Source organism: Haliotis cracherodii, unplaced genomic scaffold (genome assembly GCF_022045235.1).
Source record: "Haliotis cracherodii isolate W230 unplaced genomic scaffold, xgHalCrac1.p SCAF_14, whole genome shotgun sequence".
Lineage (NCBI taxonomy): Eukaryota > Metazoa > Mollusca > Gastropoda > Lepetellida > Haliotidae > Haliotis > Haliotis cracherodii.
This window is the reverse complement of record NW_027266269.1, coordinates 33090702-33234880: the sequence shown is the minus strand read 5'-3', so window position 1 is coordinate 33234880 and position 144179 is coordinate 33090702. Positions and strand designations below refer to the sequence as shown.

General features: G+C 41.3%; 2 protein-coding genes across 2 annotated transcripts; both read right to left on the bottom strand.

The window, feature by feature from the left end:
* Window positions 1-39330: 39330 nt before the first annotated feature.
* On the bottom strand, window positions 39331-104501 carry LOC139461200 (calexcitin-2-like). Its single transcript, XM_071242794.1, has 6 exons — window positions 104169-104501; window positions 57858-57910; window positions 54010-54120; window positions 50489-50621; window positions 43099-43196; window positions 39331-42345 (listed from the first exon to the last, which is right to left on the bottom strand). The coding sequence occupies exons 1-6, from the start codon at window positions 104233-104235 to the stop codon at window positions 42232-42234; spliced, it is 576 nt and encodes a 191-aa protein (XP_071098895.1). The 5' UTR covers window positions 104236-104501; the 3' UTR covers window positions 39331-42231.
* Window positions 104502-119539: 15038 nt separating this feature from the next.
* LOC139460382 (histone-lysine N-methyltransferase SETMAR-like) lies at window positions 119540-120499 on the bottom strand. The gene has a single exon (XM_071241875.1). It carries the CDS (start codon window positions 120497-120499, stop codon window positions 119540-119542), a length of 960 nt encoding a protein of 319 aa, XP_071097976.1.
* Window positions 120500-144179: the final 23680 nt, after the last annotated feature.

Below are 144179 nucleotides of genomic sequence, written 5' to 3'. Positions count from 1 at the left end.
GTGGTTGTGTTTCATTACTTTCAGATGATGTTACAAAACTGCAGCCAGTTACATCAATAGGCTTTCTCAGCTTTCGCTTGAATCCTGTTCCCAACAGCCCTACCATGGTCTTCCTCCTTAACAGCATTTGCGATGAACTCCTCAAGTATGTTAAACAGGTCAGGTGAGGTCAGTTTCTCAGGTTCGCTGATTTGTAGTTGTAGTGTCAGCGCAAGATGACAAAGTTGTTCCTTTGATAGTCCATACAGCAGTCCCTTGGCTCTGTCTATGGCCTCATCTGCCATGGTTACCAATTATTTCATCCTGCATACAAGACTCAGGAGCTCCAGACATGGACAACGTCAAAAATGGCTTCCACCCCCTTCTCCAAAGTTGATGGATCTCTTGCAGTCCCGTTTCACCATCAGCGGCCTCGGTAACGTTTTACCCCTTGAGTGTAGGACATAGTCATCTCGCAACCCGGTCGAGCCCCCAAAATTGTTACACTTGCCGGGAAGCAAGATGAGATGCAGCCCAATACACCTGTGGGGAAGAATAACACAAAGATTATAGTTGACGTTCACTCAGTGCTATTACTGTCAAAATGGCGACCTCATGAAGACAAAGATCATTCAACATATGTATCACCCAACGGTTACACAAATAATTGGTTACATGTTGATAACATTGTGCAGTGTGTACTACAATCTATATACTTTCATTGCTTGTTGTCTAGGGGTATATCTACTTAATGAAAGTACAAACAACTCTGCACCAAGAGCACATGGCAATAACTACAAAGTAACTACAATTCAATTGGAACAACCACTGTGTATTACAGAACATGATAATCCAGAAATGACTGACATATTAATGATAATCAAAACACTGAATATGCATCTTTGTAATGCTTAACTGCTGTTGTTACATACAAGGTAACAATACTGATTCAGTCTTATGCAGTTACTTTAATATTCCAATGTCAACTTGATTATTAATTATCTTGTTTGTATAAAAAGTAATATTTAAACAACACTTTCGTGCTTAACAATAAATTTCAAAACTAAAACAATTAACAGATTCTGACAGGAGATGACCCATTTCACACAGGCTGTTATTGTTTATCATGACAATGAGATACTATTTCCAGAAATTCCTTGCAATTATCGCTAGATGCATGAATATTTAAGCTTATTCCTTGGTATACTACTGTCAATTAAATATAAATCCAAATACAGAACAACTTCCTTCCTACACATGCCAAAAACAGTTAAAAGAGATGAAAACACTCGGAGCAATTGTTTACATATGGGCGCAGCCATCTTGAAACTCTCAGCGCCCCTAGCGGAAGGAAGATAACTCATCCTGGCTTAACATGCCGACTAATATAAACCATTAAACGTGGAACTTAGATGAATTCATTGACTAATTAACTACTAATCATACTCCTGGCAAACATAAAAAATATCTAACATTCATATATAATAATAGTATTTGATGGCTTAAAGAATATACACAATTTACATCAACTTGACCGGTCACGTTACCCGTGAGGCCGGTGCAGTCTGACCTTGAACTTGCCTAGCTAATTCTAGCGCTTTCACAATTTGTACAAACCTATCACCTACATATATAGAACCTTGGACTTCTAATAAATGTTTATGTATGTATATTGATGTGGTAATTACCTGTGGGGAAGGATAACACAAAGATTATAGTTAACGTTCACTCAGTGCTTTTACTGTCAAAATGGCGAGGCTCACGAAGACAAAGAAGAGAACCCGTTAGCTGAAATACCATATAAGGACGTGCTTACATAGAGTTGCTTCCCCTTTGACCTAGGTTGACACGATAAAGAATGCCAAAGCTACAGTAACTGAGTGACGAACTATTAGATTTCATGGGCCCCCCTTTTTAAATCATTAATTTGAAGCAATTTACCACATGTTACATATGTACTGAGGTCGAGTAGCAAGAGGGTGGTTGTCAAATGAGGAACGACGACTGGCCTCAAAACGTCCCGGATGTCCCGTCCCAGCTAAGTTGCCCCTTATGGTGACCAAATCCAACCTGCAATCATGAGAGATACACCCCCAAAGCATTACCGAGTCCCCGCCGTATGCAACAGTCGGTTTAATGTTCTTGGGAGTGTAGGCCGTGTTCCTGTACCTCCAAACTCTCGTTCTTCCATCAGTGACGTGGAGCAGAAAGCGACTTTCGTCTGACCAATGGATCCGTCTCCCAAGATTCCAGTTCTGTCGCGCAATACACCATGCTAAACGAGAAGCTTTGTGGTGATCTCTCAACAAGGTAGGCTTTATGACTCGTCCTGCTGCTTTCAGCCGGACTGACGGTTCTGGTGCTGAAACGACGATTGGGCAACCACAGCTGTTTCAGACGAGTACTTGTTATAAAGGGATCTCGGCTTATGGATGAAGAAGGCCCCTGTCTTCGCGATGTGTCGTCACAGGAGATATGGGATGGTCCTGTACGTCACCGTTCTGAGCATGGTTCTCGACTAAACGGCTTACGACAGTTAGTCCATGAGCCAGACCAGATATTGGTACCACCTGGAATGACAAAATCTCAGTATGATTTTTTGATATCTATCCATAGATGGAACAAAAACTCTGAAAGCAATCCGGGACGCACAGCTTAATGGTAGTAATCACTACATAAAGGGTGACCCCAGAGTCAAATCCACTGGACTAGATTTCAGGGTAGGGAAAACCAGAAAGTGGAATAACTTTACAATAATTGAGTCATATGGTGAAGTATGACAACTCACAATGTTGGTAACCTGATGCTCTACATGTTGGTATGTAATATATGACTAATAAAGTAAAAATGTAGGTCACCAGAGGTCAAAAGGTCACAACATTTGACCTCTGCTTAAAATACTATCACCTACCAGAATATATATTGCAGATGCCACACCAATGGGACTTTCTTAACCCAAATGGACAATCTCATTAAGCATAGTCTCAAATTTATGGAACACTTTCTACACTCATAGGAAAGTTGCAATGCAAAGTTTGATATGATACATGACGTGTATGAATTTTTCTCACATTATGAACTAGAAGTATTTTGTACTTCAACATTTGTGCGACCTATACCTTTAAACCTACTTCATGCATTTTTTCCAATTGGAGATACAGTTCAGGAGAGGTGCAGTCGGGGGCCATGCTCACGTTTTGCCTTGTTACAAATAGTTTTAAATTCCAAGTGGGGAGGGGGTCAGAAAACCCTCCTCCAACTGCGCCCATCCGTCCTTAACTCTATTATGGCTTCATAATATGCCACCACCTCCATGGTGGGACCTGTAAGAGTAATCATCAAAACAACAACTCAATTCTACTCATCAAGAAGAATAGAATCAGTTAAGAAACACGTATGACACATCTATATTTAAAGACGGATCCAATAATTGCGATGCGCCACTGTTATTGGATCCAGAACTATATTACTAAGACTACCAGACAGTTTTAACTGCAGAATCAAATGCCATTGTAACAGCTCTCAAATGTATCGGTAAACGATCCAAGCATAAGAAGTTTAAATGTTTTTAGACTGTATCGTGCCTTAAGGAAATAAATAATGTGTCATGTTCACCTAAATGTTTACTTGAAATTGTTGAATTACATCACAATTTTGCTGCTGGATAATACGACATCGTTTTTAATAAAGTTGGCGGGGGATATAGAAACAGGCTCCGCCCGGATCCGTCCGTCCGTACGTCACGTTTCGTTTCCGGAGCATAACTCATAAACCGTTCAATATTTTTTCATTAAACTTTGCAGGTCTGTCAGGTACATGCTGATCTGGTGCCTTTTGCTATTAAGAGAAATTTTAGAAATTTATATTTTTTACGTTTCCATGGCAACAAGATGGACTTAGGTTCTGCGAGGGTAGGGTTTGTTTCCGGAGCATAACTCATTAACCGTTCAATATTTTTTCATCAAACTTTGCCGGTTTGTCAGGTACATGCTGAACTGGTATTATTGATAATACAATGGCTGGTGCTACAGGAAAAGCATTACTCAACAAATCTGTGACACTTCTAAAATCCTATATTCTAGGTCTGACACAAGGGAATCCAAGAAGGTATGATTACATTACAACTAAACCAGCTATCGGTTACACATATTTGGATTGTCAGTCTAGATTTGAAGAGACGATTTCCTATTGTACATTCTTGTTATTTATATGTTATTTTTTTTAACAGTGAGTTTGTTTGTTTGTTATTTAACGCCACACTCAGCAATATTCCAGCTGTATGACGGCGGTCGGTAAATAATCGAGCGTGGACCAGACAATCCAGTGATTTGCATCATGAGCATTGATCCACGCATTTGGGACCGATGACATGCATCAACTAAGTCAGCGAGCCTGACCACGCGATCCCGTAAGTCGCCTTTTACGACAAGCATAGTCCCCTTATACGGCAAGCATGGGTTGCTGGAGACCTTTTCTACCCCGGATCTTGGTTGACTTTGTTGATGCATGTCATTGATCCCAATTGCGCGGATCGATGCTCATGATATAAATCACTGGATTGTTTGGTACAGACTCGATTATTTACAGGCCGCCACCATATAGCTGGAATATTGCTGAGTGCGGCGTTAAACAACAAACCAAACCAAAAATCGTACCCCGAAATCTTCACCGGTCGGCCTTAATTCGGTTGCTAGTGTCATAAAGTATTATAATTTTTTAATTTGAAGTTTACACGATATACGGCTTTTTCCATTGGACAAGAGGTCGGTCACATGACCGCGAAATTGACGTTCATAAGTGTATGAACGACACAATTTGACGTTCATACGTTTTTCACGAGACCGTGTTCTTTAAATGACGTAAACACTGACGGACTACTTCCACATTTCTGGGGAAACCCCTGGGAATTCCCTTGCACGAAAACATGCATAAGCGTTCTTTCTGATCATTTAGAACCTTTATTCTTGGTCTCAGTATACATTGAGAAATGTCAGAGAGCGTGACTGCATGATTGTTCACGAATATCATCGCTACGACCCATCCTAATGAACAAACGAAGAAATGCACATCTAAACTATCGTAGTATCGACTCGATCCGTGCTTAGGCTGACGTTGACCGTCTCCAGCAATCTATGAATTTACCTTTGTGTCTGTTTGACGCATCTATATTCACCTTTCAATGATCGGCCAGTTGACCAATGATGACTAACACATGTAACCGCCACAGGTTCATTAACAACTTCGGAAATCTCTCCCGTCACGTTTATCGTGTCGGCCATTTGGACGTATTGTACTTGATGTAAATGTAATACGACGCGCTGTCATTGTGACTGACTTACTGAGGTAGTTCTTTACAGAGCTTTCCCATCTAATAAGGATATGATTTGAACACATATGCCGCACGTTGTGCTGAAGAGCACGTTGTGCATCCATACCCCCATGTCACCTCTCTTTTCGAGGAATTATTTTACTCTGCGACATAGCTGGTTGTTGTATGACTGTCAGTGTAAACATGAAGTCACACGTACTGAATAAAATTGTGTTTAGATCTTGGCCTACATCCTTTGAGGTAAGAAATTGTGATAAAAAATTATAGGAATTGTCTTTCACTTTGTGTGAGTTCATTGGAGTATGAACCTTCATAGAGTGAGGGCCAAACATTGTATGAACGTCGTCGCCAGCTCCGACGTTCATACAGTTTGGCCCTCACTCTATGAAGGTTCATACTCCAATGAACTCACACAAAGTAAAGGTCAATTCTTAAGTGTATGTAATGTATATAATGACTGTACACATGTGATAGTATAGTTATTTTACTGTCCTCTGTGAGGCTGACGAAGTTGATGTGGCCTTCAATTCTGTTTAATAGTGAGTGAGTGAGTATGGTTTTACGCCGCTTTTAGCAATATTCCAGCATATTATCACGGCGGGGGACACCAGAAATGGGCTTCACACATTGTACCCATGTCGGGAATCGAACCCTGGTCTTCGGCGTGACGAGCCAACGCTTTAACCACTAGGCTACCCGACCGCCCCTCTGTTTAATAAGGAATGGAGAAAAAGATATTCATTGAAGAATAAAATTTATTTCCAGAACGCTGAAACCAAATATTTTAGTAAAAACAGTCCTGATGTGAGTGAGTGAGTTTATGCTGTACGTCACATCGGTAATATTTCAGCCATATCGTGACTTCCCACTTCTGCATCAGATCTCGGATGTATTATCCAATCACTGGCTTATAATCAGTGTATGGAATAAGAAGTGGTGTCACAGATTTGTTGAGTGCTGCTTTAGCAGCAGCAGCAGCCATTGTATTGCCAACAATTCCAACATGGCTGGATAACCAACAAACGACGATGCCATATTGGCCAGTAGCAAGGTTGTGATGTAGTTCTATGATGTCGAGTAAAATTGGATGCTGATACGAAGTATATTTAATAGCCTGTAGACAGGAGAGAGAGTCTGAAATAAATATGAATTCCTCATGTGTAATCTGTTCATTAATATATTCCAAAGCAGTTAAAATGGCATTTGATACAGCTGTGAAAATGGATGAGTCATCAGGTAATCGAGTTGATAAAGTTCTGGATCCAATGTCACTTGAAACAGCATCACCATCCTTGGATCCATCAGTAAAAATAGATTTTCATATTCATTACTTAACTGATTATATTCTTGTTGATGTTGTAGTTGATTAGTGTCAGATTTCGTTTGTTTGGATAAGGTAAGATCCACCTGTGGCTTCACCATTTGCTAAGGAGGAGAAGAAAGCAGGCGGAAAGGAGATATATTTTCAAGTTTTAATATCGGCAGCGGAAATTAAAGGTTTTATTCTTATTCCGAGAGGGGGAATAAGAGAGGACATCTTACTATACAGATCCTCATAAAGAGGATTAAATACACAGTTGTATGCAGGGTTAGACTGATTAGAATAGAACTTTGTGATGTACTGTAAAGATAGTTTAATGCGGCGTTGTTTAAGTGATGGTTCATCTGCCTCAACGTACAGACTGTCAATGGGAGATGTTCTGAAAGATCCAAGACAAAGTCTTAGACCCTGGTGATGTATGGGATCGAGTAATGTAAGGTTACTTTTACAAGCTCCGCCATAATCGAGTTTAGAACGGACAAGTGGTCTTAAAAGTGAAGGAGGGTCGTTTGACCTCTTCCCCATCTGGAATTAGAAATAACCTTTAATAAATCAAGTGCTTTCAGACATTTAGCTGTCATATATTTAATATGTGATAAGAAAGTAAGGTGATAAAAAAAATTATTCGTAACAAATTTTCTTCATTTACAACTTTAATTTGAGTTCCAGCTAGGTGTAAATCTGGGTCCCTGTGTGGTTTATATTTTCGACAGAAATTGATAAATTTAGTTTTAGATTTAGAAAACTTAAAACCGTTCTGTTCTGCCCAAACATTGATTTTATTAAGACAAAGTTGCAACTGTCTCCCAGTCGTGTCTCATACCTCGTCATGATACATTAAAATCATCAACAAACAAAGACCCGTCACAAGAGTCATTTAAAACCTTAGATGAACAATTAATTTTTATGCGAAAGGTTTATACAACATACAGTCTACGAGGTTCAGCCCTGTGGGGACCTGGTTACTGTTGTACAAAACAACCTTAGCGCTACGACTGTCGCAAGTCTATGTTAAGGTATGGGGGTTACGATCACCTGAGCGGTAAGGTCGCTTTGTACAATGGCACCCTGGGCTTGAATGAGACCCTCGCATCCCATTGTTGGAAGTAAGAGGAGACTAAATTGGGTAACCTTTTTGCCGTGGGTTGCGCCCCAGTGTCCCTATAGGATGGGATTCTGGTGATAGCAGATGTTCCTTTTGCCCAACCCAACACTTTGATCCTCGATCCAATGATACACGTTTCGTTCTAGTTCCATCCTTGTGGAATGTGCACGGAGACAACAATCTGTCAATCTGCTGGGCCAACAGCAGTTTGTTAACTCCCAGGTTGTTGATTGGTATCGTTTTCTGTGGAATTCCTGGGAACACAATGGCTGATGCTGCAGCAGTCAATAAATCTGTACCACCACTTCTTATTCCATACACTGATTATAAGCCAGTGATTGGATCATACATCCGAGATCTGATGCTGAAGAAGTGGGGCACCGAAGTAGGTGTTAATTAATTACATGAAATTAAACCAAATATTAGTTACACCTACTTGGGTTGTCCAGATTTGAAGATGTCATTATTCGACGATGTCGTATTGGCCATTCGAGATACACACATAGGTATCTATTAAAAGGTGAGATCATATATCTTCATCATAGTCCTGTCCAAGCTGGAAGCATGAAAATGAGATTGTCAAAATCAAAATTCAGAACAATATTCCATACCATGCTGCAAAACCTTTACTAAATGCAACCTCCCCTCGAACAGCAGGTATCTCCTATTCTGCAGTTGTTTCTCTTACTAAATCTGGAAATGCAAATCAGATCAGTTGCATGTCAAACTGATATCACCTGGACAAAAGTGGACACATATAGAATCATTACACCATCTTCAACTGTTGACCAGAACCTTGCCTCATCAGGATCGCAGACTGATTCACCAAGAACCCAACTCCTATTGTGAAAAATCCGTGTCAGAAAATATATTACTCCAAAGAAACTGATTGATTACCTAAGCGTTTCCGTGATCCTGTGAAACTTTTCAATAAATACCAGATACTTGAAGACATGGATGTCTCCCCATTTCCCCGTACGTGCAAAAGAAGCCACTCACCCCGGGCTGGACAAAGTAGATCCCCAGTACTTCAGCCTCCTATAACATGAATCAAAATAACTACCTCATTCAGTGGAATTGCAGAGGATTAAGGACGAATTTTAATGAAATTCAATTATTGGTACAGGATTTTAAGCCATCAGCAATTTGTCTACAAGAGACATATCTCAAGTAAACACAAACATTTGACTTCAGTCAGTACAGTTCATATCATTCATTTTCTCCACCGGGTGATAAAGCCACTTGAGGATCTTCCATCCTGGTGCGCGAGATGTGATTCACAGTCCTGTGTCCCTTGATACAAATCTCCAAGCTACTGCAATACGAATTACTTTGCACATTGCATTTACTCTGTGCTCTCTATATATTCCTCCCTCCTCTATTCTTAATTGTTCTGAACTACAATCTCTTTTGATCACCTTCCTAAACCTTGTATCATAATGGGTGATGTGAATGGTCAAAATCCCTTATGGGGAAGCATCAATCTAAATTCTGAAGGGAAACTCCTTGAGGATTTTATCTCTGATAATAAGATATGTATTTTAATGATGGTTCGAATACATATATTTACATCCTGCTACTGGGACGTACTCTGCGTTAAGACGTGTCGCTATCAGATTCTAACTTGTTAAATGAAATTACATGGTCAGTCCATGATGATCTGTGTGGAAGCGACCATTTCCCTACAATTTTAAAAACTAATAACCCATCTGACATTCCGCCCTCATCACAGTGGAATTTTAGTAAGGCCAACTGTTCTTTGTTTTAAATCCTCTGTACTGACAAGTTGACACGTGACATTTTTGAGAATGCTCCTGACTCTATTAAGTTGTTCTCGGAACAACTGAATAAAATTGCTGATGAAACGATACCTAAATCATCTGCAAACCCACACATACGAAAACCATGTTTTGATAATACATGCAAACAAGCTAGAAAGATTAGGAAAAAGGGACTATTTTCGCCGAAACCCTCCATTTCATAATTTGAATCATGTTAAAATCACAAATGCTAAAGCACGACGTACTTTTAAACAGAATGAACGTGTGTCATGGTGAAAGTTTGTCTCAAGGATCAATTCCCGAACACCTATGTCAAAGGTGTGGAATACGATTCAAACAATTAAAGGAAAAGGTTCCAAATCTAGCGTTCAACACCTCAAAGATAGTGATCATATACTAACAAATAAAAACGATATCGCGAATAAGAAGGGCGAAACACATACAAAAGTTATGTTCCAAAATTTCAGAAATATCCGAAACAAGAGGAAAAGAAAAATATTAATTTTACCTCCGATAATGGTGAAGATTATAATGAAGTGTTTTCACTCGATGAGCTACATACTGCTTTTCGCCAAGATCATGATACTGCGACAGGAGATGATAATGTACATTATCAGCTCCTGAAGCATTTTAGATCATTTTATCAGATTTGGTCTTCGGGGAATTTTCCTCCATCATGGCAAAATGCCATTGTAATCCACATACCTAAACCTGGACGGGATCAATCTGATCCATCAAATTGTAGACCAATATAATTAACTAGCTATGTTTGTAAAATCATGGAACGGATTGCAAAGAATCATTTAATATTGTACCTGGTAACAAACAACCTCATTTCAAATATTCAATGTGGTTTCCGTAAAAACAGACGTACCATTGATCATTTGGTACGTTTCGAATCGTACGTCAAAAATGCCATTGTCAATAAACAACATGGTGTATCAATCTTTTTTTATCTTGACAAAGCATACTATACGTCGTGGCAGCATGGTATTCTTAAGGATTTACACGATTTTGGATTGAGAGGTCGTTTGCCTCAGTTTGTATCCAAGTTTTTAACTGGCAGACAGTTTCAAGTTCGTGTTGGTCATACCCTGTCTGATCATTATAATCAGTAACATGGTGTCCCACTTGGCAGTATTCTATCTGTTACTTTATTTAGCATAAAGATTAAATGCATTTCCAAAGTTTTGACTTCAATATTTCATGTCGTGGCAATAATATGTCTACTATAGAAAGACAACTACAGATATATCCTTATAAAATTCAGAAATGGTCACTTGAAAATGGCTTTTAATTTTCAAAAGCCAAGACCAACTGTATTCATTTTTGCAGGAAGTACAAGTATAAACAAGATCCCGAACTATTTTAGATAGCAATCCTATCAAAGTTGCAGAGGAGGCCAAGCTTCTTGGACTCATTTTTTATCGGCATTAGACCTTTCAGCCACACATCAAATATCTTAAGACGAAATGCCTGAAGGCTCTAGACTAGCTAAAAGTCGTTGCAAATTCAAAGTGGGGTGGAGATAAGAAAACCCTCCTTCACTTATGTTGGATTATGGTTCCATTGTTTATGGTGGAGCCTGCAGAAGTAAGTTAGAGAAATTAGATTACTTACACCATCAGAGACTAAGGCTATGTCTTGGTGCATTGAGAACATCTCCAATTGATACCCTATATGTAGAAGCTGATGAACCTTCTATGCAGCACGTCGTATCAAGGTATCCCTTCAGTAGGTTACTAAATTACACTCAAACCCATTAAACTCTGCCTACACCTATGTTTTCAAACCTCCTTATTGAAGAGTTGTTTCGAAGAAAATCTGAGCTGGTTCCACCACTGGGAATTCGGATTAAGCCTCACATTGAAGCTGCTAATATTAATTTAGACCTTATTTCTCCTTATTGGCTTTTGTCTTTTCCTCCTTGGCAAATAGTCCGGCCGGAAGTAGATCTTACTCTTACTAAACAAATCTGACACAAATCGATTGGTTTTTCAACAGGAATATCTACAAATGAGAGCAAAATATGAATCACATCGCTCAATATTTACAGATGGATCCAAGGACGGTCAAGTGCCACTGTCGTTGGATCAAGAAGTATATCTTTCCGAATATCAGACTGTAGCTCAATTTTCACTGCTGAAGCAAAGGCTATTCTGACTGCATTGGAAAATGTTCAACATCCATTAAAATTGTCATCTTTTCAGATTCCCTGTCATGCCTTCAAGCACTAAAAAATGTCTCTTCCACCCATCTGCATATTCTTGACATTTAAGAGTTTTTAGTGATCTTTCTACTCGCCAGTACGACATCGTTTTTTTGTTGGTTACCGAGTCATGTCGGCATAACCGGAAACACAAAAGCTGATGCTGATGCAAAAGCAGCTCTGGATAAATCTGTCACCCACCTTCTGATCCCGTAATCTGATTATAAACGTTATATCAGACATTATATCAGGGAGATAATGCAGACAAGGTGGAATACCCAGTTAGGTACAAACAAACTTCACCAGATAAAACCAAAAATAGGTTATACTTACTTGGGTTGCCAGTCAAGGCATGATGAAGTTATTCTGCAACGATGTCGCAGTGGCCACAGTCGTTAAACTCAAGAGTATTTATTGAATGCGAAGATCCTCCATTTTGCATCCCTTGTGATGAGAGAATCACTGTCAAGCACGTCTTACTTGACGGTGTAAGAGTTTTCTCTTACAAGAGATACCTTTAATCAAGTTTCGAATTTAAGGGATCTTTTTATTAAAGTCAATTCTCATTTAATTGTAGACTTTTTAAAAGAAACAGGACTGATCAATAGCTTTTGAATATATGTGTTTTAACTTAGATGTAATAATAATAATAATATAATAATAATAATAATAATAATAATAATAATAATAGTGCATATATAATGCGCCAGATTCCATTCACCAATTGGATGCTCATAGCGCTACACTATTATTACCCTGGTCAATGGATCAGTGAGCACTCGATTTTCATTCTCATCTCCCTGGGGAGTATACAACCCAAGCTGCCTGTGAGGCGCTAGAAGGTTAACAGCAACATCTCATCCTACCGGGTACCCATTCACTGCTGGGTGAACAGAGGCACATTTCGAACAAAGTCACTTGCCTAAGGAGACACCACATGTGGTACAGGTGCTTCAGTGTTGGGTATGACTTATATTATTCTGGTTGTGGCATTTAATGAGGGTGAAGTACAGTAAAATCATTGTCCCCTGATTGTGACACATAAATCCTCATAATATCTAAGTATATTGCATAGAACTAGAATTTTAATACATTTCATAATTGGATTGTTTCTTCATGTATGGCTAGTATTGTCTGCATTTACCAGTGACTAGAGTCATGTTAGGGATTCATGCAGGTAGCTAAAGTACTGTAAGTCCCCATGATCCCCAATAAGGTGGTCTGGCGTTAGTCACTGGTGGTTTATATCTCGTATTTTAATCATATGAAATGTAACGTTCATGTATATATTTTGAATTAGAAGTTTTAGTGTTTGAATAAATTATTTTTAGATTTCAATCTGTGATATCATGCTATTTTTTCTGTCCTTTGTGACAGGTATTTCAATTTGTTATCGTCACTATATGGCTGAGATACTGCCTATGTGACGTAAAACTTTAACTCACTCACTCACTCAGCAAGTAGTAACTCCATCCTCAGAGACAGAGAGTGTACAAAAGACACCAAAACATTCAGAGCGAAGTCCATCTGACTGAAAAAGAAAAAAGGACAAGGGCCCTCTAGCACTTGAGTTGCCAAGCTTCTCTTGTTGCCACCACAGTAGAGGTTGAAAATATATTGAGCCTCTAGCGATGGAGGTAAGTCCTTTGCTTCCCGGTTCGTAGGAGTGGACATCCCTTACGCTCAAGATCTCCAGTTGAGCCTCCATGGATGGTTCTAAGGACATTGTTCAGTGAAATTGCAGAGGACTTCAGAATATTTTTTAATGATTTACAGTTTCTGATTTAACAACTTATTTAAAAGATAATGATACAAACAGTAAAAGGAAGATATTTGAAGATATCATTCCTAAGATCGATTTATGCATTTTTAATGATAACTGTAAAACATATTTTCATCCTGGTACAGGTACATATTCTTCTCTTGATTTATCACTTACAAACTCTGATCTGCCAAAGGCCATTGGCCCTTGTTCGTATTTCTCGACCAGTGAAGATCCGGGATAGAATAGGTCTTCAGTAACTATGCTTGGTGTAAAAGGCGACTAACAGGATCGGGTGGTCAGACTCGCTGACTTGGTTGATACATGTCATTGTATCCCAGTTGCGTCAAAAGCCGATGCTGCAGCTAAAGGAGCTCTTGACAAACCGTTATCTCCACTACTTATCCCGTATAGTGATTTCAAACCAACTATTAAAAGCTAGACTCGGGATCTCATGCAAAAGAGGTGGGACACCCAGGTAGGAAGCAATAAACTTCACGAATTGAAACCAACAATTGGTCATAACAACTTGAGTTGTCAGTCCAGACATGACGAGGTCGTTTTACGACATTGTCGTATTGGCCACAGTCGGTTTACCCACGAATATCTACTTAAGACAGATGAGGACGAACCCCCTAAGTGTATCGCTTGTGATGAAGGTTCACCGTCAAGCATATATTTCTTTACTGTGTGGACTTTGCAATCGGACGGGATTCACATTATCAAGGCGAAAATCGGAAAGATCTCTTTTCTACGGAAGCGTAGTAGGGCCACGGTGAATTTTGTTGTTGTCTAAGTATATCCTACGTAGGATTTATTATCTCCTACGTAGGACTTAGTATCTTCTAAGTAGGACTAACTATCTCCTACGTAGGACTTAGTATCTCCTATATAGGACGTATTATCTCCTATGTAGGACTTGTGTCTCCTACGGAGGAGATAGTGATTCTAGGCCATACTAAGTCCTACGTAAGAGATAGTAAGTCCTACGTAGCAGATAGTAAGTCCTACGAAGGAGATAGTAAGTCCTACGTAGGTGATAGTAAGTCCTACGTAGGAGATAGGAAGTCCTACGTAGGAGATAGTAAGTCCTACGTAGGAGATAGTGATTCTAGGCCATACTAAGTCCTATGTAAGAGATAGTTTGTCCTACGTAGCAGATAGTAAGTCCTACGTAGGAAATAGTAAGTCCTACGTAGGAGATAGTAAGTCCTACGTAAGAGATAGTAAGTCCTACGTAAGAGATAGTAAGTCCTACGTAGGAGATAGTAAGTCCTACGTAGGAGATAGTAAGTCCTACGTAGGAGATAGTAAGTCCTACGTAGGAGATACTAAGTCCTACGTAGGAGATAGTGATTCTAGGCCATACTAAGTCCTACGTAAGAGATAGTAAGTCCTACGTAGGAGATAGTAAGGAGGTTGACGTAGCGTAAAAAATATTGTTCCCCTGTGTGACACGTAATCCTATTATCATCGATGTAACTATCATCAACCACTGTTTTTAAGCCAACTTATTGCTAAGTATTTTTTAATATTGGCTAGTATTATGCACAACCACCAGTAGCTAAAGTGATGATGTAAATCCTGCTGGGGTATCATGCAGGTACTGTAAGTCCCCGTGATGCCGAACCTGGTGGCCTATTGCCCGTGTTTTAAAACTGTATACACGATATTGTTATGCTCAAATATGTTTCAGAAATTGTTTTTGAATATAGTATGCTCAAATATGGTTCATGAATTGTTTTTAATATATAACTTTTGCTTAAATGAATCAATTGTGAATAAATTAACTTGGTATCGTCGCACTATGGCTGCAATAATGCCGATGCGACGTTACATTTAAACTCACTCACCAATTGCGTGGGTCGAGGCTCATGATGTCAGTCACTGGATTGTCTGGTCCAGACTCGATTGTTTCGGACCGCCGTCACATAGCTTGAATATTGCTGAGTGCTGCGTTAAAAAAAGCAAAAAAAACCCAGATGATCGTGATGTCAGTCACTGAATTGTCTGATCCAGACTCGATTTATTTACGCCGTCGTATTGCTAGATTAATGCAGAGTGCGGCGTTTAACAACATTCAACATGACGATGAATCAACCAGGAACACATACACAATTTCTTGTAGCTTCGACCAAGCTGTCCAGCTTTCCATCAGTTCGAGGGGCACGGGTGGCCCAGTCCTCTGAGGCGCCGCGAATCGCTGTGCAGCGTTGCGTCCCTTGGGCTTGCCAGAAACACATGATTGTGGGTTGAATCCCGGTTCGCCCCGATTATGTTTCTAAGTTTGTCAGGACCATACCCGTGCTCGTGGATATCACCGAAGTGGTAAACGTCTGAGACCTGCATCACTTCGGGCTTTCCTCCCACATTAAGCTAACACGCCCGATTTAACTCGAATACTGTTAAAAGCGGCGTTAAACCCAACTCACTCACTCACTCACTTACCCACTCACTCCATCAGTTCGATCTTTGTACTGGTACTAGTGTACTGGAGAACATTTCTTCTTTGAGGTGAGGTGAAATTGGGTTAAACGTCGCGTCAAAGATTATTATGCACTTACATAGCGACTCTTCTTTGAGACCGCCTCCGTGGTCTAGTAGTAGATCGTCCGCCCGGAGAGCGGGAGGTCCGGGGTTCGATCCCCGACTGCGTCATACCAAAAGACGTTAAAAGATGGTACTTGTTGTTACCCTGTCTGGCGCTCGACATTAAGGTGTTAAAACAAGGACTGGTCGGCTCGGAGTCAGTATACTGTGTCTGAGTGGGGTATTCATGTTAAACTGCGGCATGGTATCTCAGTGAGCTAGGACTATAAATCGGCATCAGTCCGGACTAGTACAAGCAGCCACACAAACACACACACGTACATACATGTCGCTATATAAGTGCAATAATCTTGGACGCGACGTTAAACCCTATTTCACCTGACCTCACCTCTTCTTTGAAATGCAGCACTTAGCTTGAGGATATGTCACAACGATTTATGTTTTATATCATATACCTTGTAATTGTAACCTGATTACGGGAAAAGCATTAATCTACAATCATCAAGTTCAAATTTCAGAGTCGCTTTATGGCTGAAATAATGCCGATGTGGCGTTAAATTTCAAAACGATTTCGCAATATGCGTTTTTACAATAAAACATAAATTTATACAGTTGACCTTTTTTTGAAGAACGCGTATCATGTTACAATCATTTATTGTTTATTCAGCAATATTCCAGCTACATGACGGCGGACCGGTCAATCCAGTGGTCGCCATCATGAGCATCGATCTACGTTTGATTGTTTGTTGTCTAACACAGCACACAGCAGTATTCCAGCTCAGTGACGGCGGAACCCGTGAAGATTCCGGGGTAGAATAGGTCTTCAGCAACCCATACTTGCCGTAAAAGACGACTATGCTTGTCGTAAAAGGCGACTAACGGGATCGGGTGGTCAGGCTTGCTGACTTGGTTGATACATGTCATCGATCTCAATTGCGTGGATCGATTGCGTGGATCGATGATAAGATGACATGCATCAACCAAGTTATCGAGCCTGACCACCCGATCCCGTCAGTCGCCTCTTACGGCAAGAATGGGTTGCTAAAGAAGACCTATTCTTACCCGGATGTTCACGGGTTGTATTCCTTCAGAAAACAACGTGTCCGACATCACTCTATCAACTCTAAATTGAAATGACGTTTAAATCTCACCAACTAAATGGGTAGACGAGAGACTAAAGCGACAGAGATATTGACACTGTCGTCTGGAGTGGGACATCCTTATCTGTTTGGCCAGGCTGACGAATCAATGTCGGAGGAGAAAGGAATGGATTATCTCCCATCAGTGACAACCCAAATATTGACCGATTTATTGTCATGCTAAAACCGTGCGACTGGTCAATAACATGACGGATACAGTCGGTGATGGTCTGAATTTATAACGATTTATTTAAACAAATCTTCGGCAGACGGTATACAACATTACCCCAAATTACAGTGGTAACATATATATAATATAATTTTGCATAATGTTGTTAACTCCTGGATTCCGGGGGCGATCGGGGAGTCTAATGGTTAAAGCGTTCGCTCGTTCGCTCCGACATGGGTACAATGTGTGAAGCCCATTTCTGGTGTCCCCCGCAGCGATATTGCTGGAATATTGTTAAAAGCGGCGTAAAATCTTACTCACTCACTCCTGGATTCCGGTTGGTTGGTTGGTTGGTTTGTTGTTTAACGCCGCTCTCAGCAATATTCCAGCTATATGACGGCGGTATGTATAAATAATCGAGTCTGTACCACACAATACAGTAATTACTATCATGAGCAACGATCCATGCAATTGGGATCGATGACATGCATCAACCAAGTCAGTGAGCCTGCCCACCCGATCCCGTTAGTCGCCTCTTACGACAAGCATACTCGCCTTTTACGGCAAGCATGCATGGGTTGCTGAAGACCTATTCTACCCCGGATCTTCAGGCCTATTTTGGAAGCTTGACCACAGTTGCTGCCCGATGCTTTTATATTTTATACTGTACTTGACTGCCATTGAACTTTGTACTACCACTCTATTGTGTCCAGCAACTGAAATTGATCTGCAGTATATTTGTATTGATTTGTAAACCTTGTTCCCTTTTTAATACAATTATTCATTGTTTAACATTTGTTGGATAAGTGTTGGTTTCGCGCTGAATCCTTTGCACCCTTGTTATCCCCCGCCCCAACGAAGTGTGTGTGTGTGTGTGTGTGTGTGTGGGGGGGGGATATTGAAATGCGTTCCGTCCGTTCGTCCGTCCGTCCGTCCGTGTGTGCGTGTGTCGCCAAATCGTTTTCGGAGCATGACTCAGAATCCGTTGAATATTTCTCTGCGAAACTTTGCATGTCTATCCGACTCATGCTGAACTGGCGTCTTTTTTTAATTAGGTTCTGCATGGGTGGTGTTCATTTCCGAAGCTTTACTCAAAAACTGTTAAAAACTACCAGGCACTTACTGAAATGGTGCCTTTTGCTATTCAGGAATTTTATTATTTTTTTATGCTTTACGTTTCCATGGCAACAGGTTGGAGTTTGGTTTTACAACGGTGGTAGTCGTTTCATCTGCGCAACTCAAAAACCGTCAAATACTTTCGAACAAAACTTTGCATATCTACCAGGCACATACTGAACTGGTGCCTTTTGATATTTAGCACATTTAGAATTTTGTATTGTTTATGTTTCCATGACAACAAGTTGGATTTAAGTTTTAATATATGGTGGGTTCACTTATCGAGTATAACAAATAAACTGTTAAATATTTCCCTGCCAAACATTGCATGTTTATATATAAAGCACATACTGAACTGGTGTCATTTGATATTCCATTGAATTTTGAATTTCCATTGCAACTGTTTTCACATAGGCTAAGAGAAATGTTGGGTCAGTTACCTGGTTTGGGACCATAAGGTGTTAAAATAGGCGGGGTATATATAGATGAGTTCGTCGACTATACGCTTGTTTCAATTTGGATTGATTGTCGATTGTTTGTTGTTTAACGCCGCACTCAGCAATATTACAGCTATATGACGGCGGTCTGTAAATAATCGAGTCTGGACCAGACAATCCAGTGATTGATATCATGAGCATCGATCCACGCAATTGGGATCGATGACATGCTTCAACCAAGTCAGCGAGCCTGACCACCCGATCCCGTTAATTGCCTTTTACAACAAGCATAATCGCCTTTTAGACAAGCATGGGCTGCTGAATATCTATTACACCCCGGATCTTCACGGGTCTTCAATTTGGAAATGGACACCTTACAGTAAATATAATGTGTCAGTAGCGATTGTTTATTTGTTGTGAATGACGACTGAAGGAAACACTCGTAAAATATTGAGTGTTATTGTGACCAGCTTGTATCTGGAATGAGTTTGGATGCCAGTGGGACATATATGTCCCTCCTCTTCAACCCTCACTTTGGCTGAAGGGGTCGTTGTCGGCATAGGTACTACAGAAATATACCCCAGGTAATCTTCCAGCCTCACGCTGAAATAGAATAAAATTCAGCATACATCACGCATACACATATACTTCACAATTTCGAATTCTGTGATATCATCCACTGCCATTTTAGGCAAAGAAACATTACTCAAAATAACCTCTGAAAATTAGGTACATCGCTTTCCTCCCACACTAAGCTGACACGCCACGATATAACTGGAATACTGTTAAAAGCGGCGTTAAACCCAACTCACTCACTCGTTCACTCTCATACATTTTAGAATCAAATGACAAATGGTCTTTGTCACTAATACAAAGTGTCCAGATTAAATTAAGCAACATTAATTAGGTGTGAAAATGAACGCTGTGCTCGAAACACTGCACTTATTTGAAATGTAAACAAAACAAAATTCTGATTTTACAAAGTGTAGAATTTTCTCCTATTCTTAGCTATCCGTTCGTCTATTCGCTGAATACATTGGCTCAACATTTCCAGAATATGCATGGGAAGAGAATCGTGGTTTCCGTCCTGTGTGACGCCATGACACAACAATCACGCACAACGTTTCCTAATAATTCAATACCAAAGTAGCTTTCTTTGCATTTGTTATTGTATAATTTTAATTCTGAGACGAGACAAAGAGAAATAACCGCAAGATAATACCAAAGACATGTCCAACATTGAATATAATTTTCTTTGTTTTGAAATATTCTTTTGGGCATTTCATTCGGTAAAACTGATGCCAAACAGGAGCGTGTTAAGACAATTAAGACACACGGTCAACTATCAAATTGTTTATCAATTCAAATCATTATTTACATGCTAAAAGCAGTCATTTTATGTTGTGTCGAAAAAGCGTCAAATTCCGTTATACACATCGAGATTTGCCACACCATGAACGAAAATTAGGAGAGGTACATTAATCAACATACCAATGTCGTCTTTCTCCGACGTTGTCAAAGACACAAAACCAGCCATGACGTCAAATACAATTGTGTTATTTTTAGTAATTCATTACTTTTGATAATTAAAAGGCTTGTGCTCCATTGATAATGCTGCAATATTAGTCAAATTACAATTACACAATCAAGAGAATGTTGGCCTCTGAGGCCTTATTCATAGGTTAGATTTCCATTTCTCAATTACTTCCTCTGATATGAAGTACGATTTTATCATTTCTTATCTTTTTATACCTTAACGTATACAGTTTCAATATTTATACTTGTGTTGAATAGTTTGTTTCCTCGTGAACAAAACACCACGAAAATATATTGTCCTTATCCACTGCTAATTATCAACGAGTGACCCGAGTTACAATAAACTAGTGCTAAGCATAGCGGAGTTATGCCCCCTTTTCTTTGTGCGTGTGTAACCTCTGTGTCGTCATTTACGCCAGGTTATTTTATGTATTGAATGTATAACGTTATACATAAGCATATAAATCTATTTTATATATATTTATGTCCTTCAGAAATTAAGCAGAACAGTTTCCGTAAAGCTGCTAAATAAAAAAATCGTCGCACAGTACCTTTATCGGTGTACGACATAAAGCGGCGACATTTGCTGTTTTTCAACTCAGAATAAATCATTTGACGACTCTGTGTGTCTTTTTTTTTCTATACCGGTTTAATATTTGCAGTTAAATTAACACCATCAGATAGAAAATTTAATATTCTACATATCTGCAGAATTTTATAGCCAGAGGTAGATCCAGTGCCGCGTGAGCGCAATTCTCGCACAACCTTCACTTTTAAGATCTTAGGGAAATGTGGGAGTTAAGGCCGCTTTGTACTGGATTCTAGTTATATCCCGGCCTTTCAGCTTAATAATAATGTGGGAAACTATTATTCAGACGGCCACAGACGTTTTACCACTTTGGTGAAACCCACGAGCATGATTATGGTGCTGACAAACTTGGTAACATAATTGGTTGGTTTGTTTGTTGTTTTACGCCGCACTCAGCAATAGTCCAGCTATATGACGGCGGTCTGTAAATAATCGAGTCTGGACCAGACATTCCAGTGATTGATATCATGAGCGTCGATCCACGCAATTTGGATCGATGACATGCTTCAACCAAGTCAGCGAGCCTGACCACCCGATCCCGTAAATCGCCTTTTACGACAAGCATAGTCGCCTTTTAGACAGGCATGGGTTGCTGAATATCTATTTCACCCCAGATCTTCACTGGTCGGAAACATAATTGGGGCGAGCCGGAATAAAATTTCACAATCATAAGTTTCTGGCGTGCCAAATTAACGCAACTATGGGCCTCCAATTGTGGCGCCTTAGACGACTGGGCCACACGTTCCCCTAGAGATTGTAACCGGAAGTGTGATTTGACCCTTGAATGCTTTTTTCTAATTGTGTGGTTCTGTATGGTTTGTTTATTACTCATTTATCTTGTGTGGTCATTGACTGATTTCACAATCTAGTTCTTGGTTAACCTCTGCATTTCAAGTTGAAAATGACCTCATGACTATACTACCCGTGTCAGCGGGCATCTCATCTGAAATTACTTGAAAGAAATTGGTCTCTATTATATATCTTAAATATGTTCGTGAATAATTAAATGCTTGTTTTTAAATTTGAACGCTCTGTCCAGGGGGTTAAAGCATCGTAAAATTATTGTCCCCCTGTGTGACACGTAATCCTATAATAATCGATGTAACTATCATCAATCAGTGTTTTTAAGCCATCTCAGTTCCGAGTATTGTTTAATATTGGCTAGCATTGTGCACAACAACCGGTGGCTAAAGTGATGACTGTAAGTCCCCATGATCCCCAGCGAGGTGGACTAGCTTTGGTTTGGTTTTAAAACTGTATACATCATATTGTTATGCTCAAATATGTTTTATCAATTGTTTTTAAATATAATATGATCAAATATGTTTCATGACTTATTTTTAAATATAACTTTGCATAAATGACTGAATTGTTATTATATTAACTTGGTCTCGTCGCTATATGGCTGGAATAATGCCGATGCGACGTTAAGTTTTAACTCACTCACTCACTCATGCAAGTCCTATTTTTTGAATGACGTTTCCCATGTGCGGAATATGTCACCTACACGCAGAAGGCCCAAACACCCTCCATCGACTGGTCAGGGGCGTTCCCTATTCTTGGAAGCGGATGTAAAATATACTTCAATCGATTGAAAACAACAGTCGGGCGAACAGAGGCGTGAAGATTGTTCGTGTCATCTAAAATAATACACGAGTTATTGGTGGAGGATTGAACGAGATGAATAGAATGGTCACATCGACTTTGGTGTGTATGAGACGCGTGCAGATCCGGGGTGGAATAGGTCTTCAGCAACCCATGCTTGCCGTAAAAGGCGACTACGGGATCGGGTGGTAAGGCTTGCTGGCTTGGTTGATGCATGTCATCGTATCCCAATTGCCCGGATCGATGTACATGATGTCAATCACTGGATTGTCTGGTCCGTACTCGATTATATACAGACCGCCGTCATATAGCGGGAATATTGGTGAGTGCGGCGTTTAACAACAAACAAACTTACAAACATTAAGACTCCTTTTAATATGGTCCCGTGAAGGTTCATGTTAGAATTGGTCTTCAGCAACCCATGCTTACCGTAAGAGGCGAATAACGGGATCGGGTGGTCTCAGGCTTGCTTGATGCATGTCATCTTATCCCAATTTCGGAGATTGATGGGGAGGTCGGGTAGCCTTGTGGTTAAAGCGTTCGCTGGTCACGTTGAAGACCCGGGTTCGATTCCCGACATGGGTACAATTTGTGAAACCCATTTCTGGTGTCCCCCGCCGTGATATTACTGTAATATTGCCAAAAGCGGGGTAGAACTCACTGACTCATTCAGAGATCGATGCGCATGATGTATAAGATTTTACGACGCTTCCGAACATCAAACTGTTGCTTACCTGTCATCTTACCCTGAACGGCGTGGAATCTTTGTTCATGATATCGATCTCTGGTTTGTAGGGTCCAGACATGATAAGTACAGGCCGCCGTCAAAGCGTCAGAGCGTGTAGGCCACGGCAGCACGTTGACGTTGTTGGCTGCAAGTAAGTTCTGTACGATTCGGGCTGTATGGTGGTGTTCTCTCCTCCCAACAAATTCTTGCCCACCATACGCCACGACCCCCTGAAGGCAACATGGCAGCATGTCGCCGTTCGTTTGTGGAATTAAAATATGTCCATTTAAATATATAATGAAATTCGAAGAGTGTATATATTTCTACATTCGATGGGTAATTAATCACAAGATGTTCTAAACAGTTAAAAATATATGTACAATTTTGGGTAAGTTAACTTAATATGTTTTCAAATGAAATATTACCATTAAAACCTTATAGAATCTCGCTTTGCTTGAATTTCAATTCAGAGTTCATATTTTGAAAAATATGGCCAAGACGTGTACTGATCAAGGCCAAAGAAACAATCTCTATACTGAGGATGAAGTCAAAACTAATGAACACTAATAAAAAAATCGAAAACGGGGCTTAATATAACACGAAATCCGAATGGGAAGGTTAAGGTACGAACTTACTTTCATAACGATACGTCTACAGATGAAATATACCACTTTTTTATTATCTAAAAAGTTTTTTTTTGGCACCACTTCAAAATTTATAGGGTCACTTAAGTGAGAGTACAATGTTTTGATTACGTCTTCTGATAGTGGAAGATATCATAATTGCGATCAGCTTGTAGTGTCAAATCCTTTCTCCTTATGCTTAAAAGGTTTGAGATTAGCTTTGAGATAGTTTTTTCTTCAAGTTCTCAAATTTCCATCTAACGATGCCTGAGATAGGTTGCTTCACACGTACGTTGATGTTCAGATGGTGACGTCTAGAGACATCACAGTAAGACCGTTTTTTGGTTCAAAAAGGTAGGTTTATGTTGCAAAATTACCACAGATTGAATGTATTTGTATGAGTGGCTTTAATGTATAACGCCGTTTTGAACAGTATGCCAGTTATATCACGCGGTTCCAGCTTAATGTGGGAGGAGTTCAGTAAAGATTCCGGGTTAGAGAATTGGTCTTCAACAACCTATGCGTGTCGTAAGTGGCGACAAACGGGATCGGGTGGACAGGTTCCCTTTCGTGGTTGATGTATGTTATCGTATCCGAAATGCGTTGATCGATGCTTATGATGTCAATCACTGAATTGTCTGGTCAAGACACGATTATTTACAGACCGACGTGCGGCGTTAAGCAGCAAACAAACAAATAATGTTGGAGGAAAGTCCTTAGTGAGGCAGATCCTAGACGTTCACCGACGAGCACGGGTATGGTGCTGGCAAACCTCGAAAGAAACTCGGGATATGAACCCACGATAATAAGATTTTGGCGTGCCCGTGTGACTATATCAGCACAGCGAAATGCTGCAGCTAAGAATACTAGGCCACCCGTATCCCACTGTATGTTTGTGGTTTCTATGTGTTTGTTTGCTTGATTCTTAACACCGAACTCATCAATATCCCAGCTATATGACGGCTGTCTGTAACTAATCGAGTCTATACCAGACAAACCATCGATCAACGCGATTGGGATACTGAGCCTGACCACCCGATCCCGTTAGTCGCCTTTTACGATACACATGGGCTGCTGAAGACCTATTCTAACCCGGATCGTCACTGGATTCCTGGTTTCCGGACATATCTTGTCATCAAATGGTCACCCAACGTGTTTGTTGAGTTTGCACACAGGCTTGAATATTGCTGAATGCAGCGTTAAACAAACACATCCTTACCAGTCTGACGGCTTTATAGTTGTGCATATCTTCTGAAGCAAAACAGAGGATTTGATAGTTCAACTTTACTCAAGTTCTGGTACGAAGTCTAATTTATGTCTCAGAAAAGCAAAATCTTAAATTGTAAAATCTCTGAAATCGCACAAATCATTTGTCTGATTTTTATGCAAACTTACTTAATAACATACAGCAGAACAGTAAAGTTCTTTATATTAATCCTACTCTTATCTAAACATTTTCCCGTAACCTTGGAAACACACAATAAAATAACGGTACAGCAAAGGCAGCAAGTTCAGCCTATTCCTTGAAGAAAACATGAGAAAACTTGATGTAAATGGTAGCTTATTGGCTATCCAGGAAGCATACAGCTCTACACGAGGATTCCGAAACCGGTTTAACTTTCGTCAATGAATAAGGGAGTGACTATTTCATTATACTCCGGCATATAATGCTGGAGGATATAGCGAACGCCTCGTCTGTCCGTGATTATTTCGTTTCCGGAGCGTAGCGCGAAAACAAAAAATTGCAAAGATATTAAACAGGCCCTTCCGGAGCTCAACACAAAAACCGTTCAATATTTTCAACAAAACTTGGCAGATATAACAGACAGATCTTGATGTGGTGCCTTTTGCTATTTGCGGATTTTTGGCATTTTTTATTTTTTTTCGAATTCCATGGAACCAAACAATTTCGACTTAGTCTCTAAAGAATGAGGATAGGTGTCGTTTACGAAACTCAACTTGAAAACTATGAAAGACTTTTCATCCAAACCTGGTACATGTATTAGCCAAGGGCTGAAGTGGTGGCTTTTGCTATTATGAAATTTGCAAAATTCGATTTTTCCCGGTTTCCATGGGAAAAAGTTAGACTTTGCTGAAACGGAGATATGTCGCGTTTCCGGAGCAGAACTAAAAAACTATTCAAAGTTTGGTACATGTACACCCAGGGCTGAAGTGGTGCCTTTTGCTATTTAGTAATAAACAAATGATATTATTCCCTGTTTCCATGGCAACAAGTTTGACTTTGACTCATAGTGGTGTGTTTGTCATAACACCAGCAACAAATAGGTATTCTTTCTTCAAACTGTGCACACACGAATACCAGATTGCCAAGTGGTGCCGTTTGCTAATTTGGGGTGTTTAGAATTGATATTCTTTCCGTTTCCATGGCAACACGTTTGACTTTGACCCATAGTGGTGTGTACATAGAAAATACAACGTTACGACGTCAGTTGCAGCAATGAAGATTGGAGCTTGGTTGTACATGGGACTTTGCGTGCCCTTGCTGTACATTGCCACTGATGTACCTGCCGTCCGAGCACCATTCGGTATTCACATGTGTGATCATCTCTGTCACCACACCGTGGGGTGTTGGAAGTATGTTTACTCCATATCTCGTCTTGACTGTCGTATACCGACATCCAGCGATGGAAGGTTCCCCAATGATGTGGTCGTGATCAACATCAACCCTATGCAGGTGAGAACGCCATGTTTGTGTTTGTTTTTTTAACGTCTGAAAATAATCGAGTCTTGACCAGGCAATCGAATTTGGATACAATTACGTGCATCAACCAAGTCAGCGAGCCTGACCTCCCGATCCTGTTAGTCGCCTCTCACGGCAAGCATTGTTAGACCAATAAATTATTCTAACACGGATTTTCATGGGTATGATTGTAATTTGATACTGAATACCACCTTTTGTTTTGGAAGTTGTTTTGTTTTAGATTAATTACGATGAAGACCAAGAGCCTAAGTAGTGTAAGTGCCAAAGATTTTGTCCTATCGGAAGGTAGACACATTCAGATCATTTCTGTATTTCCTTAGTCACCTCGCAACGTACCTCACTTAGCAATATTTCAACTGTATAACCTCTCTTCTCCACACGCACACACACACACACACACACACACGGGGTAGAATAGGTTTCAGCAACCCATGCTTGCCGTCTGTATGTTTGCCCTGCGACTATGCTTGTCGTAAGAGGCGAAACACGGGATTGGCAGGTCAGACTCGCTGACTTGGTTGATGCATGTCATCGTATCCCCACTGAGTGTATAGATGTTATGAGATCAATCACTGGATTGTGTGGTCCAGACTCGATTATTTACAGACCGCCGTCATATAGCTGGAATATTGCTGACTAAAAACTACAAACCAACCAACCATCCTCCGAGTCAGAATAGGTCTTCAGCAATCCATGATTGTGAAAGGCGACTAACGGGATGGGGTAGTCAGGCTCGCTCATGTGATGTGATGCATGTCATCGTGTTGTCGATGCTGATGATGTTAATCCCTGGATTGTTTGGACTGGACAAAAATCTTGTTTATTGTGTATTACAACAGCTATAGTGAGCTAAACCGTGACTGATGTTCATTGTTATTAACATAACGATATATAAAATATGGAATTCGTTACATTGTTACTTCTAGATGAACAAACTTCTCCATTTACCCGTGAAGATTACCCGTTAATCTGTAATGGCTGGTGTAACTGCACCACATAACCTTCTATAGTGATCAAGGGTAGAATAGGTCCTCAGCAACACATGCTTGCCGTAAAAGGCGACTATGCTTGTCGTAAAAGGCGACTAACGCGATCGGGTGGTCAGGCTCGATGACTTGGTTGATGCATGTCATCGATCCCAATTACGTGGAGATTCCGGGATAGAATAGGTCTTCAGCAACCTATACTTGCCGTAGAAGGCGACTGTGCTTGTCGTAAAAGGCGACTAACGGGATCGGGTGGTCAGGCTCGCTGACTTTGTTGATTCATGTCATCGATCCCAATTGCGTGGATCGATGCTCATGCTGTCAATCACTGGATTGTCTGGTCAAGACTCGATTATTGACAGACCGCCGTCATATAGCTGGAATATTGGTGAGTGCGGCGTTAAACAACAAACCAACCAACCAACAAGCATGGGTGGCTGAATAAACTAGATCTTCACGGGTCTAATTTCTTTTGAATAAAGTTGGCTTCTGCTTTTAAAAAATATGTTATTAAGATCATGTTAAATGATGTTCCCGCATTGATGGTTTGCGTTATGATGATGTTAGGTGTTAATGATACGTGGTCAAAATGCATGGTTTACAATAAACTATTTTATAGACAGCGGAAACACTGAGCAAGGCGTCGGGGAGAACCTGTCGACAAGATGAAAGGGTAATTTACAGTCGAACATGGCAACGTCGTTGTGTGCCATGGAGACAAAAAGGTGAGTTGTGGCAAATGTTGACTTTCCCAAATATAAGACCGAGTAAAATATGAACAAAATGAATAACCAGTCGTGCATTTATAGGGAGTTGATTTTGTTTATCGATCAGACCGTCTTGACTAGGAGCCGCCATTTTGTTTGAAGCAAATGCAGGAGATATGAGAGGTGGAGTCTGATTGGTCAATAGAAGGGACATAGAAGGGACAAGACTCGTAATAGCCATTGGTGGCGCTACGATCGAGCCCAGAAATCCCAACCTACTTCGGCAAGGTTGGAAACTGGATCTTTCAGTCAGTTATGTCCCTTGCTTCGCGACTTTTGAAAGATGCTGAACCGAACAACGAAGGATGTATATTATCAGAGACACGTAGACACACTTATAGTATATAGTACACCTCTAACAGTTTGCATATATTAAGTACAATGCGTACAGCCTGCATTTGATTAATATAAACAACTTGGGAGCATATTTATGTAGGCATCAAAGTGGTTAGGTATTGTTGGTGCAAATTGGCAACTACGCTGTCATCAATAATAACTGAAAGGGTTTATTCCAACATGTTTTAGAAACTTCTTTGACAGGCATTTAAAAGTTGGAGTACTAAGTAAGGATAAGAATTTATGGATGAACAACTTCTTTATTACAATTAAGAGCGACGTTTCGGTGTAGGTTCTAACACCGTTATCAAGCAAGTGATTTACAGAGTGCAGTAAGCAAGTATATATACACGTAGGAGGCAATGTTTATACAGTAGGGTAGATATTGTATACTGGAGTAGAGAAGCCTGCTGTATACACACAAGGGCAGTGATGATAACCATGGGTGAAGTCAGTGCCAGTATACAATATCTATGATATGACATGAGTCATTTAGTATTTGCGGCATGTACATACAATGGTGATACTTGTTAGAATAATTTATTAGTCTAACTATGCTTGTCGTAAGAGGCGACTAACGTGATCGGGAGGTCAGGCTCGCTGACTTGGTTGATGCATGTCATCGAATCCCAATTGCCCGGATCGATGCGCATGATGTCAATCACTGGATTGTCTGGTCCAGATCTTTTTTTAGACCGACTCATACAGCTGGAAAACTGAGAGCGGCGTTAAACAACAAAGAACAACACAAAAATTGGGCTTCCCTATACCTTCAAAATGTTCTTATTACAGCCTTCACTCGGGCATTAACAGAGGTGGTGGTTCGAGCAGAGATTCCAAAGCATCGACTGCTGGTGGTACCAAAATACACCCGCTTGAAGAAACATATGCGACAGTTGTTGTTGACAAGCCAACGAGAAAGGGAGTATCCATTTATCATGGCAAGTGGCATTCAGTCCCTGGCTTACATACCTAAACTGAGGCGAGTCCTGATTGGTGAAGGCAAGACCAAAATGCTGAAGTCGTGTTCTCTAGATCATTGGCACAACGACGTCCTCAAGATGAATATTAGTACAAGAGCTATAGTTGTCGATGATCAGAAGGAGCTTGTGTTTTTTGCCTCCAATGATGGTCTGTGGAGGATGAGAACGGATGGAGCATCACAGACAATGTTGGGATTCAAACGACAAAAAATTAGAAGTCTTTCCCTAGATTGTCGTCATCTCCGAGTATATGTTGTGAGCACCTTGTCGATAACATCCGCTGCATACCATGGTAACTCTAAGCATGTATTACCCATGAACGGCCCTTTCTTCGCGTCTGTATTCGACCATGAAAAACAGATGCTGTATTACACTTCCAAACAAAAACTATTCAAAGTCTCTGTGTCAAATAAAAGAGTTTTTAGCGTGACCTCATTTCGAGGAAAACCGAGAAGTCTCACTCTGCATGGTAATGTGGTTTATGTTACTTTTGCCAACAGTGAAGAAATTGGAGAGATGAATTTGGAAAACCTTGATTATAGAACCTTAATCATGATGCGTTTCGGCCATGGCTATTCCCTTGGCCTACTTATATGCCTGGTTCCATAAACGTTTAGTGTTATTTGCATGTTGCATTGTGTACAGGAAACTTAAGTAAGTTGGTTGCGGAGGGTAGCGGGATGGGTGATTCTTTTTTGCAAAGTTGACAAACTGATAATTTCCAGGGCTTCGGGTTGCCCGATGTTGAAACACGTACGTTATTTGTGGTGTCTCCTTAGGCAACGCAAAGGGTACCCGGTAGGTTGAAATGATAACATGAATACAAAACCTTTGCTTAATGCTTCTGCTGTATAACAGGCTAAACATAATTGTGTACAGCCCAAATCATGGATACTTCGCAATAATAATATTCATGAAGTTATCATAAAATAATTGAGTTAGTGAGTGAGTGAGTTGGGTTTAACGCCGCTTTTAACAGTATTCCAGTTATATCACGGCGTGTCAGCCTAATGTGGGAGGAAAGCCCGAAGTGATGCAGGTCTCAGACGTTTACCACTTCTTTGAAACCCACGAGCACGGGTATGGTGCTGACAAACCTAGAAACATAATCGGGGCGAATCGGGATTCGAACCCACAATCATAGGTTTCTGGCTTGTCCAAGGGACGCAACTCTGCACAGCGAATCGCGGCGCCTTAGACGACTGGGCCACCCGTGCCCCCAAAGAAATAATTGTGTATTTGTTATCTTGTTATTGTGTGCTTATGCATGGTATGTGTTCCATTCTGTATCAATGTGAATAAAAAATCATCTGTTTAATGAATTTTCTTTTTTTCACAAATGACAAGACCCTTGAGTTTATAATGTCAACTATAAAACGACAAAACAATGTCCATTAATCATAAGACGTATTTGTTAAAACCAGAGTCAGACTACATCACAAACAGGTGTTTATGAATCACTGTCCAATAGTAATGATACAAGGTGACAAGGTGAGCGTATCCTGCCCCACGGGTGGCACCCGTCACAAACACGTGCAAGGGCAAGTCAAGTGTATACATGAACAAATATGGGAACATTGTAGTCAAAAGTAATTGCGTCAGGCATACGTTTGGTCACCCATGAGTGAAATTTGGACATATCTGCCATATGTCGACCACAAAACGTTTTTAAAGTTTTAATACGGCATTGAATGCTCTAATCCTGATCATAAGTTGTGAAATGTACTATTTCTGGTGTCCCCGCCGTGATGTTGCAGGGATATTGCTAAAAGCGGCGTAAAACCCAATTCACTCACTCACTCTGAACCTTTATGCACTGATCTAGATATGAAACAGATGAGGCGGTGCCACTGGCCTTCAGCAACCCATGCTTGCCGTAAAAGGCGACTATGCTTGTCGTAAAAGGCGACTAACGGGATCGGGTGGTTTAGGCTCGCTAACTTGGTTGATACATGTCATCGGTCCCAATTGCGCTGATCAATGCTCATGATATTAATCACTGGATTGTCTGGTCCAGACTCGATTATTTACAGACCGCCGTGCGGCGTTAAACAACAAACCAACCAACCAACCAACCAATATTTCTGGTTCAGATGGGTAAACCTGTTGAAGGGATATGGCTATATAACTATTTTTAAACTCTTATCAGATCACCAATATATCTAAGCAAAAGTTAAACTTCATGGTCAAAATCTCGTGCAGAAATTCTGAAGTATATTCCTAAACAAACAGATCAGAAACACTCTTCAAAACAAAGAAACGCAAGGTAGTCTGTAGTTCATTGAACTTGACTACACAAACAATCAGGTACATAAATTGGATATATGTTATTGGAAAATGTTGGTGGCCTGATATTCGACAAACGGTGCGTCAAAACGCAACCATTGTCGATTTGCAATGTGTTAAACTGCATGTTTTCACACTTGTTCAAAAATGTTATGGAGAAAAACAGTAAAGCAAAATGCACGTGGCAGTTATTGCATTCGTAACTCGTGGTAGTGGCTATAAAAAGGCAAGCATATGCCAATAATTTGGCATTCAATTGTCAACATTTTTCAAATTCGAAAATGCCGCTGTCGATAGGAACATCGCCATAGGACGTATCCAAAGAGGGGAATCGCAGTCTTCTGTTGCACGCCACTTCAACGTCCACCACAGCACCATTTGCCGCCTTTGGGACCGAAACACTCAGTTCAATTCCACTGCAGACCGTCCGAGAACCGACCCCTGCACAGGTTCGCTACATTCGACTGTTCCACCTCCGTCATCGCAATGCCACAGCTACGGAGACTGCATGACGCATCCCTGGTTTGAGGAGGATATCGGACCAGACTGTCAGGAACCATCTTCGCGAGGCTGGAGTCCGACCCTTTATCGTCCCTGTTTTGCAACAGATCCATCGACAGCGACGCTTCCGTTGGTGCCATACCTTACAGCCTTGGAATTTGAGAAACTGGAGACGAGTGTGGTTGAACGATCAATCACAATTTCTTCTTCACCGGCGAGATGGAAGACAATGTGTTTATCGTCGTCGAAATGAGCGTTTTTCCCCACATTGTGTACGTTAACTGGACAAATTCGGTGTCGGTAGTGTCATGGTGGAGGGGGCCATGGCCTACACCACGAGATCTGACTTGGTTGTGGTTCAGGGAAATTTGACAGCAAATGGCTACATGAATCAAATTCTTCAACCTCACCTTTTTCCAATCATTGACCGTCAGAGGGAGCTGTTTGAACAGGACAACGCTCCACCGCACACAGCTTGTGCCACGATAGACTACCTTCATAATGATCTCAAGGTCTCAACAAAATCGACCCCCTCTGGGATGAACTCGATCGACGTGCACGTCAACATCAGAACACGCCGCAGACACTACCACAACTGTCCAACGCGTTACAAGCAGCAGGATGGAGCAGAATTCCACAGGACAGAATTCGTACACTTATCGAGTCACACGAGATACTGAGTTCAGCGCAACCTTGTGGCCTTATGTGACATGACAATGAACTGTCTTCAACGCCTTTGTACAACGACAACATGTGACTGTCGAGCCCCAAAATTTCATATTTGTATCTGTGATATTAAATTGAATATATCGACTTTATTAGGTACCATAAATTTACTAAAAATCTACCTGTGCGTTTCATTTTTTGAAGGGTGTAAGGTTATGTCACAAAGCAATAGTTTTTGTTTGTTTGTTTGTTGTTAACGTAGAAATATTCAAGCTATATGACGGCCGGTTGTAAATAATTCCGTCTGGACCAGACCATCCAGTGGCTGACATCATGAGCATTGATCCGCGCAATTGTGATACGATGACATGCATCAACCAATAGAGCGAGCCTGACCACCCGAAAACGTCTCTATAGCCATGACTAGGACCATGAAATTTGAATTAGTTTGGTTTGGTTTGTTTGTTGTTTAACGACGCACTCAGCAATATTCCAGCTGTGTGACGGTGGTCTGTAAATAATAAAGCCTGGACCAGACAATACAGCGATTGACATCATGAGCATCGATCCCCCTAATTGGGATCGATGACATGCATCAACCTGGCCACCCGATCCCGTTAGTCGCCCCTAACGACAAGCATAGTCGCCTTTTAAGGCAAGCATAGGTTGCTTGAAGACCTATTCTACCCCGGATCTCCAGCAACCCATGCTTGCCATAAAAGGCGACTAACGGGATCGGGTGGTCAGGCTCCCTGACTTGGTTGATGCATACCATCGTATCCCAATTGCGTGGATCGATGCTCATAATGTCAACCACTGGATTGTTTCTTGTCTGAACGGTTCCAGACAAACTCAAAAGGCCTTTTAATCCCCCAGCCTGCAATAAACCAAGTCAGCGAGCCTGACCACCCGATCTCGTTAGGTGCCTCTTACGACAAGCATGGGTTCATGAAGACCAATTTTAACATATTTTATGACTGCTTCATAGATGTGATTCTGTCACCAATGTTTCAGCTGATAGACGTCAGCCTGTTAATAATCGAGCCAGGGTAAGACAGTTGTTTATATCATGAGCAATGTCCCATGCACTCGGCGTAAGATGAAACCCAGTCAACTTGTGTAGCCGAGCCTGATCACCCGATCTCTTTCAGTGGCTTATTTGCTTTATTAAGTTGCAGACCGCCTCCGTGGTCTAGCGGTAGGGCGTCCGCCCGAAAAGGAGAAGGTTGGAATTTCGATGCCCGGCCGCGTCATACCAAAAGACGTTAAAAGATGGTACTTGTTGATACCCTGTCTGGCGCTCGACATTAAGGGGCTAAACTAAGGGCTGGTCGGCATCCCTTGTCGTGTCTGAGTTGGGTATTCATGAATACCCCACTCAGACAGTTTACAGACTCCGAGCCGACCAGTCCTTGTTTTCGCAACAAGTATAATCTTTTAACGTTTTATGGTTTGACGCGGCCGGGGATCGAACCCCCGACATTCTTCTCTCCGGGCGGACCCTCTGCCGCTAGACCACGGAGGCGGTCTGCAACTCCATTAAGCAAAGACAAACACTAATTGTGATCAGGTGATCAGGTTCTGCGACGTAAATCTGTTTGTGTCCCAGCGTACACCACTAGCTGGCCCTCCGTATCATCTATATACAGTAAACTACGTTTATAACGAACACGCTTATAACGAACTGACGGATATCACGAACTTAATTTTTGGTCCCGGGCAATTGCTGTATAAACGTTGTATATATGCATATAACGAACTACGGTTATAACGAACTGAAGCTAGTGGTCCATTTGAGTTCGTTATAACCGTAGTCTACTGTACACCTATTGCAAGTGTAGTTGTTTTTCACTTTGTCCCTCTTTTTTAAAAAAAATACAAAAAACAAACAAGCAAAACCGCGCCGTGAACTTCTGTAACTTTAATTGTTTTGTCTGGACGATGTGTTTTGGATTAATTTAGTTTGAACTTGTGTGTTAAATATTTTGCAATTTCATTTGGAAATGATATATCATCATGTCTGCTTTGGAGTAGGCGATCTGATCTAATGGGTTATGAGACCCGTGAAGATCCGGGGTAGAATAGGTCTTCAGCACCTCATACTTGCCTTAAAAGGCGACTATGCTTGTCGTAAGAGGCGACTAACGGGATCGGGTGGTCAGGCTCGCTGACTTGGTTGATGCCTGTCATCGATCCCAATTGCGTGGATCGATGCTCATGAAGTCAAAACCGGATTGTGTGGTCCACGCTCGTTTCTTTACAGACCTCGGCCATACAGCTGGAATATTGCGGCGTTAAACAACAGTCAAACAAAATATGGGTTATAGTGGTTGGTGTGATGAGATGATGGCGCACTAGGCCGGTAAAGATGTCGGGGGTCCAATTCGAAATGGCCAGACATGCACGTATTCTTCGATGCATGCTTCTGATAAGTCGTTAAACTGTATAAATGATATTGTTATGCCAAAATTTGTTTACAAAAATGTCTTGTTAAACATTACTTATATTCATGACTCAAATGCGAATATATCAACTTGATCTCGTCGCCTTTATGGCTTAAATGAAGCCGATGCGAGGTTAAATTAAATTTTAACTCATTCACTTCTGATGAGTCGACCAATGTCAGCTTTACTGAGTGTTGGTCCACTCATCACTGAGAGCTCGAGTGAGTGAGTGAGTTGGGTTTAACGCCGCTTTTGATATTATTCCAGTTATATCACGGCGTGTCAGCTTAATGTGGGAGGAAAGCCCGAAGTGATGCAGGTCTTAGACGTTTACCACTTCGGTGAAACCTACGAGCACGGGTATGTATGGTGCTGACAAACCTAGAAACATAATTGGGGCGAACTGGGATTGGAACCCACAATCATAGGTTTCTGGCGTGAACAAGGGACGCAACTCTGCACAGCGAATCGTGGCGCCTTAGACGACTGGGCCACCCATGCCCCCTCATCAGTGAGAGCAGCACCGAGTTCATCGATAGTGGTGGGTGGATTTTGACGTTGACGTACATGTCTGCCAATGACGTCCCGGACGTGCTCAATGAAGGAAAGGTCAGGATTGAGTGTTGCCCACGGCGTGTCATGGATACATCATTTGCTTTTGGGGAAATGGATCACAACAGTGGCACCACGAGCACGTGAACCATCTTGAAAGATGAAACGTTGCCCAATACGTTGTGCAAATGGCACCACGAGTGGTACAATAACGTTGGCCCGATAATATTGACCTGTGAATCTGCCATAGACAATACTTAGCGCATTTAGATCAGTTTTTGTGAAACCACCCCAGACCAAAATGAGGATGTTGTACAACGTTAACGTTCAAAAACCGCTTATTAGGACGCATCCAAACTTTGATTCTCGAGTGAAGCTCGATTCGTCAGAATTTTATATCTGAGATTGGTTATTGGCTGTATCCTCGACGGGGGTTAAAGTAGTGTAAAATTATAGTCCCCCTGAGAGGATATTGTTAGTCCCTTTTCATTCGGTCTTTTAATCGTAGTATATCTGTCTTTTAATTTCGGCTAAATATTCTCACAATCGCCAGCAACTGAGGATATGGTATAAATCCTGCTGGGGTCCATGCAGGTAGCAAAGGTACTGTAAGTCCCCATGGTCCCCAGTATAGTGATCTATCTTCAGTGGTTGGCGATCAATAGCCCATTTTTATCATATCATGTGTATTGTTACATCTTTTTATAGTTCCATGCTAGTTTTATGTTCATATCTGTGATAGTCTAGTTTGTTTTACTGTCCTTTGTCGACTGTTTTTTATATAGTCAAAATGTAATTATTATTGATGTATAAATTGATCTCAATCAATTGGCTGAAATAATGCCGATGTGACGTTACATTTTAACTCACTCACTCACCCCAGAATTCAACATCAGCCCTACATCGATTATCCCGTTTCCTAAACCACCACTGACGCCTCTTGTTGAAATGACACGCAGTAGTGAGTGAGTGAGTTGGGTTTAACGCCGCTTTTATATCGCGGTTATATCGCGGCGTGTCAGCTTAATGTGGGAGGAAAGCCCGAAGTGATGCAGGTCTCAGGCGTTTATCACTTCGGTGAAACCCACGAGCACGGGTATTGTGCTGACAAATATAGAAACATAATCTGGGCGAACCGGGATTCGAGCCCACAATCATAGGTTTCTGGCGTGCCCAAGGGACGCAACTCTGCACAGCGAATCGCAGCGCCTTAGACGACTGGGCCACCCGTGCCCCCGACACGCAGTAAGCTGTGGGATGACACGTGTACGTCGTGCACGCAAATGCCATCTGTGGTGACGATGTCGCACCGTCTGGGCATGTACGCTTGCATCCGTTGTCTGTTGCAACCGGGGCGGTCGGAGAGCCTAGTGGTGAAAGCGTTCGCTCGTCACGCCGAAGACCCGGGTTCGATTCCCGACATGGGTACAATGTGTGAAGCCCATTTCTGGTGTCCCCCGCCGTGATATTGCTGGAATATTTCTAAAAGCGCCGTAAAAACATACTCACTCACTCACTCACTGTTGCAACCGGTGCCTTACCTGAGAGGCAATTTCTAATTGCCATCGTTCATCTGTCCTGGGCTGGAGTTGTTGCCCTTGGGCGTCCAGAGTGGTGTCGGTCATAATGTGTTTGTTGGTATCGGGCCAACAAACTGCTGATAACAGATTGAGAATCATGTAGCATTTGGGCAACAGTATTCTGACGGGTACCCACCTGCAACATGCCAATGTCACGTACACGTTCAGGACGTTGCAACGTCGCCTGATCGCCTGTTTCTTCCTAAATGGTTACGTGTGTTTAATATAGTGTCTTTGAGCATTTGGTTCCAAGGAAGCTATATGCGATGGCTCACAACCGCGTCTAAGCGACAGTGGTAAAGCTGGCATACCACTCCTTGCACGTGCTGTCCGTTGCCGTAAAAGGTGACTATGCTTGTCGTAAAAGGCGACTAACGGGATCGGGTGGTCAGGCTCGCTGACTTGGTTGATGTATGTCATCGTGTCCATATTGCGTGGATCGATGCTCATGATGTAAACTACTGGATTGTCTGGTTCAAACTCGATTATTTACAGATCGCAGTCATATAGCTGGAATATTTTTGTGTGCGGCATTAAGCAACAAACAAACAAACAAACATGCTGTCCGGTCACGTGTTTTCTGACTGTCACGATGTTGTTTTGGGGAGCTTGATTTTTTCGGAAATGTTATTGCCACACATGTAAGTCACCTATTTTCGCTGCCAGACATCCGGTAGATTTACCTCAAAACAAAATATCCTCTACTTTTTCTGCATACTTTAGTTTATGTATATTATACCTGTGAATATTGTATAATGCGATAAGCGATTGTTGAACCAGGATAAGCTCACAATAAAATAAAATCAAACCTGTGTTGTAATCCCATTTTCGCCCTGATGTTTCTAAGTTTAAGATTTCATTAATGCTGTAAGGGTTCTAAGACTTAACTTAATGTCTTTGAACTGAATGATGCTTCTTCTTACCCTGTCTGGCGTTCGTCATCAAGGGGGTCAGCTCGGAGTCAGTATATACTGTGTCTGAGTTTGGTATTCATATTGAACTGCAGCATGGTAGTGAACTAGCACTGCAAAATCGCCATTAGTCCAGACCAGTACAAGCAGCAACACTGACACGCATGCACACACACGTCAATGCACGTCGCTATATAAGTGCAACCATCTTGAATGCAACGTTGAAGCTCATTTTATCTCATCCTCTCTCTCTTTAAGCGTTCGCTCGTCATGCCGAATTCCCGGTTTGATTCCCGACATGGGTACAATGTGTGAAGCCCATTTCTGTTGTCCCCCGTCGTGATATTGCAGGAATATTGCTAAAAGCGGCGTAAAACCATACTCACTCACTCAATAACTCTCCCCCTCTCCCACTCACTCTCTCTCTCATTCTCTCTCTCTCCCTCTCTCTCTCTTTCTCTCCCCCTCTCTCTCACTCACTGTATTTTTCTCTTTCTGTCTCTCTTTCTCTCTCTCCATCTCTCTCTCTCTCTCTTTCTCTCTTACTCTCTCTCTCTCTCTATGCTGTCAATATAAAAACAATACACATCGGGTTGAAAAACAATTTATTAGAGTAAACAATAACCAGATAACAACTTGACCGACAAACAACAATAATTAGGTGCAAACTACAAACAAGCAGCAAGCGTCAATATCAAAACACTTCTCCGACTTTCCAAATCTTCCCGTAGCATCTCTATCTTCGATAGCAATGTACTGCAACAATCATGTATTATAATATTTTTCATTGTGTTGAAAACATTATTTCTTTCTTCTCCCCATGACAAAACCCAATGAATGTTGGTTTTTTTCGATCATCTGTTCACTGTTACCATTGGTCGTCTTCCATACTGTCATCTGCACAGTGAATGAGCACAACAACAAGTTCCTTCTGTAATGGTTATAAAAGGGTAAAACTATTTTCAGGGCGTTATCATTTGCCGAAGACCTAGGACTTGATAATGCCCTGGAAAATAGCGTTACCGTTACTGTAGCTAAAAGGGATAGAATCGGTTTTGAAACATTTACTGCAATTAACACACAACGAATGTCACTGACCCACTTTTACAGATATGGAAACGTCATAGAACAAACCAAATGACGTCACTATTGAACGTCATATGACGTCACGTAACAACGGGCGTGATAATGGCCTGTCGTCAAGCAATATGAGGGCAATGTCAATTTATCAGTGACCCGCTCATTTCTAATAACATGCGGCGGTTTAATAATAATTCTTTCCATTTTAGCTACAACGAACCTTCATTTGTGTTTTTGCTGCGACATATGACACAACGAATAACAGCATTCACCGTGTTTAGCATTGTCCCTATGAAACAATACATTGTCATCGATGTTTAACAGTGACCCAGTCATATGATGTCCTTCACTATTTAGCCTTTTACGCCCGACGAGGGTCTGTTTCGACAGAGACAAAATATTCCCTGGCGTTCACGTTTAATATTATCTTTGAATTTATGTTGGTATTCTAGTTTAATCCTAATATTTTAATACTATTCGATTTCTAATCTTGTCTGTTACCCATGTCCCCAATTGGTCTAGACATTGTAATTAGCGCCTTTTGTGAATGTGAGCCAGTGGATGTATGTAATCAATAACTATTCAGATTCATCAACGTCAAATACGGGTAACCGACACACAATGATTACAAGACTTGAAGTAAACTAGTCTGGGCTCCTGTTCCCGGAGTCCCCCTAGCGCTACAACTAAAGTAAGTCAATGTTAAAGTACCCTGCGATAGGGCCCAGGACTGCTATCCAAAATGAGCGAAGCCTCCTTTAACACTAATCGGTATCGATGTTAAACTTCCCGGTCCTGACGAAGCAAAACAACATTTTAACAACATGGGTGTATAACTTGTTATAAAGGCAAGGTTTGTAGAATTGATTATATCCAGCTGTGATCACATATCCATGGGTAAAATGGCACACAGTGAGTTTCCAGGTCGGGGACAAAGGGCTAACGTAGAGGGAAGAGCCTCCATGTCAACCTTCCACCATAATTTATTTTCACTTTTTCAAAAGTGAACTCAAAAAAGATATTTTTACCCGAGACAGAAAGAAAAGACGAGGAGAATTAACAAAACAGATTACATATGGGATTGACATTGTTCAAAGGCACAAGAATACACAGATTCGCCTCCAGCTGATTTGACGATTTGTGTAACGCTGATGCATTGGAAACAAAAATTATAAGAGGCAAAGATTATCACCTCCGAGTATTTGTTTAAATGATTTGTAAAGAAAAAGCAATAATATAATGCAATAAGCAAGCCTTCATGCTTGTATGAGAAAGAAAGCAACGCAATGCAAGCTATCAATAACATGGAAATACAATGTGAAACCCTGAGAATCCGGATTCCGTTTAATCCGGATACTCCTACCGGACGTCAGTTTAAATAGACAAACACCGTTGTGTCGAAGTTGAAAATACTTCGAGTTACCTGAGGTTCGACACAATCGTAAATGGTGAGTAAAGAATGAATACGCAGGGACCAAGCTTTTACTTCGAGACAACCATAAGTTCGACACATCAAAGTTCGACACAACGGTGTGTGACTGTTAAAATTTACTCATGATGATTTCTCATGGACATGATTCAACGTAAAACAGTACCGTCCGAATTATAAGGGTTTCTATGTTACGGATATCCAATATACATAGAATTTAATGTTTCTTTAAGTATATAGCTTTGCAAAAAAATATAACATAACAAACAAATCATTAAAATCAGTTTCCATAAACTTAAGCTTTTATATTCAAACTCGACAAGATATTTTGAATCACACTCATTACTTATTTAACAATGGATTCCATCACCTAGATGTGCGTATATTTCAAACCGTTGATTAATGTATAATTTTATGTCCTTACCAAAATTAAGGTAATTTGGTTATTTAATCTATATTCTATTATCCTACTTTTAAGGTGTATTAAACCGATTTCAATTTTCAATTTTAGGGGCGCAGTTAAGGGGTCATCGATAAAGTCTCTTATGTTATTCATAAAAAATATCCATGCAATATAATGTAAATAAACATCATTCTTTACCGTTCTTTTCTGGCAGTTTTACTCCTTCCTAATACCAAACCATCTAATGTGCGTTACTATTGGCACTACCTTCTATTTTTATTTATGCTAGCAAAGTATTACAACGAGAAGTAACAAAAGGATTGTATAAAACAGGTGCTACACGATATAATCATAAGAATATTACATATAAAAGTTACAAAGTGGGACTTTGAGCCAGACCAATAGCATACGCTTGACTTTCGTGCAATTATGCGGGATTTGTCCCTTTTCAATCGACCTTATATGATCTGGAATGATTCCAGCTGTGCTCCGCCGTCGAACTCCATGTAAACCAAACAGGGCCAAACTGAATCCGCCGTTACCGAATGTATCCGTCTTCCTGCTCATGCGCATGCACGAAAACATAACATCCGCTTCCGGGACTACATTCAAAATGGTGGACGACCGAACAAGTAGTTTCCTCTGGCACTCTTGTCGTCAGAAACGAAATACTCTCGCCATAAGTTCTCGAAATCCTCCTTGGAAATTCTTCCGTCGGTTCCCTACAACAGGTGAAAAAAATTGTTATCTGTTTTGTTAAAATATTACATATACGGTAAACTACGGTTATAACGAACACGCTTATAACGAACTGACGGATATAACGAACTTACTTTTTTGGTCACGACTTTTTGCTGTTGTTATACTGTATATATGCTTATAACGAACTACGGTAATAACGAACTAAAATTAGTAGTCCCTTCGAGTTCGTTATAACCGTACTTTACTGTATACATACACTCCGGCATAGATATTTCCAAGTGACTGTTTCGCAAGTGTTCCCTTATACTACTACTACTACTACTACTACTACTACTACTACTACTACTACTACTATTCGAATCCGGGATGTCGGCGTGGCGAGCGAACGCTTTAGCCATTTACTGCCCGTCGACCCCTTAACTATGACGTTGAAACAGTCACAGCTCAAAGTACTACTCACTGTATTCACAAAGCCGTACTTAAGTGTTCTGGAACAATATTTGTTTCCCCACTTACCAAAAGATAATCCTCATTCCTATCCAAAAATAACCATAAAAGAACAATGCTACAGCTGTAATTCAACAAATTGGATTAATTTTTCGGAAACAAAGCATAAACACTTTTTCATGTTGTTCAAGTCTTTGATATCAAACAACATGATTACGAAATAAAGAGTTACGTTCAAACATTCCATAATCCTTTAAAGTCCTTTAATCACCCTCCTGACAAGTTGGGAGACTAAGTGATGTTATCGTAACAGGAATTCATCTCACGTCAGCTAGATGATCAAACGCAGATTCGCATTCATCTCTGCCGATACCGAAGGACATGTATATCGTCGTGTACTCCGTCTTGTCGATGTAGTTGTCGCCTGTGGAGAGGAAAGCGCCAATGAACAAGTATCATAAGTTCAAGGAAAGCCCGAAGTGATGCAGGTCTCAGACGTTTACCACTTCGGTGAAACCCACGAGCACGGGTATGGTGCTGACAAACCTAGAAACATAATCGGGGCAAACCGGGATTCGAACCCACAATCATAGATTTCTGGCGTGCCCAAGGGACACAACTCTGATCCCACAATGATAATGCAATTTAACCTGAAAAAAAGCTAAGGTTTTTTTTTTCTAAATAATTGCCTCATGGAATTGGATTGGAAATGCGTCGGTGAATGCTGCATATGGACATATGGAATATTAATCGTCATCCTTGACAAATAATTGAAAACACCAGCGTTGCAAAATATATAAGGTTGTAAATTAAGGGATAAATTAAATTTAAATATATGTGAATTATAAATAAATGTACGTAAATGTAACTATGTAATGTAAATGTTGGTTAGGCTGCAAATAGTCATATTTAAAGCAAATACAATTTGTAATTTTTGTAAATGTCATATTTACAATTGTTTCGCCATATAAAACCTGATTTACAAGCAGTAAAAAGTTAAAGTTTAATACCGCTTTGAACAGTATGTCAGCTTAATGTGGGACACCCCACACAGACACAATAGTGAGTGAGTTGGTTTTAACGCCGCTTTTAACATTATTCCAGTTATATCGCGGCGTGTCAGCTTAATGTGGGAGGAAAGCCCGAAGTGATGCAGGTCTCAGACTTTTGCCACTTCGATGAAACCCACGAGCACGGGTATGATGCTGACAAACCTAGAAACATAATCGGGGCGAACCGAGATTCGAACCCACAATCATAGGTTTCTGGCGAACCCAAGGGACGCAACTCCGCACAGCGAATGGCAGCGCCTTAGACGACTGGGCCACCCGTGCCCCCTCACAGACACAATAAACTGATTCCGAGGCTTTAACATCTTTAAACGTCTTTTGACATGACGCGGCCGAGAATCGAACACCGACCTTTCGCTGATAGACTTAATGTCGCGTACAAGATTGTATCACTCATACAACGACGTCCACGCGTGTGTGTAACTGTTTGTAACAGTACAATTATATTTCGCTTCATAGCCATCTGTGATATAATGCCCATTATATACCTGAAAACACCGCCGACCAGTCCTTGTATAATCCCCTTAATGCAGAGCGGCCTTCGTACCAGCTGCATATAAACTATACATCGTACACGTTTCGTTAACACACAATTAAATGTTTTTTTAGTGTACTTGAGTCATACTTGTTGCCACTGTCAATTGGGCTGACATACGCCCCATCCCCGTTAGATACAATAAACCTGGTCCTGATTCGATTATTGACAGACCGCCGCCATATAGCTGGAATATTGCTGAGTGCGGTGTTAAACAACAAACAAACAAACATATACAATAGGTCTCAAAATGTGCATGCTTTTGTTGGTCTATGTTATGGAGGCTAGGATGTAGAATTCCGGCAAAAATAGTACATATAGTGTGCAGCGTTAAACGAGTTTGAAGATGTCGTGTTGCGTGAGCCACAGGTCTCTAGTCACATCAATGATGTTAGATTTCAAAGTCGGACATGTCCTAAAATGACACAAGTCAATGACGTTCTCCGCTTTGATGGATCCCATAAGCATTGGTATGGTGTTGGAGAGTCGATAACCTATAAAGGATTCGAAACAAGGATCAGGGGATTCTAGCAGCTAAGGGACAAAATTGTGTAAGCCATTTAACTTGTTATTATTCATGAAGAAGCGAAATGGACATTCGTTAATAATTTGACTTCAGTAAGTGTAGGTTCAAGATCTGGAACTTCAGTGTCAACTGGCTCCGTATATCTATGTCACTGGTAAATAAAAAGACCACACGGTCTTGGCTTTAATAAACGTGTATGGCTAGATGTGATTTACTTTAATATAAAGTGCTTCTCAGACTCTGTGCCAGGCTGTTGTCAGACTGTTTATGTGTCATCGCACCCCGATGGCACTGGACGTTGTCCATGTTTTCATGTGTGGTTGGCCCGGCCTCATTCCATCACTCACAGACCGGGGCAGTGGGGTAGCCTCGTGGTTAAAGCGTTCGCTTATCACGCCGAGGACCCAGGTTCAATTCCCCACATGGGTACAAAGTGTGAAGCCCATTTCTGGTGTCCCCCGCCGTGATATTGCTGGTGTATTGCTAGAAGCGGCGTAAAACCATACTCACTCACTCATGCAAAGGTCGTAGCTCAAGGCGACCAAATGGATCGGGTGGTTAGGCTCGGTGTTACCTGTTTCATAGCGTGCCTTTTAACCCGACGGCATTGATCGTTGCTCACAATATCAATCACTGGTTTGTCTTGTCTAGAATCGATTATTAACAAGCTGACGTCAGAATATTGCTAACTGTGGCGTTAAAAAAACAATCAACTCCCAATGCAAGGTGATCTGTATTGGATTAAAGAACGATTTGAACATGTTAAGTGTGAATACTTTCTTTTAGCCATGAGTATATACCGATCTGTTATTGATCGGCTTGTCAGGAAAGGACAGCTTTGTTGACAGCAAAGAGAAATTATCTGACGGCATATCTGTAAATAGAATTACTCCTCCACTCGCAAACCAGGTATGTGAAAGGTTTTTCGCATTTTCGGTTCAGAGAATAAGCCATTATACTCCCAACATTCCCAAAAGGTGACGAAGGAGACGTTAAGTCTGACTGTAGTTCGGGCTCACTGTCAGAGCGCAATGAAGCTATCTGTCAAATAGATCTGTTCGTAATCGTGGAACAACTTCGGATTCCTGTGTGATCTTCCTGTCCGCCAGAAAGGCAATTGCAGTGCCGTTGATTTGGGGCAGAATTTTTTATTTTTTTTTATATTTGGGGCAGATTTGACACGGTCAGTTGAAAGAGTTACTTATACAAATAAAAGCGACAAAACCCTTTCTGCGAGCAGTAATCTCTGCTACCAGCAAAGACAGTTGTGATTCCGACAATGTCATAAGCATTGTGTTCAATCAAATAGTGATGACACCAGTTGTAAAACCTATTCATAATTCCCCCGGATTCCAAGTCTTTTTCATCGTTGCAAGTCTTCCTTGTACGTTCGCAACTCGTCCTTCAGGGGAAACCCTCGTTAATGTTCTTTATGAATTGACTGGCACACGCACCTATATTTTCTTATACACCTGTGCGTGTTGCAGGAAGCCGTTGCGTGGCGTGTATGCTGCTATTCGGCGTCGGGCGGTGGATGCATGCCTTTTGACGCAAATTGTGTGAATGGCGGGTGCTACCTGGTATTGCAGAACATGCTTACCCTTTTCGCGAACACTGGTGTCATCACTGATTTTAAGTGGTATATTCATATATTTGCACTGCTATTTTGCCCTTTGTGCCGGGTGGAATCTGTTTCGTTGGATGACCTAGAATGGTTGTTCTCTTGCATTGACAATATCTGGATCACTTTGGTCCTTCTCTAGTGTGGAGCTGACCCGACGTGATCTGACTTAAATACTGTTCAAGGCGGCGTTAAGACGCCTCACTAACCCTTGAAGATCCGGGGTAGAATGGATCTTCGGCGACCCATGCTTGCGGCTATGCTTGTCTTAGGAGGCGACTAACGGGATCGGGTGGTCAGGCTCGCTGACTTGGTTGATGCATGTCATCAATCCCAATTGCGGGGATCGATGCTCATGATGTCAATCACTATATTGTCTGGTCCAGACTCGATTATTTACAGACCGCCGTCATGTAGCTTGAGTATTGGTGAGTACAGCGTCAAACATCAAAAAACCAAACCTAATATCATGGTCCTTGTAATGGCTATAGAGACGTTTTCGGGTGGTCAGGCTCGCTGTATTGGTTGATGCTTGCCATCTTATCACAATTTCGTGGCTCGATGCTCATGATGTCAGTCACTGGATTGTCTGGTCTAGACTCGATTATATGCAGACCGCCGTCATATAGCTGAGATATTGCCAAATACGGCTTTAAACAACAAACAAAAAACAACAACACCAGCGCCCGTGGAAATATTAGTTTTTCATGACATTGAACATAAGCATGCAGTTGTGTCACGGATATATTTCGTAGTGTAATCTCGTGTGTATGTCTGTCCAATAGAAACGTTACAAAAACATCTGGGGATTTGATGGCGAGGGTCGCAACACTGCAGATATGTTTTAATACCACGCCTGACAGGGCAACGATCTGTCTCCCTGCTTCTGACTTAACTATCCGCCGACCTACCATTTTACAACGTTGTCTGTGGGAATCAAGGTTGAAGTCATTAGCTTGGAATGACGGGGTTGTTTTAAGACCTAAATAGTTTTCATCGATAAATGCACAGTTAATGTCGATGAAGCATCTTGTGCCTTTCCCTAGCGTCCACGCCTGACACACACAGAAAGAAAGAAGACATGAGACAGTTGTTCAGAATGAGTGAGTTTTAAGCCGCTTTTTGCAATATTCCAGCAATATCACGGCGGGGGATACCAGAAATGTACCCATGTGTGGAATCGAACCATGACGTTAGCGTCGCGTTGTGAATGAAGCAACGTTCTGTTGATTTCGTCATGCTAGTTCAGCATCGTATTGTGAAGAAAGCGTCGGATTGTGAAGTAAGCATCGCATTGTGAGGTAAGCATCGTGTTGTGAGGTAAGCATCGTGTTGTGAGGTAAGCATCGTGTTGTGAGGTAAGCATCGCATTGTGAGGTAAGCATCGTGTTGTGAGGTAAGCATCGTGTTGTGAGGTAAGCATCGTGTTGTGAGGTAAGCATCGTATTGTGAGGTAAGCATCGTATTGTGAGGTAAGCATCGTGTTGTGAGGTAAGCATCGTGTTGTGAGGTAAGCATCGTGTTGTGAAGTAAGCATCGTGTTGTGAGGTAAGCATCGTGTTGTAGGGTAAGCATCGTGTTGTGAGGTAAGCATCGTGTTGTGAAGTAAGCAACGTGTTGTGAGGTAAGCATCGTGTTGTGGGGTAAGCATCGCATTGTGAGGTAAGCATCGTAATGTGAGGTAAGCAACGTGTTGTGAGGTAAGCGTCGTGTTGTGAGGTAAGCAACGTGTTGTGAGGTAAGCGTCGTGTTGTGAGGTAAGCATCGTAATGTGAGGTAAGCATCGTATTGTGAGGTAAGCATCGTGTTGTGAGGTAAGCATCGTGTTGTGAGGTAAGCATCGTAATGTGAGGTAAGCAACGTATTGTGAGGTAAGCATCGTGTTGTGGGGTAAGCATCGCATTGTGAGGTAAGCATCGTAATGTGAGGTAAGCAACGTGTTGTGAGGTAAGCGTCGTGTTGTGAGGTAAGCAACGTGTTGTGAGGTAAGCGTCGTGTTGTGAGGTAAGCATCGTAATGTGAGGTAAGCATCGTATTGTGAGGTAAGCATCGTGTTGTGAGGTAAGCATCGTGTTGTGAGGTAAGCATCGTAATGTGAGGTAAGCATCGTATTGTGAGGTAAGCATCGTGTTGTGAGGTAAGCATCGCATTGTGAGGTAAGCATCGTGTTGTGAGGTAAGCATCGTGTTGTGAGGTAAGCATCGTGTTGTGAGGTAAGCATCGTGTTGTGAGGTAAGCATCGTATTGTGAGGTAAGCATCGTGTTGTGAGGTAAGCATCGTGTTGTGAAGTAAGCATCGTGTTGTGAGGTAAGCATCGTGTTGTAGGGTAAGCATCATGTTGTGAGGTAAGCATCGTGTTGTGGGGTAAGCATCGCATTGTGAGGTAAGCATCGTGTTGTGAGGCAAGCATCGTGTTGTGAGGTAAGCATCGTAATGTGAGGTAAGCAACGTGTTGTGAGGTAAGCGTCATGTTGTGAGGTAAGCATCGTAATGTGAGGTAAGCATCGTATTGTGAGGTAAGCATCGTGTTGTGAGGTAAGCATCGTGTTGTGAGGTAAGCATCGTAATGTGAGGTAAGCAACGTATTGTGAGGTAAGCATCGTGTTGTGAGGTAAGCATCGTAATGTGAGGTAAGCATCGTATTGTGAGGTAAGCATCGTGTTGTGGTGTAAGCATCGTGTTGTGGGGTAAGCATCGTGTTGTGAGGTAAGCATCGTGTTGTGAGGTAAGCATCGTATTGTGAGGTAAGCATCGTGTTGTGAGGTAAGCATCGTGTTGTGAGGTAAGCATCGTGTTGTGGGGTAAGGAACACGTTGTGAGGTAAGCATCGTATTGTGAGGTAAGCATCGTATTGTGAGGTAAGCATCGTGTTGTGGGGTAAGGAACACGTTGTGAGGTAAGCATCGTATTGTGAGGTAAGCAACGTATTGTGAGGTAAGCATCGTGTTGTGAGGTAAGCATCGTAATGTGAGGTAAGCATCGTATTGTGAGGTAAGCATCGTGTTGTGGTGTAAGCATCGTGTTGTGGGGTAAGCATCGTGTTGTGAGGTAAGCATCGTGTTGTGAGGTAAGCATCGTATTGTGAGGTAAGCATCGTGTTGTGAGGTAAGCATCGTGTTGTGAGGTAAGCATCGTGTTGTGGGGTAAGGAACACGTTGTGAGGTAAGCATCGTGTTGTGAGGTAAGCATCGTATTGTGAGGTAAGCATCGTATTGTGAAGTAAGCATCATAATTTTGGGGAAGCAACGCATTGTAGGGTAAACATCGTATTGTGAGGTATACATCGTATTGTAAGGTAAGCATCGTATGGTAAGTTAAGCATTGTATTGTGAGGTCAGCATCGTATTGTGAGGTAAGCAACGTATTGTGAAGTAAACAACGTATTGTGAAGTAAGCATCTTGTTGTGAGGTAAGCATCGTGTTGTAGGGTAAGCATCGTGTTGTGAGGTAAGCATCGTGTTGTGAGGTAAGCATCGTGTTGTGAGGTAAGCATCGTGTTGTGAGGTAAGCATCGTGTTGTGAGGTAAGCATCGTGTTGTGAGGTAAGCATCGTGTTGTGAGGTAAGCATCGTGTTGTGAGGTAAGCATCGTATTGTGAGGTAAGCATCGTGTTGTGAGGTAAGCATCGTGTTGTGAGGTAAGCATCGTGTTGTGAAGTAAGCATCGATAGTGAAGTAAGCAACGTAATGTGAAGTAAGCAACGTAATGTGAGGTAAGCATCGCATTGTGAGGTAAGCATCGTGTTGTGAGGTAAGCATCGTGTTGTGAAGTAAGCATCGTGTTGTGGGGTAAGCATCGTATTGTGAGGTAAGCATCGTGTTGTAGGGTAAGCATCATGTTGTGAGGTCAACAACGTATTGTGAAGTAAGCATCGAATTGTGAAGTAAACGTCGTATCGTGAAGTAAACGTCGCATTGTGAGGTAAGCATCGTATTGTGAGGTAAACAAGGTTTTGCAACTAACCTGACGTGTCATTGACTCTGAACATGAATTCCATGTACTTCTTCTGCCAGTGGGGAAAGCCTTTCCCCGAGCTGACGTCTCTAACGCAGGCGGACCACATTTGTACCCACTCCTCCTGCGTCACCTTGCCATCCTGCAACATATACGATAGTGGTGTGTTATTGTGTTTGTACGTTGTTGTTTTTTTTGTTTTTTATAAACATATATTTTGTCATATCTGTGGACATAATACATTTCATTACATTTAAATGGCTTCACTTACCATGCAATTGAAGTGATTGGTAGCAAACGAAACAAAATATATACAAATAGATAAAAAACATAACCAAAAAAAACCATAATGATAACTCGTACGTTCACAGAATATATTGGCGCATGTTGAATCGAATTTACTAGTATTTCTGAACAAGGGAATGAGTGCAAATTACCTGTTTGTCTCTTGTAATAACGTTATTTTCCCAACCTAAATTATCAGCAAATTTTGTTTACCATATCTTTCTCATCCACCCTCTAAGGTAATAATAAATAATTCGTAGATAAATTTATTCAATTTATTGATTACTCCATTAAAATACACGCGTGTTTTATCGATAAAATCATTAATGTTGCATTAATGTTGCGTTATCATTACGTTTATTTGGGTTCATCAAGTATACGGTATACAGTATGAAACAAACCCAATTACCTTATCAGACAATATCATTGTTTATCATGAATTCCAACTGCGGTTAACTTTTGACTCCATGAAACGACAATGCTCACATATACCAACAAAGGTTAATGCAAGTCGAAGTCTAGTTCATCAAATGGACTTTCTGAAATATCTACAATAACTCACTCATCTCTCACCCAATGTGATCTACTTATTGTTAATGGCTGGAAGCAACTCTTAAAGATACTACGGGCGGTCGGGTAGCCCAGTGGTTAAAGCGTTCGCTCGTCACGCCGAAGACCCGGGTTCGATTCCCGACATGGGTACAATGTGTGAAGCCCATTTGTGGTGTCCCCCGCCGTGATATTGCTGGAACATTGCTAAAAGCGGCGTAAAACCATACTCACTCACTCACTCACTTAAAGATACTAAGACTAATGATAGCGTAATGAGTGAATTGCCCTCAATGCCATCAGCTCAGAACATTCCCATTTTGAAGAACATTAAGGCACACTGTTAAGATAGGGATCCTTTGACATTCATGCGTTATCAATAAACCAAAAGCTTTACAAATCGGGCCTGATACATTACATGGCAAGGCGAAATCCATGGGGACTTAATGTCAGAGTTCATATGTATCTGGTCGTCGCCTTCCATTTGGCAAAGCTCTGAATTATTTAACTAGTAGCTATAACAGTACAGTGATCTTTGTATCTATTCGTAGAAATCGATGTCAAATCATATGTTCTAATCTGAAGCGTTTCATCGTTTGCCATTTAGCCGTGGTAAATACAAATAGTCGGACCAGACACCAGGGAAGATATCAATTGTTTGGATTTATATGATGAAGAAATAAGACTACTTCACTGGTGCGCTTGATTAAAATCAAATCGGCAAAGCCCTTTAGTACTCATAAGCACTATCTGCTGAAAACATTCCATCTGATAATTCCAAGCTGGATGAATCAACTGTGTAAATATATTTCCTGAACTGTGTTTTACTATGTTTTATATTTGTATCGGTACCAATATCATTTTCATATATCCCGAGACCCGTGAAGAACCGGGTAGAATGGGTCTTCGGCAAGCTATGCTTGTCGTAAAAGGCGACCATGCTTGTCTTAAGAGGGTGGTCAGGTTCGCTAACTTGGTTGATGCATGTCATCATATCCCAATTATGTGCATCGATGCTCATTATGTCAATCACTGGATTGTCTGGTTCAGACTCCATTATTTACCGACCGCCGTCATGTAGCTAGAATATGGCAGAGGGCAACGTTAAACAATGACAAACAAACAAACAAACAAACACATATACCCAGATCCGATGGTACCAATAACTTCAGATAGATTTAAAATAATACTATCTCTAAGTATCCTTATCTGTGTAACTCTCTTTCTCTCTCTCATCCCCATTCCTTTCTCTCTCCTCGCTCTCATTCTCTCGCCCTCACTCTCTCGTCGCTCTTTCTCTCTCACTCTCTCTATTTCCCTCACACTCTCTCTCCCTTTCTCATATGAATAAGTGTATCTTTTTATCTTTTTTTATATCCCGCCCAGTGTACTACTATGCCTTTTAAATAGATTTGTTCAATAGTGCTAACCTTTTCATATATCCTAACATAGGTAATACTTTGCTTTTGAGAGGCGTGTATTGTAACTTGAATAATACTTTTTTGTATACGCTGATGTTTGTAATACTGTGTATTGTACATATATTATTATAGTAACTGGTATGTTGTTGTTTTTTATCTTACCTGTGTAATTTTATGCCTAGTAGATTATTAACTTCAATCGTATCATGTTTATAAGTCCTGTACTGTGTACTTTACATTTGTTTTACATATATTAACATCAATAATGATATCTTAGTTTGTATCCTGATCTTTGCGTTATTATATCTTTAGTAATGATATACGTTTAATATCTACTGATATATGATATGTAGAAAAACGATTATTTCGGTTTGGAAAACTGATGTTTTCACTTTTCCATATATCTAGATCTATGTTTAGGAAGAATGCACAATGGAGTTTTATTCTAAGATGCTTCGCCACTTCATCCTGCGATCAAGTACACTTTTTAAGGTACGTCATAATTAGATGACGTCATGACGCTGTTCAAATAACCTCCCTCGTCATCTAAAGTATCCCTGGTAACATCGTTCTTTCATCACTGTCAATACAAGATGGCGCATCCAAATCAGTTATCGGTGCAACAGTTTTTTTCAACTCTTCGAATATTTGAATGTTATCACCTTGTAAGAAATATGGACAGATGATGTCAACCATCCCCCATGCCGCAGACTTGTCCAAAACATTATTAAAAAATAGTGTCTGTACCGAAGCCTTCACAAAATCGGAGACGGGCGTTGGTTCGATAGGAATTATGTATCTCAGGACAAAAGACTATTTTACCAGCAAAGCACTTGGACGCAAGCTTCGTCGTGCTTTAGTTAGAATAGTTCAGGGCAAAACTATACTTTTAAACTGCACAAAGGAACGGAAGCCTTTTAGGGTCATTTTTTTTTCTTGAAATTTCAAGATACCTACTTGAAATGTCAAGATACTAAGCTGCAATTTTAAGACACTAACTTGAAAATTTCAGATACTAAGCTGAAATTTCAAGAAACATACCACGTTGATATTTAAAAATAATAAGTAGAAATTTTAAGATTATAACTTTAAATTTCAACTTAGTATCTTGAAATTTTAAGTAAAAATATAAGACACAAATGGCCCTAAAAGGCTCCCGTACATAGGGGTTGAGCAAACTTTATTTCTTAAGTACATACACAAACACTGCTGACTTAGATTCCTAAGGGATGATTAGGGTTACGTCTAGGACACTTCACGCCTATGGGTTCTCACCTTGTTTTCATCAGCGATACCTTTAAGTCCCTCCCATATCAGGGACAGCGTTTCCTGAGCCTCATTATAATTGTCACCTCCTTTAGGCCAGCCATGGATCGTACAGATGTTCTGGAAGGGAAGATGTGACGTATTAATGAGTGAGCAGGTTAGACTCGGCTTTTACAGTTTGGAGTCATACCAACGGGGCAAGGGTGGGTGTGCAGAGTTACGTCCCTTAGGCGCATAGCTTTGGCAAATACACGTGAACGAGCATAGCTCTGGCAAATACACGTGAACGAGCATAGCTCTGGCAAATACACGTGAACGAGCATAGCTCTGGCAGAAACACGTGAACGAGCATAGCTTTGGCAAATACACGTGAACGAGCATAGCTTTGGCAAATACATGTGAACGAGCATAGCTCTGGCAAAAACACGTGAACGAGTAAAGCTCTGGAAAATACACGTGAACGAGCATAGAGCTGACAAATACACATGAACTAGCACAATTCTGGCAAATACACGTAAACGAGCATGTGAGTGAGTGAGTATGGTTTATTTGATAGTGATTCATAAACACATACTTACGAAATAGTCGGAGTGGTGCAATGGACTGCGTCTAGCAGATATTTCTTATAATCATGGTAAAGTGTGGTCACGTTTTTGTATTTTACTGTCATATGTGTTTATTTTATATTTTACTTTTGGGGCGAATTTTACAATATATGTTTATTTTCCTTTTCCAATTTGTGTTTTTGCTTACGTGCCATTTGTGTCCAATTTGTGCGAACATTAGGGACCGTTTCGTTGACTTCGTCCTTTTTAGTCTTCGATTATTTGCTGTAAATATTTATCAATATATCCAGGATATCATCACCAGGCTAGACAACGCTCTGTGGTATTACATTTCTTTAGAATTATTGCCAGTAGCTCATCGCCAGACAGCACACATGTCCCATGTCTCTTGACCGGCTACAGCAACGACCAGTCGACCAAAAATTATGGTAAGTACATTTATTGAGAAGAAATTCCATTTCCCTTCACTGTAGCAACCAACTATTAAGCACTGCCTCAAGTAACGTCAGAAACCCGAATTAGCAAATTTTGTACTTCCAACTTCTCGCCTTGGTTCAATATTCACTTGAGGCTGAATTACTGATAAATTGCCACTGACATGGTCATGGAGAGTGTTTGGTTGAGGGCTTTCTAAATAATAGGATCTGGTGGTTTCCTGTGGAATGTATTGTGTAGAATAATGTCGTTCTGGTCCACCAAACATTCCTGTTCCTTTTCCTATTTGGTTTGTGATGGGCATTTTGATGGGTAGAGTCCCTTCATCACATTGTCAGTCGTCTTTGTATGAATCCAGTGTAATATGATTCAGTTGTCTGGGATTTAGGTTACTTCCATTCAATAACAGGAATTAATGAAGACTGGTGTTTGTGGAGCTATTGCTGAGTGCCCAACCGACATCGCAGGAGGTGAGGTGAGATGAAATGGTGTGCGTGTGTGTGTCTGTGTGTGTGCGTGTGTGTGTCTGTGTGTGTGTGTGTGTCTGTGTGTGGGTGTGTGTGTCTGTGTGTGGGTGGCGCTGCTTGTACTAGTCCTGACTGATACCGATTTATAGTGCCAGCCTACTGAGATACCATGCCGCAGTTTAACATGAATACCCCACTCAGACACAGTATACTGACTCCGAGCCGACCGGTTCTTGTTTTAGCTCCTTAATGCCGAGCGCCAGGCAGGGCAACAACAAGTACTATCTTTTGACGTCCTTTGGTATGACGCGGCCGGGGATCGAACCCGGTTATCATGTATACATACACTTTTAAATAATTCTGGATTATCTTATGTATGGCTAAAGCAACACTTCATTTCTTCTCCCTGGTCCAAATTTGTCGTATCAACAAATCTATATGACATCAGTCGGCAACACTGGCAGGCGGATAATTCGAATTCCTCAATGGTGCATATTACGTATATTCCAAAACGAACTCAAACTTGAAAACTGTATCCCTAAACTGCCTCTACATTTGGCTTCACACTTACCCTTTTGTAGGACTTTCTGCCACCGCTTACCAATTGAAGTCGGGAGATGAAATAAATTACCCCTACCAGAGCGCTAATGTACTCTTTGTCATCGATACAATACTGGAGATGAATATCATTACATTTCTGAGTGTCAATATTTTAACTGAGAACGAAAGATATAACTACCTATATGTTATTAAGGTGCACCGAATATGTTAGTTTTTCAATTTCTCTTGCAATGTACAAAATCGGAATCGTGAAAAGTCGAAGCACATTTTGTAATATCCTCATCAAATGTGTTGAATCCGTATTGCAAACCCTCTTTGTTTTGGTCATGCATTTGTACTTCAGATACACAGTATATCGGCGTGAAAGCAAATAAAGCTCTGTTCTCTCTGTTCTATTTTGAAGCTCGGAAATGAAGAGGCATATAGTGTTCGTGGTATTTTTTTAATACTGGTAGAAGAAGAAGAAGAAGAAGAAGAGAAGAAGAAGAAGGAGAAAAAAAGAAGAAGCAGAAGAAGAAGAAGAAGAGAAGAAGAAGAAGAAGAGAAGAAGCAGAAGAAGAAGAAGAAGAAGAGAAGAAGAAGAAGAAGAAGAAGAGAAGAAGCAGAAGAAGAAGAAGAGAAGAAGCAGAAGAAGAAGAAGAAGAGAAGAAGAAGAAGAAGAAGAGAACAAGAAGAGAAGAAGAAGAAGAAGAAGAAGAAAAAGAAGAAGAGAAGAAGAAGAAGAAGAAGAAGAAGAAGAAGAAGAAAAAGAAGAAGAAGAAGAAGAAGAAGAAGAGAAGAAGAAGAAGAAGAAGCATGAAAAGTCTTATTCCAATGTCATGACTCGTAACTCCGGGTCTCTTCTGTATCCTGACTATTGCTTATGTGGCGTTAAGCAATTTTCCCTCACTCAAAGTCTAGACTGAGGTTCGCTGCTGCAGATATTGTTCTTTTTAGAGATAAGGTTATATCAAGTCGATTTCGAGAAACATGCACACCGATATGGCGAACAAATACAAACAACTGGGTATGTGTCCGTCAGCAGTGTCGGTGTTCCTGGGTGACCCAGAGCTTGATTCCTGGACCTTCAGCACCGTCGTGTGTGCGTGTGCGTGTGCGTGTGCGTGTGCGTGTGTGTGTGTGTGGCGTGTGTGTGTGTGTGTGTGTGTGTGTGTGTGTGTGTGTGTGTGTGTGTGTGTGTGTGGCGTGTGTGTGTGGCGTGTGTGTGTGGCGTGTGTTAGTGGCGTGTGTTGGTGGCGTGTGTGTGTTTGTGTGTGTGTGTGTGTGTGGCGTGTGTGTGTGTGGCGCGTATGTGAGTGTGTTGTGTGTGTGCATGCGTGTTGGGTGAAGGAGGTGGCGCATTGTGGGGTGGGGTGAATTAATTCTATTCACAGGGTCGAGAGATACATACGTGTGGCGTGTGTGTGTGGCGTGTGTGTTAGTGTCGTGTGTGTGTGTGATTGTGTGTGTGTGCGCGCGCGTGCGTGCGTGCGTGCGTGCGTGTGTGTTAGTGTCGTGTGTGGTTGTGTGTGCATCGTGTGTTTTTGTGTGCGTGTGCGCGCGCGCGTGCGCGTGTGTGTATCGTGTGTGTGCGAGCGTGTGTGTTTGTGTGTGTATAGTGTGTGTTTGTGTGCGTGAGTGTGCGCGCGCGTGTGTGTGTTAGTGTCGTGTGTGTGTGTGTATGTTGTGTGTGTGTGCATGCGTGTTGGGTGAAGGAGGTCGCGCATTGTGGGGTGGGGTGAATTAATTCTATTCACAAGGTCGAGATATATATATCAACACGTTTACGATATGAAGCACATGATTACTTAAGTAAATGATATATGTTGCTATAAGAAACAATGCTCACGTTAATGGCCTGTTCGAAGTCTTCTTTCTCGATGACGCCATCTTTGTTAGTGTCTGAAAGAGAACACATTGAATACATCAGTTATATACAGGTATGACCTATATCATCTGACTAGCGGTGACATACACTGCAGGACCACCGAAAGCATACACCTGGAAATTGGATCTAAAATTACAAATGTTATCAAAACGTAACAAAACTGAACCAGACGCCGATACACAACTAGGATACCCGTATAAAATACGTCACCACCGAATAACCATTTCCTGTTTGGTATATTTTAGCCACCATTAAACATGGGTGTATTCAAGGTAGACACAATTTATGGAAAGCAGCTGCTTTAATTCTGTAAAAAGCGACGTTTCGGTATAGATCCTTATACCGTTGTCAAGCAAGAGTTGCTTGACAACGGTGTAAGGATCTATACCGAAAATTGTGTCTACCTTGTCATCCGTCAACTTCTAAGTAATGACTATCAAACAATTTTATGGGTATATACGTAATACAGTAAACGTAATATAACGAACATGCTTATAACGAACTAAATTTAGTGGCCCCTCTAAGTTCGTTATAACCGTAGTTTACTGTAGTTATACCATGTTTCCAAATAAGATAATACTACAATGAACTGCATCAAAATGCTTTTCAGAGAAATGTAACAGATGACGTCACAATCAAATGACATCACTACACAGCAACCGAAGCCTTGAAAAAGGACTAGCGCCCTTTTACAGCAGATGGCCACCGAAGCTTGTGAGCTGTACGTTAGGCACAAAAAGACAATGGTTATTACGGTTTACAAATTGAAAAGTACGAAGAACGATTTTGGATGATAAATAGAACCTCACCCTCGTGTCTTTTGTCATTACATATATCAACACTGGTCGTTAAAAGTTAGAATTTCCACGCCAAGCTTTGGAGACTTCAACTGTTGTCGTCTCATGTTAGTATTTGATATCAAAATATTCTCTTTCCCTCTCTCTCTCTTTCTCCCTCTCGCTCTCTCTCCAAAAAACAAACTCAAAGGAAACAACTGGAACTAGATTCAGTCTGCGTCAGTGATATCCTGGTTTTCAGAGTACACATGAGATCGCGAAGGTCACACCGGAAATACAGAATTAACATAATATTTTTCATTTCTTGTTAATCACTCTATTTTCATGGTTACCTCATCTCGTGATGACTAGGTAAAGTCAGTCAGAGAGTGAGTGAAGTATTCCAGTTAAAACTGGAACTAGAACCCACGAACCTCGGTTCCTGGCCTGGCCAAGGGTCGCAACTATTCACAGCAAAGTGCAGCGCCTAAGACGCCTGGACCTGTCATGCCCCTACTGCAACTCATACATGCACACATACACACACCCCACACACCCAATAATATGTTTTCTATCTAACGAATTAATACCTAACAAATGTATTCTAAATTGAACTAATGACTATATCCAGGGTGCCTGTTAACATTTTTAATACACGTTTCAAAGATTGACATTTTTTTAAAAAAAAACGTATTGTAAGCATTGGTGAGTGAGTTTGACTTCAGAACGCCGCTTTGAACGGTGTTTCAGGTATATCACGTCGTTTCTGTGTGATGTGGAAGAAAAGCTCAAAGTGATGCAGATCTTAGATATTACCACTTTGCTGAACGGTTATAGTGATGAAAACAAAAACAAAACACGAACTGGGCGATTCTGGGATTCGAACCCAAGACCACAGTTTCTGGCACGCCATTCTGCACAAAGAAGACAAGTCCAGTCATGCTCCACTATACCTCAAAACGCCTTAATTTACAGTTCCGAGCGAATGTTTATAAACAATGAATTGGTCCAGTGAAGACTGGGGAAAGAATTGATTTGCAAACACATGACCTCTACCATGTTTGAAATGTAAACTTGTGACCTTTGTTTATTGTTTTTGAAGATGATATATCAGTTTTGTATCTTTTTAAAACAAATTTAAAGGTTTTAATCAAATTAAAATAAAATATGATATAAATATGTTGACTGGACGTCAGTACAGTTTAGTTTTTTATATAATATCGCTAACTTAAGATACTGACAATTGGAAATAAAACATATGATACAATCAACTCATATGTATAGTTTCTTTTGCTCTTCAGTATATTTAGCACATACCCATTTCTAACACTCATTGTATAAAGCCAGTATGACACTCGCGCTGACATAAAAATCCCTATTCAAAGACCACCAGATAAAACAAGGCAAACGTATGACAACATCAGACCTAAAAAAGACCCTCTGAAGTTCACATGTAACAAGAATGAAACCCCCAAGGCATTTACGACGACATAACGTGCCTTTAATGGCTTGTACACCAAGTGTATTCTAAAACACGCACGTTAGTTTTAAACTGCAAATTGTATAATGGCTGTCTTTTGTTACCACACAACGCCAGTTGTAACATTACGCTTATATATTGTGTTTATATTGAATAAATAAACAGGGCAAGGTTTCTGCAAACAACTCTTGTTCTGGACGATAATGGTTGTCTCAGGTTAAAATGGTGCTTTGGAATACTGAAGGATTCACATAAAGCAAGCTAACAGCTCGTCACTTCAACACGCCCATTTAATATATATCGTTTTCGGGCGTATTCTCTTCTGTCATGTTATAGAAAAGAGACGCTTTAACCCTTCAAAACAGTCATTATCTTCGATCGTGCACGTCCCCAGACGGCATTGCCTGTAGGCGCTTCCGTAGTATTGAATGTCGCCTATCCCCTGTCAATTATCGGTAGTTATCTAAAGTATAACCTTAGGCTGCAACTGGAGCTTGTGGAAGTGTATGGTGAGCTGCTGGAGTCATAATAAGGGGAATCGAACGACAGTTTGGAAAGTTGTAATAAAACGACAGACATGAAAGATGCTTCTGTTCGTAATTGTCCCAGCTGTGCCATTTTGAACATACCGATTCCAATTATGTTTTTAAAGCCTAATATAAAGGTTTGATATTGCCTTTTTCTGGTTATTAGAAAATGTCATTTTTAGAGAATATGTCTATATGCAGTCATTGTACGTCATACAATCAGACCAAAACCCATCAAAGATCAAATGTTTCTTTGATACACTTTCCGCACTTTTGACCAATTCTGTGTGTTTCATACACATGAAAACATGTTGTTTTGCACGCGGGTTTATCAACAGATCCGTGTGCTCTCGGATTTCTTTCTCAGCTCCCTGGGGAGGATACAATCCAAGCTGCCAAATGATGCACTAGAAAGTCAACAGCCACATTACCATCTCATCCTACAGAGCACATAGAGGCGTATTTCGAGCACAATTGCCTAAGGAAACATCACGTGTGGGTCAGTGCCTAAACGCCAGTACCTTTCCTGAGTTAAGCGTCCAACGTTAAGTAAGCTTATTTGTGACCTGGATGCTGTTATGTATTGGTTATTCAGCATCCAATCTGTTTATTTTATAATCAGTTTTAACTGGAAATAAATGACGAGAAATGGACAGTACATCAAGCAACACGTTCAAAAAGTTTCGAACCTCTCGAGCGAGGTTGTTGTGTTTGATTATTTAATTCCTAAATACCCAGAACAACTTAATTTCACTTTTGTGGCTCTTTTGGTAAATATTACCAAAAAATGCCTTTTATGTTTTCACAGTGTGTCAGTATATATCATTTTACTCTTCGGCTGATTTATTTGATGTGAAGCTTTCTTTTTGAATAGAGCAGTTACCACTATGTTCGATATTCCTTACTTTTTCCTTCAGTATATATCGTAAGTAAGACTAAGGAAAACAAATAATCCCGAAACTCAGTTTCCTATATCACTGCTCGTGTCACTACGAGTAGATGTGATCACAGACTAGGAGAACGCCTATAATTCTCTGTCCAGACATCCCGACCCTTCATGGTGAAGCTAATTGTGCAGAGTCCAACCGTTACCCCAGCCCAACTACTATATCACCGAGTGAAGACCCGACAGACACACAAAGTGTATTGCCTCATCAACCTGAAAATATCCTGATTTAATCTGGCCATTTGTTAAATATCCATCTTCGTATTACAAGTCGGTCTGACAACAGGGAAACGTGTCTCCTTGGCCACTGAGAACATAACCGGGTGACCATCTGACCTCGTCTTTCAGATATCTGTTATGTATTTCCATGCCTAAATTGCACATGGAATAACGTTTAGTTTCAATCCTTCAACTGATGGAATGATGTCCTTTCAACAGATAGTGCTATGCAATGTCTAGTCAGGTTGTGTGGCTCAGCGTTGTTTGTATGGTAAAGAAGGTATGTTTGTCTTGAAATATTGTCATTCTCGGATTGAAAGTTTGTTTTGTCTAGTAAATGCAATGGCAGCAGACATTTGTTACATTTAAAAGTTATGCAGTTTTCTTGTTCATTACGTATTGTGGAACCTTGTTAACACGAAGTCAAGGTCATAAAATGTCTAAGTTATTCTCCCAGGAAGCGCTGCCTACTCAAACCCACCCAGAACTTTTCGGAGAATGTGAAGACTTCCCAATACTGCAGCCTTCTTCATTACCAAGAGTGTCAGAAGGGACGTATTCCTGCTAGCAAACCCGGGTACTCTCCCAATGTCAGTCAACAGATTGGGAGGTACCAAACCTAAGGCACCGAGACAATGGGGAGTTGGACAACTTTGTACTCGGGATGCAAGCGTGACATTTCGAAAGCGAGGTCTGCATATTTGCCATGTTTTTCCTCAATCTTGTCAATCACATTAGTGTCGTAAGGGACAGAAAATGAAATGATATCAATAGTTCCATTGGATTTATCAAAAAGGACAAGATCAGGTTTGTTGGCCTGGATACGTCTGAGGCTGTGTACGGGCCTATTCCAAAGAATTTTATATTTATCACTTTCCATGACGCCCTCTACATATTCCGGGTCGTACCATGGATGGACCTCTGTGTAAAAAACACAAGCATGGCGAAGACGGTGATAAAATGATCGAGCTACACCATAATGTCGCTTAAGATACTGTGTTTGTGCCAAAGCTGGGCATCCACTGACAATGTGTTGGACAGTCTCATTAAATTCATTACACAACCTACATTTCATATTTACATTTTGATGTACAATCACACATTGACGGTTTCGAGTGGGAAGTGACTGGTTCTGAGCAGCAAACATAAAACCTTCTGTTTCACTTTTCAGGCCAGACGACTTCATCCAAGCAAGGACTCTGCAGGATTGCTGATCTTCTCAGCACACTGCACATAAAGGTTTCTGACACGCTCTAAGGACGCAACATAACGAATCGTGGGATGTCCACGACAGGGCCACACATTTCCCCCACAAACTGGAAAGTAATATATTTCATAAGTGAAATTAAATTGGCTTTAGACCCAAATGTGATTAGATTGACTTTATCTAAAAAAAATTGCCTTCGACTCATGGGGAATAACTACTTTAAATAGTGAAAGTTAATGACGTTCAATCTAGGCCATTGCATCAACGTATATTGAAAGAATCACTTAGCAGCATTGTAAATGTCTCCTGTGTGTACATACGTTTCTGTCGTGTCTACTGCCGTCGTTATATAAGAGCTAAAATGACGCATGCCTTCGTGAAATAGGAAATTGAAATAAAAAACGTCAAAACCTTTTCATAATCATAAAAAAACAGTCCATTGTAGGATTCTGACTTTATCGTTGGGATGTGTTTGTGAATCACTATCACAGTAGTAATGATACCAGGCGTTCGGCAGAATAACAGATTTTCGCCGCAGTTAGCAATGTTAGATAAGTATGCACCATAAGAATTAGTACATGTATTTGTAGAATGAGCAGCTCAGTGTACTCTGCCTAACGTTCCCAATACTTTTAGAGAGCGGTTTAACTGACAAACGTTCCCAATAATTTTAGATAGCGGTTTAACTGTCCAACGTTCTCAGTAATTTTAGATAGCGGTTTGACTGACCAACGTTCGCATTAGTTTTAGATGCGGTTTTATTGATGAACTTTCCCAATAATTTTAGAGAGCGGTTTAACTGTCCAATGTTCCCAATAATTTTAGATAGCGGTTTGATTGATGAACGTTCCAAATAAGTTTAGATAGCGGTTTGATTGATGAACGTTCCCAATAATTTTAGAGACCGGTTTAACTGACTAACGTCCCCAGTAATTTTAGAGAGCGGTTTAACTGACCAACGTTCCCAATAATTTTAGAGAGCGGTTTAACTGACTGACGTTCCCATTAGTTTTAGATGCGGTTTGATTGAGGAACGTTCTCAATAATTTTAGATAGCGGTTTGACCGACTAACGTGCGGTTTTAGATGCGCTTCGATTATATATATCGAAACCGCTTGCTTCTCATTTCAGTCTGTGTATTGGACAACATCTCCGGGATACATGCAAGAGGAAAGCAAGGCTATATTACTGTATCATTTGCAGGGACACGAGACACAGTGAACCATTGAGACGACGATCTGTCAAGCAGTTTGCAGCAATATATCAGTGAATGAGTTTGGTTTAACGCCGCTTTTAACAGTATTCCAGTTATATCACGGCGTGTCAGCTTAATATGGGAGGAAAGCCCGAAGTGATGAAGGTCTCAGACGTTAACCACTTCGGTGAAACCCACGCACGAGTACTGGTATGGTGCTGACAAACCTAGAAACATAATCGGGGCGAACCGGGATTCGAACCCACAATCATAGGTTTCTGGCGTGTCCAAGGGACGGAACTCTGCACAGCGAATTGCGGCACCTTAGACAACTGGGCCACCCGTGCCCCCAATATATCAGTGATATACTATATGTATTGCAGTGGGAGGAAGTCGATTCCTGTGTAGTTCAGACAGTGAATGAATTGAACTCTTTCTCAGAAGACTCGAGACAAGAGAACGATGGTTTTAGAGCTGGCAGAAAAGTGATGATGAATCAGCTTTATCCGGGTTTTCTAACCCACGATCAGGGCTTCCTGGAACGGCTAAAGACGCAACTCTTCATGAACAGATCATGAGATTGTATTATCTGGGATATATAAACTGCCGAGTAAAAGGTGTTGATGGTGGTAATAATATTTGTTTGTTTATTTGTTGTTTAACGCCGCAATATTTCAGATATATGACGGCGGTCTGTAAATAATCGAGTCTGAACCAGGCAATCCAGTGATTGACATCATGAGCATCGATCCACGCATTTGGGATCGACGCATCGACCAAGTCAGCAAGCCTGACCACACGATCCCATTAAATGCCTGTGACGACAAGCATAGTCGCCTTTTACGGCACGCATAGGCTGCTGAAGACACATTCTACCCCGCATCTTCACGGGGCGTGGTGTTTTTTACCTTAATTCCGCACCGATTTGCGAATGTGTTCAGCCCAGTAACGTTTTGATAACGTTTGTAATGCATTGGTCAAATCCAATTTTCAAGTGTATACTTTCGTTTTCCCGGCAAGGTGCGTGTCTGGGTATCAAGTCCATTTTCCAGTATGTCTTTCCAGAACTTTTGAACTATGTTCATATTTACTTTCGTTTTCAAAACCTTGCAATGCTCAATTCACAGTAGCCATGAACTGACAACACATGCAATCTGCAAACACTTCTTCTTTGTATCGGTTGTCAAGAACTGAAAGTCGTAAAATTCGATTTTACAAGAAAATTGCATTTAATTCAATAGCTTTTGCAGATAACAAGCCAAAATAAAACAATGTGTCTCATATATTTTTTGACGTTATTTACACGGTGAACTTTAGCTCAGATACAATAATGAAATAAAACCATTGCTTCATGTTGTTCAACACTCTAGGCCCTCTTTGTTCAAAGCAGCCATCTGGTCCTGCATCTGCTTCCTACCAGGATGCAGATGAACACAACCCCTTGTTGTTAAGCTCTGAAGTTCTAATAATGTGAAATTGCTTCTGTGCTCTGTACGCTGCAACAGTTCGGTCTGATCCAGTTGAAGATAGGATCTGCCATGACTATTAATAACCCAAAGATTCAAACGTGTGTCAGCGAAGCAGGATTATTAATTTTCCCTCTAGATTTAATGATTTTTATTCCTCAAACGGTTTTGGCATATATGATTGATGCGTTTATTAGGCGCATTAGGAATATCAATTAATAAACCAAAGGGGGGTTTGAACCCCATTCTAAGTTGATATTATCTCGCTATGAATATGTACACGTTTGATGTTTTGTGATATTGGGTGTTGATTGGAACAGTCAGATTTTGTATGGAGAGTAACGATAGCCAGGTGTAATTAGGAATTACATGAATAATTTGCTGTGACCTTTTTAGTCAGTTCCGGGCGTTCGGGTAGCCTAGTGGTCAAAGCGTTCGCTCGTTACGCCTACGACCCGGGTTCGATTCCCGATATGGGTACAATGTGTGAAGCCCATTTCTGGTGTCCCCCGCCGCGATATTGCTGGAATATTGCTAAAAGCGGCGTAAAACCATACTCACTCGCTCACTCATTCACTGTGGTTGACAAATCATGTTGACAAGTGTCTGCAATAACATATCTGTAATGCATTAACCAGGTTAAGTTGAATAATATTTATAAAAGATGCAAAACAATTTCCATAATCATAAGAAATTTCCGGCTGTATGATAAACTTGTGTTTTCCACGCCATCAGGGTACAGTGCACTATCAACCAAGTCAGCCAGCCTGACCACCAGATCCCGTTAGCCGCATACACAATGCAATACGTGCATTACGTGTAACTGTACGTGTCCGTCTAATTAGTCCATTAACTGTTAGATTGATATACATAGTACAATTGGAGTTTGCGGTAACAGAGATGTTTTAACGAGTTGAACCAAGCTTGCGGGAACATGCAATTTGTCTCAACGTTCCACTTGAACTAGAATGCAACAAAACAACAAAAAGAAAATCGACGCAAAAAAGTAAACAGTACCACCATCTTAATTTATGTAACGCCAGAGAATAACCAGTCTCGATTATCCGATTATAAGTGTGCTATTGACGTAAATGTAAAGCGTCAACACTAGAGTATACAAGAAAAAGCTCTGTATGAGTGAGTGAGTTAATATGGTTTTACGCCGCTTTTCGCAATATTCCAGCAATATCACGGAGTCTTCGGCGTGAGGAGCGAAAGCTTTTACCACAAGGCTACCCGACCGCCCCCGTATGGTGACCACTGATTTTGAGCGAAGCATCGTATTTGAGGTAACCATGACCATTTGAGGAAAACTTTAACGCCAGAGAATAACCAGTCTCGATTATCCGTCGAAACAGATTCCATGGGTCGTAAAAGGCAAAATACCGGTGAAAATTATATGAACAGATTCCAAAAATCAGTGACGACTCCAGGTGTATGTAAAAAGGGTAGACCTGTCCTGCCCTACCTGTAGACAAATATCCGTTAAATGTCTGTTCCTTTATTAAACAGGGGCGTATATGTACCTTGTCACTCAAAGTAAAGTAGACAATGTGTAAAAATGGAAATCGATATCTGACCATTTCACCTGTCACTCAAAATAGCAGGCAGACACAGGTAGGCTGATTTTAATGCTAGAAGCTCGAGTTACCAGCACGCTTGTCCACAATATTGATGTCACATTGACCCGAAGCCAAACGACGCTGTGGGGGTGCTCTGTCAGATTATTGCTGAGTGTGGCGTTAAACAAAAAAACAAACAAGCAACAATCCCCAGTGAGGTGATATGAGATGGGGTTTAACGTCGTGCTCAAGATTAAAGGACTTCTATTTCGACGCGCATGCACGTGTGTGTAGCTGCTTATATTAGTCCGAACTAATGTCGGTTTTTATAGTGCTAGACCATTGAAATACCATGTCACCGTTTAACATAGAGTTGTTTCTTAGTTTGTTGTTTAACGCCGCACTCAGCAATATTGAAGCTATATGACGGCGGTCTGTAAATAATCGAGTCTGGACCAGACAATCCAAATATTGACATCATGAGCATCGATCCACCCAATTGGGATCGTTGACATGCATCAACCAAGTCAGCGAACCTGACCACCCATTCCTGTTAGTCGCCCCTTACTACAAGCATAGTCGCCTTTTACGACAAGTATGGGTTGCTGAAGACCAAATCTAACCCGCATCTTCAAGAACTAGTTATTAGTAACTCTACATACTCGTAATCATTGTCTTCGTCTCACACACCACATGTCTTACAATATCAACTCCAAGCATGTTCGATAACACACAGCAGAGCATAGTACTTCTTCCATCCTCGATTAACCAGTTTATTCAGATCCACTCTATTACGATAGGGCAGGTACCCAAATCAGACACAGTATACTGATTTCAAGCCGACCTGTCCTTGTTTTATCCCCTTAATGCCAAACGCAGGCAGGGTAACAATAAGTGCCATCTTTTATCGTCTCTTAGTATGACTCGGTTGACGATCGAACCCAGACCTTCCACTCGTCCGTCTGATGGTCTATCCACCCAACTTAGCCCACTACGAGAAGCGTAGCGAGAAGGCTCCCATGTAATGAGTGAAACTGCTAGAAAGGCAGGCATAAATTTACATAACTTCGAGAAGCCTAATAAAATAGGAAAGATTTCATGAGCTGGAAAACCCAATGAGCTTGGTTTTCATAACAAGGATAAAAGCTGTTTCCCTTGGATCAATTCACTCAGCATATGCGGCACAACATCACAAATTGATATGACAACATTATGATAAGCAGGAATAGTGATCAATTAACAGCATATATTACTGCACCATATATATAAAGATAGTACCAAGTCGCCTAACAATGCTGGTTTCGTCCAGCACTTACGGCCATTGCAGTGCGCCAAGCCTTCTTGACAGAGACGACCATCAAGCGAGAGGAAGCACTACATCAAATAAGCATTCAATATTTCTCTCAGCGCCCCTCTGTTGCTGATAACTCAAGCCCTTGCAAAAGCGAAGCAAAAGCTGTGAATTCGGCCGAGTTTTGTTGTCGAAATGAAAATGGATCCATACTTTAAAATTAAGCTCTAGGAACTTTAAAGGGAATAGCTCGTATTATTGATATCTATCTAGCACAGTTCCATACAGAAAAACGGAACTCTCTTTTTGAAACATGGATTTGGTATAAGTGAAATCTTTACTACAGAAATCTCTGTTTGCAGAGCAAATATTATCTTCTTCCGAACATCGTTTGTATTTTGCTGTATATTGTCGCTGGTGTCTTAAAACATCGATCGCTTATAGGTTGTTCTCAAATCCTCTTTGTTGCAGCCTACCGTATAGGATTCCACTTAGAACCCACTCTCCTGTCTCTCGTGTTCATAGCATTGCATTGTGTTAATGTTGCTTGTTCCGTTTTCTTGTCAGATTTGAAATGGGAGACGACAAGGATGCTTATTTGATGAAGTATTTTCCTCTCTTTTATTCAGGCCTGAGTGACAGTTTGTCTGTTTTATAGAGCGAAAGTGCTTTTAGAATTCTTTTATTCCCAAACTGGTTATTTTTTTTGTCCCTGTGTTCGCCCCATGACAGATCGTTTACAGAACAATGAATTCATAAGCATTTACAAAAACCGTGTTACTGTGTTGCTATGTCCTCGGTGTCAATCCACAGACACATCACATCACGCCACTCTACACCACACCACTGCACGCCACATCACACCACACCATATCACACCACACCACACCACAGCACGCCACATCTCACTATAGCTCACTACACCACACCACACCATACCATATCACGCCACAGCACACCACACCATATCACACCACACCACAACATATCACACAACACTACACCACAGCACGCCACATCACATCACGCCACTCTACACCACACCACAGCACGCCACATCTCACTATAGCTCACTACACCACCCCACACCTTACCATATCACGCCACACCACACCACACCACACCGTATCACACCACACCACACCATATCACACCACACTACACCACAGCACGCCACATCTCACTACAGCTCACTACACCACCCCACACCATGCCGTATTACGCCACACCACATCACACCACACCATATCACACCACACCACACCACGCCACATCTCACTATACCTCACTACACCACCCAAAACCATACCATATCACGCCACACCACATCACACCACACCATATCACAGCACACCACACCACGCCACATCTCACTATACCTCACTACACCACCCCACACCACATCACATCACACCACACCACAACATTTCTCGCCACACCACATCTCACTACACCACCCCAAACCACACCATATCACAGCACATGGTATCACGCCTCGCCACGCCACGCTGCACCACGCCATGCCACGCCACACCATATCACGCCACTTCACACCTCACCACACCATGTGCTTATTAGAAACGTCCGGTGTCAGTCTGCCACACAGGTAATGGTGTCCAATACAGGACCAGGAAGATAATTAAATATGGACCAGCCTTGACCTTGTCGAGAAAAGTCGACTGCCACATTGTATTGATCGGGTGTCTTGTTGCAGATTACAGTTGCAATCAGGAACTCGAGTCAGGGTACATGTAGGGTATTTTTGACACAGGTACTTGAGTCCATTTATTCTACCGACAGAGCCCCAATAAAAGGAGTGAGTGAGCGAGTTGAACTTAACGCCGCTTTTAACAGTATTCCAGTTATCTCACGACATGTCAGCTTAATGTGGGAGGAAAGCCCGAAGTGATGCAGGTTTCAGACGTTTACTACTTAGGTGAAACCCACAAGCATTGGTATGGTGCAGACAAACCTAGAAACATAACTGGGAAACTGGGATTCGAACCCACGATCATAGGTTCCTTGCCTGCCCAAAGAACGCAACTCCGCACGGTGAATTGCGCAGCCTTTGACGACGGATCCCCGACCCTAGTTAGAACGGTTTATCTGCATACTGTAGTGTGTGCAGCCTCGGACATAAATTATGTATTACTGATCATGATACACAATCTAATGATGGTAATGTAAACAAATGAAGGCGTTTTAAACTGGCATCACAATGGTCACGTGCTTCATTACGTGCTTTAGGTATTACCGCAATTCCTTTTAGGTATTACCGCAATTATTTTAAGGCATTGCCGCAATTCCATTAAGGTATTACCGGAATTTCTTTAAGGTATTACCGCAATTCCTGTTAGGTAATGCCGCACTTCCTTTTAGGTATTACCGCAATTCCGTTTAGGTATTACCGCAATTCCTGTTAGGTATTGCCGCAATTCCTTTTAGGTATTGCCGCAATTCCTTTTAGGTATTACCGCAATTTGGTTTAGGTATTACCGCAATTCCTGTTAGGTATTACCGGAATTTTTTTAAGGTATTACCGCATTTCCTTTAAGGTTTACCGCAATTCCGTTTTGGTGATACTACAATTACCAAGATTATGTTGCGCTATCAATATTTTATCTGCCGGCCGTTTTATCGTGACAATGTCGCAAACTTACATTACGGCCTTACCTCGAGATGATTGGTTCAACGTTAAAGCCAACTTCAAGTGTCCCCCGCCGTGATATTGCTGTAATATTGCTAAAAGCGGCGTAAAACTATACTCACTCACTCACTCACTCACACACTCACTCACTCGAGATGAAATTAGATTCATGTAGCTCAGGTTCTTCGTGCGTGCGTGCGTGCGTGCGTGCGTGCTCGCTTGTAATAGTCCAGACTTATGCCGGTATTGTAGGGCTAGCCTACTGAGATACCATACCGCATATGGGGATGAGCCACTCAGACACAGCATACAGACGAGACGACCAGTACTTGTTTTCCCCCTTAATGCTGAACGTCAGGCAGGGTAACAACATGTACATTTTAACGCCTTTTGGTATGACCCGACCCGACTGAGCAGGTGCTCTATCCACTAGACAGCAGGGGCTGTCGAGTGTCAATTAATTCACAATTAATTCATAATTTTTGACATTCGAACGCCAAATGATCACAGATGCAGTTTTCTGTGATGAGCCTTGTTTATTTCATTGATCATCGAGCACATGATTTCGACAGCTCGGTACCAACGACTACAGCAAGGGCGGATCCATGAAAAGGGAGTGGTCCAAAATATCAAAATCCTCTCTAAGTCAGTTTTACTGCCTAAAATATATTAGATTTAGTTTTCAAATGGGGGCTCCAGACCTCCCCGAACCCTGCCCTATACACCTGTTGTGAGTTATGCGTTGATATGATGCATGTAATATCGCCTATGGCACCCGTGAAGATCCGGGGTAGAATAGGTCTTCAGCAACCCATGCTTGCCGTAAAAGACGACTATGCTTGTCGTAAAAGGCGACTAACGGGATCGGGAGGTCAGGCTCGCTGACTTGATGGATGCATGGTCATCGATCCCCATTGCGTTGATCGATGCTCATGATATCAACCACTGGATTGACTGATCCAGACTGGAGTATTGCCGAGTGCGGCGTTAAACAACAAACTAACCAACCAACCAACCAACCCGTATCAAATACATCCCCTTCGAATAACCATTTTCACAACTCGTAAAGTAAAATTCTGAAAAGTGGATTTGATCAAACAATTCCAAAACGTTATCAAAGCTACAAGGATGAACGAGTTAGAATAATCGAATTAGCGTCGACAATACAGGACTGACATGATGTTTCGCGTAATGCTGTAATGTCGACAAAAAGTATATTACATAATATACATATGTGATAAGACCGATGGCGTCAGATTGGTGACCTCAGACAGGACTTGCAATTGTGTCTCGGTAACTCGGTTACTCGGGCACTCGATTCCGGAAATGTAAAAAAACCCGTCAGTCTGGCTGTATCTTGAATATATATCATCGTGCCGACGTTTGATAGTAAGGCTGGCCGCTATTCCACTGGTGAGAGTCACATTTTTGTGTGTTTTTTACTTTTAATTTCCGGATGTTATTGATTGAGTGAGATAATTTCGACACACACGACGTGTGACTGAGCGAGCTGAGTTTAGCTTGTCTACAGTATTTCAGTTATAGTAAGGCTTGCCTGTTTAGTAAGTGAGTGATGTTTTACGCCGCTTTTAGCAATATTCCAGCAATATCACGTCGAGGACACCATGAATTGGCTTTACATATTTACACATGTGGGAATCAAACGCGGGTCTTTTGCGTGGGGAGCGAACGCTTTAACCACGAGGCTATCCCAAAATCCCGCCAATTTAACATGGTATTCCGAATCAAGGCGTGCCCAAGACGTTTACCATTTTGATAAAACGGACGATCACAGGTATGGTAGTGACAAACCCATGATCAATGGATTGTTTCACATAAAGAACAATGGAGGACAAGAACAATTTCCCCACGTGAGTGAGTGAGAGAGTGAGTGAGTGCCGGTTTTAGCAACATTCCAGCAATGTCACGACGGGGACTTCAGAAATGGGCTTCACACATTGTACCCATGTGGGGAATCGAACCCGTGACGAACGAACACTTTAACCACTAGGCTACCCCACCGTCTCTTTCCCCCACTGGAAATATCATATTTTAAAGTATAGGAAAACTAGACATTAGAAAAAAGCTGACAAATAGCCTTTATTGTTGTTTGAACAGTATTTCAGTTATATCTGTCAGTGTAAGTTTGAAGTGGGGGAAAGCCTAAAATAATACAGGTTTTAGACGTTAAATATAACCCCGTTGGTGAAACCTATAGGCGTAGATGTGGTGCTGAGAAACCTAAACACGTAAGCAGGTAGTGAATTACTTCGCCTCAGACGACTGGGCCAATAGTGACTGACGGAATGTAACAGGTATGTCCAGATTGCAGTATCGACATCGCCCGATAAATAGGAGTGAGTGAGTGAGTTGGGTTTAACGCCGCTTGTATTCCAGTTATATCGCGGGATGTAAGCTTGTGGGAGGAAAGCCCGAAGTGATGCAGGTCTCAGACGTATGGTATGGTGCTGACAAACCTAGAAACATAATCGGGGCGAACCGGGATTCGAACCCACAATCATAGGTTTCTGGCGTGCCGAAGGGACGCAACCCTGCACATCGAATCGCAGCGCCTTAGACGATTGGGCCAACCTTGCCCCCTATCATGTTGGACCTAGAGTTTACGACAGACGAGAGACGTATATACGAACTGAGCATTCGCCGTACGTCGAATGGTAGCGTTAATTAGACAGTAACGTCGAATTGGTAGCGATTACGATAGACGTTTACACGAAATGAGTATTCGTCGTACGTCGACTGGCAGCGTTAATCGGATGTTTATGTAAAATGTACAAGGTTACGTTACGTCAAATGGAAGTATTAATCAGACGTTAGACGTTTATATGAAATCGGCAAGTTCGTGTTACGTTAAATGGTAGTAATGGTCAGACGTTAGCCGTTTATACAAAGGGGCAATTATATGTAACGTCTAAATTGTAGCGTAAACCCGACGTCAGACAATTATATGCAAAGTACACGTTAAGTTAAAACGTTACCGTCAACCAGACGTTTGTCTGGCGCAAGAGTAGGGGCATTGCATACTGACGTTAATCAGACGTTATAGAAATGATGAATAATACAATTGCCGTCGCAACAATGTTTCAATGCCTGACGTGAGACACGTGGTCCTTGCTGCGGTAAAGACACTGATGATCTCCCTTTCTTGATGCTACCTAGGGAACAGAATTTCAACTGTGAATTAAACGATCAATGGAAATTCCTTGACGAGCGCTTGTAAGCAATACCGTGGTATAGGAACTTGGACCGCAAGTAAATTAAGTTTCTCAAAGGAACGCTGTCTTTCACTACGGGGATGATTAGAAGCCCTTGGTTGCTGTGAGATCATCAGAACCATTACTGCCGCTGATGATTTGGTTAATTGAAAGATGATGGTTTTCCAACAAGCTGGGCAGGACTTATTAACAACGTCATTGTTTATGGAAACGACGCATAACTGAATACATGTTGATATATAAAGATATAAATGATGTTGATGGCTTGAGATAAAGTCCATATTGTTATGCAAATATAGTTGATGTTGGTGGTTGGAGATACAGTCTACATTGTTATACAGATATAGTTGATGTTGTTGGTTAGAGATACAGTCTACATTGTTATACAGATATAGTTGATGTTGGTGGTTGGAGATAAAGTCTACATTGTTATACAGATATAGTTGATGTTGGTGGTTGGTAGATACATTTTACATTGTTATACAGACATAGTTGATGTTGGTGGTTGGAGATACAGTCTACATTGTTATACAGATATAAATGATGTTGGTGGTTAGAGATACAGTCTACATTGTTATACAGATATAGTTGATGTTGGTGGTTGGAGATACATTTTACATTGTTATACATATATAGTTGATGTTGGTGGTTAGAGATATAGTCTACATTGTTATACAGATATAGTTGATGTTGGTGGTTGGAGATAAAGTCTACATTGTTATACAGATATAGTTGATGTTGGTGGTTGGAGATACATTTTACATTGTTATACAGATATAGTTGATGTTGGTGGTTGGAGATACAGTCTACATTGTTGTACAGAAATAGTTGATGTTGGTGGTTGGAGATACAGTCTACATTGTTATACAGATATAGTTGATGTTGGTGGTTGGAGATACAGTCTACATTGTTATACAGATATAGTTGATGTTGATGGTTGGAGATACAGTCTACATTGTTATACAGATATAGTTGATGTTGGTGGTTGGAGATATAGTCTACATTGTTATACAGATATAGTTGATGTTGGTGGTTGGAGATACAGTCTACATTGTTGTACAGATATAGTTGATGTTGGTGGTTGGAGATATAGTCTACATTGTTATACAGATATAGTTGATGTTGGTGGTTGGAGATAAAGTCTACATTGTTATACAGATATAGTTGATGTTGGTGGTTGGAGATATAGTCTACATTGTTATACAGATATAGTTGATGTTGGTGGTTGGAGATAAAGTCTACATTGTTATACAGATATAGTTGATGTTGGTGGTTGGAGATACATTTTACATTGTTATACAGATATAGTTGATGTTGGTGGTTGGAGATATAGTCTACATTGTTATACAGATATAGTTGATGTTGGTGGTTGGCGATACAGTCTACATTGTTATACAGATATAGTTGATGTTGGTGGTTAGAGATACAGTCTACATTGTTATACAGATATAGTTGATGTTGGTGGTTAGAGATACAGTCTACATTGTTATACAGATATAGTTGATGTTGGTGGTTGGAGATACAGTCTACATTGTTATACAGATATAGTTGATATTGGTGGTTAGAGATAGAGTCTACATTGTTATACAGATATAGTTGATGTTGGTGGTTGGAGATAAAGTCTACATTGTTATACAGATATAGTTGATGTTGGTGGTTGGAGGTAAAGTATACATTGTTATACAGATATAGTTGATGTTGGTGGTTGGAGATACAGTCTACATTGTTATACAGATGTAGTTGATGTTGGTGGTTGGAGATACAGTCTACATTGTTGTACAGATTTAGTTGATGTTGGTGGTTAGAGATAAAGTCTACATTGTTATACAGATATAGTTGATGTTGGTGGTTGGAGATACAGTCTACATTGTTATACAGATATAGTTGATGTTGGTGGTTGGAGATAAAGTCTACATTGTTATACAGATATAGTTGATGTTGGTGGTTGGAGATAGAGTCTACATTGTTATACAGATATAGTTGATGTTGGTGGTTGGAGATACAGTCTACATTGTTATACAGATATAGTTGATGTTGATGGTTCAGAACTAATCAATAACCATTCGGTTGAGAGTTTCCCCTGCTACGGTCCTGTTCCTAGGTACACATTGCCTAAGGCGACTCTATGTTATAAACGATGTATTGCATGAAGGTTTGGTTACCTGTGGAGCATTAGTGCACCATATGTAGCCCCAAGGCTGAATTGTGGATGCTACTAGCTATTACAGTCCTAGAATGTGATAAATCCCGTTAGTTAACCCTGGGCTTAATACGTGCATACCAGTCTTCCAAAATCCTCCCGAGGCAAGAGCGTCCACAAGCATTTTTCTATCAAAGTCTTGTGACCACCCTTGACACACCAAACCCACTTTCCTGTGCTAAATATGATTGGACTATTGCACATACTTGAAAGTCCAATCAGAGAACGTTTAACAAAATCAACATCCACGACTGGTACCACTACGTATGAAAGTGATTTACCGCTGCCTGTCTTTGATGACACGAGAATGTCTTCTTTATCTTTTAAACGCCCCAATGATTGCCTATGTTTTTGTGATGGGATGAAGTTGCGAATGTTTTTGTTATCTGATCGACGAGGTCGTCATCTATGGTAGTCGCCATGTTAGTGAAGTTATACGAGATAAGAACAGCGATCTGATTGGATATCGCGTTTTTATTACAAGGGAAACAACTCGTGATCTACGCGAGGTGGCGCCAGGGTCGATCAAGAAAAGTGGCATAGGTGTGGCAAGGGTAGAAACTAGGCTTTGATATAGGCTCGTGGACACGCTTGCCACGGGAAGATGTAGAAACTAGGCTTTGATATAGGCTAGTGGACACGCTTGCCACGGGAAGATGTAAAAACTAGGCTTTGATATAGGCTAGTCGACACGCTTCCCTCGTGACGATGTAGAAACTAGGCTTTGATATAGGCTCGTGGACACGCTTGCCTCTGGAAGATGTAGAAACTAGGCTTTGATATAGGCTCGTGGACACGCTTCCATCGGGACGATGTAGAAACTAGGCTTTGATATAGGCTCGTGGACACGCTTGCCACGGGAAGATGTAGAAACTAGGCTTTGATATAGGCTTGTGGACACGCTTGCCACGGGAAGATGTAGAAACTAGGCTTTGATATAGGCTCGTGGACACGCTTCCCTCGGGACGAGGTAGAAACTAGGCTTTGATATAGGCTCGTGGACACGCTTGCCACGGGAAGATGTAGAAACTAGGCTTTGATATAGGCTCGTGAACACGCTTGCCACGGGAAGATAGTGTTTCAAGTGTTCCAGACCATACTACAAGTAATCCATCACAATATCGCCGGCTACATGTACCTGTATACAATATACATTTTCATGGCCTTAAAACAAGACTGCCACATCAGCACATTTGATTTCATTCCTTATTTATAATATGAACATGAGTGCAGAGACAGGAAAAATATGAATAATAATCATTGAAAAACGACACGAGAATAAAAATATATGCTATACATAAACAGTATCTAATGTCATGTTGTTTCGAAGTCATCACTTAACCAAGGCTCATATGTGTACCGTTCGTTCTGACTTAGTGATGGTTTGCCGTCTTTATCTGAAACCAATACATCTGATACTTCACTCAAGGGAAATAACATGTTCTTTAAGTCGTAGGAAATAACACTTAAGGCTGAATTATATTAACTTTCGGAGCTAGTGTATGATCTTGAGCTGGGGTTATTTAGAGGTGAGGTGAAATGGGGTTTAACGTCACGTCCAAGATTATTGCACTTATATAGCGAAGTGCATGCACATGTATGTATATATGTATGTGTGTGTGGCTTCTTGTACTAGTCCGGACTGATGCCGATTTATAGTGCTAGCACACTGAGATACCATGCCGCAGTTTAACATGAATACCCCACTCAGACACAGTATACTGACTCCGAGCCGACCAGTCCTTGTTTTAGCCCCTTAATGCCGAGCGCCAGACAGGGTAACAACAAGTACAATCTTTTAACGTATTTTGGTATGACGCGGCTGGGGATCGAGCCCCGGACCTTCCGCATTCCGGGCGGACGCTCTCTATTAGACCACGGAGGTGGTCTGGGGTTATTTACGGCCGTCGTAATATTGCTGGAATGTGGCTGACGTTTTAAAATATTCACTTTTCCCCGGCTGGAATCCTTGGGTTTGTCGTAACTAACGGGATCCGTTGTCCACGCTTGCTGACTTGGTTGATGCATGCCATCATATCCCATTTGAGTAGATCAATGCTCATGATGTCAGTCACTGGATTGCCTGGTGCGGACTCGGTTATTTACTGACAGATGACATACAGCTGGGATAGTGTTGCGTGCGGCGTTAACCAACAAACAAACCGGACAATAAAAGCAATGGTTGAAACCGCACGCCATCGGGACAAGACGACACGCAATCGGTCACAGGGGCTCACTGCCTGACCGGTTTCCAATCAACCAGCCTCCAGTGACCAGCAGTGGGGTGTCTGGGCCTCAATGAACGCTTTATATGTCCCTGCCACCTCTATTATTCCAGCAATCAGCACGCCAGACTGCACTTCTTATTTTAAACAATTGATGGTGGCGAATCGAGAAGACTTCATCGTAACATATGAACGCTTGACTTGTGGCTGTGATTTACAGCAAAATAGGTAAGTGAAAGCAACAATTCGAATCATGTCATGCAGCACATGTTCCCAACAAGATTGCAAACATGGAGAATGTTTGAAAGCGTACTCCATGTACTCGTGTAATTGCCAGCATCAGCAGCTTCTTGACATCTTCCAGAACCACGGAAGCTTTGGATCAGCTGAGACGTACGGCGACAGAGCAACCCCTAAAGGCGGACCTCTTCTTTGGAACTCAGTTCCATAGGAGATCAGTACCAGGGAAAACCTTAACACTTCCCGATCACAGCTCGGGGGCACGGGTGGCCCAGTCGTCTAAGGCGCCGCGATTCGCTGAGCAGAGTTGCGTCCCTTCGGCACGCCAGAAACCTATGATTGTGGGCTCGAATCCCGGTTCGCCCCGATTATGTTTCTAGGTTTGTCAGCACAATACCCGTGCTTGTGGGTTTCATCAAAGTGATAAACGTCTGAGACCTGCATCACTTCGGGCTTTCCTCCCACATTAGGCTGACCCGCCGTGTTATAACTGGAATACTATTAAAAGCGGCGTTAAACCCAACTCACTCACTCACCGATAACAGAGCTATTTCTGACCAAGAGTGCCTTTGACCACTGAATGTTTAATTTATTATCTCCAACTTTCACTCGTCTTCTCAGGAACATAGACAAATCCATATGTGTCTTTTATCCTTTCCCCGCAGCGAACAAAACTTGACCAAATAGTCCATCAACATATCAATGAGAAACCAAACATTGGCTGCATCCATTGAAACCATGGGGATCTAAACCCGATTCTTCGAAGTGCCGGGCAAACGCTAACGTCATTAAATGCAACCGCGTAACAACTTCACATGCTCAATATGAGTGAGTGAGTATGGTTTTAGGCCGCTTTTAGCAATATTCCGCCAATATCACGGCTTCACACATTGTACCCATGTCGGGAATCGAGCCCTGGTCTTCGGCGTGACGAGCGAACGCTTTAACCACTAGGCTACCCAATCGGCCCGATCAATATGAAAACAGTTATAAATTATCAATAAAATCCAACCAAATACGATATCAATAAACGTAAAATTGTGAAATTCAATTTGACTGCTCTGAAATCGCATTGATTTGTATAGAAAGGACGCTTTTGTAATCTCCGTAAAGAACACAGAGAACATTGCACTAAATTGCATTGCATTTTTTCTGTAACCATCCTTCGTTATTTCTTAACCGCTGTCTAGCACCCGTAGCGATGAAAGGGGGCAAGGGCACATTATCGCATCAATCATCTTCAAGGAGAATATATGCCAATCAAAGAAAATGGCTCACATACCAAACCTGGGTGTTATTAGATTTAGAACTAAGAGTTTATTAGATTACAACCGACGTCTATGTTACAGACAGCCTCAGTGTCAGGAGACCGCGAATATCGCATCAAATTATTGTTAATAAGAAATCATTGGTGGAATTATACGAAGAACGGGGTTATATTGAGGACAGTGACATCTTAATTATACTTATCCACATCTTGGGCCAAAAAGGGACACAGTTTAACCCGTAATCTGAATAATAATTCAATAACTGTGAGAGCCAGTTCCGTGTGAGGTGTTGAGTTTCTATAAAGGAATATCCTCCCCATAGAAAGGAAACGTTGTTGTGGTTTAATTTCATCTGTGTTAATCTTGTCTTATTAAATATCGACGTTTATTTGCTTAGGCAGAGATATTTATGTTTACCTAATCAAAGCTATCCATCTATTGGTGATCGGGTTTTCAATGAAAATAAACGGCGACAAGCTGGAAATAACAGGTAAATGATAGCTATCATATCCAAGCAACAATAGATGTGTAATTACAATTTTGACGAAAGTTTACTGTACATTGACATTACCACATCGGAGGAATCAGGTAATAGCTTCAGCAAGAAATTGTGTGTATTTTCAATGCCTTGCAACTAAAAAATATCATTGATCGCGATGTAATAATGTTATTTATCTTCTCATTATTGTGTAATATACATCAAGAAATGTTATCCCGTCGCTTGACACTATATACCCTTACCAGGAACCGCTAACTGGGCGTGGTTTCTAGATTTGAGGGATGATTCTTGGTATGCGAGCGTCAAAGCCGTGTTCATGGCTTTCAATAAAGCGATAGAGCGTGTGAGTTGAATTTAACACCGCCTTGAACAGTAATGTAGTTATATCACTACGTGTCATGTTGGAGGAAAGCCCGAAATGAAACTCTAGGTTTTGTATGGTGCTGTCAGACATAGAAACCTAAATAGGCCGCACAGGGATTCGAACCCACGACTCCAATGTTTCTGGCAGGAATAAGGGACACAACTCAACACAAGGTGGCGTCTTAGACGATTATCTGATACTCCGCCCCAAAGTGAGTGAGTGAGTGAGTTGGGTTGAACGGCGCTTTAAACATTATTCCAGTTATATCACGGCGTGTCAGCTTAATGTGGGAGGAAAGCCCGAAGTGATGCAGGTCTCAGACATTTACCACTTCGGTGAAACCCACGAGCATGGGTATGGTGCTGACAAACCTAGAAACATAATCGGGGCAAACCGGGATTCGAACCCACAATCATAGGTTTCTGGCGCAACTCTGCACAGCGAATCGCAGAGCCTTAGACGACCGGTCCACCCGTGTCAGACTATGAAAGTCAGACTGGGTTTCCACGCTTGAGTTGCTACAGGCTCATTCTATCCCGGATCTTCAGATGAGGCTATTGAATTTACGTAACGTAGACATATGTTTCTGTTGCTTTCTAAATAGACATTCCATTTCCATGCTGAAATCAACGCGCCTAGTTGGGTTTAAAAATGAATGACCTTATGGAAGGTGATGAATAATTCCACTTCATTTTGAGGCGACGACTTAATGCCAGCATTATCAGAATTGTCATCAAACGATGCCAGACAGGAACACGCCATTACCGACAGATTTTGGACAATCTTCAGACATCTCTCTGTTAGAGTCATTCAAAGTTATTTAATGCAAGGAGTCAGAGCGTGGGTTCCTATACCACCGTGAACAATGTGTCTGTAAAACCAGGGCTCTTCTGCTAAATCCGGGAGAGGTTTGTATCAGGGGTAGGAATAATAAATGTAATGAAAATAAACACACACACTCACACTACAAACTCACACACTACACATACTCACACACTACACACGTTATCAATTGATACAAATCCTTGTCGTTTGGGACCGCCTCCGTGGTCTAGAGGTAGAGCGTCCGCCCGGAAGGTCCGGGGTTCGATCCCCGGCCGTGTCTTACCAAAAGACGTTAAAAGATGGTACTTGTTGTTACCCTGTCTCGCGCTCGGCATTAAGGGGCTTAAACAAGGACTGGTCGGCTCGGAGTCAGTATACTGTGTCTGATTGGGGTATTCATGTTAAACTGCGGCATGGTATCTCAGTGAAGTAGCACTATAAATCGGTATCAGTCCGGACATGTACAAGCAGCCACACAAACACACACACGTACATGCACGTCGCTATATAAGGTAATAATCTTGGACGCGACGTTAAACCCCATTTCACCTCACCCCTTGTCTTTTGGGACACAAACATCAGAGTGTCTGACTCTAGCGAATCAACTTGGTTTAAATTCTCTCGTGATCAGTTACATCTATATGTGGGATTGAAGTCAAAAGCCTCAGTCTTAGGCGTTTACCGCTGTTTAGAACCTCGGCTACTATCAGGCGAGGGTCAAAATGGTGCCGTGTGCTTCAACCCCCATAATCAGCGTATCCTACCACGACTATAAAACGTCATCCTATACAAAAGATGGCGACGTCTTTGACCAATGGGATACAGCGTTCAAAGCGTGAAAGCTGTGTGAACCATCGTGAACATGATTTAGTTGAACATAAATCTCAGGCATGACCATATAGGACTGTAATGAAAACAACCAATAGAGGGGGGAAGTAGTCAAGTTGTGTTGGGCGAATCCTTACATGTGGACAATGTTTGCCAAGCCGTGGTATTTCTGGAATATTGATGGAGGTTGCGTAAGTTCTACTGATTAATTTAAAGATTAAACGTGCCCACACTTATTCGATACCCTAATCTCATCCCCGTATCCATCCTCACCCCCAATAATCACTATCATCCCCAACCTCAACCCTAATCCTCACCAACAGACCCATCCTCTACCCCAATCCTCACCAACAGCCCAATCCTCAACCCCAATCCTCACCAACATCCCCAACCTCAACCCCAATCCTCACCAACATCCCCAACCTCAACCCCAATCCTCACCAACATCCCCAACCTCAACCCAAATCTTCACCAACATCCCCAACCTCAACCCCAATCCTCACAAACGGACCCATCCTCTAACCCAATCCTCACCAACAGCCCAATCCTCAACCCCAATCCGCACCAACATCCCAATCCTCAACCCCAATCCGCACCAACATCCCAGTCCTCAACCCCAATCCTCACCAACAACCCCAACCTCACCCCAATCCTAACCAACATCCCCAAGCCATCCCCATCCCAAATCCCCACCAACAGCCCCATCCCCACCCCAAATCCCCACCAACATCACCCAGCCATCCTCACCCCAATCCCCATCATACCAAGTCCCCCTTTTCGAATCAGCCCCTTATGAGGATATAAACGATAGTTGCAATGAAGTACACGTCTGGATGTCACCGTACCCCGATTGTTTCAGGTGGTGCTCATGCTGTCAACCACTTACCTGACCCTAACATCATTATACATTAGCCGTACTTATCTAACTTCAATACTGCTTCCTCACGAGGCAAACAGATTTCGCATGCTTCACATATTCTCAATTTTCCCCATCGTAATCCATCTAATCAACAAGAGATGACCTCCCAGTACCCGTAGACACATATTGAGGGATTTGTAAACAATTTGAAAAGGTCTTAACATGACAAAATACATTCGCTTCGTAAATATTCAAGATTTTAAACTTCATAGCTTTAAAATGCTGTGTCAAGCATGAAGACAGCGTCGTTGCCTCGATATCTAAGAACGTTACGCTTCTATTGTTGTCGATCGCATCAAGACGTCGATGTATTCCTGCAAGATTCGTCTGGGTATCTAATCCATATTATTGTTGCATGGCAATAACTACACAAAGCGAGACGTTTCATTATATTACTAATACAATGGTGATCCATCTTACACATTTTGCTTGATTGAAACACTTCTCTTTGGATTGGAGAAGTAATATGAAAATACGTCCAGAAACAGATCAGTGTGCCCTTTGTAGACGCAGTGACGATAGTGTATAAGGGACTGACAGTTTGGTATTCGGGGCTGGGAGTATGGAGATGGGGTTGGGGGTTGGGGGTGGGGTGTGTGTGGAGGGTGATAGACTGGTTTTGTATCGAAAAATATACATCGGATAGTTTTTTTTCGCAAATTTGTTTACCGATTCAGATATGGTATTGTTGGGTACAAAATCGAATTTATGCACATGCTCGTATGATATACTGAACAACAAAAGTTCCTGTGACATTGAATAAGATTTCATGCAAAGTTATGTTTTTTACCAAGCAGCCTCAGGGAGACCAGGTCATATACAAACGTTTTAACACCAGCTTCAGGGAGACCAGATGGTATATATATTTAAATACCAGCCTTAAGGAGACAAGATGGAATATATTTTAATATACCAACTTTTGGGCGACCAGATGGTATATATATATTTATATATATACTGAACAACAAAAGTTCCTGTGACATTGAATAAGATTTAATGCAAAGTTATGTTTTTTTACCAAATCTGAAACAATTTCGGTTTGCAACAGATAAAAGACTCCTGTAAGTGTTCAAATGGTTTAATTTGCCATACTGACTTCAGAAAATGTGTGATTTATAAAAAAAAACCATGAACATGCCAAAATGTCAATTTAGCGTGTGTGTCCACCTCTGGTTGCGATGCAAGCAACACATCTTCGTTTCATGGAATGGACCAGGCGTCGCTCAAAGTCCTGTGGGATATCTGTCCATATCTGCTGGAGCATATTTCGAAGTTCCTGGAGTGTCTGTGGAACACGTGGTTGACGTCGAAGGCGCCGAACCATGTCATCCAACATGTGCTCGATTGGTGAGAGATCAGGGGAGCGAGCCGACCAGGGGATAACATTCATGTTGTTTTGTTAAAGAGAATCCTGAACAAGTCGAGCAATATGAGGCCGGGCGTTGTCATGTTGACAGGTAATGCCTGGGCCATGACGACGCAAAAACGGTAGAAATACAGGGTCGGTGATCTCGTCGCGGTAGCGCTGTCCATTGAGATTTCCCTCTACCACTATCAAACGGGTCCTCTTTCTTGCTATAATTTCACCTCATACCATAACGCTGCCGCCCCCGAACCGATCTTCTTCCCATTAACGCACATGTTTTTATACCCATTCTTGGGTAATGAAATGCATGGAGCTTGCATAAAAGTCAACTTTTGCATGGGATGCATGCTTTTCTGTAGCAGTTGCGTTTTTGTGACTTGATTCCATACATGTACTACAATATTGAAAACCAAACTTTACTTTTGAAAAATACACTAAGATATTGGTGTCACAGGAACTTTTGTTGTTGAGTATATATTATTTTAAATATTTTTCCTTTTTTTAAAAATAAAACTGGTGCCATATCAGTGTATACTCTCCAAACAAAAGAAACGCATAGCTGAAAAATTCAACCGTTAATGGTTTTTTTCCAAAACCTAATGGGGAATGAACAACTCTTCTGTAAAACTTGAAATTTCACATCACTGAAGCAACGCAGTTTGTCCATATGATGTTCCGGATTTCAAAAGACGCATGTCGTGCTGATGGTCAGCGGTGACGCGTACGTCAAGTTCAATATCAGCTATGACCCCCACGTGCCTGCATAGCCGTGCGGCAACGTCTACACCTTGACTGTATTGGTCTCTGGATTCTTGCCTGTGGAATACTTCTTATTCCTCCTGCAGTGTTCGAACAAGTTCATGAGGTGTGGTTGACGCTGTCGTAGACAAAGATGCCAAATATTCTAAATTGGCTTCAACTCTGGCGATCTGGATGGCCAAGGAAGCACATTTAAGTTGTCATTGGCTGGAATCGCTCCCGTGGCGCCAACCATGTGCGGCCTGGCGGTATCATGTTGGAGTGAGTGAGTGAGTTTGGTTTAACACCGCTTTAACAGTATTCCAGTTATATCGCGGCGTGTCAGCTTAATGTGGGAGTAAAGCCTAAAGTGATGTAGGTCTCAGACGTTTATCACTTCGGTGAAACCCATGAGAAGGGGTATGGTGCTGACAAACCTAGAAACATAATCGGGGCGAACCGGGATTCGAACCCTCAATCATAGGTTTCTGGCGTGCCGAAGGGACGCAACTCTGCTCAGCGAACCCCGGCACCTTAGACGACTGGGCCACCCGTGCCCCCTATCATGTTGAAAACGCCGTCAGATTACCCTGCACGTTAAAAGGATTCGTACATTGTGTGTAGGATATTGTCCCGCGGCATGACACATCCTCCACACAATCTGTTCCCTTAGCGTACACAATTACTGGCGGAACGTTCGTTAACACGTCTACACACATTCGATCATCACGTGTTTGTAAGAGAAAGCGTGATTCATCACTAAACCATAATTGTCTCTCGCAGATTCAAGATCCGGAACGTTAGTATATCAACGACATGTTGGAGGCGGTGATGACGTCGTATGACGTAGCCAAAGTAATGCCTCCTGGCTCTCATTCCTATCTGGTGAAGACGATTCCGTAAAGTCTGGGCGGATATCCTTCGTAGTCCTGGCACGTCGGGAGCTGTGTGATGCGGTGATGACGGTGATGACGTCGTACGACGTAGCCAAAGTAATGCCTCCTGGCTCTCATTCCTATCTGGTGAAGACGATTCCGTAAAGTCTGGGCGGATAGTCCTGGGCGGATAGGGCTGTGTAACAGTCCGATCACGTAAATGAACACACGGATGTACCGATCTGGGGCGGGTGAAGTGACTTGTGGTCGGCCAGAACGTGGAATGCATTGGTTGAACAAGTTGAAATCGTACAACGAGACGTGATATTGTACTCTGGTTGACATCTAGACGACGGGCAACTGATGTATGTGACTTTCTAGCTTAAAGTCGGCTAATGGCGATATTACGTGTTGCAGAGTCAAGTCTTGGCAAGTTAAGTTCGTTCAAAGACAGTGTAAGTTGACGTGGTTAGTTGGTTTGTTGTTTAACTCCGCACTCAGCAATATTCCAGCTATATGACGGCAGTCTGAAAATAATCGAGTCTGGACCAGACAATCCAGTGATTAAGATCAGGTGCATCAATCCATGCAAGTAGGGTCGATGACATGTATCAACCAAGTCAGCGAGCCTAACCACCCGATCCCGTTAGTCGCCTTTTAAGACAAGCATGGTCGCCTCTTACGGTAAGCATGGGTTGCTGAAGACCTATGCCACCCCGGATCTTCACGGGTCAGTTGACGTGGTAGTAGCAGTGACGGTGTTAGTTGACATGGTAGTAGCATACGGTGTTAGTTGACGTGGTAGTAGCAATGACGGTGTTAGTTGACGTGGTAGTAGCAGTGACGGTGTTAGATGACGTGGTAGTAGCAGTGACGGTGTTAGTTGACGCGGTAGTAGCAGTGACGGTTTTAGATGACGTGACAGTAGCAGTGACAGTGGTGGTTGACGTGGTAGTAGCAGTGACGGTGTTTGTTGACGTGGTAGTAGCAGTGACGGTGTTAGACGACGTGGTAGTAGCAGTGACGGTGTTAGTTGACATGGTAGTAGGAGTGACGGTGTTAGTTGACGTGGTAGTAGCAGTGACGGTGTTAGTTGACGTGGTAGTAGCATACGGTGTTAGTTGACGTGGTAGTAGCAGTGACGGTGTTAGTTGACGTTGTAGTAGCAGTGACGGTGTTAGTTGACGTTATCGACAAGAGTGATTGTGGTTATTTCGATAACGTGCCATTTGATCTCTATTCCATGGTGTGTCAGAAGGACAGCTCTGAATGAAGTTTTCCCGTTTTGTGAAACCAGACTGAAAGGCCAAGAGTCTCAAGGAGTTTAAATCTAGTATCAGTCATGATAGCTGATCCTGTATCGACTAAGGGAAGGAACCCTGCATTACAACACCTTAGATGACTCATACCCCCAAATAGAGTTTGACTATTTTCAATGTTTATTGTTATGGCCTATAAATGCCAAAGGGTCTTTGTAAACGCAATGCTCATTTACCTACGTTTTACACACACAACAACCACTCCAGAGGACCACCAGAAGACAAAGCACTACAATCTATCTAAATGACAGTCTTTATCCTACTCGATGCACCATTCACCTCGATTCTGTGTCACAATAGGGACTATTTGTCCCTAACAAATAGATCAATGATGTGTTGTAGCGCCGTGTGTTTTGCTCTCTCGCTAGTGTTTGTCACAGCAGGAGTGAAGCTGTTAAGATTGACGAGTTATTGAACGTTGAGCGTAATGGATTCACACTAAAATTTTAGCATTGCCTATAATCGCAGTGGAGTGCTAGCCATGTCAATATGGCCTCCACCCAGTACCATGTGTTGGATTTCCCATCGTTTGTGTTGGGTGTCTCTACCTGAAGGTTGAGCTATGGGTGAGCTTTGAACGGAGATTCGTAGTACGCTTTCAAGATTATGGCACTTATAGGGCGACATGTGCGTGCGTATGTGGTGTCTGTGTCTGTATGTGGCTGCCTGTTTTAGCCCTGACTAGTGCCAGTTTTAAAGCGCTAGCCAATTGAGGTACCATGCCGCAGTTTGACATGAACACCCCACTCAGACACAGTATACTGACTCTTAGCCGACCAGGTCTTGTTTTAGCCTTAATGCCGAGCGTCAAGCGGAGTTACAACAAGTGCCGTCTTTTTGGTATGACGGATACTAGTTCAGGCTATTGCTTGTGCCAAACTATAGCAAGTGTTGAGAGCAGATATAAGGTACCAATGTGGTTCATTCGATGTCCCAAAGGCCATAACACATTCTTCGAGTTATTCGTAATTCAAGACAACCGGAGTTTTAGACGCAAGTGTGGCTGTGTTTCTACTCTACTATAAAGCCACAGGGTCCAAAGAGAAATGAATCGACTTCATTCTGTTCGTGTGTGTGTGTGCATGTGTGTGTGTGTGTGCATGTGTGTGTGTGTGTGTGTGTGTGTGTGTGTGTGTGTGTGTGTGTGTGTGTGTGTGTGTGTGTGTGTGTGTGTGTGTGTGTGTGTGTGTGTTACGGACCAAACTTTGATCAAATTTTACGGTATCACACAGCGAGACAAATGTCAGCAATGTAACATTGAAAATATGTAACTTTCCATTTATCAGTTCAATATTTCAATCATATCCGTGTGTCGCAGATTAACCCGTCGCGGGGTGTGCTGATATCGATTCGAGTAATGGGATTGTAGCTCTTCAAAATATCGTTTTCGGAATAGTTATAAAACCTTTTTTTACTTTTATGGAATGAGGAGTAAAAAGAATCTTACAATTGGTTTCCAGAGTAGAAAGAGGATGATGATTGTGGTGGAGTTTTTGTTTTCAGCATATGATCGTCAAGCAAAATGATATATCGGTCCCTCACGGGAAGTTAACATCATTTTCTAAAGATTACCGTCTACTCAATTCTGCTCAGGTTTCCTTCGACTAGATCTTTAAGAATTGACTTCAATAAAAAAAATGCGTTACGGAGGTATAAACGAAAAGATCGCCGCAAACACCGTACAACGAATCAAACGCATTGTGATGTCAATTCTTATAAATAAACACGTCAACAATAATAACTTCGCCGACTGCTTTTTAATCATTAACAGAGAAAATACTGTAGACATCAATTCGAAATCCATGACATCGTTCAACGCAATAATGCAACAAAGGCCTACCAATTCTATTATCAGCCAATAAAGAAACAGTAGCTTGTTTGTGGGTGTGGCCTGATTTGTTTGTTTGTTTATGTTTGGTCAATCAAATGCCACGGAATCACATGCAATTGTATTTACATGTACATAACGCTCACTGGGGCCACCATCCACAATCCCACACATCCCAGCCGACCACACTACACAGGTTTAAGAAACGGGACATCTTTACATGTACATAACGCTCACGGAAACCACCATCCACAACCCCACACCCCCAGCCGACCACACTACACCGAGTTAAGTAACGGGACATCTTTACATGTACATAACTCTCACTGAAACCACCATCCACAACCCCACACCCCCCAACCGACCACACTACACAGAGTTAAGTAACGGGACATCCTTACATGTACATAACGCTCACGGAAACCACCATCCACAACAGAGAGAGAGAGAGAGAGAGAGAGAGAGAGAGAGAGAGAGAGAGAGAGAGAGAGAGAGAGGAGAGAGAGAGAGAGAGAGGAGAGAGAGAGAGGAGAGAGAAAGAAAGAGAGAGAGAGATAGAGAGAGAGAAAGAGAAGAGAGAGAGAGAAAGTAAGAGAGAGAGAGAGAGAGAGAGAGAGAGAGAGAGAGAGAGAGAGAGAGAGAGAGAGAGAGTATTTTATTAAGATGCCACGTGCAAATAACATATACATACTGCATAAAAAAAACAAAAAAAACAAGTATCATCGGTATTGCACCCAGCCTTTACAGGCTTATGAGACATCGTATGTACATTAAAACATGTACAAAGGTATCCAAGTAAACATTGTAAGCTTTTTTCTTACATAGTACCATCATCTTTTCTTATTCCAGCAGCCAAGGAACTGTCAATTTTTGTTTAGTAACGGGACATCAGATGTGTGTACACGCAACAATAACCAATAGCCATCCTCATTTGCCTCATCTGACCAAATAAGGATGATTTTTTCACAAGGTATCGCCTGGCGGAACAACGTTGATAGAGTGTTTATAAGAAATGCAAGAAGACAGTGTTGCAGAACACCAACGAATCCAGAATCAGTCTTCAAAATGTGCACCATTCGAAAACTACCTTGAAGTCATTTCACAAGATACTGAACTTGATAATATTATTCTGCAATACACAAAAGGGAAATACTCTCCCCCGCCTCAAATAAAAACAACAAAAAGAAAAAAAAACATTACCAAAAACCAAAAGAAAACAAAAAAGCCAACAACAAAAAACAAGACAACTATATATAAAACCTAAAACATAATTCATTATCGTTTTTAAGCCTTCTCGATATTTAGCACACGGGCACGAAACGGGAAAATAAAACGGTTTTAACCCCCTATGCTTAAATTAAATTGAAATATTGATTGATCTGCCTTGTTCTTCAACATGTGTTGTAGCACGCTTCCACATAATCAATTTGCACCAACCTTGCATCTTTCCGAATTTTACACGACAATTTGGACCCCTAACATTGGTTTTATTCTTAGTGTGTCAATTTCACACGTATAACTGCGATATTGGTTTGTTGTTAATTTGTTGACAGCTGGCATTTCAATTTGAACGTGCACTTGGCTAATTTTCAAGTTGAAAAAGAAAATAATGCCTTATGTTAAAGTGTTGCTCTCTCATTCTATTTGGGAGTATTTCATTAAGATTGGTTTACGTCTCAAGGTGGTTTTTTTGGTCTGTTTTCTGCAATTTTGGTTCTCTAGAATAATGTTGTCATTTAACCTTGGGACAAAATCTTATTATGTGAAGGAGAACGAACGAGTAACTCTAGCCCAGGTCGATATACCGGGTTTGAACCCCGCTGGGAACACGTTATTCCTCAAACCTAAAATGATTGACTTGTCAAAAAAAAGGTTTTGTTAATTCCAAAAGTATGAAATTGACATCCAACTGTTCATACGTCATAAAAAATGAGGGTCACATATGAGTTTTAATAATCTGTAACCTGTACTGCCACTCTCATAGGATCTTTTGAGAACAAAAAGTCGACATCGAATCAATAAATGTAAGCGATTGCCAGCAAACCCACAAAATGGGTATTTCATAAAATATCCTATGATAAAACGCCGGAATATTTATCAGATTTAATTCCGTTAAATATACCTGCCACGTGAAACCTGCTAAATTAATAAAAAGCCAAGCACCTATTTGTGGCAATGTACTATAAAGAAAATCATGTCTATAAGCTGCAGTGTATGATTGGCATGTGTGGGATGAAACTTACAGAATCATCATCCTGAAACCTAGATATATTTTATACATCCACTGTGTGTTGTTGTCTGTTAAAAATAAGAGATTGCATAGAAAGTATTTTTGTGTCTGAGAGATCTTCAGATAGACACTCCAATTGAAATTAAATATTGTTTCAAACAAACTAATATATCCATGTCGCCTGTAAACACCTGCTCCTCTGGGCAAGTGATAAAAATCGGTTATCTAACTAATGTGAATATGAACGTTACTAGGACCCGATATACGTGTTTTTAATTAATCCTCTGAGTTCATGGAGAAATAGACTATTTTAGATTTACTGGACATATGGTGACATATAGGATATATTTGACATATCAGATATACAGGTCACATGGGTATAGGATGTATGACGTACAGAATATACGGGTAACCTTGGTATAGGATATATTGGGCATACAGAATATGCAGGAAACATGGTATATGATATATTGCACATACAGAATATGCAGGTAACATGGTATGTGATATTTTGGACATACAGAATATGCAGGAAATATGGGTATGGTATATATTGGACATACAGAATATGCAGGTAACATGGGAATAGAATATGTTGAACATACAGAATAAGCAGGTAACATGGGTATGGTATATAATGGACATACAGAATAGGCAGGTAACGTGGATATAGGATATGATGGGCATATCATATATAGATACAGGTAGTATTGGTATGGGACAGTGGGATATATTGGACATTAAGAATACACAGGTAACATGGGCATGAAATTGTAGGAAAACTATATCGAGAAGATATATTATTATACAGATATACGGATGAAAATGATATGAGAGCTATTCAGGGTATATATCGGGTATCATTGTCAGAGGCGACCGTGCTTGTCGTAAGAGGCGACTAACGGGATCGGGTGGTCATGCTCGCTGACTAGGTTGTTGCATGTCATCGTATCGCTATTGCGTGGATCGATGCTCATGCAATCAATCACATGATTGCCGTTTCCTGATTATTTACAGACTGCCGTCATATAGCTGGAATATTGCTGAGTGTGGCGTTAAACGACAAACAAACAAAACGTCTTAAACATAATAAACAAACACTAAAATGGATAGTTGAAGGATGAATAAATCAGGTTTTGTGCAAAATCCCGTGTAGCAATAAGGATTTAAATAATATATATATATAAAATTGGTTCAGCTGAACCGCCAGACACTAAACATTCCACAAGTGCTTTGTGGAGCGGGCCAACACAGACGAAGTTCTGTGTGGCTGGTTATTTTGATTTTTGTTTTCCGTCGAAAAAGTTGAAACGTAATATAAGAAGATTGCAGTAACTGTCGAAACCTCAGCGTCAGAGTACAGCCAGGTCTGACTATCTGTTCATTTTGATTATCTTATTGAGCGTAAAAGACAAGATAAATTATGTGATTGGAAAATCTGTGAATCAAGTTCACTCACATAGTTTGCCATAAAAATGTGTTTGTTGCAAACCACAAAATACAGGGCTTAGCGAATTGGTTGCACCTTAGGACAGCACACACGAGTGCTGAATCAGCTTCAATGGCTTCCAACTGCAGAACGGATAAATTTCAAAATCATGCAGCAAACATACATATGTATCCATGAAATATCCTCACCTGGAATCTTGGAGGAGTTGATCAATGTCTATAAACCATCAAGAAGGCTAAGATCACAGCCAAAACAACTACTCCTTGGCCATGAAGAACAAACAAACTAGCTGAAGCAGCATTTTCAGTCAAAGCTCTAACTCTGTAGAACAAACTCCCTGAAAACCTAAAACTCGCAAAAGCTGCGTCTTCCTATCGGCCCCAGCTGAAAGCCTTCCTTTTCTCCAGAGCCTTCACAGAATAATCAGCTCTTCCTTTTGTAAAGCGCCGTTGAGCAGCATCTAGTAATATCCATTATCATCTACAGATTAAAATGTAGCAAAGAGGGTTTGTATGATCCTGGCACAGTCAGGGCCCTTGTCCCCTCTACGCGCAGTCAATACAGACTTCTCCCAGGAAGAGCTGCCTGCTCGAACCCACCGAGAACTTTTCGGAGAATGTGAAGACTCCCCAACACTGCAGCCCTCTGCATTACCCAGAGTGTCAGAAGGGATGTGTTCTTGGAAGCAAACCTGTGTACTCTCCCAATGTCATCCAACAGATTGGCAGGTACCAAACCTAAGGCACGGAGAACAAAGAGCGAGGTCTGCATATTTGTCATGTTTTCCTGAATCTTGTCAATCACATTTGTGTCAAAAGGGACAGAAAATTCAACAATATAAATGATTTCATTGGATTTATCAAAATTTATCAGGTTTGTTGGCCTGGATACGTCCAAGGCTGTATACGGGCCTATTCCAAAGAATTTTCTATTGATCATTTTCCATATACGCCCTCTACATATTCTAGGTCGTACCATGGATGGACCTCTGTGTCAAAACCACTAGCATGACGAAGACGGTAATAAAATGATCGAGCCACTCCATCATGAGATGACGGGTACAGTATTTGTGGCTTTGGTTTTATTGCAAGCGTTCAGCTCTGAACTCCAGATTTTCTTAAGACTGCATTTGAATTCGAAGTTCAAGGTCATCCATGTAAAGGAGGTGACGAAGGGGTGTTGGGGACCTGTGCTGAGGAGCTCCAGGATTATGGCCTTCCTCTTGGCTAAGCAAAAAGCTTAAAGGATTTAGTGACAAACAGAAAAGCATAGGACTAAACGAATCGCCCTGAAATATTCCTCTTCTGATAGAAATGGGTTCCGATGTCACCACCTGCCCCTGCGAATTCGTTTCAAGGTGAGTTGACCAGCAATTCATTAAAGACTTGAGTAAAACTAGCAGTCGCTCGGGGAGGTCAATACATTCCAGTGACTTCAAAATCCATTTGTGAGGTACAGACTCATAACCTTTTCTACAGTCTATACAACATACTGGGAGGTTATAGTGGTAGGTTTTAGCCACTTCAAGGATCATTTTCTGATTTTTTATTATTATTATTATTATCATCATCATCATCATCATCATTATTATTATTATTATTATTATTATTATTATTATTATTATACCACACCCATCAATTAAGACGGCTTGGCTTGAAGGGAGACTATTCAATGTATACATGGACTCCCTGATAGAATACTGCACATAATCCACCTCTGGTTTTATCTTTCAGGTGGAAGAGTGAGTGAGTTGGGTTTAACGCCGCGCCAACCATGTGCGGTATCATGTTGGAGTGAGCGAGCGAGTTGTGTTTAACGCCGCTTTTAACAGTATTCCAGTTATATCGCGGCGTGACAGCTTAATGTGTGAGAAAAGCCCGAAGTGATGCAGGTCTCAGACGTTTACCACTTCAGTGAAACCCACGAGCACGGGTATGGTGCTGACAAACCTAAAACATAATCGGGGCGAATCGGGATTCGAACCCACAATCATAGGTGGAAGAAGAGCACATTGCTGGCAATTACGTGCCATGACGGAAGACGCGAAGCTGACCGCTCATGCACGAGACCCGGGTCAAGACTGTTCTTGTCAAGGACTGTTTCTCAATGAATGAGTGCCTATTTTGGCTTGTACGGTCTGCGGCACCCCCTATCCCACTGAATGATTTTCGGTATTGGGTCACTTGTTGTGGGGGGCGGTCAGGTAGCCTAGGGGTTAAAGCGTTCGATCGTCACGCCGGAGACCCGGGCTCGATTCCCGACATGGGTACAATGTGTGAAGCCAATTTCTGGTGTCCCCCGACGTGATAATGCTGGAATATTGCTAAAAGCGGCGTAAAACCATACTCACTCACTCACTTGTTATGAAACCAGCAATCCTTGTAGTCTTGACAAGCCGTTTGGGTCGCTGAGGGTATCACATGGTTCCGTGGTGGGATGCTGGCACCGAGCCCTCACACAATATGTATATGTTTATGAAGGAGATACTTGACAAAATCTTTCTAAGACTGTTTGGGCTGATGAGAATACCAACAGTCGGACTTCGAAATGGAACGGGGATGTGGATAGAAATCAGAATTTGTTTCCTTTCGTTTATAAGGTACAATCTTAAACCTTTAACCGGGAAATTGTCACCATTTGTTTCATACAGCCTTGGTTGTTATTACACCACACGATTGTTAATACCATGATAATATTAAATTTTGATGACGCATTGTCAGAAATTATTTCTCCGATCGATAATTGATGTGGATGCGCCATCTTGATTGACAGGAACGATAGAACAATGTTTCCAAGGAAACGTTAGATCACAACTGGAATCACTTTGAACAGCCTCATGAAGTTAGTCTATTATGACCTAACTCAAAATGAATCATTCATCGCAGGATGAAATACCATCGGCGTCTTGGATTATGTAGCGAAGCGTCTTAGAATGCGGCATATGGAAGACACGCAATGATTATGCGACGTAATAATCTCATAATTGATCAATTTTCAAGTTCAAACCTAACTTGAGCAGTGTACCATGTACGTTAATACGTTGTCATATCAACGTGTTTGAAAAAAAAGAAAGAAAAAAAAGTGGAATCAGGGCCTAGAATATTGATGACAAGTTACCAACACGACAGGTATCCAACAGCTTGCTGTTGATGTCTTAAGCCAATTATTTCGGATTATTTCAAAACTCATTTCTGAGCACCCATTGATCTTCCCTAAGTTATTAATTCGAGTATTGATCCGGAATGTCACACGTAATACAATATTCATGTTAAGTGTACAGGGAGCAGCTTGGAACGCATACGTAAGAATGTTTCACATTCTCAGCCACTCAAGTTAAATGCCAATGGTAATTTGTACAGGCTAGATAATGACAAGGCCAGAAAAAATGAGATGGCACCGTGGTTGTTCTGAGCCACACAACACTGGAATGTCCCGGGTCATATTATGAATATTTGACGAGAGTTAAATATTGATGTAATTATCTTGTTTCTTGTCCTTGAATGGCATTTAGAAGTGATGTTCATAAGAATGAGAATTTCTTGATGTGAACATTTTTGTTAAGGGGAACACAATGTTTCGGAGTATATACTTAATCCGGATCCTTCATCAGATGAAGGAGTAAGCATATACTCCGAAACGTTGTGTTCCTCATAATAAATAAGATGACATCCGGAAATACGCTTCCTTATCTTGTTTCTTGTCCAAGTGAACCAATGTGTGAATTTGTTTAACGCCGCTTTTAACACTATTCAAGTTGTATCACGGCGTGACAGCTTAATTTGGAGGGAAAGTTTACCACTTTCGTGAAACCCACGAGCAAATCTAGAACCAATATCGGGGCGAACCGGGATTCGAACCCACAATCATAGGCTTCAAGGGACTCAATTCTGCACAGCGAATTGCAGCGCCTTCGACGACTGGACCATCGGTGACATCTGGTTCATGTACAAGCTACAAAACGAGGTACTATGAATTATACCTTATTGACTGGTACATCATTTGGCTCTAACATCGCCAAAGGTAACGCCAAATTAATCCTTAATGCATCTTGATTTCTTGATATGGATCACCTTTGGTATCATCATATATTGATAGTGAATCATGAATGTATGAATCAACATCAGAGAATAATCAGTCTAGAGTATGTGCCCAAAGAGATTCCGGGACTCTGAAGACAAAATAGTGGTGAAAATGGTATTATCTGATCACTGAAAATCAGTGTAGACACCAGGTGTTCGCGAAAAGGTAAGCATTTTCTGCTCTACTGGTAGCACTCGTAGCATGTTTATGTTAATGGTCATCGGACAACGGGTTAGGCGCTGGTGTTTGTTTGCCATCGTACCGCGACACATTGTGATGATAACCGTGATATCAATTGCAATCAATGGTTTGCCCGACCCAGACTCGAATATTTGCAGGGCCGACGTTTTATAGTTGGAGTACGCTGACAGCGCCAAAACATAACAAACCGCCTTTTACTCTTTCACTGTAACGTTTCCGAATAACAAAATAAGAAATAAACGACCAAGCCCAGGAGGAGTTAAAAGCATGGTCCAGTTAACGACATCACAACTCTCTATAAACGGACATTACTGAGCGCGCAAATTGTACTTTATGAAGGATATTACTGCGTATCAATGTCCAATAACCATAGCATGACATTGCAGCGCATAAATGGTGCATCTCTATGAAAGGACAGTACTTATTATCGTTTATACAATGGTATAATGGATAATAAGTAAGTCATCTAAAAAAGGACATTACTTATTACTTATTTTCAATGGTCACACTTCAAAAACGACATTACTTATTATCGGGGCGGTCGGGTAGGCTAGCGGTTAAAGCGTTCGCTAGTCACGACGAAGACCCGGGCTCGATTCTCCGACATAGGTACAATGTGTGAAGCCCATTTCTGGTGTCCCCCGCTGTGATATTGCTGGAATATTGCTAAAAGCGGCGTAAATCCATACTCACTCACTCACTTATTATCAGTGGTCAATTTGCATAAAAGGACATTATATATTATTAGTGATCCATCTGCATAAAAAGGACATTAGTTATTATCAATGACCCATCTCTATAACAGACATGACTTATTATCAATGATCCATCTCTATAAAAGACATTACTTATTATTAATGGTACATCCCTATAAAAGAACGTTGCATATCATCAGTGATTCATCTCTATATAAAAAAGTACTTACTATCATTGATTCATCTCAACAAAAGGACATTATAGAAATTTACCCCTTTGGTGAAATTCAAGACAGGATATTGTTCTGACAAACCTAATCCTAATCAGTGCGAACAGGGATTCGATACGTGCATAGTTTTCCGGTACGCCAAAGGGACGCAACTCTCCACATCGAACAGCGTTTGCTAAGACGATTGGGCCACCTGTGCCCTCTCTCTACCATCTATATAAAAGCATATTAATATGTACAAATGACCAAAAGTCATACAGGTTTAGACCCGTGAAGATCCGGGGTAGAATAGGTCTTCAGCAACGGAATCGGTCAGGCTCGCTGACTTGGTTGAAGCATGTTATCGATCCCAATTGCGTGGATCGATGCTCATGATATCACTCACTGGATTTCCTGGTCCAGATTCGGTTATTTACAGACCGCCGTCATATTGCTGCAATATTGCCGATTGCGGCGTAAAACAACCAACCAACCAACCTTAAAAGTATATTACTTCTTTTCAATGATCATTTAATCCAGGCGAATTTGCTTAGAGCGACGCCGAACTCAACAAAGTTTTACAATAAATATACATTTTTTAATGTTTGACAATTGTTAAACATCAATTAGCTGTGATAAAACACGACTGGAGTGCGTAGGTTTTGTAAGTGGCCTTGTAGTAAAAAAGCTATTACATGCTATTAACGTTTTAAAGTCTCTGTCAGTACCCTCCGGTAGATACTTGAGATGGTGTAACAGTGTGTATTTCGCAACATCTGGAACATGGATGTACGTTGGTGTTAAAGCAAGGAGGCGCTGGAAGGTCATCCAGGTATCGACTGTCAGTGTAGGTGAGCTGCTGACATTTGTGGTGACAGCGTCGATGGTGCTGTAGGCAGTTAATTCAGCCTTCAAATGTGGTGACTGAAAACGCCCACAGTCAGCTGGAGCGGCTGATTGATTGGAGCTTAGTCAGCAATCCTTAAACATTATCCCTTATTGCGTATTTATTTGCAGCTGTTGCATTATCGGGGTACGAAATGACATCAAGCGTCATATTATTTGCTACCTTCACACGCATACCATTGATTTTTTGACGTTTTATATAATTTTTGAACTCGAAGCATTTCGCGGTTCACGTTCCCTTTTTACAAGTAACAAACTCATTGGATGTTTTGTCGGTCCAATTGTACCCTCAAACGAGGATCCACCGGTGGCCAAGTGGTGACGGATCCGCTCTTCATAGGTTCGAATCACTGATTCTCCGAGGTTACGGCAATAGCTTTGTCAGCACCATACACGTGCTTTTGGCTTTCGCTAAAGTGTTAAACATCTGGGACCTGCATCCTTGTGCTGCAATTAAAATAGTGTTTCCCCATACTGAGCAACACACATTCGTTCCTCAAAGTTGTGAGTGAGTATGGTTTTACGACGCTTTTAGCAATAATTTAGCAATATCACGGCGGGGGACACCAGAAATGAACTTCACACATTGTACCCAAGTGGGGAATCGAACCCGGGTCTTCGGCGTGTCAAGCGAACGCTTAAACAACTAGGCTACAACACCACCCATTCCTCAAAGTGAGCCCTGTCGAGTTTAGAAAAAACATGGCCAAGGCTGCGATATAAAATGGGTCACAAGCGCATGAATGATTAGCGAACTGGCTTTGCAAACAAAGCTGAGATACAATCAAAGCAGGCACCACAGTTTATTATTTCAAACATGGCTTTTAATGTCCGAATGATCAGAGTGGGGCTTAATAACACACGCCAGATCCTATGTCTTGTGGTCAGCTGTATGTTCAATACAAAGTAAAAACAGACTCTGCTTGAAGTCGTTCAGGGCGAGCGTTTCAGAACCGTCTTTGAAGAGTTCACTCACTTATTACAAGATCCAACGGAACATTAGAAATGTCGTTTCAATATACACCTGAACACATGTGTCATATATTACATAACTTAAACAATAAGTTGTCACACAGTCACGCTGGTTAGGCTCATCATCAGCTCAGGGCCCTTCCCCCCTCTACACGCAGCCCAGACAGCGAATCGGACTTCTCAAACTAGTCAAACCCACCCAGAAGTTTTCGGAGAATGTGAAGACTCCCCAACAGTGCAGCCTTCTGCATTACCCAGATTGTCAGAAGGGCTGTGTTCCTGGCACCATACCCGGGAACTCTCCCAATGTCAGTCAGCACCGCGAACACACTTGGGAGTAGGACAGCTTGGTACTTGGGATGTAATTGCAAGCGTGCCTTTTGCCATGTTTTTTACTTATCTCCTCAATCACATTAGTGTCAAAAAGTCCCGACAATTCAATGATAAAAATTATTTCATTGGATTTACCCAAAACAAATCAGGATTGTTGGCGTGGATAGGTATGAGGCAGTATATGGGCCTGTTCCAAAGAATTATGATTATTATTGTTATTATTATTATTACAACGAATTACACGTCTTCTCCTCCCACTGCACATAAATCACACTCACACATGTCTTCTACACCAAATCGTGTGTGGGTATTGGTGTGAGGGTGTGGGTGTGGGTGTAGGTGAGGGTGTGGGTGTGGGTGTAGGTGAGGGTGTGGGTGTAGGTGAGGGTGAGGGTGTGGGTGTGGGTGTGGGTGTAGGTGAGGGTGTGGGTGTGGGTGTAGGTGAGGGTGTGGGTGTGGGTGTGGGTGTGGGTGTGGGTGTAGGTGAGGGTGTGGGTGTGGGTGTGGGTGTTGGTGTGGGTGGGTGTTGCGTAACCCCAGCACATGCAAACCAGTATGTGATGCTTCAACTGTGAACTTCTAACACAGCATTATCCCCTTTCGCAATAGTCAGTAGGGGGCGGAATGAGGCCTGGATGTTGGTTTGCGTAGGACGTTATCTCTGCAAAGGCGATATTTGCGTTTAATGTTACAGTGGGAAGTTGTAATAGTCTGTACTTTGTTTAACATATTCTTGAAAAGACATTTTATTTTTCCGCAAACGGCCCACGCAATTACTACTCGATTTATAAAGTATTATAATTATTACTCGACACAGTGTTCTTTCTGAATTGTATAACATTTTGTTTCTATATATTTCTTGCAAATTACATTCTGGAAATCGAGTAAAATGTACAGTGCATCTTATATTCTGTCTGCCTGCCTGCCTGCCTGCCTGCCTGCCTGCCTGCCTGCCTGTCTGTCTGTCTGTCTGTCTGTCCGTCCGTCCGTCCGTCCGTCCGTCCGTCTGTCTGTCTGTCTGTCTGTCCGTCTGTCTGTCTGTCTGTCTGCACACTTAGATTTATATATAGGGAGCACACAACCCAAACCTGTGAATCACATTCCCATCTCATTCTACCGGGTACCCGTTCGCGTCTTGGTGAACCGAGGTACAAGGTCACTTGACCAAGGGAATAACGTAGCACGTTAGTTTTATGTCAGGTCCGAATCCCTTGAAACCCTCAGGAATCAAACACGATTCTTCAACCGCCGCGACCAACGTTGTTTAACGCCGTACCACCTGTCGCCCGTGTGCTGTACTCAAGGTTCACTCAATCATTCCCACTTTAAAGTGTGGATTCTATAGCAATGACATATTTGGGTTCAGACAGTCACGATGAATGGCGGGTTCTTACAACATGGTATTCCCACTACATGACGTCCACTAGGCGGGTTCGAATCCCAGTTAGATCCGTTCAGAGGTTTACTCTTGGTCTTTCAGTACCATACCTATAAGAGGGTGTTTCACGAAAAGGTAGAATGTTTGCCCACCTTTATCACTCTTCTTAATTGCTAAGCTCATACAGCGTGAGTGAGGTGTGTTTCACGTCGCTTTGAATAGTATTCAAGCTATCTCGTGGCCTGTCTGCTGGTTGCTGGAGGAAACCCCGAAGTAATCAAGCTCTCAGGCACTTACCACTTTTGACGAAACCCACTCACTTAAAAGAATGTGGGAATTGTATATTCACGGGGGTTATAGAATGGCACAGTGATACAATCAAACATACACATTTAAAAAACCAAACTCAATAAACAAGACTAAGAACAGAGCAGTGAGAGCGAGACATAGACTTGATATTAGAACAGCCAACACTATGTAGTGAGAACTTCTGGATTGGAAGTTATTTTATTTCGTGACATCTGTCTTTTCCTCGGAGACATACGTGCATCTGGTAAAGTTTCTTTTGATCAATACTTAATGTGAAACCCAAAAGTAACGGTATGCGTAAAATTCCTTCACAATTACCTACGTTTCTAATGTAATAAAACTCACAGTGTAAGGAATTCGATATAAAACAACACAGGACACGATGCCTAGGATATGTATTCCTGTTAGAAAGATGGATTTAATCACAGACGTGAGCACTGAGAACTAAGACACTTTCCCGTCTATCAAAGTCCATCATAACAGGGGTGTGGTACAACGAGGTTTGTGTATTCCCCGGTTTTCATAACGCTGATATATACAAGATAATCAATGAAGAAGAAAGATGTGAAAATTGTGTTCATGATCTTTATATGTGACAGTACTTGGTGGTCGAAATATTTTCAATTGACTTCTGATGACTGCAGTGTCCATCGTAGTGCCATCGTAGCGCCATGCCGCCGTTCACAGCTGCAGGTGGTTCACGAACGATTATAGGAATTAATTTGTGCCATCAAAATGCCTCTGTCGCTCGATGTAGATATACATCAATAACTTGGTCGAGAAAGAGTGTTCACACACAATATGCAATGGCTAATAGCTTACTGATAGCTTAGTAGGGTAGTTCATGAGTTTGACGTATCATGGCAATATTACTTAGGAGTCAAACGAAGTCATTCGGCTAAAACAAGCAAACGTGTTGACACCTAGGCTACCACAGCATCCTTAATGGAAAGATAATAACAGAGACAAATATCACAAAATACACACTTGACATCCGGGAAGTTTTTCTCAACGTTGATAGGTTCACGCGTGATGATATTGAAATGAATGTTACGTCCGAAATGACGTGTACATGCGTGACCAACGACAACTATTGAATAAACCGGTCGTTACAGTTAAAAAATAAAACCAAAATACTTTTATAAACACAAATACAAATTTAATTAAGCTCTTTGATCCATTGGAATCACGAATAGCGGTTTTATAGCTTCAAGTGATGTTTGAATACAGGCGCATGAAGAAACATTAATAGTTAAGACCGATCTTACTGATTCACATGCCAATAGAAAAGTAACTAATTTGTTTGAAGCCGCAACACGATGTCATTCAAACACAGAGAGAACATGTTTGTCCCATGTACAATATATACCTGCTTTTGCTGGGATATTAATCACATGTTCAGTAAATGTGACAAACGCTCTAAAATGTTTTATAATTTTTAAAGTTGAAACAATAATAATACATACCATACAGGGTGTTGAAGACACTAATTATTTTCCTCTTCTGAAAATCTGAAAGCTGCAAACTTGCCATGGCTAAATTTTCAAGCGAAACAGAATCCCGAACGTGACACAGAAAAGTGAGGCACTTGTTAGTCCACACTGAAGTCTCCGCCTGTCTTCTCTGACGTCCGTGTACAAGGTAGTCTCCTTGCTCGCTCGTGCCTTACTTCTCTGAGGTCCGCGCGAATCCAAGAGCTAATCACTGTAACTTCTCCGCTAGATCCCCAGCTACGTTCTAATCAAGTATACACTACACTGACACAGATAACCGATCGATATTGGTATGATCACGTGACATCACATGACCCTATCGCTTCCCTCAAAGCTCAAAGACCAAAGTTGATGTGTCATTTTCCCATTACATGATTACCTGGCCAGCTGAAGTTTATCCTGTAGCATTAAACAAACCAGGAAGATGAGAAACCGTTATTGCATTTACAGTCGGTCTTTCTTTTCATGTTTTTATTAGAATGTTTTTGTCATGGCAACGCTGTTAGTGGCCTTTACATTCTCAGGTCCAAACCGTGTTTTTCATTACAGTCGACCATCAAAGACTCAAAAAGAAAGATTTTCCCCGTCTCTCTTGTCGAAAAAAACATAATGCTGTAATTAACTCTGTACCTAAACTCTATATTTGCTGATTACTATGGAAACAAAAGTGGGTAATAAATTGATTAAATGGAAATGCGGCTATATAATAGTGTTCTGCAATACCGAATTCCTTTGAAAATCCTTCTCCAATTTGTAAAACAGCCCAACAGTCGTCGTGTGAAGATGTGTCCTGCTCTTGTTGAACTCGCAACAATTGCACTTCTACTTGATGGATAATGTAGACATTGTCAGCTATAACAAAGGGATATATTGATTTTCTCTGGTAAGCTTCTTAATTTCTTGTTTCCGCCCCGTACACAAGGATAGGTTTTGTTCGTTGTTATACCTGCAAACACTGTATGCATTTTTGTACTGGTTACCATACGTATGTGCAAACATACATTAGAAAGAAGTCGTACAAAAGGTTCAGAACAATAGAACCAGTCAACAATGAAGTGGTGAGGTGGGTGAAATGGGGTTTAACGTCCCATTAACGTCCATGATTATGGTCCTTATATAACGATGTGCATGCACGTGTGTGTGTGTGTGTGTGTGTGTGTGTGTGTGTGTGTGTGTGTGTGGCTGCTTGTACTATTCTGTGCTGATGCCGATTTATAGTGCTAGCTCACTGAGATACCATGCCGTAGTTAAACATCAATACCCCACTCTGACTCATTATACTGACTCCGAGCCGACCAGTCCGACTTTAGCCCCTTAATGACGAGCTCCAGACAGGGTAACACCAAGTACCATCTTTTGGTATGACGCGGCCGGGGATCTCACCCCGGATCCGGACCGGGCGGACGCTCTACCACTAGACCACGGATGCGGTCAACAATGCAATGTCCCAAGGTCCGAAATATACACAGTAATGAAGTGTATACATACGTCTCCAGACGCGTTACACCACAAAACAGGACTCCTGCCATGTGACGGCGATATGCAGCGAGTGAGTATGTTTTTAACAATGCAATATTCCAGTAATATCATGGCGGGGGACACTAGAAATGGGCTTCATGAACCTATGTCGGGATTCGAACCAAAGTCTTTGGCGTGACGATCGAACGCTATAAACACTAGGCTAACCGACCGCCCCTACGACGGTATGTAACCAGACCAGACAATCAAGTGATGGACCAGATATCCAGTCATCCGACTGCGCATTTACTGATTTTGTTGAAGCTTAAGACGTATAACTTTTGAAATACATCTGCAAGTATATTTGAATTACATTAGAGTGAGTGAGTATGCTACTACGCCGCTTTTCGCATTATTCCAGCAATATCACGTCGGGGTACACCAGAAATGGGCTTCACACGTTGTACCCATGTCGGGAATCAAACCCGGGTCTTCGGGGTGACGAGCGAACGCTTTAACCACTAGGCTACCTGACCGCCCCGAATTACATTAGAACACGCAGGCCGTGAACGTATGATACAAAATAATTTTCCTAGAATGGCACGCCTCAATCGCTTATAAAGAACCATAGGTTTCAATCCATTCACCTATGATATTAATGGCAGTCAAATAGCCTAGTTGTTAAAGCGTTGGCTCGTCACTCCGACCGCCCTGGTGTGAAACGCTTATGCATACAGTCTGTGAAGCCTACTTGTGTAGGATATTTGAAGACACCACTCACTCACTCACTCACTCACTGGGGGCACGGGTGGCCCAGTCGTCTAAGGCGCCGCGATTCGCTGTACACTGTCGCGTCCCTTGGACACGCCAGAAACCTATGATTGTGGGTTCGAATCCCGGTTCGCCCCGATTATGTTTCTAGGTTTGTCAGCACCATACCCATGCTCGTGGGTTTCACTAAAGTGGTAAAAGTCGGAAACCTGCATCGCTTCGGGTTTTCCTCCCATATTAAGCTGACACGCCGCGATATAACTGGAATAATGTTAAAAGCGTCGTTAAACACAACTCACTCACTCACTCACTCACTCACTCACCATTGTCTATTCTATAAATACCCAGCTAATAAAAATACAGTATCTATGTTTTTTGAGTAAATCAATTATCACGAAGCCAACACATTTGATGGCTTAATGCAGTGCCTGCGTACTGACATGGCATTTCCATTGAAAGTGGAGGATCACTCAACATCTCATAATGTCAGAAAATGTGCACGGGAGCTCCGGTGAACAAAAATTGATGCAGATTTAAAAACCTTATTTAATCAGCAGAAAATTTGCAAATGATTCCCATCTGGCATTCTATTGTCATTAAGTAGAAGATGTGACATTTCTATAAGTATCTGGACGACCTCAGTGTAGAGCCTACGCACGTCCTAGAGTCAACAGTCAAGCATTGTTATTTAGGAGAGTCTGAAGTATGGAAGTGCATAAAGGTAGCTGGAACTTTTTCGACTTAGAAATAAGAGTCTGCTGTTTCCCTGACACTTTCTTGAGATAATATTTCATGTGCTTCTTAAAAGCAAATTGACATTATGAATTTCACGTGACACAAACGCTACCGGTATCAAATTAGGAGTGAGTGGGTGAGTGGGTGGGTGGTTAAATTGGTGGATGGGTCGGTGTTTGATTGATTGTTTAACACCGCACTCAGGATTGGGTGAGTGGGTGAGTGAGTGAGTGGATGGGTGGGTGAGTGAGAGGGTGAGTGAGTGTGGTTTTACGCCGCATTTAGCAATAATCCAGCAATTTTATGGCGAGGGACCCAAGAAATGGGCTTCACACACATTGTACCAATGTCTGGAATCGAACCGGGGTCTTCGGCGTGACGAGCGAACGATATAACCACTAGGCTACCCGACCGCCCCTGTACTGTAACTTTAACAAGGAAACAACCTCGTCAAACAAACTTAACTTTTGGAACCATGGAGACTGCTTATCTCAGTTTGTCTCGGTATCATGCTGTTCCTGGTGAATGTATATCGATCCGAGTATTATAAAGGATTTCATTCTCCCCTAAACAGAATCTCGTGATTATTGCAGCGTGCTGAAATGAATTAATTTCACACTCAACTGATGCGAAATTGTCGCATGGAATATAGATGACAGATAACAACCTAGACACCAACAGTTTAATATCGTATAGCAGACAGAGTGATTCAACATTGGTGTGTTCAATACAGCCAAATTGCCGGGAGAGTTTGTACTGCATAGAGGCATTGCGTGTTAATTAAGCCACATCCAACTGCACACTGAGTTGATTATTAACCAATTTAACCGAAATTAGTGTTCACAATTACGTAATTGTTAACTCCTTGAGGAAGGGCGTTTTTGTATCGCGCATGGAAACCGAAAATGTCAAATTGGTTGGAGTGAGTAAGGGGTTGTACGCCGCTTTTACAACATTTCGGCAATATCACGGTGGGGACATCAGAAATTGGCTTAATTTGGTGAAAATGTTCCCTGGTCACTTCAGAGTCCCGGGTTCGATTCACCATATGGGAACAATGAAACCCATTTCTGGTGTTTCTCGTCGTGATATTTGCTGGAATATTGCTATTTATAAGCGGCGAATAACAATATTCACTCACTCACTCAAAGCGGCGTTACACCAAAATGCACAGGGCAGAGTGTCACTGATAATTGATATCATGTTAAAAAAGGCATCCTCTTTACGGTAGAAATTGATACCTAGTAAAATAATCAATTATTTCGCGGAAAAGGATTATATTTCTGGCATATATGTTTCAAAATATATACCTTCACAAGATACGACCAGTAGGTTAAATATATGCACTCGGGTTGTGTTTCCTTAGTACGAAGTATGTCTTTGTTTTAATGTCTGGACCGGGGTAAATCTTAAGGTTATTCGCAACCAGATATTGTTTCCATAGACCTATATAGTAACGTTGTATATGTGTAAATCACTATTTAGACCACCGCCCTTTAAAAAATATGCATGTGTAAATACCCTGGCCTTAAAGATTCCTTGATGCTTTAGATTTAAGCGAAGACAAAGACATTTAGTCACGTGGCCTGATGTTCAATTTCCTCAGCCAGATACCTTCATTCAGCAAAGACTGATTTCCAAAATTATAAATAAGAAAGACTTTAACAGCCTGCTATGCTTACAAACATAAAGTAACGCTCAGCTTTAACAATAAGTACCAAGTTGTCCGACGCCCTATTGTTCCCGGTGCCTTAGGTTTGGTACCTCCCAATCTGTTGACTGATATTGGGAGAATACCCGGGTTTGCTGCCAGGAATACAACCCTCGTGACATTCCGGGTAATGCGGTGTTGGGGAGTCTTCACATTCTGCGACAAGGCAGCGCTTCCTGGGAGAAGTCCCATTCGCTGTCTGGGCAGCGTGTAGAGGGGGCAAGAGTCCTGAGCTGATAATGAGCCTAAGCATGTGCCAGGATCAGCCAAACCCTTTTTGATGCATTTGAATCGTAAAGATGATGATGATGATGACAATGATGATAGTGATGCTGATGCTGATGATAATAATAATGTTGATGATGATGATAGTGCTGATGAGATGATGCTAATGTTGTTGTTGTTGATGATGATAATGTTTGATGATGATGATGATGATGCTAATGTTGTTGTTGATGATGATGATGATAATGTTTGATGATGATGATGATGATGCTAATGTTGTTGTTGTTGATGATGATGATGATGCTAATGTTTGATGATGATGATGATGCTAATGTTGTTGATGATGATGATGATGATGATGATGATTAAACACCGATTTAACGCCATCATCATCACACATCATCACATTGTTTGTGATGCATCTAACTCACTACATTTCTGCCTCCAGCACGACCATTAGCTGGTGCCTTGAATCCCAGTTTCAGCTTAGCATCAATAATTCATGGCTAACCTATAAATGGAAGGCAAATAAGAGTTTTCCGAGCGGCTTTGTCACCTTGGAGACTCGTTCTTTCCACGCTTCATATCAACTAGATTTAATTTATCAGAGTATTGAACATATTGGCAGCATTTCTGCCACTGTTGGTTGAAGTTGGAGAGAAGTATAATGGCGTTGAAGCATTAGCGACGTCTTTCAGGGTACAACATGAAAATTAATATGAACACATCTATCTAATCTGGTAATGGCTGGAGGTTGGCGAAATATCTCTTTTCATATTCTTGTTTCAGCGCAAGCTAGATGGTCAGAAACCATTAATGCACGATGGCCGTGTCATTCTTTGCATATCCAAGACTATATTGTTTGTTGCTTTCTTGTTTACTGCCGTATTGCAGAGATGACGGCTTTTTATAAGAATGAGTGAGTTTCAATGCCGCTTTAAACTGGATTTCAGTATTAACACTATGGTATGACAGCTTAATTGTTGGAGAGCCTGAAGTGAGGCTTGCGATGGTCATTCACCTCTTGACCACTTGTCACATGACCACCTGTATTGTGGTGACAGAGGGGCGGTCGGATAGCCTGGTGGTTAAAAGCGACTGCTAGTCACGCTCAAGACCCGGGTTCGATTCCCGACATGGGTACAATGTGTGAAGCTTGTCTTGGGTCCCCTGCCGTGATATTGCTGGAATATTGCTGATAGCGGCGTAAAACCATACTCTCACTCACATATGGTGACATACCAAGGGTATTAGATTCAAGCAGCTATAAGCGGATCCTGACACTTTGAGTGAGTGAGTGAGTGAGTGAGTGAGTGAGTGAGTACGATCCTTGACATGTATGATTAGCATGTGATGCACGGGATCTATGATGCCGATGAAGCCCCATAAACTTTATTCTATGTTTTATTCTATTTTATTGAAATGTTAAAATATTTCCGATTAAATGCCAAAATATTTTGTTTGTGTTTAAAGCCGCACTCAGCAATATTCCAGCTATATGACGGCGGTCTGTAATAATCTGGACTAGACAATCTAGTGATTGACATCATGAGTATCGATCTGCCAAAAGAGCTCCTCTGAACATCTCTGATTATAAATTCACTAACTGAGGAACTAAGAACCTGATATTCATGTGACAGACAGTCGGTTATAAAGATACAGTTATCGGACATCGCCATTTGTCAAACACGATTCTTCAGTTAGCTTGTCCGTAGTTAGAAATTGCTGAATCAACATAAAAATGATTCCAATTCAGGAAATTATGGAATCCTGGAAGGCACATAATTGCATTGTCGCCCTTAGAAAAAAACAGGAAAAAGTGTCAAAAGCAAAGCACGCAATGCGACAACGCGACATTTTGACCATTGCTTTGTCACGCTTTGAATAATATGTTTAACTTTTACCAAAGGGCGACAACGCGACAATGGCCCTTACAGGATTCCATAGGAAATCCTTTTCCAAATCGACCGAATGTATAGAAATATGAATGCTCGTTTTCTCCTTGTCGTGTTGTCTGATGCTGCCCAGTCTTGTTGTAATGCCCCTGCCGGGCGGTGCTGTCAGTAGGCAGCGCTTACTTCAACAAACAGCGGGGACCCCCTCTCATAAATCTATGGAATTGGACAATAACACAATTCTTTCTAGGTGCGCTGATTCATATTTGATGTTTTTCCCGAGGGACACACTTAACACTCTGCGAATACTCCACGGGAGGGAGAACCACTCAGTACAGGGCCGTGCACAAGTAAGTGACGACAGTGGTGAGAAGACATAAAGGTGACAATCGATCGTTCATTCCAAGCGCTGTTCAATCCAACAACGGGGCTTACATTATCGTGTTTTTTAGCGTATTCAGTTTTTTTCTGTATATCAGTTCTAACTGGTTTTGTTTTATTTGTTTGTGGTTTAACGCTGCACTGAGCTATATGACGGCGGTCTGTAAATAATCGAGCCTGGACCAGACAATTCAGTGATTGATATCATGAGCATACATCCACGCAATTGGGATACGATGACATGCATCAACCAAGTCAGGGAGCCTGACCATCCGATCCCGTTATTCGCCTCTTACGACAAGCATGGGTTGCTAAATGCGATTATGAGACTTTCCAGCAGGGAGAGAATGAGCAGAGTGAGAAAGAGTTGTTGTATTGGGTCTAACTCAACCGGTTCAGTGTATTCTCCCCTTTGCCAACGCTCCGCCCACAAAAGCGCCCTTAGACAACGCCATCGAGTCATACCAGAACACTGACAGACAAACCTATCACGTGACCTTAATACGTCCTTATGGAATTCCTTGTCTCCAGTATTAAACTACCAGTCAGAACAACCCGTGAAGATCGAGGGTAGGATAGTTCTTCAGCAACCCATGCTTGTTGTAAAAGGCGACTATGCTTTTCGTAAGAGGCGACTAACGGGATCGGGTGGTCAGCCTTGGTGGACCCGTGAAGATCCGGGGTAGAATAGGTCTTCAGCAACCCATGTTGTTGTAAAAGGCGACTATGCTTTTCGTAAGAGGCGAATAACGCAATCGGGTGGTCAGCCTTGGTGGACCCGTGAAGATCCGGGGTAGAAAAGGTCTTCAGCAACCCATGCTTGCTATAATCATGATATCAATCACTGGATTGTCTGGGGCAGACTCGATTATTTACATACCGCCGTCATATAGCTGGAGTATTGCTGGGTGCCTACCACACGTATATTGTGGACCTCAGCCTACCTGGAATATACATAATTAATTCATTCATTCATATAGAGACGTGAACGGACGTGTGTGTATGTGTGTGTTTGGTGGCTGCGTGTACCAGTCCGGACTAATGTCGATTTATAGTGCCAGGCCACTGAGATACCATGCCGTTGTTTAACATGACTACCCCACTCAGACACAATATACTCCGTGCCAACCACTCCTTGTTTTAGCCTCGGCAGGGAAACAACAACCACCATCTTTCAACGTCTTTTGGAGTGACGCAGTCGGGAATCGAACTTCGGACCTTCCGCTCTCCGAGCGAACGCTCTGCCGCTAGAACACGGAGGCGGTCTTTAACAATAATATTAAAAGGGAAGAAAATATCATTGCCATTAGCAATCGTTGTTAAATCACGACAATTCACGCTCCATCCACCCTTTCTTATTCCACTATAAGGACTTCAGCGTTATAACAATAGACCTTTTGATAAAACCAACTAAGGCACCCTTTGTACTGCCAAACCAATGGTCTTAATCAAGTCCAATTTAGGATTCGACCCGAGCAGCGGAAAACGGCAATAAAGATCTTTACATGATACCCCCTACCATGACACAACTGCAGCAAAGAAGTACATTAAGCGCCTATCGTCCCCGTGATCTTGCTCCATCCCTTCACACGGTGGTCGAAATCTGGGTCACGTCCTGCAAACAGCGTTCATGTACTTGCTATGTCCAGCAGGCATCAGGCCATAACATCCAATCAAGCACCAATCCATCGGGAGTACTTGCACAGTGTCGCTCAACGCCTTCATATTTCATATCCAGTGCTGGAAAAACCGTTTAGCCATTCAGTATGTGTCGCCCCTGTTCCATCAGATCTATTCAGCTTGGCCCAAGGGTAATCGTTCTGCGTGCTCTATACACAGATAGCCTCCCTCCAGATCTCGATCCATCATTAAGCATATCAATAAAAGCAATGATTAGGAAAATATCGCCATGGTATTGTATTGATTGATGGCAGGCAGCAGAAGTGTTAATCACACTCTGATGGCGATTATCTAAATGTTTAGAACTGAGAGGACGTTGAATATTGTTCGCAGTTGTCACAATATTTTATCAGTATCACGCTTTGCCTGGAATGGTCAATAGGAGGAGAGCAAAGCTGTCGTGGTGCCCCGGATGTGATGCTGTAGAATGAGCCATGTAGACCCAAGATCACTTCGCATGGAATAACACAGAATCACATTATCTTCTACTACTACTACTACTACTACTTCTACTACTACTACTACTACTACTACTACTACTACTACTACTACAACTACTACTACTACTACAACTACTACTACTACTACTACTACAACTACTACTCCAGCGACTACAACTACTTTACTACCACTACCACTACTCCAGCGACTATTACTACTACTACTACTACTCCATCGACTACAACTACTTAACTACCACTACTACTACTGCGACTGTTACTACTTCTACTATTACCACTACTACCAATACCAATATTACCACCACTACTACTACTACTCCACCGACTACAACTACTTAACTACCACTACCCTTACTACTACTGCGACTATTACTACTTCTACTATTACTACCAATACCAATACAACCACTACTACTACTCCACCGACTACAACTACTTAACTACCACTACCCTTACTACTACTGCGACTATTACTACTTCTACAACCACTACTACCAATACCAATACAACCACTACTACTACTATTACTACTACTACTACTACTTCTGCTACTTTACCACTACTGCTACTGCTCCTACTCTGCTACCACTACCACTACCACAACTACAACTACAACTACAACTACAACTACAGCGACTGTTACTACTTCTACTATTACCACTACTACCAATACCAATATTACCACCACTACTACTACTACTACTCCACCGACTACAACTACTTAACTACCACTACCCTTACTACTACTGCGACTATTACTACTTCTACTATTACTACCAATACCAATACAACCACTACTACTACTCCACCGACTACAACTACTTAACTACCACTACCCTTACTACTACTGCGACTATTACTACTTCTACAACCACTACTACCAATACCAATACAACCACTACTACTACTATTACTACTACTACTACTACTTCTGCTACTTTACCACTACTGCTACTGCTCCTACTCTGCTACCACTACCACAACTACAACTACAACTACAACTACAACTACAACTACAACTACAACTACAACTACTACTACTACTACTATAATTACTACCACTACTACTATGCTAGTAGGCACATTACTATGGGACCCGTGAAGATTCCGGGTAGATTAGGTCTTCAGCAACCCATTCTTGCCGTAAAAGGCGACAATGCTTGTGGTAAAAGGCGACTAACGGGATCGGGTGGTCAGGCTCATTGACTTGGTTGATACATGTCATCGATCCCAAATGCGTGGATCAATGCTAATGATGTCAATCACTGGATTGTCCGGTCCAGACTCGATTATTTTACAGACCGCCGTCATATAGCTGGAATATTGCTGAGTGTGGCGTTAAACAACAAACAAACAAATAAACAAACACATTACTATGGCTTCAGTTAAACACAGCGCATCCTCAAAGTGTAATAATACGACCCCGGTTATGATCAACGGATCAGCGGAAATGTATTCAATGTCAATTCTCAACTCCCTGGGGAATATACCTTTATTACCCAGTCGGAAGATACAGGCGGTAAGATACTAAATCCGTACGTCACACGTGTGTCGTACAAGGTTGACCTAGTGTTATTCGTTTTGATTGGATAACTGTGACCTCTGTCACACCGGGACTACTTTTTCATTCATAAAAAATCGCAACTACAGGGCAAAACTGAAGCAATCTCATGAAAGCGAGGGTTATTTACAAACACTTTATTAAACCAAACAAGATAGCAACCCGCCTCAAATTCAGTTTGCATTTTATATTAGTTATGGATCCTGATAGAGCTTCTACAGACATTATTAAATCGATCTATATCCATTACAATGTACGACTACTGATGAATAGATCGAGAGTCCCAATGAGCGTGACGCACCCGTCCACTTTCGCAACTTCAAATTTGATTTAACGTAAAAGGATAAGCGTGGTGACATGAAGTCATTTTAAACTAGCTGGACAGCTATCTAGACTTACTTGGGGTGATCCGGTTGTGCCATCAGTGTCCTCTTCGAAGCGTATTTTGTGGCGCTGTTTCGGGAGTTGTTTGTTCACGACTGCACGACCAGATCACTCAAAGAGAACATTTCCGATATAAATCATTCCGAAACTAAAGTGTGCCTGACCTCTGATTATGAGGCCCAAAACATCCCAAATGAGAACAATAACATTCCCTATCTCCAGCTAAAGCGCTGTGAGTAGATCACGGTTGTCTTTTCTTATTCCGATCGTGACCTTGGCCTCCGTTCGAAGCTCTCACTGACATGCAATCAGACTTGTGTTTGTTGATTTTCACGTTTTCAGTATAGGATCGTACAGTTAACATAAACGTCTTTTGCGAGCACTCGGATTTTCCTCTTCCAAAATGGTACTGACAGGATATAAGTTCAGCTGATAGATCAAGGAAACCGAACCATTTTGATTGCACAGCCGGGACCCATGCAGTGCGAGTGACCGACCATTGGTCCGATATTCAAAAAGTGGCGCTAGTGTGACTTTTAACATTTTCTTATAGGTGTCCTGCGTACACTTGAATGCAATTGAATTACCATAAGTTGAAGAAATTCTTCAAACATTATCTTGAGTGTCGGTGCTGTTATGTTTGCAAACACAACAGCAAGAGCATATTGGAAATGTGTACGCACAGATATGTCAACAATGCCCATATTTGGGCATATATCAATATTCATGTGCCACTAGATTTTACAACCGGTTTCAGTTTGGTCGGTCAACGAACGAAAGTTGTTATGTATTTACACTTAAATATATATTTTACGTGGGTAATAAATAAAATACCACACTCATTCTCATTAGATTCTATGGTATTTGACCTCGCTTCCACTCGATCAGATACCATAGAAAATCCACTCGTTTCTTACGAGAATGAGTGTAGTATTCTCGATTTACAACCTAAGCTGTCTGAAACCGAGCTATTTTGTCTGACGCACATTTTCCTAAGATCTGAAAAGTGAAGGTTGTGCGAGAATTGCGATCACGCGACACTGGATCTACCTCCGGCTATAACATTACAGAAAGATGTAGACTATTACATTTTCTATCTGGTGGTGCCAATTTAACGGCAAATATTAAACCAGTTTTGATAAAAGACACTGGTACGTGTGGTCCGAGACATTATTCTGCGTTGAGAAACAGACTTAAGGCAGGGCGGGACAACTTAGGAATGGCCAGGAGTCAGAACTTGACCACACAGAAAGAAGCAAGCTACAAAAACATGTTTTATATCATTGGAAAGATCTCGAGGAGACGAATCCAAATAATGTGTGTCCCGGTGTGTACACATGTTGACAAGCTCAAAATTTGGCTCAGAAAATGCATTACTGCAGAAATTTCTGGCAGAATTTTTTTTTCTGCAGCAATTTCTGGCAGTATTTCTTTTTTCTACAGAAATTTCTGGCAATCATTGGATAGTTTAATCTGGAGTTGCTTTAAATGACCTTTTTCTACAGAAATTTCTGGCAGATTTATTTTTTCTACAGAAATTTCTGGCAGGATTTTTTTCTGCAGTAATATCAAACATCAATCTTTGGAGAGTTTAAATTGAATTCAGCAATTGAATATATCTATCTTGGTATTATATTTACCAAATTTATCAGGAAAAGTTGACGTCACTCGAATTAAACAATGGAACAATATGTTGGCCTCATACCTTTGTATACTAGACAGCTGCAAATCCTTGAACCTTGAGCTTACCATATAATTATCTAAATTATTATGAGAATTTCAGTGACCATCTTCAATGGCCTTTTTACGACTTTGAAGTGTACAACATTAAAGGTGAATGTGATTCTCAAAAAAATAAATTTCACAATTATTCCATGGGGCCAACCAAATATATAATGCCCTGTTGAAATTCAAAGAAACAACCTACATGTGATTTACTGTACTCTGAAAGTAGGTTAACTTCAGACATGGAAAAAAAATAGAACACAACCAAGATTTTACGATATAACTGCATATATTGTTTCATAAATTTCATTGTGCACATCTCATCTAATATATATGTATATATATATATATATATATATATATATATATATATATATATATATATATATATATATATATACAATTCTAAATACACAGCTTTACAAAGAAACACAAAACATACAAATTACAAAACTCCTGCAATGCAATCCTCGGCAATATCTTAGCCACATAGCTTTGACAAAAAATATTTACATTTCTGCAATACTTGCTGCTCCTTCATTATTGTTCTGATACTGATGCTTGTCTTCGGTGCTTTGTCAGAGTGATCTGAAAGTAATAAAATAAATGTAAAGAATATGAGAACATAATTAAAATCACAGTGCATCTATACAAAAAAAGCAAAAATAGTAACCTCATGAAGTTGGGTTGTTTCTCTGACCACATTACACATATTCTAAGTAACCCTGACTAACCCTAATATTACACATCACAATACATATTTCAAAAGAAATGCAATATTTATAGAAATTACCTTTGATTGTTTTTGCAGTTTTTCATTGTTCTTCTCTATTGCCTCTTGAACTTTAGTTGGGAGGGTTGTCACTTCCCTTGGGGCAGGCATGAAGGGCTTGAAGTCTGATAGCTTGGTGGTGGGTGTCCGGATGTCCCCAATCTTGAAGGAGGGCATCGCGGGTTGTTGCAGGCTTCTGTCTAAGTTCCCTTGCAAATACACTAAACAGTTGATCCAAATCTTCATTTGTGTGCCCCACCATGAGAAAGAAAGTTTCACCTGAAAATAGTATTTACATCAGTATTATCACTATGAAAACAAATCAAATTGTACAAAACTTGTTTATTTACAGAATACTGATATGAGTATTGAGAATATTGAGAGAAAAATCAATCTTGTGCATTTTTCAAGTTTCAACATTGTGTGCAGATTCTTTTATACTTGGGATGAGCAATTGGACATGAAATAATTTTGCTTCAAAACAATTCTAATGTGGTTTAAAACAATTTACATAAATTATAAAAATATTAACCACATGTGATTTCAGCATTTACTTTGAATTGTATAGTATAGCCTCAAGGAATAAATATGCAATACATGATATTGTATGTGGAATCATATACCAATAATTTCATTGATAACTATCTTCATGATAGCACTAAAAGTGATACCTTGGATTGCAGCGTCCACTTTTGACTGGCCGACAAAATCTTGCAGCTTTATTGGTCCTGGAAATGTCAAATAAATATTTGAACGATACATAAATTGCAACTTTAATGTAATTGGATAGTCATACAAATATAACAATTGCCAATTTCCATTCTCAGAAATCCACAATGCCTCCAAAATTAGACAAGCCTACCAGACAAACATTGAATTTATTCAACAGGCCCGTACCAAGCATTTAGCTAAGACAAAGATAAATTTCTATCCTTCTAAATGTGTGTTACAAATATAATGTAAATGAGTAAATTTCGACGCTTTTTATAGAAAACCGATAAAAAGTACTGTGCGACGTTTTTGTTTTTTTCTTTATTTAGCAGGGCGGTCGGGTACCCTAATGGTTAAAGCGTTCGTTCGTCACGCCGAAGACCTGGGTTCGATTCCCGACATGGGTACAATGTGTGAAGCCCATTTCTGGTGTCCCCCGCCGTGATATTGCTGGAATATTGCTAAAAGCGGCGTAAAACCATACTCACTGACTCACTCATTTTATTTAGCACCATTACGGAAACAAAATACTACCCTATATCTGAACGACATAAATATTTATCAAATGGATTATATGCTTATGTATAACGTTATACATTCAATACAAAAAATAGCCCGCAGTAAATGACGAAAACTAATACTGCTCTATGACGTCAAAAGACGACAGACAGGCTGCACACGTACAAAGAAAAGGGGGCATAACTCCGCTATACTTAGCACTAGTCTATTGTAACTCAGGTCACTTGGTGACAATTAGCTGCGGACAAGGACACTATATTTTGTTAACGAGGGACCAAACTATTCCAACACAAATATCGATTGATAAGTTCTAAGCCTAACAAAGAAAACAAAGTCAGTTTGATACCAAAGCTTTTTATTTATCGACATAGTCCCCTTTAAGGTCAACACACTTCTGCCAGCGATGTTGCAATGCCATAATGCCACTTTTGTAGAAGTCAACTTCTTGGTCGCTCAAACAGTTGTTGACCGCTGTAATGACGTCATCGTCTGAGTGGAAATGAGTTCCAGCTAAATGCCTTTTCAACTGTGGGAACAGATGATAGTCCGACGGAGCCAAATCAGGTGAATAAGGTGGATGTTGGAGAAGTTCAAAGCCACAGTCATGGTTTTTGGCCATTGCTATCAGTGATCTGTGTGCTGGAGCATTGTCGTGATGATAAAACCCACCTTTCGTCAACTGTCCACGTCGCATAACTTTGATTTTCTCTCTTAACTGTCTCAGAAGTTCCATATAGTAAGCCCCTGTAACAGGAAGCCAGTCCACCATGATCACACCTTCAGAATCCCAAAACACGGATGCCATGACTTTCCCAGCTGAAGGCACAGACTTTGCTTTCTTTGGAGTAGGAGATGTGACATCTTTCCGCTGTTTAGACTGTTGTTTTGATTCAGGTTCAAAGTGGTGGACCCATGTTTCGTCCATTGTAACAAATCGTTTGAGAAAGTTATCTGGATCACTTTCAGAAAGCTTGAGGTTCTCCCTTGAGAGATTCTCTCTTGGACGTTTCTGATCAGCTGTCAACAGTGTGGAGACCCATCGATCAGAAACCTTGTGCGTTCCTAGAATATCTGTCAGAATGAAATGCACTCGCTCCTGAGAGATGTCCACTAAGTTGGCTATCAGTCGCTGTGTCACTCGTCGGTCGTCCATGACTATGTCCAGGATTCGCTGTACCATTTCAGGTGTTGAAGACACAACAGGAGGACCAGGACGGGGTTCATCATCAGTGCTCGATCGCCCACGTTTACACTCTGCCACCCATATTTTCACTGTTGCATATGACGGAGCATCTTCCCCTAGTGTGGATGACATATCCTCATATATGGCATTGGGTGTTAAGCCTTTCTTGTAAAGGTATTTGATAACAGCTCGCCTCTCCTGTTTCCATTTTAAGTCATCTCCTACCCACCGATCCCCACCCCCTTGCAGTCAATAGCTTCTGTCCAAGGGCGTTTGTTTCGGCCCTCGGATGGTAGCTCAGGGTGATGACGGAAGACAAAACTCAGGGGTGAAGATTAGACGAGAGCAGCCATATTTATTGTTGATGGTTGAAATGAGTCGAAAGGGTACATGTTAATGAGAACGTGACAGAACGCAAACCGGGACCGAGTGGCCAATCTTCCCGGGTGGGAGAACCGTTCTGTCACTTACCTTCTGGCTGTTCTCTAGGCTGTCTCCCTGACTGACCATGTCAGTCGGGTTTTGTAGAGCGAGGTATTACATAACGTGTGGCAAGGTCATTGTCCCACGTGTATGTATATACGTAAGATCCGGCGACGTTAGGAGGTGTTAATTAAAATTTATAGATAGCGCTGGAGATTAAAGGTCCTGCCCGGAGGGGCTTATGATAAGAGGGGAACGCCGAATGTTTGCTGAATATATTAAACAGACAAAGGGCATAGAATTTCGGTGGACTTGGAAACATATTGAACCAGTTAGGTATTTAGATAAATGAAATGTTAAATAAAAGTATTGAAACGATTTGCACTATTACAATATACTAAACACAATAATGTGTCCAATACAACAATCCTCCTGTGTATGTCACTGTACTTGATCAGTCTATCACCACCACAAAGGAATTCATCCGTACCACACTCCTTCAGAGGTAGGCTTACAACTTATCAATCGACCCTCGTAAATTAGCCCTTAGATTTCAACATTCTCCGATTGTGTAAGTGTAATTTGACTAATGTTGCACCATCATCAACGGAGCACAAAAGCCTTATCATCAAATGTTATGAATTACTAAAAAATGACACCATTTGACGTCATGGCATTGACAACATCGGATAAAGACGACACTGGTGTTTTTATTAATATATGTATCTCCCCTAAGTTTCGTTCATGGTATGGACTATCTCGATGAGTAAAACGCAATTTGATGTTTTTTCGAAAGAACATTAGATGACTTCTTTTACCGTGTAGATACACTGTCAGCCAGTTCACTGTGTATTTGGCATCAATTTTACGTAATCAAAGACTCAAATTATTTTAAATTAAACAGAATTATTTTCAATATTGGATATTTATTTGTTCATTATCATGTGATTATTTCTTTTCATTTCGTCTCAGAATTATAATAAAAGTAGATGGAAAGCTCCTTTGGTATAGAATTATCATAAATTTTATAAGGTTCGACCAACGGGGTACATGGCACCATTTATACCTTTATACTTTTTACTATTCTTGGAGAAATAAAGTAAACGGTTTAATATCCTGTGATCACAATATCTAAAAAAGGCTGAAGCCATTGATACTATAATACAAAACGAGAGGATTCGTAGATCCTGTGTGACTAACGCGCATCTGCATGCCGAGTCGTTAGGTATCACCTTTCTTTATATCAATAACGACCTAAAGAACAACTCCAAGACCAAAATAATTCTTTTAAAATGTGTGCATATATTTTAACCAAAAACATTATTTATTTTGATAAAGTAATATTTACAGTTATAGTTTTAAAATGAAAAGAAAAGGCTATTTGTTAACCTGTTGATATGAAACTACAATACTGAATTTACACTACAAAGAAATAGGTACATGTTGCAGGTACATTCACATTTTATCTTCAAACACTTGTCTTAAGGAATAAAATATCGATTTATTAATATGTAAACAATGTTCAAATAAACAGGACCCGTGGAGATCCGGAGTAGAATAGGCCTTCAGCAACCAATGCTTGCCGTAAAAGGCGACTATATGCTGGTCGTTAGAGGCGATTAACGGGATCGGGTGGTCAGGTTCTCTGACTTGATTGATGCATGTAATTGTTCCCAATTGCGTGGATCGAGTCTAATCACTGGAATGTCTGGTCGAGACTCGATTATTTACAGACCGCGGTCATATAGCTGGAATATTGCTGAGTGCGGCGTAAAACCAAAAAAACCAAACAAACACACTTTTCTTCACCTCCACATAGAGTTTGTTTGTCATCAATATTCCAACTATATGACAGCTTTCTGAAAATAATCGAGTCCAGTGATTGACATCATGAGCATCGATCTACGCAATTGGGATACGATGACATGCATCAACCACGTCGGCGAGCCTGACCGTCCGATCCCGTTAGTCGCCTCTTACTGCAAGCATGGCTACTGAAGTCCTTTTCTATCCCGTATCTTCACATGTCCATTTCAAATAAAGATTCGAACTCTGTTCATAGACGTAACAAACTAATACTTTTTGAATGAGCTATCCAACCGCCATCAAGCCACCAATTATCAATGTGAACCCACCCCCCTACGATGCCATTATGAAATGATATTCTCCATTAATATCAACCCAAAATACGGAATGACAACAAACCAAATAGTCTTTAGCTTTAGATTAAAAAGCCATATTTAGGACAATACTGATATCCCCATTAGATTGTATTTACACTAAATGTCAATCGGTTACGTGAAGTTGAATCCTTGTAGAAAATGTGTTTTGATTTGGGTTTGAAAAGGTTAGTCCTTTTCTCGTGATGTCAGTGCAAGTATCACATGAAATGCCAAGACACTTTGGGTTCAACATTCAAATACCCAATGTCGCTTTGTGTGTATACCTATGTTGACGTTTTGGTATTTAGATAATACGACCACAACCAGGCTTTTTTATGAATATAAATTAAATAAGCAGTAAGAATGACCAAGTATTGTTTTACACTGCTTTCAGAAATATTCCAGCAATATCACGGCGTGGTTCTCCACACAGGGCCTTCAAAAGTTGTAACCATTTCGAGAATCAAACCCGGACTTTCGGTGTGAAGAGCAAACGCTTTAACTACTAGCCCCCAGAACGAATAAGAGGGTTGTGTTTCACAAAATAATTGTTTTTGTTTGTTTCTTGTTAACTCTGCACTCTCTTTGAATAGACCACAAACATGGCTTTATCACACTTTGTTATATAATAATAGAGATCTTGAAGCGCCGTTGTTGCGACGTTTGTTTGACTGTTTGTTGTTTAATGCTGCGCTCAGCAATATTACAGCTATATGACGGCGGCCTGTAAACTATCTAGTCTAGACCAGACACTCAAGGCAGTGACGCTGCGCTACGACCCACGCCGTCAGGGTAGGATGACGCGTCATTAAGCACGTATCCCCGTGTGACCACTCAATCCAGCCTCTTCCGGCCAGCACAGCTTGCTTTGGATATATTCTATCCCTGTCTCTCTGTGTGTGCGTGTTCTCTCCCCCCTCTATGTCTCTCTCCCTCTCTATGTCTCTCTCCCTACCTGTCACTATTCCTCTATGTCTCTCTCCCCCTCTCTATGTCTCTTTCCCTCTCTGTCTCTCTTCCTCCCTGTCTCTATTCCTCTGTCTCTTTTCCTCTCTGTCTCTCTTCCTCTCTATGTCTCTCCCTCTCTTTGTCTCTCTCCCTATATCTGTCTCTCTCCCCCTGTATACCTCCCTATGTCTCTATTCCGCTCTATGTCTCTCTCCCTCTCTTTGTCTCTCTCCCTATATCTGTCTCTCTCCCCCTGTATACCTCCCTGTGTCTCTATTCCTCTCTGTGTCTCTCTCCCTCTCTATGTCTCTCTTCCTTTCTCGTTGTATCTCTCTCATCTATATGTCTCCACTCTCTTTCTCGCGTTCTGTCTCTCCCTATTTCTCTGTCTTTGTATCTCTCTCCCTGTCTCTGTCGCCTTCCTTCCGTTTCTCCCTTCCCTCTCTCTCCGTATATTTCTCTGTCTGTCTCCCTCCTTCTCTGAGACTCTTTCTCGCCTCACTGATGCACATATAGCCGCTGAAGTGTTCGATGTTGACCAATTGTAACCCTACATCTGCCTTCAGGTGACGAATCCAAAGTCCTCATCAGTTTTGTCACTGGCTGTCGCTAATTGCTGGGGCAGAGATCCAGAGTCTAATGATGCTGTCACTCGTCCTCTGAAATGTTCCCACTAATGAAATATAACCCCTTTGGCATTAATCATTGGTCAGTAACTGTCCACTTCATTTAGTGGTCAAAATCATCTCAACACACAGTTTCTCTCTTCACAAAGCGACAGTAAACGAGTGATGTTGTGAAGATGTTTCTTAACTTAAAAATGATAGATTTGAACATTACTTAGGGATTGCTCAAGTATTATAGGGGGTGGGGGTTGGGGCCAACTGTTTTTTTCACACCTCCTTACCCTCTAGCACTTTTCTAATTGAAATTGTGTTGCGGGTGCTACCGGTAGAGCAGGACATGCTTACCCTTTTCGCGGACTACTGGTGTCATCCGTGATTTTCAGTGACCCAGTCATATGGCCGTCATCACTATTGTACACTTTCCGTCCTTTTGGCTCTGTGTCTGATCTCTGGTGCTTATGTTCGTGAGAATATTTCATTTGACATGCGGGAAAATGAAACTAGAAATACATAAGAATACATTCGAAACATGCAAGGAACTTCGATACACGTATGTTTAAAATGTCTTGTAAAGCTTGTAAATGTGGTCGATATTACACCCAATGATAAGCGGCATAGTTTCTTATCATTACAAAGTGAAAACAAGCCATTCCGCCGATAAGGTGTTTAACTTACAGTAATGTTAAAATTTGCAAGTTCCACCTTTCAAAGATATATCTATTTTGCTGGATTCCAAGGATTCCGTAGAATTTCCTAAATATGTTGATTGCCGCACGAATCAGTGGCTGTCCATCTCTCTGTCTTCATGTCTGTGTCTGCGTGGCTCTCTACCTGTTTGTCTGTCTGTCGCTCTGTGTACCTGTATGTCTGAATGACTGTCGGTCTCCCTACCTGTGTGTCTATCTGACTGTCGTTCTGCCTACACGTATGTCTGTCGGACTGTCGTTCTGTCTACCTGTATGTCTGACTGTCGTTCCGGCTACCTGTATATCTGTCTGACTGTCTTTCTGCCTACCTGTATGTCTATCTGACTGTCGTTCTGTCCACCTGTATGTCTGCCTGCTTCCCCTCTGCCTACCTGTATGTCTGTCTGACTGTTGTTCTGTCTACCTGTATGTGTATCTGACTGTCGCTCTGTCTACCTGTATGTCTATCTGACTGTCGTTCTGTCTACCTGTATGTCTATCTGACTGTCGTTCTGTCTACCTGTATGTCTATCTGACTGTCGTTCTGCCTACCTGTATATATGTCTGACTGTCGCTCTGTCTACCTGTATGTCATCTGACTGTTGTTCTGCCTAACTGTATGTCATCTGACTGTCGTTCTGTCTACCTGTATGTCTATCTGACTGTCGTTCTGTCTACCTGTATGTCTATCTGACTGTCGTTCTGTCTACACGTATGTCTGCCTGATTCCCCTCTGCCTACCTGTATGTCTATCTGACTGTTGTTCTGCCTACCTGTATGTGTATCTGACTGTCGTTCTGTCTACCTGTATGTCTATCTGACTGTCGCTCTGTCTACCTGTATATATGTCTGACTGTTGTTCTGACTACCTGTATGTCTATCTGACTGTCGTTCTGTCTACCTGTATGTCTATCTGACTGTCGTTCTGCCTACCTGTATGTCTATCTGACTGTCGTTCTGCCTACCTGTATATATGTCTGACTGTTGTTCTGCCTACCTGTATGTCTATCTGACTGTCGTTCTGTCTACCTGTATGTCTATCTGACTGTCGTTCTGTCTACCTGTATGTCTATCTGACTGTCGTTCTGTCTACCTGTATGTCTATCTGACTGTCGTTCTGTCTACCTGTATGTCTATCTGACTGTCGTTCTGTCTACCTGTATGTCATCTGACTGTCGTTCTGTCTACCTGTATGTGTATCTGACTGTCGTTCTGTCTACCTGTATGTCTATCTGACTGTCGTTCTGTCTACCTGTATGTCTATCTGACTGTCGTTCTGTCTACCTGTATGTCTATCTGACTGTCGTTCTGTCTACCTGTATAACTGTCTGACTCTCGTTCTGTCTAGCTGTAAAACTGTCTGACTGCCTCTGTATTTGTCTTCCTGTCTCCCTAACAGACCGTTTCTCAAGATCAGTTTTTAACAAAATGTACTACTGCATTGTCAACCAATCAATTGACCCACATAATGTCACCATAGCAATTCCAGTCTTCAGCATCCACTGACAAAACACAACTCTGAAAATCAATAAAACTCACAATCACTCAAAAAGCACAAGCTTGAAAATATCGTAATGAAATAGCGCATCCGTAATGTTATAGAATATAATAATGGAAAATAATCAAGCGTTGTTAGGATAAACAAAGCAACCACATAGGAATAGGAACTTGTTCATGCAACGTACAAATATACACTGATTTCTCGCAAACTCATTTTTAATGTATTACGAACGACTAGGAAACTCACAAGGCTTTACCATAGGAACTACGATACTGGAACTTGTTTTCGTTGAGTTTTCTCTTTTCAATCAAAGACTGTAATGTCTTGCAGAGATTCAATCAATCCTGTTTTGGTTTGTAGCAGCGATCGGCAAATTGCTCTTCAGATAATTGAATCATTGATGGAGTATTTTCCATGTTTTCCGTAATGAAAGTACATCATTGATGTACTGTGCAATGTCAGCCGATGATTGGTCTCATGTTTTCGTCTGTCCCTTTATTTGCCTATGCGTTTTATTCATGCAGTCGGCAATGTTCCGAATGTGTGTATTTCGAAGAGAAATCCGAATGTTCTGTTCGAGACAGGATATTTCTTGGATCACTGCATTTTCATTCTCTAAAAAGAGGAGCGGTGCAATTTAACAATGCATGCTTATGACTTGTGCCTTTTGTTCCCGTGTTTGTTCATTTGAACAATTGACTTGCCTTTGCATGTGTTTGTGACGGGGTCATTGTTGGCCTGGATACATTCATCCTTTCGCGAGCACCTCTTATCATCACCATAGTGATTCATAAACGCATGCTCATGCTCATAGTCGCCATCGTAAAATGGCCTGTGCTCTCTGTGGAATTGTCTTGTTATTATGGAAATGGATTTGACCCGAAGACGACTATGTTTGTCGTAAGAGACAACTATGTTTGTAGTAAGAGCAACTATGTTTGTCGTAAGAGGCAACAATGCTTGTCGTAAGAGGCAACTATGCTTGTCGTAAGAGGCAACTATGTTTGTAGTAAAAGGCAAGAATGCTTGTCGTAGGAGGCAACTATGTTTGTCGTAAGAGGCAACAATGCTTGTCGTAAGAGGCAACTATGTTTGTCGTAAGAGGCAACAATGCTTGTGATAAAAGGCAACTATGCTTGTGATAAAAGGCAACAATGCTTGTCATAAGAGGCAACTATGCTTGTCGTAAGAGGCAACTATGCTTGTCATAAGAGCCAACTGTGCTTGTCGTAAGAGGCAACTATGCTTGTCGTAAAAGGCGACTATACGTGTCGTAAGAGGCAACTATGCTTGTGATAAAAGCAACTATGCTTGTCGTAAGAGGCAACAATGCTTGTCGTAAGAGGCATCTATGCTTGTCGTAAGAGGCAACAATGCTTGTCGTAAGAGGCATCTATGCTTGTCGTAAGAGGCAACAATGCTTGTGATAAAAGGCAACTATGCTTGTGATAAAAGGCAACAATGCTTGTCATAAGAGGCAACTATGCTTGTCGTAAGAGGCAACTATGCTTGTCATAAGAGCCAACTGTGCTTGTCGTAAGAGGCAACTATGCTTGTCGTAAAAGGCGACTATACGTGTCGTAAGAGGCGACTAACGGGATCGGGTTGTCAGGCTCGCAGACTTGGTTGATACATGACTGTCATATTATCCCAATTGCGTGGATCGATTCTCATGATGTCAATCACTGGAGTGTCTAGTCCAGACTCTATTATTTACAGACCGCCGTCATATAGCTGGAATATTGCTGAGTGCGACGTTAAACAAAAAACACCCCAACAAACAAGCAAGGCCTTTCAAGGACAGCCAGCGGCGAGTGAGTGAGTTGGGTTCTACGTCGCATTGAATAGTATTGCATGCTAGCCGTAAAAGGCGATTATGCTTGTCGTAAGAGGCGTTAAACTACAAACAAATTACGGAGTCTGACCTATTCTACTCCGGGTCTGTATTTCTGGTATATAACGCAGCACGTATTTGGGCGCCTTTGGCAATGTTGTAATCGATGTGTGTTTTTCATTTACATCTCTGAACGTATCGGCGCACACATAAGCATCTTGTTCAGGCGTCATCGCTACATTACAAGACGCTAAAGGGTAAATTGTGCCCACCCTGCAATGCACAAAAGTGCAGTGATATGACGGGGAGATGTATTGATTTTTATCATCTTTTTTAATTTCATTTTTTATTTTTTTAAACTAATTTATTAATGAGCTTTCAGTATTATCTGAAACCTAGATGTAAGTTACCACCTTAATAGTCAGTCTCTCTGAGATTAAAACAGTCGAATTTTTAAATATTCAGTCCTCCTATTTTGTTTCAATACTAATTTAGTAATATATAATGGGTGTAGACTTGTTTATGCCAAAGGCAAGTCAACCTTGAAATATAGGAGGTGAGGTGAAATGGGGTTTAACGTCGCGTCCAAGATTATTGCACTTATATGGTGACGTACATGCACGTGTGTGTGTGTGTGTGTGTGTGTGTGTGTGTGTGTGTGTGTGCTTGTACTTGCCCCGACTGATGCCGATTTATGGTGCTAGCCCACTACGATACCATGCGGCAGTCTATCGTGAATACCCCAATCAGACAGAGTACACCGACTCCGAGCCGAACAGTCCTCGTTTTAATTAGTCCTGAATGCCGAGCACCAGACAGGGTAATAACATCTGTTAAAGTCTTTGGGGATTACGCGTCCGGGCATCGAACCCAGTACCGTCCGCGCTCCGGGCAGACGCTCTACCACTAGACCACGGAGGCGGTCTCCCAACAATGGTGCATTGTGATGTCATATGGCTCAATGGAACAAAACGCTCGAGCTTTCTGGCCAGAGTATCAACCAAGGAGTTGCGAGGTATAACTGATCATCTGTCCCGTGTGATGGATTATTGTGGCCCTGAGCCTTCATGGAATATACATACCGTATTCGACGTAATAAGCGCCCAGGGCGCTCTCAAAATTAGGAATAGGGGGCTGTTATTAGGATATTATTTTGATGAAAAAAACAGAGTTGAAAGATTAATTTCGTGGTTTATGCTCACAGCCTGAAATGTTTATGTACGACAGATATATTTTTCAAGAATTAAATTGCCCATAATTAAGGGTGCATATAACACACGAGTGTGTATTATACGCGAATAAATAAGTCATGTGTACATTGTTCAGTTGGAAGGGGTTCTAATTGGGATTGTTCACTTGCCAATATATTAGCACATATTGCCGTGGGCGCTTATTTGAGCGGGGAGCTTATTACGTCGAATACGGTAATTCCTTCGCGATCATGTTTTGACTCGGCTATACTACACATTACGCATTGTCATTTCAAGATATGATCAAAACTGATGAAATGTGACGAGGTTCAGTTTAAGGACCGTCCCCTTATGTCTTGACAGCTTTTGTATGTTAAATGTTTAAAGCCCTTTGGTTTGTAGTTACCTTTAAGTAACCACATGGGCCTTTATTGTATATAAATAAATTGACAAAACCCTTTCCATATCAAATTGAAATCTGTAAATAAAGAAAAGTCGATTGTACAACACCGATTATATCATGATCATTTGTTTATGAATCACTATCAAATAGTTATGTTATCCTGCACGACTGGTGGCACCCGTCACAAACACATGCAAAGGCAAGTCAATTGTTCATCTGAAATAACACGGGAACCTATGGTACAAGTCAAAATAGGGAATTGCATCGGATATCGTTTTTGTCACTGACACGTCGAATTTGAAAATGTCCTCCACATGTCTGTTTTTGAAAGCTTTACTGAGGCCTTGAATGTTGAAACCGTGATTAAACAATTTCTGAGCACGAGTCGTATGACGGTCTTTGGACTCTTGGAGGAAAGAGCATGCTCGAGTGTATCTCAATAGTTGTGAAGTGAACACCAAAGGCTGGAGCTGCTGGAATATTGCTCGACATGAGGGGAAAGTTGGACACGTTGAAAGTAAAACATGTTTTAAAGGACAACTCTGCACCGCAAAATCATGGTGTATCATTTATGTAAACAATCAAACTAAACATTCTGGCCTTGAGGTGCAAGAATTCCTGATCGGAGGCTTCCAACTTGACGTCCGCGCCCTACCAATAACAGCTTATTCCTAAATATACTGACCCGTGAAGATCCGGGGTAGAATAGGTCTTCAGCAACCCATGCTTGCCGTAAAAGGTGACTATGCTTGTGGTAAAAGGCGACGGGATAGGGTGTCAGTCTCGCTGACTTGGTTGATGCATGTCATCGATCCCAATTGCGGGGATCGATACTTATGATATTAATCACTGGATTGTCTGTTCCAGACTCGATTATTTACAGACCGCCGTCATATAGCTTGAATATTGCTGAGTGCGGCGTAAAACAACAAACCAACCAACCAACCAACCAACCTAAATATACTCTTCGGGATTTTGCCACGTTTACGACCAGACTTGTCCTGCCGTCGGTCCCCTAGTCTGGACCAAAGGCCGGTTTCCCTTTCAATCTCATTCGTCACCACTCGCCCTTTTCAGTAACCTACAAGAGGAGTCGTCCCCTATGGATGACTGTTATATGCCACAATACGACAAACCAATCAGAATGCGTCTATGATTCAAGTACTTGATCAAAGAATCCCTCAGGAATATTTTTTTATGCTACATATGGCTTGCCTTTCAAAATGTACCCAAGATACAGTTAAATATGTTCAATCATACTATATAATACTCCAAGCTCCGATGTGTTTCCAATAGCATCTGGTATATGTCTGATATATGGGGGAAAAATACGTGAATAATTACGCAACGAGATGGCAATTTCTTCAGCTATGCCCGTTTGCGCTTAGACGGAACCCAGCCGCAAACATGACCACATGAGGGGCACGTGTCGCTATTCGGTTTGTCCCGGAATAAGACGAGTTGTCTCCAGCTGTTTCCGAGTTTGGCTTGGCTGCCATTGTATACCTGTTACATTTAATACACTTTGCGTATCCAGATCGTGTCAGTCGTAATAGTACTGATTCGCTACTACCAGTTGCTGACGTGCGACTATTCGCTTGACTAATGTTATATTTGGAATAACACTTTCTTAGTAAAGTACAGATTCTAGTACTTTTTGGGGTTGAGTCCCGTCCGGGATTCGAACCCACACCTGCCAGGGTGAGGCACCTAATCGTCAGCACACAAAGTCAGCGATCTAACCCACTCAGCCACCGAGCCTTCCACAAAAATGAAAGTTCGACAACTGGTAGTCAAGATCACGTACTTTGACGCTGTGTGAATTCACTTGTATCTGCTTACTTCAAGAATTAATGCTTTAGCTTGGTGTATTCCTGAGCGTGAATAAACCCTTAAACTTCAGTTTGATTTATCTTTGCCAGTGCGTCTTAATTCAGTCGGGACCGCCTCTAGTGGTAGAGCGTCCGCCCGGAGAGAGGAAGGTCCGGCCGCGTCATACCAAAAGACGTTAAAAGATGGTACTTGTTGTTACCCTGTCTGACGCATTAAGGGGGTAAAACAAGGACTGGTCGGCTCGGGGTCAGTATACTGTGTCTGAGTGGGGTATTCATGTTAAACTGCGGCATGGTATCTCAGTGTGCCAACACTATAAATCGGCGTCAGTCCGATTTAGTACATGCACGTCGCTATGTAAGTTCAGTAATCTTGGACGCAACGTTAAACCCAATTTCACCTCACCTCACCTTAATGCAATCGGCCTGTCTATTTATTTGTTTCTCCACATCACAGGTGTGTACGCTATTAATAAACTATTGGACAAATGCGAGTGGGTTCCTCTGTGGAAGAGGGGTTACTCTACGTCAGCACCGTGACAAAGTCAACCTTATTTAGTAAACTTCACTGATATGATCTGTTGTCAAGGTGAGCAAAATTAATGAAATCAGCATATAACGTCATGAACAATGGATCGCGTCTTTTGATATTGTCCTCGACAATGAAGAAGTTAGAGGTCATAGCTTTTCAACTGACTGATCTGTGTTAAAACTGCCAAAATGTATATGTGCAAATATTTGTAAGTTATATATTCGACTTCGCTACCTTTAAATTATATCACGAATAATGTTCGAATGGGTTAGTTCTGATTTACGCCGCTTTGGACACATTCCAGCAATATCACTACGTGGACACCAGAAATGGGCTACACACATTGTACCCAAGGCGGGAATCGAACTCAGGATTTCGGCGTGATTGATCCACTAGGCTACCGCAAGGCACCGATTAGTTTACGAAGGATGGCCAGGATAATGCTTCCTGTAGATCTTTGATTTCTTTGTTTGTTTTGTTGTTTAACGCTGCACTCAGTAATATTCCAGCTGTATGACGACCGTGTGTAACTTATCGAGTCTTGACCAGACAATCCAGGATTGACATCATGAGCATCGATCCACGGAATGGGGATACGATGACATGTATCAACCTAGTGAGCAAGCCTGACCATCCGATCCCGTAAGTCGCCTTTTACGGCAAACATGGAGTGCTGAAGACCTATTCTGCCTCGGATCATCACGGAAAGCAGTCTGTAAATAATGGAGTCTGGACCAAACCAGTGATTGGCATCATGAGCATCGATTTACGCAATTGGGATAAGATGACGTGCATCAAACATGTCAGCGAACATGATCAGTAGTGAAAGCACAACTCTGGTGGCCAGTAACCTTAGTCATATATATTCAACAAACGGAAATATCGTATGCAAATACAATCACTGACCAAGGTTCAAGCATACAAGATGGGCCCGCGTGTGTACGTTCTCCAGATAGATGTCATCGTGCCTCAGGCAGAGTTGCTGAAAGCACGGCGCTCCCAAGAGGCAGACCTGGTTGTCATGAACGTCATATTGACGGCATTCTGTGCTGCAGATCAAAATTACGTGTGATGGTGTTAAGTCAAATAACACGCGGTCGTAAAGCCTGCCGCAGAGGCTTCCGCCACACAAAGCATAAACCAGACTTGATCTGGCAACGAATGTTTTTTCTGTTCAACACTTGTATAATTAAGGAAGAGACTATATTGATGTGAACTTCTTTATCATGGGGAACATACATATCACGAGTGGGCATACACTCCGAAACGTTGTGTTCCTCATAATAAAGAAGTTCACATCCATATAGTCTCTTCCTTGCGTGTATCACTTCTAAATGCCTTTCAAAGACTTGATTTGTATAATTTTCTGTCATTTCATGAAATGTGAACACATCTCATATGTATACGTATTCCGGGGTTCCTGCCCCACACCCTTAGACAAGAGAATGTGCCTGTGTTCACCCAGCAGTGAATGGGTACCCGGTAGGATGAGATGATACTTTTCAGCGTCTCACGCGGAGCTAGGGTTGTGTACCTGGGGAGATGAGAATGAAATCGAATGCATACTGACCCATTGACCGGGATAATAATAATAATAATAATAATAATAATAATAATAATAATAATAATAATTAACCACTGTCTTAGAAACTCATTCATTCATGAATATGTTTATTCTTTGTCAACGCCGCAGTAAGCAATATTCCTGCTATTTGATGGCGATCTGTAAATAATTGAGTCTGGATCAGACAATCCGTTGATTGACATCATGAGCATCGATTTACGTAATTGGGATACGATGACAAGCATCAACTAAGTAAGTGAGCCTGACCACCCGATCCCGTTAGTCGCCTCGGCACGGGTAGTTGAAGACCAATTCTACCCCGGATCTTCATGAGGGCTATGAATAATAGATGGAGTCTCTATAAAAGTTGTAGATACCAGTTTGTCACCGTGTTTATTTGTCTGAAAATATTGTGATTGGATTTGTCCATCACCGAGTTCACAGCTTGGGTCTTAAGAAAAGATATGTTATTTGTACTCAGGATTTGATGGTTGCCGGTACGAATCCGAGTTTGGCCATGATTTTGATCCATTGTTTGTCAGCAAGACTCGGGTTGTTGTTTTTTTCAGAGATGATGCGCCCCTTCGGTTCTTTTTTAATTTCCCCACTAAGCTGACATGCTGTAAAATAAGAGAATACTGTTTGATAGATGTAGAGCACACATCCTTCACTTACACCATATCCTCGTGGGGATTCCGGGGAGTGCTGATTGTATGAGCTGCAATCTGGATGCACTCGATTAAAATCACTCTGGCTACACGGCATCGAAACAAAGGACAATGACAACAAAGTATTTCTGTGTTTTTTCTTGGTTAAGAATCACGCCAGGAAATACGTGTCATGACCTTGTCAAGCATGACATTCCCATCCAACATGACAACAAAACTCTCTCTCTCTCTCTCTCTCGCTCTCTCTCTCTCTCTCTCTCTCTCTCTCTCTCTCTCTTTAAAGCTGTAGGCGAAACATATTATGACGGCACTTACACACTCGAGGAACAGATTCAGTATTGAATTAATTTGCTTTGATTTTCGTGACAGTTCGTTCCATTGAATCTTCATTATCATCGGTCAACTGAAGTTTATGACCGCGATCTGCACTTTCCACATCGCCGCACATCGTGACGGCTTTACAGCGGAGACGAACGTCAATCACTTCTACAAGTGTGAGCCATTCAGGCGTTCAGAACACTGTATTTCTTGTTTGACTTTGACCAAGGGACCGCAAGCTACTTATTCGGTTATTCAGTGGCGTGCACGGTCAGAGAGGGCCAATGCTAAGATACATGTCATTTTATACGTCTCAGGGTAGTTTATTCTTAATGTACAAAGCTGTGAAAATTAACATTGAATATAAATTGATGGAAAGGTTGCCTACACAAGAACGCACTCTTCACAATATTTGCAACATCCCTTAACAATATGTCCAATAGTCAGAAAGAAGGTAGAGAAGCAATCTCGGAATATTCGTGATTGGGTCACGTAAATTATTAAAAAGTATTGACTATGTTTGTATGACAGATAAATAATTCAGCAGCATTAAATATACATTGGTTTAAAGTCAACTAATAATCTTCATAGCCATACCAAAACTAATTTGATATGTAACGGAAACTATTATATTCAAGCGGTCATTCAATTTTTATTCAAAAAGTAATGATATGAGTTTTGACATTGTTCATCATTTAGCACAGGAATCTCTGATAATGTCTATTCGGTATGAATCATATCTTCGTGACTGATCATGTATATTGGTATGGTATGGATTATATAATTTAATTTTCTTTCGCCAAATGAAAACAATAATTAGGCGCAATCAAATAATCCTTTTCATGAATTCCTGATTTCCTTGCTTGATGTGCCAGACGCGACTGTGAAAACGATAACATCATTGTTAAGTAAAATAAAGTGTTGTGAAGAATATTCAGCACTGGTCAATAAATCTGAATGGAAAACACCGACTATCTGGATTAAGTATTTAGATAATGTTGAACCACATATCACTAAATATTAACAAATTCTGTCCCTGACTTTTAACATTCATTCAATATTACATTAATGATTTTGAGTTATTAAAAGAACTTATGATATTCATTACAGTATTTTTTATCAGTTACTGATAGAACTAATCTGCTTATGTGCAGCATCTAATAACAACTTAAGTTATATAGATTATTGCTTGCTTTTAATCTTTTCGAAGAATAAATAATGATATTATATGAATATTACATCTGGCTATTGCCAGATGTGTCATGCACTTACTATTATGTTATATGAAATATGTAGAAAATGTCCATATTTTCACAACGCAGTGAGTATTGTGTTATAAATGAACCCCAGCAATATGAGAATATATGTTGGTTGACATTGATATAAATATGACACATCTAAGGAGACACATTCAAAGATGGTATACTTGCATATCTTACTGTCCAGAACTTCGGGTGTTATTCTATATCTATCATCAAGGCCAACCTTAGCATGGGTTTTCAAATTGACTCAGTGATATTTAGAATTACGGAATTAGTCATTTATTTATGCCAGTGCCTTTTCCTCGCGTGTTTCGACCTTTACAAATCATAGCCATCATTTAACAACCATCATTTGACCCTTGAAGATCCGGGGTAGAATATGGTCTTCAGTAACCCGTGCTTGCCGTAAAAGGCGACTATGCTTGTCGTAAGAGGCGACTAACGGGATCGGGTAGTAAGGCTCGCTAACGCTGATCCATTATTTACAGACCGCCGTCATAGAGCTGGAATATTGTTGAGAGCGGCGTTGAAAACCAAACAAAAACAACAACAACATAACCATCATTTATTTGAGTACAAAATGATAGGTAGAAAAAAACCATGGCAACAAGAAAAGGTGTATGTACCTTTAAATTTCAACGTCTTAAAAATACGAATGCTTAAAAATTGTTTGAATAGAACCCAGACTTAAGGCGTGACCAAAGAACGTCACCCCATCTTATGTTAGCTAAATATATTGTTACAAAACACCTATTGAACTATGGCGATTTTGCCTTTGGTCAATCGTGGCGTCGATTCCTCCATGAAGACCAAAGGTAGGGAAGACACTGTATGTGATTACATTATTTTTGTTTGGATTAAAAACGTCTTAAAAACCTACAGATTCCCTATAGCGACAAACCACCAGTGTATGTATTGATGAACCTGCTATCTGCCTCATATGGATAGCAGTTATTGATGGACCGTCTGTACCACAGTGCTGTGAACATGACACGGATTTTTAAAAAACTTACAAATGCATTTAACAATTATCAGTAATCCCCTTGAAGTAATGAAACACTATCCTTTGCTTGTCTAAAAAACGTTAGCCATCAACCATCGGGGAAACTACTGTAGCGGAGGTAATGTTAGGAGCGAGGTCAGCAAGTGCCCGGATGGAATCAGCACAGTTGATCAAAACACCGGATGTCGTGTCATGCACATGAACACCTCTCGCTGTCAACAGCCAAATGATAAATCTGGGATTTGTTTCTCGTGATGTATGCTTCGAAATTAACTTGCACTAACCCCGGGGTCGATCTCAAGGTATTCTCACCTCTATAAATATGATATAAGTATATATTAAGTTTATTTAAATATAATACACTATTATCTTGTAACCGCACTAGTATTGTAACAAATTGTGTTAAGTATATACTGAAGGCACTTGCAATCCGAAATACTGTCACTTAATACCCTCTATCATCTGCCTCATACTGTATTGTTCAATGAGTATTTGTACGTGGGCCTTTGGTCTTTGATCTGAAATAAAGAATTATAAGTATGCTGCCAATGATTGTACGTATGAAAATCAGTTTTGACCATTTTCTTCGTTTCCACTTATTTCCTGTGAAACTATTTCATTCATTCATTCCTTCCTTCCTTCATCTTCTCATCATTTGGAAGCACATTTGACCAATTCCACTTGCAGATCTAGCTACGTGCCCCTGAGGCGTGAGAGGATTCGCTGACCATGAGTTCCAATTTCGGATTTGCCCTAATTTAGATCTTTGATCTGAGAACACCATGCCTAAAGCGTCACTTCGATCTCACGAACAAAACTCATTCATAAGGAGGAAATTGACAACCAATCTTTATTAACTAGAACAGCTGCCAGGACAACACATGTGATTGAGTGAGTTAGTGAAAGAGTATAGTTTTACGCCACTCTTAGCAATATTCAAGCAATATCACTGCGATGGACACCAGCAATAGATAGAGTCCGGAGAGCGGAAGGTCGGGGGCTCGATCCCCAAGTCGCGCCCTACCAAAAGACGTTAAAAGATGGTACTTCTTGAAACTAAGTGAGTGAGTGAGTGAGTTTGGCTTAACGCCGTTTTTAGCAATATTCCAGCAATATCACGGCGGGGGACACAAGAAATGGGCTTCACACATTGTACCCATGTCGGGAATCGAACCCGGGTCTTCGACGTGACGAGCGAACGCTTTAACCACTAGGCTACCTGACCGCCCCTGTTGAAACTAAGAAAAAACACATATCTTTGTGTTTTGGGTTCTTTGTAGAGTCATGTTGGATGAAATGTGATGTTATAAAAGGCCATGAGTCATTTTCCTGTATTTAAAACATCTGCAAATAATCAAGTTGTATGTCATATTGTCATAGACCGCCTCCGTGGCCTTGAGAGGAAGGTTGGGGGTTCCATTCCCGGCCGCGTTAAACCAAAAGACGTATCAGTGGGCAAGCACTATAAAATGGCATCAGTCCGGACTAGTACAAGCAGCCACACAAACACCAACACGTACATGCACGTCGCTATATATGTACAATAATCTTGAGGCCGACGCTAAACCCCATTTTACCAAATTGGTATTTTATCATCTGCTTGCACGTTATGAAAACACGATGACAGGGATTACAGGAAATCTTATACCCCGAAAAAGGATAAATATGTTGATCCTTTTCTTTTTTGCGAACATGGAAAGTTAGGTTACTTGGTGTCGCGAAAAAGCAGCGCGTTCCGAAAAGTATTTGGCTCTGTGGTTTCGCTCGCTCACGTAACCTCTCGTTTCTATTTCAAGTTGGGGCTAACGTGAGGTGAGGTGAAATGGGATTTAACGTCGCGTCCAAGATTATTGCACTTATATAGCGACGTGCATGTACGTGTGTGTGTTTGTGTGGCTGCTTGTACTAGTCCGGACTCATGCCGATTTCTAGTGCTAGCTCACTGAGATACCATGCCGCAGTTTAACATGGATACTCCACTCAGACACAGTATACTGACTCCGAGTCGACCCGTCCTTGTTTTAGCCCCTTAATGCCGAGCGCCATACAGGGTAACAACAAGTACCATCTTTTAACGTCTTTTGGTATGACGCAGGCGGGGATCGAACCCCGGACCTTCCGCTCTCCGGGCGGACGCTCTACTACTAGACCACGGAGGCGGTCTAGGGCTAACGCAACATCAGCATCTCTGTTGACAAAATAAAACATATAATATACAATAACCAGTTTAAAATGTCAACAAAGACAGCGAAATACTTTTGCTATTTAAAGTCTTTTTGTATAAATAATGAGGACAAAAGTATTAACAAATATCAAACAAGTAATGAAAGTTCCAACAATGTACATGTATTGCCATTTGCAAGAATAAATGTGCTGTCATTGTGTGCAAAACACAGCTGTTTAATTCACCCTACACAAGATTTCAACCCTGCGCTCTATACCTCATAAGAATAACAACTTTCAAATGCAGAACATTTTTCAATTTGTGTGACAAAAACACACAAACGTGAGTATGAATCGAATTAAAAAAAATATGAAGGGTTTGCCATTCTGCACATGGCACTATGTTACAACTACAAGTTAATATAAAACAACCCGTGCCAAATAGAGTAAGAAAATGTAGGCCTTGTGATAGGTTTAAGCAGCGCTAGGAATGGGTGATCGATGACGTCCTTTAATGGAAAACACTAAAGTGCAACGCAGCACACGTCAACAGCATCTGGTGAGAGATTTCAAGCTTCTCTCCCGCCTCTCTCTACGTTGAAGGAAAATAAGCCATGCACACTTAATACCCGCGGATGAGCTTAAATCAATATGTACCTCAGTCCCCTGGTCTCCATGGGTTCAAGCACTAGGTATGCACAGTACTGCCCTGGAAACAATATAGGATTTCGAGTAGAATTATTTGTTCTGTTTGAGTATGATGGGTCATTGCGTGCAAGACGTTCAACAAAGGAGACATACATTTCTTGATGAATATATTTTCCTGAGAAAATATGAATTGAGATGATTACCGTGTGGGGAGTTAAAGGAAAAATATCAGAAATTTGAAGTAGAAGCAGTACCAGTAGCAGCAACAGTTACAGTAGTGGTGCCAAATTCACGTACCAAACATATGGCGATAGGTCATTTCAACATGCTGGCCCATTGCTGTGGAACAATTTGCCACAAGAAATCCGCGTCCCAGAAAATCTGACAAACTTTATAAAAACACTCAAAACCTGTCTCTTCAAGAGAGCCTTTATCTAGATCAGTCATGGTCTAAGTGCATCTAAGCAGTTGTTAATTGGAAAATGCGCCATACAAATTCTACAAATATCAAGTTTGATAAAAACCTGCTTTTTGATAGCAAATACCACTTTGTTGAGGTATGGTTTCCATACGACCGTCAACAAAATCCACATCAGCATGACCATAATGTCTTTTTAGAACTCAAATGCCAATATGACACGACTTGCTAGAGAAAATAATTCGTAAATTATCATTACATACGTTAATTTGTTATTTTCATCATGAATTTGCCAATCAATCGAAGCGTCCTATATCTGTTCCTTCTCCAACATTGATGTCTGGGGACGTGTCTTTTATGTGTTTGTTATGTATTAACTGTGAATTTACTGTATTCAAATCGTGATGCTGTCGCAAAAGTGAGAGATTGATAAAGTTATTTTCAAAGCCGCTTTGAACAGTTTTCCAGTTATATAACCGCGTGTCAGCTTGATCTGGGTGCTATATTTCATGGGATACGTTTTTTTTATGAAATTGTGTGCTCAGTCTTTACTTTAAAAATATCCGTGAAAATATTTATGATCCATAATTGTTTTTGCTCGGTATATTATACTGGCTGACCGAGTAGGGTTCAGAGCCGCTTTTAACAGTATTCGAGTTATCACGGCATGTCGGCTTAATGTGGGAGGAAAGCCCGAAGTGAAGTAGGTTTCGGACGTTGACCACTTCGATGAAACCGACGAGCATGGGTATTGTTTCTGACAAACCTAGAAACATAATCGGGGCGAACCGGGATTCGAACCCACAATCATTCGAGGCGTGCCAACGTGACGCAACACTGCTCAGTGCATTGCGCCTTAAACGACTGGGCCACCCTTGCCCCCGTTTAATACAACTACAACTTCATGTGAAGTAATCGATATTGAACATGGAGGTACCAGTGGCCTACTTGATTAAGGCCCCGCAATTAATGTACAGAGTCGAGCAATGATCGTGGGTTCGACTCCCAGATTCTCCCTGATTATGTTTTTTGGTTTACATTATACCTATGCTCCTGGGGTTCACCAACGTGGTAAAGGTCTTAGGCCAGCATCATTTCCAGCTATCCTCCCACATCAAACTGACACGCTGTGATATGACTGGAATACCGTTCTGACCAAGAACTCACTCACTAATTCACTACGCACCACTGCCTCTGTTTCCAGTGATTGAGTGAGTTGGGTTTTACGCCGCTTTTAACAGTATTACAGTTATATCACGGCGTGTCTGCTTAATGTGGGAGGAAAGCCCGAAGTGATGCAGGTCTCAGACGTTTACCACTTCGGTGAAACCCACGAGCACACGTATGGTGCTGACAAACCTAGAAACATAATCGGGGCGAACCGGGATTCGAACCCACAATCATAGGTTTCTGGCGTGCCAAAGGAACGCAACTCTGTTTCCAGATGTTTGCAGTTAGATACAGAAGACGTGTCTATGTCCTGAAACCTTCTGACCTTTCTATGTTTATCAAATTTCGGTATTATTTATTCAGTTTAATTATTCACGTTAAACCCGGTTTTATCTTCAAACGGGCACTTTAAATTCCTCTTCAATGTACACTGATATGTTTCATGCTCTTTTCGTCAATCACGCTCAATGGTTATGACATATGGACCTCTCTTTTTCGTCGCCACAGTTTGCAATAAGCTATGTTGCAGTTTATATCTGTTCATAATGGATGATGGTGAGACAAGAACATTGGCTGTGCGTTGTAAATGCTGTGCTGTATAATGTGTAAATAAGCCACAAAACCCTTTCCATATCCATTAGAAACCACTGCTTTAAGAAGAGTCGATTGTACGACTCCGACTATATCATGAGCATGTGTTTATGAATCAGTCAAACAGTAATGATACCAAATGTTCGCGAAAAGGTGAGTGTATCCTGACCCACCGTTTGCACCCGTCACAAACACATGCAAAGGCAAGTCAATTGTTCACCTGAAAAAAAAACCACACGGAAACATATGGTACAAATCAAAATAGGGAATTCCATCCGACATAATTTTTGTCACTGATGCGTCAAATTTGGGAATGTCCTCAAGGTCTGGGCTTTGCATCGTGTTATTTTACAGGCATGCAGTGCATGTAAATCGAAAGTTGTTGTAATCTGACCCAGTAATCATTGCAGCCATTGCCACTACACTGTACAGAATGTGTCTTGAATAAGAACACATACAAAAAAAGCGACAAAACATTTTTCATATTCATAAAAGAATCTTTACGGTTGCCTAGAATTTTGTAACCTTGAACCGTTCAGCAAGAGTCGTACGACATTCTTTGAAATCTTCGTACAAGAGAGCCTGTATCTCAATACGTGTGAAATGTTTAGATCTAAACATGTGGGATAGGGATTAGGAATGTGTATAAATCCTAAACGGAATACACATTTCTACCTAAACACATTAAGAGTCTGAACACATGAAATGAGATGTAGTCTCACAGCCTAAACACCACATTAACATAATCTAAACATGTTTAGACAACTAAAGGCGTGAAAATATGGGACAATGAACTCGCAATGAAGGTTTGTGTTTAGGATCTAAACGCATTTGTTACAGTGTAAATTTTGTTGTTCAGGAGGGGCCCATATCATTTGCTTTTTAGTATGAAGGTTTCATTACCGTTTCACATGGTACGTACTATCTGGAGTTCAACTTTAACGTGAAAAGCTGCGGTTCAAAGTACCCTTTACCTACGATATATATAAAAGCAACAAAACCCTTTCAATATTCATGATAAATTTCAGAACGATTACGACTGTATAAGGACCGCCTCCGTGGTCTAGTGGTAGAGCGTCCGCCCGGAGAGCGGAAAGTCCGGGGTTCGATCCCCTGCCGTGTCACACCAAAAGATGTTAAAAGATGGTACTTGTTGTTACCCTGTCTGGCGCTCGGCATTCAGGGGCTAAAACAAGGACTGATCGGCTCGGAGTATACTGTGTCTTAGTGGGGTATCCATGTTAAACTGCGGTATGGTATCTCAGTGAGCTAGCACTATAAATCGGCATGAGTCCGGACTAGTACAAGCAGCCACACAAACACATACACGTACATGCGCATACACGTCGCTATATAAGTGCAATAATCTTGGACGCGACGTTAAACCCAATTTCACCTCACCTCACGACTGTATAATGAGTATATGTTATGAAACAATATCAAATGCAAAAGATACCGGGTGTTCGCGAAGTGAACGTATCCCGCCCAACCAGTGGCACCTGTCACAAACACATGCAAAGGCAAGTCAATGTTTGTTCATAAGTCACCATTAGCCGTTTGTGAACGAGACCTTACTTCCCTCCACACACCGCCCATCCTAATGCATCTATGAATTCATCCTGGTTGCCATCGCTTCGCGAAAAAGTGAACGTATCCTGCCCAACCGATGGCACCTGGTACAAACACACGCAAAGGCAAGTCAATATTTGTTCATAATTTGCCGTTTGTGAACAAGACCTTACTTCCCTCCACACACCGCCCATCCTGATGCATCTACGCAATGAATTCATCCTGATTGTCATCGCTTTAAACCGTACTTCATAAAAGTGGCAGTTATCCACTTAGACAAACGAAACAATCTATTCATGTT

Excerpts from the sequence above, each read along its gene's own strand:
- LOC139460382 (XM_071241875.1), bottom strand. The coding sequence starts at position 120,499 with ATGTCATCCACACTAGGGGAAGATGCTCCGTCATATGCAACAGTGAAA.
- LOC139461200 (XM_071242794.1), bottom strand. The coding sequence starts at position 104,235 with ATGGCAAGTTTGCAGCTTTCAGATTTTCAGAAGAGGAAAATAATTAGT. Across the intron at positions 57,911-104,168 it reads TGTCTTCAACACCCTGTATG|ACACTAACAAAGATGGCGTC; the intron begins GTATGTATTATT and ends GTTCTCTTTCAG. Across the intron at positions 42,346-43,098 it reads CGTTTGATCATCTAGCTGAC|GGAACCGACGGAAGAATTTC; the intron begins GTGAGATGAATT and ends CACCTGTTGTAG.